We start from the raw sequence: 144,179 nt of genomic DNA on the forward strand, positions 1-144,179 counted from the left end.
AAATTCCAATTTTATTGTATAAGAATTTTTTTTATAGTTGCAGAAGTTCAAAAAACACAGTTCTTCTACACTTGCCTGGCGCTGGGAGGTACCTGCACTCCACAATATGTCTAAAAGTGTATCGGGGCAAATAATTTCTTAATTGCAATTATTTTTCCAAAGAAACATCTACAACACAGAAATGTTAGCAAGAATTCTCATGTAACCTAGTTGTTTTTACTCAGACAAAATCAATAGTTTTGCATTCCAAATATTCCCCGAGTGTGCGTGAGTGTGTGTGTGTAGATGTGACGTCGACCTATTAAGAATGTCACGTTAATAATACTACCTTGGATATGTCATGATCTTTTTTTTTTCTCTATAAAAGAGAGAGAGAGAGAGAGAGGGGTCATGTAACTGGTGAATTGCTTGGCTAAGGGAAACTTCCTGAGAATTTTTTCTATTCGAAATATTCTTGTATATGTGTGTGTGTGGTTGTGTAGAGATTGATGCGCTTATGTATGTGTGTAAATATTAAGTTTTTGATCTGTTAAGAATATTATATCAATAATATTGTCTCGGGAATGTTATGCTCTTCTTTTTTCTCTATAAATTTATTTTCGTGGCATTTATATTAATCTACTTTTTTATCCTGCATAGCTATACAACTTTTATACAGGAGGTACCAGAAGTGATAGCGCATAATGAAACTAAAAAGTTCACGATAGTAGAAGCAAAAATGTCTCAGTAAACATGGGGTCAGAAACGAATCGTTTACAAGATAATTGCGAACGTATTCTCACGATCGGCCACTGACTTAATTTAGACCTAATGCTTACAGGCTTACCTGGTCGCACACCATGACCCCATGTTGACTTAGCCGCTGATGTATCCTTGTGAATGTGCGACTTTCGGGATGCCGTCGATGTAAGGTTCTTGGTATGCGTTCAGCCTACCGTGCATTGCCGTTATCATATCACGAATGAAATGTATGTCCGCGTATCCTTAGTTGTTATAAGGTTGTTCCATTTTAACCATATAACCACCCTGCCTGAAGCTATCAAACACATTTCGGGTTATACAAATAAAAAAAATACAGTTTAAGTAAGATATATATAATAGCTCGCTTTCATACAGCATACACTTACATTTCTGCAAACGCACAAGCAACACCTCGAAGCAACCTTGCACGTAGCTGGCTTTGTACCGAACTATTTCCTTCACTTGACACTGGTACAAACGAAACAGGTAACCTCTCGCGCATGCGCGATACACAAAATCCTGTACGACAGGAAATGGTCATACATCCCTCTCCTTCAATGAAAAATTTCACGAAGGGAGTAAGTGAAATTTTACACTTTTGACATCTTCCATGAATAATTATTACATGTATAAGTTCTAAATGTTTCACACTTAGGTAATTCAAAAATAAAATAAAATTTCCTTGATACACAAAAAATAACTCAAAGTTTTGTTTCTTAATTTTTAAAGATGATTGATTAATTCATCAAAAGAATTCAAGTCTTGTATCAACCCAAAAATAAATCATGATTATCATTATAACAAATATCTGTGTTTACAAACAACATATCAAAATATGTAGAATACATATCTGCATACAACATATTTATATATGCTTTCATTTGAATAAATGCTTGTATAACTCTGCGTTTAACATTTCTAATTGTTTTAAATAATAATCTCTCTTCTCACTTGAACATTTCCATACTCTCAAGTTATCACTATGATGATTATCACTAATATTAGCAGTTTTTAAGTCTATTAACTTGAAGATATTAGTTGCTTTGTTTCAAACTACTAAATATGGACCTTCATAAATTTCACAATATTTTTTGATACGATTTTCTAGAAGATTACTAAGGTAGTGAGTTTTGATAAATACTAAATCTGAAACTTTAATCTCAGCTCTATTCTCTTACCTTACATTATATCTTTCATTCCTTTTCATTTTTATCTCTAAGTCCTTAACAGAAGTCATATATAATTTATTTTTCCATTGTGTAACTTCATTGAGGGGTACTTGAAAGTGATTCAGAGTACATGATTCCAGATTCCTATTACGTTGTAATTCAGATGGAGCATACCCTAAACAAGTATGTATGCTATCATTGAGTAAACTCACAATTATATCAATATACTTGGGCCAATCTTGATGTTTTTCTTTACAAAATACACGCATTAGTCTGTTTAGTTCACAATGACTGCGTTCAACCAAATTAGAATTTGGATGGTACATAGGAGTGTATGTTAACTTAATACCTAGGTTAGTCAAAGTATTTACATATTTCTTAGAATGGAACACTGCAGCATTATCGCTTATTAACTTATGTGGAATACCAAAGTGTCTTATATATCCTTCTAAGAGGACTTTCACAATGCTATCAGCTGTACTAGATCTCATTGGATAGGCAAGTAAATACCTTGTATTAGCATCCTGCAATGTTAACAAAAACCTTTCTCCTTTTGAGCTTCTAACCAAAGGACCTTGAATATCTAAAAATAAAACAGTTTCACCTCTGTTATAATGTAACTGAAAAGTTCCTTTAGGCGGATGCCTGTTTGGTTTTGTTTTCATACAAATTTCACAGTCTTTAACATAACTCAAAATATCTTTTCTCATACGAGGCCAGTAATAAATTTTCCTCATTCTTCTAAGAACTTTATCACCACCAAAGTGGCCCATGTTATCATGATAATTTCTTAATAATACAGAAATCAAAGATTGAGGTATACATATCTTCCATGAATTTTCAAAATGAAAATCTCTCATTAACAAAACTCCATTACATATTTTATAATATTTCTTCCAATTTCTACATTGTCTTGGCAAATTCATATTCAAACCTTCTTGCACCAGTATTTCTACTGGTATATCCAAAATCTCATTTCTCAAAACCATATTATTGTTAACATGAACCAAAACAGGTTCAGATCCTTCAAAATGTCTTGATAATAGATCTGCGAGATCATTATCAGAACCTCTACAATATTCCACTGTAAATTGGTATTTCTGAAGCTGGAGAGACCATCGCAACAAACGAGGGTTCCAATTCTTTGAGTGATTTAACCAAATAAGACATTTGTGGTCACATACTATTGTGAATTCTCTTCCTAGAAGATATTGGCTACATTTTTCTATACAGAATAATAGACTTAGACACTCTAGTTCTGTTATGGTGTAATGCTTCTCATGATTTCTTAATGTGCGACTCATGTAACTTATTACCCTCTTTTCACCATCAACAATTTGAAATAAATAACCTCCAACGCCAAGTAAGGAAGCGTCTCCTTGGACATAAAATCTTTGATGAATATCTGGATGGAAAAGTTTAACATCATTTGAAATTGCTTCTTTCAGTAAATCAAAACTTCTTTGTTCTTTCTCTGTCCACACCCACTTCTTGCCTTTTCTTAATAATTCATACAAGGGAGTACAGCAAAATTTGGAATAAATTTCCTCATCCATGAGAAACTACCAATGATTTTTTGGAGTGTTTTTATATTTTTTGGAGCTGGAAGATCAAGAATAGCTCTCACTCTTTCGGGGTTTACATGAATACCAGTTCTATCAATAATATGACCTAAGTACAGTAATCTTTCTTTACAAAAAAATGTCTTTTTCAAGCGTATAGTCATACCAGATTCTTGCAATTTGCAAAATACTTCTCTTAAATGCTTAAGATGAGCTTCAAATGTACTACTACGAACACATAAATCGTCAACATATATTATTACATTATCAGAGAGTGTATCTCAAAGCACTCTACTCATTGCCATGGTGAAAGCCTGCACACCATTGCAAGTACCAAACACAAGTCTTTTATATTGATATTGTCTCCCCTCAAAAGAGAATGCAGTATATTTTCTTGATTTTTCAGAGAATAATACCTGATGGAATCCAGCTGACATATCAATCAGAGTAACATAAGGTTTATCAATAAATCCTTGAACTGCATCTTCAATATTTATAGGTCTAATCTGGCTAATCTTCTGATGCTTATTAATATTACGAAAATCTGTACATATGCGTATACTTTTATCTGCCTTAAGTACTACTACAAGAGGATTAAGATATGGGGAATCACACTGTTCAATAATATTCCATTCCAATAACTTATTGATATAATCACGTACAGCTTGTCTGTAGTGATATGGTATAGGATAAGGTTTCGTAACAAGAGGTTCATCTGTATTAAGTTCTATGTCATGGATGTATTTATTACAATGACCTGGTTTATCATCAAATAAACTTTGAAATTCTACTAGTAAATCAAATAATTTCTCCTTTTCATTGTCAGTTAAAATCTCTGCTTGCAAAGTCTTATTCTTTAAATCACTAATACTAGCAACTGTTTCACTCATTTCAGATTTTGTCATTATTCTGAGGCAATCATTTTCTAAATTATTTTCAGATTCAACATAAGTGCATGAAATTGGAATTAACTTAACTAAATGTGGACTTTCTTCTGAATTAAACATCATAGCATTATCTCTGAAGTCAATCTGAGCTTCTATACTATATAAAAAGTCTAAACCTAACAACACATCAACTGATAAATCTCTTACAACAACAAACTGGATTAGAAAATCAATGTTATCCATTTCAAGATTTACACAGAATTTACCTAACACCTTTTGCTTTCTTTTACCAGTATAATCAAGTAAAATTATGTCTCCTACAAGATCAAGTTTAGGACTCTTTACTTCAGACGTTATTTCTCTCCATCTTTTCTCTGACATAAGCGAAATTTCACATCCAGTATCCAATAAACATGTATTCTTTACTCCATTAATGTTCGCAAAAAGAAATGTAGTACCTTTTATCTTATTTCTTAAATTCACAGGTAACACCATATTACTTGAGTTATACTGTGCTTCATTTTCCAACATATCCTCGTAAAAATCAATATGTATCGTACATACAGTTTTCAATTGAGATTCCCTCATCTTCGGTTTAGATATTACATTACAAACCTCCTTTACATGAGTTTCAATGTCAGAATTAATTCCAGACACAACACCATTGTCTTCATCTATGCTACTATCTGTCGTCGTAACAGTAGACTCGCATCTTAGTTTAAAGGTTGTGATTGCATGAACAAAGGTGCATTCGCTCTAGGCGAAGAATCTACATTTACTGTTTCTGTGTCTTCAGAACAAGATCTCAGTCCACTAATTTGAGAATTTCCTAATACAGGCTCTCTCATAAATCTACTATGACTATTATTACTAACTTGAATATTGTTATACGGTACTGTATTTGTACTACTATTTCGATAACTAGTTCCTCTAGCAATTCTCTCATTACTATCATGTCTAATAATGTCATCATTACTAACATCGTAACTATATCTACTTCTTCTACTTATATTTGAATCATTCCCACTTCTATTAGGTAGTCTATAACTTGATTGAGGACGGTTAGGTCTTTGAACCCATGACCTTTGTCTTACATTCCCATTTTGGTTAGACATATTTTGATCTCTATCAACATTGCCACTATTTTCATTCACATAATTTCTTTGAAAAGAGTTTGTTATAGGTAGTTTATTCCTAACTGTATCACCTTGTACAATTTTCACTTGTCTTACACCTACAAATCTACCATTTCTTTTTGTTTCTTGTTCATACCCTGTATATAATGCTTCATGTCTAGCTACAAGCTCAGCTGCTACATTCAAACTTATGTATGGCTGATTTATAATAGCTTCTTTTACTTTTACAGGTAACTGTTGAGCTACTAGAATTATCTTTTGTTGATCACTCATATCAGGCTGTATTGTGTTTAACAGATTAATCTGAGACCAAAAGTTACTCAAAAGAGACTGTTTTAACTCTTTAGAATACCTTTTACACAAAATATTAGCCAAAAGAGTCGATTTTTATGAAGAACTCTCGAATACATTTAAAAACATAAGCTTAAATTCATCATAACCACATATTTGTGCTTTCTCTTGTAAGTACCAGTTTTTAGCAACTCCTTCTAATAACAATGAAATGTATCTCATGTATTCATTTCTCGACACATTCAACATTTCAAACCTATCTTCCACTTCCTGTAGGAACTGGGAAGCTAAATAATCGGTTCTTGTTGCATTAAACTTAGGAAATCTATCTACATCAGAATATTTTAATATTCCTTGCTTTAATTTTTTTTCTGACCTTCTAAGCCTTTGTTCTGAATCACTATCAGAACTATTATACTCTGTTACATTTACTTTACTTAACCTACTATCACGTTTACTTTCAGTGTTTTTGCCATATGGAAATCCTACATTTATATCAGCCTTATCTTTATTTCCTTTCACTTTTGCTTGATATTCAGAACCTGAAGAAATACTTTCAGGATTATATTCCTTTTCAACATAATTTTGTTTTTTTCTGTACGTAATATGTTCAGATACTTTACTCGGAAAAGATACCTTATTTTCATTCTTAGATTTCGATAAAGAACTTACATCTATTCTGGATTCTCTATCTACGTATGTGTTACAAGGAACATTCATACTAGATGAAATGTTATTTAAACTAAGTTTCAACATGCCTATTTCATTGCTCAAATCTCTTAATTGATATTCCATGCCAACGCATTTCCCTTCTATTACGTCAATTTTATGTGTAATATCAGAAATTTGCTGAACACAGCCTTTTACAGTAGTATCACATTCTGTAATTTTACATTTGGTAGACTGAACACTTTGATTCAAATCTTGAAAAGTATGACCTACTTTTGTATTTAATTCGTTCAATTCTTTAGCAAGATCTTGTAAATGAACATCATAATTATCTGACCTTACTTTTAATTCTTTCGCACTATATTCATTACTCTTAACAAGATCGAACAAACTAGCAAATTTAGCCTGATCTTTATCCATTGCTTTCTTTATTTCAACAAACACAGTTTCGTTTTGCTTTACTTGATTGTCAAAAACTTCTCGTAATTTAATGTTTTGTGCATTGCAATTATCTGCAATCTCATTAATTTTACCTTCTAAATGATTACGTAATTCTAAAACTTGTTGTTTGAACACACCTGTACATTCTTTCATATTTGCTTTATCGTCGGCTATTATCTTTTCTATTCTATTTTCCAACGACACAAAATCTTCTTGAAGTAACTCAACTTTTGCATTCAGGTCACATTCAATTCTCACTATTTCACTTTTTACGACATCAATTTCTTGCTTCAACGAGGTTTCAACTTTGCACACACTTGAATTAATTCTTTCTTCAACGTGTTTAGTTTGCTGGATTAACTCCTTACCTTGTTCTCGTAATTGTCCCTGCATCTCGTTGCTCTGCTCTTGTAGTTTTTCGAACATACGAGTTTCCATTTGCTTTAAAAGCTGCTCCATTTCTTTCGCCTTCCCTGACATGATTACTGCACTGCAACGTCTTCGCACACAGCTGGCGAGGAAAAAACTGAATCGCAAAGGTCACGTGGTCGCTACACTGCCAGTCGCTCTCTATCTTAACAGTCCATACGCGCTGAGTAATGCTCGTTCGTTTCGAGTCCCTGTGACGGGTACGCCAAACTTTGTATAACCACCCTGCCTGAAGCTATCAAACACATTTCGGGTTATACAAATAAAAAAAATACAGTTGAAGTAAGATATATGTAATAGCTCGCTTTCATACAGCATACACTTACATTTCTGCAAACGCACAAGCAACACCTCGAAGCAACCTTGCACGTAGCTGGATTTGTACCGAACTATTTCCTTCACTTGACACTGGTACAAAGGAAACAGGTAACCTCTCGCGCATGCGCGATACACAAAATCCTGTACGACAGGAAATAGTCATAACCACATCAGCACAACTGACACACCTCAGACAAGTGACGTGCCTGTTTGCTTACAACGTCCCTTTCGGCACTGTTGAGTTTTAAACAAAGAAATTTCGGAGTGCGCAAAGAGACAAGCGTACGATGTGTACAAACAATCACGTCAGTGACGAATCGTAACAATACATTTGCATTATGTCACAAAAGACGTGTACAAACAATCAAATCAGTGGTGGATCGTAACAATACATTCGCATTATGTCATAAGAGACGGGTACAAACAATCAAGTCAGTGGCGGATAGTAACAATACATTCGAATTATGACTTAAAGGAAGTGTACAAACAACCAAGTCAGTAGCGGATCGTAACCATACATTCGCAATTATGCCACCAAAGACGTGTACAAACAATCAAGTCAGTGGCGGATCGTAACAATACATTTGCAATTATCTCACAAAAGTTTCTTTGCTTCATATAACTGTAAATCTCTCCGATTGCTCAGTGCTAACAGCATAGCCTTGTAATCGAGGGGTACCGGGTTCGATTCGTGATGGAGTCACATAGTGGTTCGGATTCCACTTTAAACTTAGTTCCAGTCCTAATTAGTCTGAGTAAGTATAAAGAGACTTAAAACATCAACTCAACAAAAACAAGTCTATTGTCTGAAAGTTAAAAAAATAATCTTGGCCTTTGGGATAGACACTAGATAGGTGTCGCTGGACAGACAAATAAAAATTTCCAGAAAATGGTTTTACCAGTCCATCAAAGCAGTGGTTATGTATATGCACGCAGACTACTGCTACACAAGACACGTTATCAGATGTAGGACTAAGACCTCTTAATGCTAAGCGTTGTCTACTAACAGAAAGTAAACCTTTCCTGAACACTCCCCCCCTCCCCTTTCGGTTTGACATTCAAATCGCCACCATTGGCCTCAAATATACACTTGTGAGGTTCTATCTATACCACTATAAAAATATTTTTAGCCTCCCCCCCCGAAAAAATATCTGGATGCCTACCTGCCTGAGGCATTGGCCAAACTGTAGTTGTGCTACTTTCCTTATTTCTATGTCTTAATAAATGTAATTAGTATTTCATTATTGGTATATTTGGGCATCTCACATATCAAGGTTGGAGAGAATGGCGTAACTAGTTATTCAGATATACTCATTTCTATAGGTATATATTTTTGTCATGTTGTGGATATATTAATAATAAAGAACCTATTTGTTTCAAAGTGAGTATATTATTTTATCCTAACAACACATTGTTATTACAAATAACAAAAAAACATATTTTAAGGTGGAATGAACACTGAATAGATTTTGTATTTTTCAACTTTTTCTGTACATGAAAAATAAAATGTAAAGCTAGGTCACAGGGAAGTAATTGCGTCTTAAGTATAACTTTTTTTTCAGTGTGCCGGTCACGGGTTCGTTTATTTATGTTGATGCGGTACATAGAATGCTAACAATGTCGATTGCAAATAGGGCTAACATGGATTAAAAATTTCACTTTGTCTTTGTAGTGCATAGTCGTCCAATTGAAATTATAGATGGTTTGAGAATCAGGAAATATATTAATTCTGCCACACTCATCAGACTAACTCCAAGAACAAAGCCAGCAACTTCTCCCAGCGCCACTGCAATTATAAATATGTCAGTTATTAGAAAATATAACAAAATGTTATTGAAAGTACATGTTCTTGGACCTTTTGATATTGATATGATCTTACGAGTACAGCTACAACGTTAATTCGCACTGTTGAAGATAACAGTATCTTATCCCTGAATGTATATTGCACACAGAATAAGTCGAATGGGCTAGGTGACTTCTAAATTAAAGACGTGGTATTCGAAAGTTTTGGATCAAACTACCAGTTCATTGTTAGAATTTCTTAATTGTTAAGTAAGTCTTGAGGTTTTCCTGGCGACGAATGATGTAAATAATCTCTCGGCCTAGAAGTTACTTCTACCTTGAAAATGATACTGATATTAGTTCTCGAAAGCTTGGAATCCTTTCTACGTATCACCTAGTCCATAGCCCGAGAGAATCCTATCAACCTTGTTAACTGTGTTTCCAATATCCATTATTTTTTTAGGAATGGCGTGCACAAACACACTCACCCCAGCCACACACACAGACAAATACCCACAGAAACACATATACACAATGTTCCAAAAGGTACTTTACGTCATACAGCACAACTTGTAATTGACATAGAGAAATATACTTTGTTGTAGGTGATTCACGAACGTTATTGCATAAGATTGTGCACCTCCAAACTGGGCTGAGAAGTGAGAAATGTCCTGAACAGGAGATTTTCGTCGCGTTGGATTATGAGGGATGGTCTAAATGGAGTGGCCTCCAAAATCCCCTGACGTTACACCCCAGACCATCATTTTGTGGGGCTATGTCAAAGACAGTGTACAGCAGTTCCGTCATTGATCTCGATGATTTGTAGGCCAGAATAAGACTGACATTGCCACAATTGACAGGGATATGCCACGGATAAAATGGACAAAGTTGGAATTTCCATTAGAGATTGTAGGTGCCATCAGAGGTTTTCATCTTGAAGTGGACTAATACACAATAAAACTTCATGCGTTGGTGAATCAAATAGGGCATAGTTTGTTTCTTTATGTCGATTGCAAGTTATGCTTTGTGACATCAAAGTTGTTACGTACCTTTAGGGAAACCCATATATGTATATTATATATATATATATATATATATATATATATATATATATATATATATATATATATATATATATATATATATATTCATTCATTCATTGTTTTCTGCCTAATTGGCAGGTTTTTCACTGCAATCTCCAGCTTTCCCTGTTCTCTGCCTTACGCTTCGTAATAGCATACGACCCAGTTAATTTAATATCATCCATAAGCTGATATCTCTTTCTTCCACGGACTTTTCTTCCTTCAACCATTCCCTCCAAGGCATCTCTTAGCAGGCAGTTTCTTCTTAGACAGTGTCCTAACCAGTTTCTTTTCCTCTTCTTGATGGTCTCCAGTATAGATCTTTTTTCACCAACTCTTTTCAGTACGGCTTCGTTTCTTACCTTGTCTGTCCATTTTACACGCTCCATTTTTCGCCATGTCCACATTTCAAAAGCTTCGAGTCGTTTCTCTTCATTTCTTCTCAACGTCCAGGTTTCTGCACCATATAGTGCTACACTCCACACAAAACATTTCACTAATCTCTTCCTTAGACCTATGTCCATGGGTCCACAAGAATTTTTTTTCTTCAAAAGAAAACTTCTTTTGCTATTGAGATTCTCATTTTCACTTCTTGTTTGCAGCTCATGTCAATGCTTATAGTGCATCCGAGGTACTTGAAGCTATCCACTTTCAGGGTTTCTTTAACTGTTTGCTCTTACATTAATATTCCTTGGTTTCCGTCCTATGACCATTGCCTTTGCCTTGTTTACATTAATCTTCATCCCATACTGCTCACAGCTGCTGTTTAACTCTTCTAACATACTATTTATGATTCTTTCATCCTCAGCGAATAATGCCATGTCATCAGCAAATCTTATGCAGTTTATTCTTCTTCCTCCCAATTTGACACCTCCTGTGCCCTGGAAACAAGTTTTCACTATATCTTCTAAATAGATATTAAACAAAGTAGGCGATAGGCAGCATCCTTGTCGTACTCCTCTTCCAATTTCACAGCCTTCTGTCATTTCATCTCCTGTTCTCACTTTAACTCGTTGATTCATGTATAAGTTGCTTAGAAGTCTTCTCTCTTTCCAATCTACACCAATTTTCTTCAGAATTTCTAAAAGTTTAACCCAATTCACTCTATCAAAGGCTTTCTCCAGGTCTACAAATACTACAAACACCTCCTTTCCTTTCTCTAAATATCTTTCCCCAATGGTCCTCAGTAAACCAATTGCATCCCTTGTACCTCTTCCTTTCCTGAAACCAAACTGTTCTTCCTCTAACTCGCCACTGACCTTCGAGTATAGGCGTCTGTTCAGAATTCTTAGAAGAATTTTTGCCGAGTGAGATATCAAGCTGATTGTCCTGTACTCAGAACATTTTCTGGCATTGCTTTTCTTCTGCAGAGGTACCAAAACAGTCTCCGTGAAATCTTGTGGCCAATCCCCTTTCTCATAGATTTCATTGCATAAGTGCAGTATTTCTCTTTTTCCATCTCCCAGGCATTTGATAAGTTCAACAGGAATTTCATCAGTGCCCGTTGCTTTCCCATTCCTTATTTCTTTGAGTGCTTGCTCAAATTCTTCATTCAGGATATAGTATCCTTTCTCATCATCAGGCACGTCGTCTTCATTTTCTACATTCAGACTGTCTGGGCGATTCTCTTTCTGGTAGAGCTCTTCAACGTACTTTCCCCACACATTCGATATTCCTTTTTTGTCTGTGATTTCACATCCTTCCTCGTCTTCTATCATCCACATTGTTTTCCATTTCTTCTTTTGGAAGCCCAAGCAGTTTACTTCACGATACATCAAGTCATACCTTCCTCTTTTTTCCAGTTCTTCAATTTCTTCACATTTTTGTTTCATCCATTGTTCTTTTGCCCTGTCAGTTTCTCTTCTTAACTGGTTATTCAGTATCTTGTAATTATGTCTTCCCTCTTCTGTATTTACATTCTTCCATTTTCTCCGTTCCTCCATTTTTTCCAGCATACTTTCAGTAATCCATGGTTTCTTTGCACTTTTCCTTTCCCTGTAGCCTATTGTTTCATCCACTGCCTTCTGTAAGCAGCTTTTTATTCCATCCCACATCTCATCCTTGTTGTTACAACTAGCTTTAAACTTATTATAGTTTCCTTGGAAATGTTCTGCAAATTTTTGTCTTTCGTCTTCTTCCCTTAGCTTCTCTAAGTGGGGTTTCTTGCTCACCTGGTTTTGGGTTATCTTCTTCAATGTAAGATTGATTTCTCCTATTAGCAAGATGTGGTCTGAATTAATGTCAGCTCCTGGCAATGTCTTCGCATTTTTCAAACAATTTCGAAATCTTTCTTGTACCAGTATGTAATCTATCTGGTATCTTTTACAATCTCTTGGACATATCCAGGTGTACCTCCTTCTCTTATGTTGCTGGAACAGTGTGTTTCCAACAATTAGGGAGTTTCTTTTACAGAAATTTACCAGGCTTTCCCCTCTCTCATTTCTCTCGCCTAATCCATATCTTCCTACTGTACTTCCATCCTGCCTTTCTCCTACTACAGCATTCCAATCACCCATTACGATAATGCACGATCCCCTTCTCTCTTTTTCCATCAATTCCTCTATCTTCTCATAGTTTTCCTCCACTTCTTCTTCTGACAACCCACTATATATATATATATATATATATATATATATATATATATATATATATATATATATATATATATATATATATATACGAATTGGGAGCATGAAAGTCGAAATATCCGTTTTATTAAACATCGCTCTGAAGCTCGTCGGATGAACGCTCATTCACCCCAACTTCTACCGGATGCAGAGCCGAGCAACAAGAATTATCCACTCTGCTCTGCACAGTCTGCAAGGCAACGACCTTCACCAGCAGTGATTGCACCTCCACTGTAACTTTCCACCAGCACCAAGTGATACCCCAGGTGAACAGTTGGAGATGAAAAGACCACCAGGTGACGACGAAATTCTGAAGTATAAATACCCTTGGAGATGATAAATCATCACCACACATCTACAACACGATCGACGCTGATTGACGAGACCACTCCGAGATATCGCGACATCACGAGGCGGCAACAAGCACGGGTACGGTTGCAGCGGTCCGGACTACAGAGAGCCAGAAGCCAAGATGGCAGCCAGAGTCCGGTGAACTAGCGCTCCAACGACAAAGCCGCCGAGTCTCCAGCCGCCTCTTTTGGCCAACAACACCTGGGCCAGCGGTCTCTCCAGCGTCTCCCGCCATCTCCAGGTCAACCGTCGCTGACGCCAGAAGCCGAGGGGCAGATCATCGAGCAAGGGGTGAGTAGCGTTCAATCGACAAGGCTCCCAACATCCCTCGTCCACACCATTCAGGGTAGAGGTGGTCCAGCGAGACTCAAACTGAACTTTTTACTTTATTTAACTGAGCTACGTCCCGGCGTGACGCGATCCCATACCTTACCCGATGTCTTGCTACAATATATATATATATATATTGCACTCTAGCCTCCTTAAACCGTAGGGTTTATTTCAGCGGAAACAGAAGCCTTCCATCTGTCCTTATCCTGGGCAAGATGAAGCCAATCTTTCCCATCACCTCCTTTAGGTCAATCTCAACGTTATCCTCCATGTACATTTTCATGTGTGTGTGTGTGTGTGTGTGTGTGTGTGTGTGTATGTTCACGTGAAGACAATTATTACAAGTTAACGTTTTAGTTCTAATACGAACCCTTATCACAATGTAAGGTGATCGCATCTTGTTTTCTGATGTTGTATCAATTCTACGTCATTTGCATTAACATATGTTATAGAAATGGATAAGCCTTAGAATTATTTCATTAGGTGAAACGGTCAATAACATTAGAAATATTAACCCAGAATACTCTCGCTTTGTGTCAATCAGATAACCAAAATGCTCCGTATTCGATTTCCTGCGTGTACTAAATCTAGTCACCATGGATATCGTATTTATGTTAAACTTTGTTTTATTCTCTTGCTATGGACATAAAGCAACAAATCAAACACACAAAGAATTATCTGTAAATGCTCTTGTAATAAGAATGGTAATCTCACCTATAAGATCTAGTTGGCTTCGTACTACCCTAAGTTTGGTCAGTTCGTTTGGCGTCTCAAAGATCATTTTGAACCTCTTGTATCCATCGTCCATATTCCTGTAATGTTAAGAATGGCAACATTCATCATCTGACTAATTGGATTGTTACAGTAGGCCTAACTACAGATACAACAGTGTAAAATAATCCACAAACAGCAATTTTTATATAATATTTATGTTCAAAATACTGAAATAACCTTGTATTTTATCAGAATCGATTTAAAAATTAATTATGTGGAGTCCATGAGATACGCTGCCTTTCGTGACTCGGCGATGCAGCCGATGCTTCTATCAAGTCTGCAGGTGAATGATCTTGTCCACCTTCTGAGACCTGCAGAATGTTTCCCGTTGCTCCCTTCTTGACACGTGGCAGGGAAAGTAGGATGAGGTAACCGGATACAATCTTCGCCTAATCAATTCCATCATTCGTGCATGCCGTTCCTTGTCCCGTCCGTCTAGACGAGAAGAAATTATGTTAACTCGACTTCGTATCGGACACAGCCGTCTGACCCATTGTCATTTGCTGCAAAGGCTAGACTATACCGTATCTCTAATGTCGTTTCAAATGCTCTGCATATCCTTGTCGAATGTGTCGCTTCTAATTTCCTCCGAAAAACCTTTAATTATCTTAGGAATGTTGGGGGGGGGGTCTTTCCATGTCAAATCAGGAAGGAGTTGACAATCATAGTCACTCATTTTGATGATATTTGGTACACAGCTTTGCTTTGCTTCAAAACCGATACCCGTGAAACAATTTTTCTGATATATGATTATTACGAATTATATGAGGGTTGTTCAAATGTCGGTTTTGAGCAACATGCTCTTTTCAATTAAGTAAACCTCTGGAACGAAAGCATTAAGATTTGCAGTAAATAAACACAAAAACACAGAACTTACGTATTAACATATGAATTCAGAATCTAATTATCTTGAATATGTAATTTAAAAAGAACCAAACTTGTACATCATAACGAAACTCACAAAAAAAATCACAGCATCAGCATATTCTTTCTCTCGTGCACTTCCATTAATCTCCTAACTTTCAGCTACAAGATTCATATATACCAGGCGGAATGGTGTACTTCAACAGTCTGTTCATACGTCCGGGAAAGACATGCCCATCGTCCCCTCCATTGAGAAACAAAATCGACGACGACTCGTGGAAACACTCACAGTCTAGGAGATTTTGGATTCAACATTCTGAAAGTATCTTCCTCAAGTCTGGAGAACAATTAAAAATCTTCAGATTGTCGAAATTCACCTTGCACACTACCTTGCGAGTTTTTGTGTCCATTAACACTGCCGTGATGAATTTCACTTGGGTAGTTATGAACGGTCGTGTCCACAAACAAAACATCACCAGGTCCTCCTCCTTCAACTGCAAAGCATGGAACTTCTTCTTCAGTTTCCGCCTCTGCATAGCATATCGTTCCCTTAACTGCACTTGAACAACCTTACTCTGTCAGTCTTTCTCACCGTCTTCTGACTCAGGCCATGGAAAATCTCTTAGCACTTGTGGTGGAACTGAATGGAGGAAAAACAATTCAATGAGTGAATATCCTGTAACTTCAGAAAGAGAATTGTTAATTAACCAGGGAACTTCATAAAGATGCTTAAACAAATCTGGCGATCGTGCTGGCAATAAACCCTAAGTAAACGCTAGGTTTCCTTGAGGGTGGTAGGGTGTCGTACACACATGTTTCATTCCCATGGATTTGATGAAACTCTGCCATGAGCGGGAAGTGAACTGGGATCCTCTATCCAACAAAATTAGTTTAACAACTGGATAATGGGTGAAATATCTCTCCTTCATTAAGCGAATTATCTCAGCGGTACTAGTCTTCCGCACAGGTTAAACTGTGACGAACCTGGAGAAAACATCTATAAGGCTGAGAATATAATAGTACCTTGAAGAAGGCGGTAACTTTGCAATAAGGTCAATGGAAACCATCTCATGAGGTTCCTTTCCACTGATGTGCAGCTTTTCCTTCATGATACCTAACTTGTCAGGCTTGACTTTTGCACAAATCAGGCAATCACAGATATAGTTAGAAATTTCAGGTTTCATTTTTTTACAATAATATCGGGATTGCAATTGCCTATAACACTTTCCCACACCAAAATGACCGCCGTCATCATGAATTTTAGTAATGTAATTGAGGGTACTACTGGGACGAGAAATATGAACCCCCCTCAGGCAGATTTGGCTACACTTAAAACTAGCTCAACATGCCCATATGAGCTTTTTGCTCAAGTGTGGTACTCCGTCTAATCCAAGATTTTTGTAAAAATGCACTCGGGAATTTCCCGGGAAAGTATGACCCCCTCAGATTGATTTTGCTACACTTACAAAAGCTGCATCTGTGAGATTGTTGTCCATAAGCTTGTTAAAAATAAGCCCCTCTTGATATTGTTTTTGGCTACACTTAAAACTAGAGCAAACGTATTAACACACCCACACCCACCCACCCACACACACACACACACACACACATACACACACACACACACACACACACACACACCCACACACCCACACACCCACACAAGTAGTATAAAAGTATATACAACCAGGACCACTTATAGGTGTAGAAAAGAAAAGGTCATTTGATTAAACAGCCCGATTTGCCCACACTTAAAATTATGCCAAGATCCTCTTATTCCCCATTTCTTCAAGTGTGATATGCTCTTAATCCCCAAGAATTTTGAATCCTAGTGTAGAAAAGAAGAATTCATATGCCCCGATTTGCCCACACTTAAAATTATGACAAGAGGGGGCATATAGCCCAATCGGGCATGTGTGTACATATTTAAATCCCAAGAATCCTGAATTCTAGTGTAGAAAAGAAGAAGCCTCAACAGACAGATTTGCCCATGTGTGTAAAAGCTACATCTCTCAGTTTGTTGTCTATAAACTTGTCAAAAATATACCCTCTTGATATTTTTTTGGCTACAATTAAAACTAAGCCAAGATACACACACACACACACACACCTACACACACACACACACACACACACACACACACAAAGCACATTGTTGAACCCAACTGATATTTTTTATTAAGTATAGAGTTTTGATTTGAACCCCAAGAAATTTTATATAAATACCAAAGCCAAAAATATTCACACACATACACACACACACACACACACACACACACACACACACACACACTAAATATATAAAACACACTGCTGAACCAAACTGATATATTTTATTAAACATAGAATTTTGAATTGAAGCCCAGGAAATTTTATATAATAAACAACAACAAAAAGTGTCAAATCAAAAACATTGTAATCAATTCAAAAAGAATATATCCAGCCCCAATTGGGCTAAGCATCAAAAGAATTGTAATCCAGATAAATATAGAACTCCCACAAAAATATGCCCTAAATGCCATAGAAAATATAGCATGGAATACTTCACATATAAACATAAAGGTACTTGTTCTGCACAGTCATCAACATTGCCCCCACAACCATCTACATCTGGTCTGAAAAGGAAGCATGAAACACCTCTTAATGCTGGACCGGCAAAGCAGCCACGCTATGAACCCATCCATAGCAGTTTTGCTGTCCAATTAAGGGATTACCGGTTTGTATCAGAGCCAAGATGTGGTATTAAGAATTTTTTGAACAGTTTAAATCCTGATGTGCAGGCAACTCTAAATGCACAAAATGGCTCTTATAAGCTGTCCCTCAAATTGTTTACACAATATAAGAAATCAAATGGCACAAAATTTACACAGCCCCACATAACAGAAACTGTACCTGTATATTCAAATACAAATTCAGACAAAATAATAAGCAGTTTGATAGATCAATTGATTATTAAACACTCTGAATTATCTGCAAAAGAGTCTGGATGGAGCCTATGCGGATCTCCACACAAGTTATATATTAATATTTCTGAATTCAGCCCATTACAAGGATCTACATATTTGCTATTACCTGCCAATATTGAAAACAAACAAGCCGTGGTTAATATATAAAATAATGATGAGAAATGCTTTTTGTGGTGTATTTTAGCTGCTTTGTATCCAGTTTCAAGGCATCCTGAGCGAATAAGTTATTATAAACAACATGAAAATGATTTTGATGAAGCAATGAAGGGCTTAGAATATCCAATGTCTGTTCAGAATATTGATAAATTTGAAAAAAAGGCCAGGAATATCAATGGTAAACAATTATCTATTAATGTATTTATTTGTTCTACTGGCCGTGGCAATTGCTTGATAGATCCTCTCAGAATCAGTACACTTGATGATGATTCTGCTGTTCCGATTGATCTGCTCTTAATTGAAGAGGATGGCACTTATCATTACACTTTGATACATAATCTTGAAGCTTTAGTCAGAACACAACTAGACAAATCTAAGACAATATTCAAGTTGTGCAGAAGTTGTTTGTTTGTATTTGATGGTCAAAAAATGGTGAATGGTGTTTGTGAAGAGAATGCAGAAATTGCTAAAAACAAGTTAATTGAGCATCTGAAATACTGTGGCAACCATAAACCTGTTCATATGGTGATGCCTAATCCAAGTGAAAATGCCAAATTCAAAAAATTTGAAGCCTCGTTGGAACACCCAGCATATATAGTCTGTGACTTTGAATCAAATCTCAAACCTCTTGCATTCTGTACCCCAGATCCTGATGAACCTTCAATTACATCATACCAGTTACATGAACCTTCTAGTTTTTATTATGTGGTTGTACAGGATGGGGTTGTTAGTAAAGAAGATTTATACATGGGAGCAGATGCCATGAAAGAATTTGCAGATAGAATAGAAAATGAGTGCCGTTGCATAGCATCTAATGTCTTATTAAAATCAAAACCAATGTTGCCTTTAACAGAGGATCAGATTGAAGATTTCAACAATGCAGAAAAATGCCCGGTATGTGATTCTGAATTTTCAGATATAAATATCAAGGTTCATCACCATTCTCATACAGATGGTAAATTCAAAATGGCCCTGTGTAATAGCTGTAATATTAAGATCCAGAGACCAAAATTTGTCCCTATATTTTGCCATGGAGCATCCAATTATGATTTTCATCATTTGATCAGGTACGAGGGGTTTGACAAGCAGAATTTAAATATTTTAGCTGAAAATAATGAAAAATATATTGCCATTAGCAAAATAATTAAAGTTAATGGTGTTCCTATTCACATAAGATTTCTTGATTCATACAGAATTTTATCGGCTAGCCTGGCTACACTGGCCACTCAATTATCTGATGATCAATTCAAAATCACATGTGCTTTGTTTCCAAATCAGGACCTGAAATTAATTAGGCGGAAGGGTGTATATCCATATGATTATGTTACAGATTTTTCTAAATTTGATGAGTGTTCTCTGCCACCACAACAAGAGTTTTACAGCAAAATCAGAGGATCTGGAATCACTGATGAAGATTATCACCATGCCCAGTTGATGTGGAACAATTGAAAATGCCAGACATTTGGTGATTATCACAAGGCTTATTTAAAACTTGATGTGACCCTCTAAGCTGATATACTGCAAGCATTCAGAAAATCTTCCATGCAAAATTATAAGCTGGATCCAATGTATTTTTACAGTGCTCCGGGCCTAGCATGGTCTGCAATGTTTTTAAACACTAAAATGCAGTGGGATCTCATTCAGGATCAGGACATGTATCTGTTTATGGAACAATGTATAAGAGGAGGCATGGTGCAATGTTCTCAGAGATATGCCAGAGCAAATAACAAATATATTGCTGATTGTGATCCAGCACTGCCATCAAATTATATCTGTATGTAGATGCCAACAGCCTCTATGGTTATGCCATGATGAAAAAACTGCCATATGCAGGGCTTGAGTGGGTCGAAGATTTCAATATTGAAGATCTTAAGGATTTTGATGACAGTAACTATGGCCTGTTCTTAGAGGTTGATCTGACAATTCCTGATGATTTACACAACATATTTTCTGATCTGCCCCCAATTCCCGAGGTTAAGTGTTCACCTGGCTCTAAACAGAAGAAATTGATGATGACTCTAGAGCCGAAACAGGATTATGTCATATATTACAAAACCTCCAGTTCCTGATGAATCATGGTGTTCAAGTGACCAAAGTTGGAAACGTTTTGAGGTTCAGGCACTCAAGATGGTTGAAACCATATATTGATACAAACACAGAGCTTCGAACATCTGCATTGAGCCAATTTGATAAAACTTTGTTTGAATTGATGGTCAATTCAGTGTATGGCAAAACAATTGAAAATGTCAGAAAACATATTGATGTTAAAATAATTACTGACCCCAACCGGAGCAAAAAATTGATTGGAAAGCCCAACTTCAATTACAGAAGAATTTATGATGAGAATATGTCACTTTTCAACATGAAAAAAACAAAGATTAAGTTTGATAAGCCTATTTATGTAGGGGCTGTGATATTGGAATTGGCCAAATTACACATGTTAAAATTGTTTTATAATGTGTTGAAGCCTTTTTATAAGGATCGTGTAAAACTGATGTACATGGACAAAGATAGTTTGGTTCTTGATATTCAAACAGAAGATGTTTATCAAGATAAAGCACAGCCTGAATTGTTTAAATATTTTGATACCACTGAACATTCAAAAATTAAACACCACAACAAAAAGGTGCCTGGCAAGTTAAAAGATGAGACACTTGGTGATGTTATTGTGGCATTTGCTGGGTTAAGAGCCAAGATGTACAGCTTTGAAACATGTAGTGGCGCTGTTGCCAAAAAGGCCAAGGGCATTGGCAGAGTGACTGTAGACAAAGAGCTTGAATTTGAAGATTACAAAAATTGCCTCAAATCATGTAGCACAATCAGAACATCAGAATCCAGAATTCAGAGTGTGGATCACTTGTTGACTACAAATATTGTAAGAAAAGTGGCTCTGGACCCACATGATGATAAGAGATGCATTTTATCATGTGGCATACATACTCTACCATGGGGTCATTGTGATTTGAAAAGTGGCAAACAATGCCCAATTTCAGAGCATGATTTGAAATAAATAAACATGCCTATGAACTTATTTGGGTTCAAAAAACAGGCTATTATGGACCTGCCAACAGCACAACCCTCTTCTGATATAATATCTAAACTAAGTGCTTTGTTAATTATTCATCTGAACAGCATACTTACAGATGTTGATGATGAAACAGGTAAAATATTGTACATATTTAACAATAATTTAAATCATTACCAATTACCTGTAGGTGGGCAATTGCAATTTATTACAACCCCTGAGGGTAATGTCAAGATTTCAGTAGGGAGAAATATTTATAGAATTAAGCACTCAAACATGATTTCTGGCACTGTATATACTGTTTCTGCTGGTGACTGCTTATATATTGAGGACCCGGGATCATATGACAAGCTTATACCTTTTTTTATAGAATTAAGAATCAGATATTCAATAATAAATAACCACTAAAACAAAATGCCTAATGATATATTTGGCCATACAAGGCATGAAGATCACAGTGATGAGATTCTGATGCTTGATGTCGGAGTCAAGAAATTAAGAAGTGATTTACAAGCTTTACAAACCACACTCAATGCCAGTCTTCAACTAGAAATTACAAATTTACAATCACAATGCATGGACCCTCTTCTTAAAATTGATTCTGAACTCAAAGTGCTGCTTCAGAAATATACTGATTTGGCCACATTAGATAATTTTCAAAGTTTGGAAGAAGCTGTAGCAGCTCTTCAAGCCAAATTTAAGACCCAGGCCACCAACTCTGAGCAATTGAAACAGCAATTGGAAGAGCAGATAAATAATGTCCAGACACAGCTCCAAACAATTGTCAAAAGCATAAAATCACAAGAAGATTTTGATCTAGTGATTTCCACTCTAAAAGAACAGATTCAATCACTCCAAATACCTAATCTAGACCCTCTGAACAATGCCATACCCGAGGTTAAAGAAAAAATTGAGACACTTGAAAATTTTATGAACAACTTGCCATCTTCTGATGCTTTGAGTGCAATAACTCGGAGTGTTGCCAACATTAAGCTGCAACTTGAAACATATGAAGATTTTGGAAAAATTCAAAGTACCATAACCCATCTTGAGGGTACAATAGCAGCAGTGCAAAGTGATTTGACAAATGTACAAGAATCTCTAGAATCCCGCCTGCCTGGTATTGTAGACACACTTGTAAGTGTCCAGCAACAGATCACAAAGCTTGAAAACCTCAACACTGAATCTGAACTATCTCATTTTCATCACTTGATCGATGATATCCAAACAAAACTTGAAATTTTACAACAATCAACACCCACTCAGGCAGATATAGCCCTGCTCCAAAATGCTATGCAAAATGTGGCTGATGCTTCTGAATTAAATAATGTGAAATTGGCACTTGAATCTTTGCAAAATACTGTATCAAATCTGCCTACATCACAGGAACTTAAAAATATAAAGAGAGCAGTGAATCGCATCTTGAAATCAGAAGATATCAAGAATATCCAGACAGAGATCAAACAACTCACTCAGACAGTGGCCACTCTACCAACCAATCAACATATTAATGAACTGCATGCCCTGTTTGAGGATATCAGAAGACAGGTCCATGATCTTACTGCTCAAAATTCAAAATTGGCAGTTATTGAAAATTTGCAACAAATTGTAGCTAATATCAAGCAACAGCTAGGGACCATGGAATCCAATCAAGCAAATGCTCTGTCTGTTTTTGCCACCCAGCTTCAAGAGATTGTGCAACAATACAAGAAACTTGTTGAGGACATAAAAATCAAGCCAGGCCATGATGATGTTGTTAGGACCATCAATGAGCACCTTGAATCTGTAACAAGCAGATTGCTTACAGCAGAAAAAGAAATAACTGGCATAATCGAGAATCCTAAACATACAGTAATTCTTGAATTGTACAGCATCCCAAACAAAGAATATGATTCACCATTTACACCAGGTGGCAAAATATATATGCTGTCCCCTGCTCAATTTTATTACCAGTTTTTTGTTGGGGGCACACTGAGACCAATCAAGATCAAATATTGGCTTCAACCACAGGCACACCACTACCCCACCTTATCAATAACAAATGCTGACAACAAACCAAAAATCACCAGTGTAGAGTTAGAGGATTTTACAGATCCCAATACATTAGAAACATCTTTTGCTGAAGATGATGGCTCTCTGGAATTTCATATACAAATAGGAGACAAATTATATTTAGAAAATCCTGTAGTATCAGCTGCTGAACACCCCATAATTGCAATATTCTTGTTTTCATATTATGTCTAGACAAATTATTGTTGATGAATTACACAGACAAGCCAGACATAATTATAAGAGACTGCCAGTAGTCACAAAAGGCATAGATGATTTATGGCAGAGCGACTTGATTGAGATGGCAAGTGGACAGCTGAAAAACTTAGACAAAATCAACAAGGGCTACAAGTATCTACTCACTGTAATAGACACATTTTCAAAATTTGCCTGGGCTGTGCCACTCAAATCCAAGACTGGAAAATGTGTTACAGAAGCCATCAGGACAATCATCAATCAGAGTGGAAGATAACCGCGCTATTTGCGAACAGATAATGGCAAAGAATTTTATAATTCTGTGTTCCAACAATTTATTAAAAGCCAGTCAATACAACATTATTCGAGTTACAGTGATCTCAAGGCCTCAAATGTAGAGAGATTCAACAAAACTCTAAAAAATCTTATGTATAAACAATTTACACTTCAAGGTAATTATAAATGGCTTGATATTCTTCCAGAACTTCTACATAAATATAACAACTCGGTCCATTCCACAATCAACATGAAACCCTCTGAAGTAACTTCATCTGATGAGCAAAAATTGATCAGGACTGTTTATTATCCTAGATACGAGCCAACAACAAGAAAGGCCAAATACAAGGTGAGTGATCAAGTAAGAATCAGCAAATATAAGCACTTATTCAAAAGAGGCTTTACAAGAAACTGGAGCACTGAATTATTTACATTGGTTCAAGTTAAACCTGGGACCCTTAACACATATATAATAAAAGATCACCGAGGATAAATTCTCAAAGCCAGATTCTATGAAGAAGAACTCAGCAAAACTAAACAGCCTGACACATATCTTATAGAAAAAATCTTCCGCAGAAAAGGCAACAAGTTCCTTGTCAAATGGCTAGGACTTCCAGAACACAGCTGGATCGATGCAGACAAAGTGATAATATGAGCACCTGGGATGTTATAAAAAGGCTGCCAGAACCTGAACAGCAGATTAAGAGAAATGGCAAGTTGCTGCCTGAAAATATTAGATGTCTTATTGTTGGGCCATCGGCTTGTGGTAAAACTACACTAATGATTGATAATTTTTTATTGGCACCCAACTGGTTAGACTGGAAAAACAGGCACTTGTATGTTTTCTCTAAGAGCTTGGAACAATTAAAATATCAGCAGCTGATGAAGCTATATGATGGATTGGATATTGCCACTTTGAATCAGATGTTAAGCCACTCCATGAATGTCTCGTTAATTCTGTTGTTGTGTTTGATGACATTATACTGGATAATCAAAACAAGTTTAGAAATTTTTTTACACAGGGGCGGCACAAAAACATTGATTGTTTCTACCTGGCACAGACTTTTTCTAAAATACCGAAGCAGCTGATCCGAGACAACAGCAATTTTATATGTGTGTTTCATCAAGATCATACCAACCTCAAACACATACATGATGAATATGTAGGTGGGGACTTGAGCTACAATGATTTTTCCAAGTTTTGCAGTAGGTGCTGGAATCAAGACAGTTATGGGTTTGTCACAATTGATATGACAAGAAAACCCAATAGTGGCAAATACAGAAATAAAATCAACAATTTTCTAGACATTGAAACATATATAAATAACCATGAAAAGGCCAATCATTGATGATCTTAAATTAAGAGATTATCTTGTAAAAAGGTTTAAGGGATGGAAATCACAGAACCGAGGAATTTATGAACAACACAAACAAACAGAACAGTCTATTATTGATGCTATTAGTGAATTAGGTAAAAATATCAAAACTGTTACAGAGCAAAATCAAAATTTGATCACAGAGCTTGTACCTGTAGCTGCAAGGAACATATTAGATTATCCAATCACCCCACTTTCCAGTATTCATACACCTAGTCCTGTTGCTCCTCGAAGAATTGAAGCTACTCAGGATCCTATTGAATTGGGTCTTCTTGCTCAAAAATATTTAAGCACACCTAAAGACAACAAAGATGAGGTGTTTGGCTTATATGCTGACACAGAGCGTGATGGTAGCATCATACATAGAATTGGCAATTTCAGAGTAACATTTATGGGAGATGATCTCATTGTATATTCAGAATCTCATCTTGGAGAAAAAGGTGGTTTTGTTAAATATCCCGGCACACCTGGATTGTGGGAACTGATGACTCGGAAAAGGCCTGGCAGCTATACAGATCAAGATTATGAGCACTACATAGAGAAATATAAAATCAGATGCTCTATACCAGAACAATGATCCCACACAAAAAAGAGTCAAGTCTAGCAGTGGAGCAAAATATAACAACTTAATCAAGCCCATATGGTCACAGATCAAGACTGGCAGTGGAATCAAACAATACAACACCCTGCCTAAAGAATTTGTGTGGGTTGATGATGTCAGGAAACTTGTAGATAGGTTATTGGTGATAGCTGGGGAGGAAAATGCTGGCAACCACAATTTTTACAATGAAAAGGTTGGAATTATGGACATGATAAGCACCAAATTGTCTAATTTTATAGTGAATGACACTAAGGGGATTGGATATCTTATAAAAATTATTAATACTCTACCACCTAAATTTTGGAATATTTCTGAGGGCCGGGGGTTGGTTAATGACATTATAAACAAGCTGCCATTTGAACTACATATTCCAGGCTATCAGTATTGTGGTCCCGGTACAAAATTGGACCATAGATTAAACAGAGGTGATCCTGGTGTTAATCCCCTAGATGCTGCTTGTAGAGACCATGACATAGCATACAACACACATTCTGATCTTGACAAGAGACATGTTGCAGACAAGAAATTAGAAGAGGCTGCATTTGGTAGATTTGTAAGCAAAGATGCTTCTTTGAGTGAGAGAATAGCAGCATTGGTAACCACCATAGCTATGAACACCAAACAAAAACTGGGGTGGGGGCTGTGAATATGTATATAATAAACCTACAATGAAGGCCAAGGGTGTTATGTATCAAATACCTTATGCAGGTCTTAAATCTCTTAATACTATTGATAGTCTTTTAACCAAAAAGCAGCGCAAGAAAAAAAGCTCTTGTATTGCCAAGGGCCATGGTATGAAATTGTTGCTTAGTACCCCCAATTAAAAAAATTACAACAATCCAGAAAAAAATCACATGTGGGGGGTTACTATCCCGGCCATCTTAGCAGCACTTGGGGCTGTTGGGAGCTTGGATGGGGGATCAGCTGCCATAGCAAAAACAGTAATAGATGCCAAGAAAAATAGGGCAGAATTAGATGAATTGAAGCGCCATAACCTGGCCATGAAGAAACAAGGCAAAGGTGTTAAGAGAGCCATGAATAAGTTTAAAAAAAACAATAGCCGCTTACAAACCAAGATATTGAAGCTTTAATCAAGCCACTGGGCATCAAAAATTTTAGAGGTGTGTACATGTCTGATTCTTTACCAGAACAACCACTCAACAAAGAGTGTGGCATTGTTAATTTGGATAAGTACAAAAATCAGGGCACTCACTGGATTTGTTATCTTAAATATTTAAAAGATGAGGCATTTGTGTTTGATTCATTTGGAGGTGTTCCACCTGAAAATGTAGTAAAATATTTCAAATCAGTTAATCTTTATTACAATAATGCCCGTGTTCAAAACTTCAAAGATGTTAATTGTGGACATTTGTGTTTATCTGTTCTCAGATATCTGTCTCAAATAAATAAACCATCAATTGAAAATTTTCAAAAAGCCCTGTGGTATCTGAAACATCATGGGGGTATTCCATCTCACCAGCCAAAATTCAATATTGAAACTCAAATTACATGATGATATAGTGTATCCCAAAACAATAGCTCTCAGAGCATTTTATGGCATGTACTTGATCCCTAATATTACACACCACAACAACAAAATTGCAGTAGGGGATCAAAAAATTGTCATCACTCCAGGGCAGTATAATCTGTCCACTCTAAATGCTCAATTACCCAGAGGTATAGTATTAACTCAAAATTCTGTCACTCACAGAGTAGAGATTGTATCTGCTACAGAAACAGTGGATCTGGGTACTATGGGAGAGCTGTTAGGCTTTGAGAACAACACAAAACTTGAACCAGCCATCAAACACACTGCTATTAATATACCTAAATTCTTAGCCATAGAGACTCTGAATATTCACTGTAATGTGGCCGAGGGTATGATCACCAAATCAAATGGCATAGGCACTCACAAACAAACTGGCATCATTGCAAAATTTAAACCTAATTCTGAATTTATGGAGCCAATCATCTACACTCCATCCCCAACATTATATTTTCCTGTGTGCCATAATAGAATAGATTATATTGAATTGATGGTCACTAATGAAAAAGAAGAATTAGTTGATTTTGCTGGAGCCACAACAACTGCAATCATAGAGGTTAATATATAAATAAAAATACATACAAAAAAATGGAAAATATTGAGAGTTATGAGCTACAATCATTCCCCCCAAACAGGAGGACATTTGCAAATTTAAATCAACCCAACACAGAAATTGAGGTTGATCTTGATGTAGGGGATGGCTTTATACACCCCCACAGAGCAGATCTATACATCAAATTTGATGTTGTAAAGCTCGATGGAACAGATTATCCGGCAAATTCAAATATAAGATTGGTAGATAATTTTGTGCCGCATCTGTTCTCTGAAATTGAGATCAGAAAGCATGGTGTTGTTATAAACAGAGTGGATTATCCCGGCATTACCTCCACAGCTTTGGCCACACTAAAATTATCCAAAACCGAGGCTTCTTACTACAAAATAGGTGGATTTGAGGCTGGTGATAAAATATTATACAAGAGCCACACAGTGCTGTTCCCTATGTGCCTGTTGCCAGGATTCTTCTCAGATTACAAAGATATTATGTGGAAGGGTGGTTTAAGAATCACATTTAGAAGAGCTGCCAATGATAATAATGCTTTGATGAGGTACAGCACATTAAACTCTACAGGGGAAGCTTTGCCCAATACCCTACCTGATGAAGGCAAATGCATTATTCAGACTATGGAGCTAAGAATCCCAGTTGTTGAATATGAGGCCAGTTATGCTCTTAAATACAAAGCTGATATAATAAAAAATCCACAAGTACCTTTACAATTTTATACATATCAATGTGTACAGAAGCCTGCCGCTGGTACTTATTATGAGTTTGATGCTACAAATTCATTCTCCAGTATACAATATGACATGCCGGATTTTGTGGTGGTACTGTTTCAGACTGGAAGACACAATAATCAGGAAAAAAATTCAAGTAGATTTGATAACTGCAACATCAAGAACATATATCTTAAAAATGGCAAAAATGAGGTATTTCCTAGAGAAAATTATAATTTAGACATGTCCAAGGATGTTTTCCTTAAATTATATGAAGCATTTACAGCATACAAAAGGGTCACTACTGGCAATACTGACATGTATTACACACCAGATGAATTCAAAGCACAGAGACACATGTTTGTCATCAACACTTCAAAAAGGAAACATGTTGTGTTTAATGACAGGACAAACATTAAAATTATCTGTGAATTCCACAATACACTCCCTGATGACACCATATGTAGTGTTATTCTCATAGGTGAAAAATCATATGTTTATGATGTAAGAAATGAGAGAGTCACAGAACAATTCTAGAAGAGCTCTGCTTATTACCGGACCGGAAGTAAATATAAATGGGTGTGGGTGGGTCAGAGTGACTTTTTGCCTTAGTTTTTAAGTGTAGCCAAAACAATATCAAGGGGGGGTCATATTTTTGACAAGTTTATGGACAACAAACTGAGAGATGTAGCTTTTACACACATGGGCAAATCTGTCTGAGGGGAGTTCTACACTAGAATTCAAAATTCTTTATATTTAAATATGTACACACATGGCCGATTGGGCTATATGCCCCCTCTTGTCATAATTTTAAGTGTGGGCAAATCGGGGCATATGGACTCTTCTTTTCTACACTAGGATTCAAAATTCTTGGGGATTAAGAGCATATCACACTTGAAGAAATGGGGAATAAGAGGATCTTGGCATAATTTTAAGTGTGGGCAAATCGGGCTGTTTAATCAAATGACCTCTTCTTTTGTACACCTATAAGTGGTCCTGGTTGTATATACTTTTATACTACTTGTGTGGGTGTGTGTGTGTGGGGGTGTGTGTATGTGTGTGTGTGTGTGTGTGTGTGGGTGGGTGTGGGTGTGTTAATACGTTTGCTCTATTTTTAAGTGTAGACAAAAACAATATCAAGAGGGGCTTATTTTTAACAAGCTTATGGACAACAATCTCACAGATGCAGCTTTTGTAAGTGTAGCCAAATTAATCTGAGGGGGTCATACTTTCCTGGGAAATTCCCGAGTGCATTTTTACAAAAATCTTGGATTAGACGGAGTACCACACTTGAGCAAAAAGCTCATATGGGCATGTTGAGCTAGTTTTAAGTGTAGCCAAATCTGCCTGAGGGGGGTTCATACCTTCTCGTCCCAGTAGTACCCTCAATTACACTACTAATTTTATTCAGCAGCTCGGAACGTCTCGAATTCGGAACACACAATTTGTACTGTGGAGTGGCACGTGCCAGTTTCGATGACACAATGAAGGTTGCAAGGAGGAATGGTTTGTCGGAAGCAACGATAGATGGCAGCCCGCCATATAAAGAAGAGCAGAACTCATTGTACAAACTAGGAGCGGAGAAGAGCGATTATATATGTTATAGTAAATAAAAATATATAAAGGAAGGGTATAAAAATTATAAAAGGAGTGAATAGAATGATGTATATAGTAAATTAAAAGAATTAAGGATATGGCCGCATATGAAACGTTTATGAAAGTTATTAAGTGAACAAATGAATTCAGAAATCTCATCTCAATTTCTTTTTGATTCTCTGACGAGGAGAACATCGTCAGTTTTTGTATTTGTCCGTTCCCCGGTGGCACTGTGGTCAACTAGACGCCCCGAAGCACTTTACGGTTGCGCTTCTTTTTTAGTCGCACTGGGCCATTGGCAGCGCTTGTTATTAGCGATCCTGGTTATTCCCCTTTGGTCGTTACATAGGAGGTGGCGCTAGTGTCAGTTTAGTCGACCCTACTCCTTTATATTAGTATAGCTTGTATCGTTTGCCAAAGAAACGGGGAAAGGGAAAGAAGACATATATAAGGCATAAAGAAAAGGAAGCGAGACGACGCAACTAGATTTCTTATATATAGAAGAAATAATAAAAGAAGTATTTTCCATAATCAAAGAAGAAGAAGCCTATTCTATAATCAAGAGAGAGAAGAAGAAGAAGCCTTTCCATAATTACGAAGAGAAAGAAGAAGAAGATTTCCTTTCAAGAAGAATGTAACCGACGTAAATTTTCGATATATTTCAATGTCGCTATATATATTTTTTCTCTGTATTTTGTATAGTTCTCAGAATATAGATCCGCATTTAACTATATCCTCTTGGCTATAAAACGCTTTCTTATTTGGAATTCTGAAACAAAGAACCTATCCCCTGAGATTAAGATATTTCTGTAGCCGAGGTAAATAACATTTAAGTACGTACATCCAAAGGGCGTAGCAGGAGCCTCCACACTGTAACTTGTAAACAGTAATCCATGATGAAGTTTAAATGACTTCCGTAACCTGGTTATGCCTGCATCTTCGTTTTCACTAGGCTGTTGAAGTTTAGCAATCATTTCACTGTAAAAAGAATATTTAGCCTGGGCTTCTTTCCAATCACTCTCTTCTTCATCTTCATCTTCTCCCCAGAGAAAATGTATGTGGTAATGCAGACAATCAGGCTCCAGCTTGCTCTCAGTATCTGCCTTCACAGGATATCTAGATAACGTATAAGGAATAATATTTTCCTTTCCACTAACATACACTATTTCGAACTGATATGATTGGATTTTCAAAGACCAACGGGTCAATTTTTACTATTTTGCAGCCACTGTAGTCCTTTATGATCAGTATAAATTTTAAATTTTGGCCCCTTAAGATAGACTGCAAAGCGTTCTATTCCAAATAAAATAGCAAGGCACTCAAGTTCATGAACAGAAAAATGAAGTTCATTGTTACGTAACTTTCGGCTAGCATATTGAATAAGGAAAATATGATGTCCGTCGGTCTGGAACAAAACGCAACCAAGCCCTTTTCCACAGGCATCTGGCTTCAGGCAAAATTCTTTAGTAAAATCTGGTTGCGACAGCGCAGGAGCACTAACCAATTCAAGTTTCATCAATTCGAAGGCTTCACTTTCTACTTCTGTCCATTGAAATTTCACATTTTTGGACAAGATATAAGTAAGTGGTTGCAATTTCACTGCAAAATTTTCAATGTACTTTCTCCTTCAACCGGCAAGTCCCAAAAATTTCTTAACGTCTTTTCTATTTCTATGTCTAGGAATATTTAAAATGTCGTAGTTTTTCTTAGGACCTGTTTGGATGGAATCCCTTGAAACAATATGGCCTAAATATAATATTTCCGACTTAACTCAGTCACATTACTTAAACTTCACCGTCATTCCAAATTCTTCTAGTCTCGTCAAAACATAATTAATGTGCCGGAAATGTTTCTGCAAGTCACTATCAAAGAGTAATAAATCGTCGATATACTGCGTCAGAAATGAAACAGTTTCGGGCCCAAATATATAATGCATAGCCGAAACAAATACTGATACTGCGTTAGCTATTCCGAAAGGCATTTTTGTAAACATCCACTGTCTTCGTGTATACGAAAATGCAGTGTATGACTGGCATTCTTGCTTTACAGGAATCTGCAGATACCCGAATACCAAATCAAAACTATTAAAGTACTATGCACCTTTAAATTTCTGAAGTGCTTCGTCTACTGGTTCAACAGAACGTCTAGGAACAATAACGAACTTGTTCATTAACCGAAAATCTAAACACGGACGTACAGACCCATCCGGTTTGCCCACAACAATTAGCGGGTTCAAGTACGGAGAGTTACAAGGCACAATTATTTCCCAATCTTTCCATTTTTGCAGCTTTTTGCCACTGGAATCGGGTACGGTTTTTGACTCACTGGAACGGTACTGGACAAATGAATATCACAAACTAAGTTCTTGGCAGTGTCAGGCCTCTCTGAAAACACCTTACTATGTGCAATAAATATCTCGAATAATTCGGCTCTTTGTTCCTTAGCCAATAATTCACTGCCAATCTTCTCCCTTATATCCTCAAGATAGAACTTTGAATTGAAATAAGACATATAAAAATTAAGTTTGAAGCCAATTGTGTTTTTATTTGAAAGATAACTTTCTGACATTTACTTTTTGAAAATAATTTCCGGCATATTTTCAACACGACTAGCAGTGATGAACCGGATTCGATCAGTCCAATTTTGAACAACTTTTTCAAGTAATTGTGGACGTGTGTCGTTAATAACACGAGTTATGTTGGCTTCCAAAGCGTCAATTGTTGCTGGTTTATCAGCATAAACCAGAGACTTTACATATCCCTAAAGAAAATAATACAGTGGCGTTAGGTCACATGATCATGGAGGTCAATTCACTGGACCATTAGTGGAAATAATTTTGTCGCCAAATTGTTCTTTCAATAAATCGATTGTTGCGGTAGCAGTATGAGGTGTGGCACCATCTTCTTGAAACAATAACTGTTGCAGGTCGATGTCATGCAAATTTGAAAACAAATAATCACTGATCATTGATCTGTAACGACAACCATTGACAGTAACACGCGCGGCGGCCTCATTTTTAAAGAAATAAGGACCGATGACGCCTGCAGCATGTAACTCACACCAGACAGTGCATTTTTCAGGATGCAATGGAGCCTCGTGTGGTTCCTGAGGATTGGTATTACTCCATATACGGCAATTGTGCTTGTTGACATCACCATTTAACGAGAAATGAGCTTCGTTACTAAACACAATTTGTCGATAAAAACTTGATCAGTTTCTAATTGATTTAGGCACCATTCACCAAACAAACGACGCTTCTTATGGTCTTGCGGCTTCAGTTCTTGCACCAATTGGATCTTGTTTGGTGTAGACCAAGATCTTTAAGTAAAAGTTTTCAAGTAGTGGATGGACACAGTCCAAGTTGTTGAGAACGGCGAAGAATAGACAAATTCGGATCTTCTTCAACACCATCACTGACAGCACCGATATTTTCTTCCGTACACTTCTTTGTCTTGTTGTTGGTGTTTCATCGAGTAGACTAAGTGTAGTTCGAAATTTATCAATAGTTCGACGAATAAGTTGCTCTGATGGACGATTATGTTCACCATACAAATTCTGAAGTGCTCTATACGTTTGGCGAACAGAACATTGATTTTGGAAATATATTTCCACAATTTGTAAACGTTGTTGCGGCGTCAGTCTTTCCATGATCATTTGCTAATGCTCACTGATATGAAATGACAAAACAACATGTCATCAAAACAAAACAAATGACAGCTATCCATATCGAAAGTTCTATCACACTAAAAAAAACACCATTTATGACCACAAGAAGTGATACTTCCTTAAAATTATTGTATATTCTCATCCACATGCGTATTATCATTGTGTTTCCGACAAAATACACTATTGTATCATCTTAATTATAACTATTACATTTGTTTACATATTGTTGTAACTTGAAATATAGGACCTACTTGATAGGTTCATAACGAAGGAAATGAACAGAAACCCTCGTGCAGCTTGATACGCAGTCGCAGTAAAGCACTGTTCCGTCATTATGGGTTGTGTCCACTGGGTGTAGGAACTCTGTGAAAATGGGAAATATAATACAAGACATGAATCACACACACACACACACACAGGCACATACACAAATGGTTTGTTGTTTATTGATTTTGTTTATTTTACTTCGATTTTCTGCCACTTTTGGCTAATCTCCAAGACGTGAATTGGTGATCATATGATACAATTGATGAAACGGCACTCACAAAGATCACCCATTGCCAGGGCGGGATTTGAACCCGTGAGCTCTGGCGTCATTGTCTCTATGCTAACTACTCTACCACGGAGGTCACCACACACCAACACACACACACACACACACACACACACATAGGAGTGACCCCTTCCAAGACACCCAAAAGTCAACTTCACTTTCTTGTACTACACCCTGGACTGCATTTTGCGGACTGACGAGGCTCTGGCGTCTGGTCACATGGCCCCTATGGGACTTGTGTTTACTGCTGTCCATATGTGTTTGTGATTGTCCCATTACCTATTTCATTTTATCACAATTCATCCTTATCTTCGAAATTGACCAAAAGTGACCGAATCTCAAGGTAAAAGAAATCAAATCATTCACACACACAGTGAGAAAGCCAATAATTTTATTTTATAGACTATTAAAACATACTTTGAGCTTGAATTTGAAAATAAAATGGGCATGATAACTGTAGTGCCTTTTAGTGATAATGCATTTGAGTAACGTCGCAAGTTGACGCAAAAAATCAACATTATTTACAATACAATATTTTTTTTCTGACTCTCAGTTCAAATGAATCTTGGTGGCAACCTTTTAAATGGAATATACATATATCTATGCAATTTAGGGAAAAAATAGAGAAATGTATTTCTCTGTTAAGCATTGCAAGCCACCACCATGGCCTCGTCAATAACCGAGCCAGACAAAATTCTGAAATTTTATCCTCCTGTTCCTCAGTAACTATGAGGTCTACAGTAGAAAAAAATGTATGTGTTCATACCTTGTTAGTATTAAGAAATACACAAAGTTTCATTAAAATCTGAATCGGTTGGTTGCATAGCCTGGGTGATTTAACGTGGGATCAGTCAGTAGTGTTAAGAAGTTTGCAAAAGAAATGAGTGTTAAGTTTAAAAATAGGCATGTTTTGCCGTGCAAACACAACAACTAAGAGTTCAATACAATACAATTTAAATCAGTGTCGATTACCAAAATTCAAACTTGTGCACAAAATCTACGTGTCGTATAACTCGGATTCACAACTTGTGTTTCAAGTTAGTTAAAAATGTGAATACTAACGCCATTATTCAAAGTACTGAGTTGATGAACATGAACTTACTATTAGATATTTTGCTTTCCACGAAAGTATTCTCGGAAATAACACTTCAGTCAGCAAAGGCGCCCGCAGAATTTTTCATGGGGGAGGCAGTCATAGATTTTTATTATTATTATCATTAATGGTATTACTTGTGTTATTAGTAGTACTATTATTACTACTACTACTACTAATGTTTTTTTTAATATATATATATACACATTTGAAAATTCCATATTCTGTATATCTGCATATAATTTGCATAACTGTACACTTAACGTTAATTCTTGCAGGACAAAAAGCTCCTTTTTTATAGTTAAATCAGTGTAAAATAAACTGTAAGCTTAAATGTAACCCTTCATCCCATAATAATAATAATAATAATAATAATGATAGTAAGTGCTGTAACTTGTGGCTTGTAAGCAGGGCCGGATTAACCTATGGGCAACTGGGGCAATTGCACCGGGGCCCCCACCAAAAGGAAGCTGTGAAAGGCCTCCACGAAAAAAATATTTTAACAAACTGGCTATGCTTGTGAAAAATTTCATAAGAAGTTGAATTTTAAGAATCAAAAAAACTTCAATATTGTCGTATGTCTACAATCTTCTGCATCCAATTGTAGCACAGCTCTCAGTTGATCCGTTTGTAGCAAAGAGCTTATATACGCTCTTGGTTTTTTAGATATCTGAAGCTCAGTATACTTTATACCATGGAATGATTTGGCTGTGGTGTGGAAATAAGGCACACTTATTCAAACAATCAATTCTCAGATACGATTAAGATTATAAATAATCCTACGAAGTACATAACGTTCTTTCGTTAATAACATCGTATTAGAACTGTTGAGTTTTTCAAGGAAAAAAAAATTGTGGAGATAAAATATACTAGCGCTTTCTCAGAAATGAAATTAGTGAAAGGCAGGCTTCTTGCTGCCATGGGACAGGATCGCTTATCCGATCTTTGTTTATTAAGCATTGAACATGCACTTGTTCGTGAATTGAACTCGATGATATAGTAGATGAATTTTATGCGAAAAAGGTAAGAAAAGTGTGTCTATTATAAGTGTTAAGCTTTTGGGAATTTTCTTGAAGAAAGTGTAGTTACTGCAATTTCCACAATGAACCTGTCGGTAATTGTCCAGTAGATGGACCGTGCATATCTAGTGACATATTTACTCTTAATTGTAAATAATATCATTTATAATAAATTATGTACATAAGTACAGTCTACTGCTCAGTTCTCTGTTCTTGTCTGAACCCCCTTAGTATTTACTATATATTGTAGTTACGGTGTTCACTCTTCATAATATACTCTAGACATTTAGACGCAGAATTTTCGTCCTGTAACTTTATTTTTCTGCTCTATTCTCCGTGCAAACCTATCTGCAATATGTTCGATTGCGAATGACTACTGATTCGAAAATCAGGTCTACCATTTCAACTGCTGAAAATTGGTGGTTAACATATTGAGCTAATAAAGCTCCTAGTAAGAAATAATAAAAAAAATGGGGGCCCCCACAAAACATTTTGTCCAGGGGCCTCCTCAAACCTTGATACGGCCCTGCTTGTAAGTCAACGAAAACAATTTATTTTGTTGTATGATATCTCTACAATTTCATCACTCGAATTTCAATAATTATTTCCAGAAATCTCAAATCCCCTATACCCCCTGCGGGCGACCTTGCTTCAGTGGCTTATATCTGTATGCTACCAAAGTGAAAAACTTATATCTGAATGGTGTATGTCCTGTTTCATTTTGCAGTTAAAAACGCTTCAAATTAAATATTATCATACCTTTATGCATTTTATAGCAGAATTCCTGGCAGAAATTCTTGAATACTGAAAATAAATGTTATTCAACGTCAAAAACTAATCATGCTAGTGGAAATTGTTTATGTTATGTCGTAATTTCTCATAATTTGTCACAAAGTATACATGGTAAATCTTTGAGAGCATAATGTATAAGTATCTTAGTTTTCATAGCTAAAAAGGTACTTAATGAGAACGAGTACGACTTTGTTAAAAGTGTCATTAATATCATCAGTGAAGCAATATTGTAATAAAAACAATATGTCGTCAACTGAGAATGTAAATGTTGTATGTCCAATTTTTCATTTTTTGACGAGAGCACTTTAAAGTTTGACATGATATATTTTTTGAACCCTCGTCACCATTAGGCTGGAAGTTTGTATCATTGCAAGAGCTGATATGTTGAATCATCTCTAAAGAGCAGTAGTTGTTTCGTTATTTACTTGTGCTGTAAATTATTATTGAAGTTTCAGATAGAACCCTCAAATGCACTCAACACTGCATTTTGGAAACGAGATGGAGATGAAACAATTTCATTACAAATTTGTCATTCGGTAGCAAAATAAAATAAATAATTCATATTATGGAAATCAATTAACTACTTTGATTCCACTATTATTCAAACTTTTTGTCTTTTAAGAACAAAAGTAAGAACAGAAGACCACTACCATTGTTATGCAACTCCCACAATTGACAGATTAAATTGCAAGTGGTTATTCTAATACTCGGATGGTGTTTGTGGTTGGTTTAGGAAATTGTCGCAAGGTTTCATTAGCTGTTGGAGTTTGCACTCTCGTGGCTGCTTCCAAATTCTGTACATGGACCAAAAATACTCTCAATATATCAATATTGGATATATGTAGGCATCACATAATAGCATAGCAGCGATGAATCAATTGCATTCTAAATAGACCACAGCCAAAATATCTCGATTTGTTTTCAATTTGGAAATAAAACATTTGCATTCTCAATGGACGATGTTTTATATCTTGATGTTAGTAAAGCATGCGATTCAGTCAGTACATTACAAAATATTAAAATTCAACCTTAACAGTATATATATATATATATATATATATATATATATATATATATATATATATATATATATATATATATATATCCAGAAAATGTGTGTAAATGGTTTGGCAGCTTATTGCAAGGAAGAATATGTACGGAAAATATAATGAATGTTTTTCAGAAATAGTACTCATGAAAAGTAGAACGAAACTATGGATTCGACACTAATATCTGTCGTTTAACATGTCACCCCCTTCCCACCCCCTACCCCTAGGAGTGCCAGGGGTGTCTTGGAGTTGAACGGCATTATGAGTGTCACTATTCATCTTAGCGACCCCGACAAGTACGGATTCCACACTAATATCGGTCGTTTTCGATTATTTTAAATGTGACCCCCTTCCCACCCAAACTCCTAGGGGTGCCAGGGGTGTCTTGGAGTTGAACGACATTGGGAGAAACACTATTCATCTTAGCGACCCCGAAAACTATGGATTCCACACCAGGCGCGGTTGGCCCTATAGCGCACAGGATCAGTGAACCCCCAGTAATATACGGCATTTACCTCGAGAATGGACAATAAACAATGTCTTTACCTTTGGCAATTTTTCGCTAAAATTTCTACACAATAAGTCCGTAACACGGCAAATTATTTTCCTGAGAAAGAGAAACCGCGAGTCGGCCGCCCTCGTGCAGACCCTCAGCTGAACCCCCTCAGGAGAGCTCCTGCCATTGTGAAGGTTCGGGCGGCAGGCAGAAGCTCGGGGTAAGCTATATGCGAGCTATATGGGCAAAATATATGGCAAAGGATACTGAGGAACCTCGATCTCCAACCAACGGTCATGCGCAGTTCGTGCTCTCTCAGAAGCCACAGCAGAAGCAAGAAGGCACCGTCCTCGCTGCGGGCTGCGAGTAAGGCCCAGCTGGTTCCTTACATCCAGTGTTGCCCTGTGAGGTTCAAGTTTGAAGCGCATTCGTTACATATTCAATCTTCTCTGTTGAACAATTTTTGTGCATAACTTCTTGGCATAAATGCAAAATTGGGCAGAGAAGGATGAGTAGAAATGAATGAAAGCTGGAAATAGACGCGATGAATTAAAATAAAAGAAATACATTACTAAAATAATTCGAGCATGAATTCAGACTTTTTCCTTAAAGATGGAAACACTTCGGATATGTGAAAGTAAAATAATAACGCGATATTAGACAAGAAAGGAAGACGTAACAAATCCTGTCGGTGTCAATGTTTCAAGGTTGTAAGTTTTCGAAGTGCTTGGATAGTTGTTGTGAAGTATTGATGCTCCAAAGGATGGACTATGTTACGTCATTTGATGCAGTGTAGGTGTTGCCGTCTGCGCAGGTAAGAAATGACCGCTAAAATGCATACAATTAACGGAAACAAATTTTTTCGTCTGTTGAAAGAAAATTAGAGATAAAGCGTGTGCTGGTCGACCAACTCCAAATTTGAAGATAGAAAAAAAAAAGCTGTAGCGTTTCAATGAAAGGGTCTCAGGTTTCTAGTACGCACATGCCATTGATTGCCATTTCCCTTTAATAATTGTAGGACCATTGTGTTTAGTCATTTTATAATTGCAGGCATGGACGTCCGAAGGGGAAGAGAGGCCACCCCCCCCGGAAAATTAATGTAAACCTTAAACTATTTATTACACACATATAATTTCATTTCAGTCACAGTAATTTATGATAAGTATTATAAAGGCGTTGCAGGGACTGAAGGAGTGTTTTTTGAGAGAACAACACTATTACAGGGAAAAATGTGCCTCGTTTGTTCCCCCTGGAAAAAAATAGATCTTGCTTCCCATTCCTGGAACAAATCCTGAGGACGTCCATGATTTTCTAATGAGACCCGAAATTTATTTCATTGAGGCACAATTTATTGCACTTAGTTTTAGTCCTAAATTTATTCGCACACCTCTACTATGAAACCTCATTCTATGAAAAAATTATGTGCCAATCTTTTTAACCCCCCCCCCCCCCCCCGATCCCTTTGTTTCGCGAAGAAAGTTTTTTGCAGAAACTGAATATGTGTCATATGACTTCGGTGAACCCCCAGGAAAGTAATGCACGAGCCGCGCCTGTTCCACACTAATATCAGTCGTTTTATTACATGTCACCCCTTTCCTCCCCTCCCCTAGGGGTGCCAGAAGTGTCTTGGAGTTGAACGGCATTGGGAATGTCACTATTCATTTTAGAGACACCGACAACTATGGATTCCACATTAATATCAGTCGTTTTCGATTATTTTTACATGTCACCCCTTCCCACCCACACTCCTAGGGGTGCCAGGGGTGTCTTAACCCCACAGTATTTCTTTCCATATTGGAAGAGATACGTGTACCTAGTTAAATCGCTCCAGGCGTTCGAGAGTTATAACGGAACAAACATACACACACATATATACACATACATCCATTTTTATATATATAGGTTATTAAAAATGATGTATTGGAAGTTACTTACAGTTACTTTTTAGGTTCAAGTAACTGTTACTTTTTAAAATCATTTCAAATATGGCTCGGAAATACATGACCTAAACAATTTCAAAACATGACTTGTAGAATGACCTAAAATTTTTAAAAAAATGAACTAGATCTTGTAAAAATGCCCTACAATATTTCTTGCTCTTAAAAGCAAAGCTTGATTTTTAATATATTAAAATAGTAATCAATAAAATCCATTGTTTGGTGGTTCCAACTCCTGAAACAAAGGAGAAAAGCAATTAAGTGCTAATGTATTTTCCAATTTTTGTTTGAAAGTTACAAAAATACACCATAATGATTTTGTGTATACCGTATCGTTCCCTTAGGAACCGGTAATCTTAACCTGGGACCTTCAGATGTCCCTTGCGTAGCGATAGAACTTTTCATCAATCATACTCGCTTGGTGATTATTAACCACTGATTAATCCTCATGCGAGAGGTTGTACCTACATAGCGTTGAATAGTAAATGAACACACAATACACACTAATTTGAACTTTAGGTCTCACTAAGAGTGTCTCGGCATGATGTTAGGAAAATACCTGTTTCAACTAGAAGGTGACGTTCTCGAAGTCTCGTGGGATGGAAGTAGAAAGTAGCCTTGTTCTTTTCGATATCGTAGTGTAGGTAGAGTGTAACTCGACCACTACCTTGGTGTCAGACCTGCATCAGGCCTTCAGACGCATGTGCGTAGCAAGACCACTCTCTCTCCAGTCGTGTCTATAATCCCCTGCTCTCTGTTCAGATCTCACTGATCCCTATCTATCAGAATACACACTATTTATCCTCCAAGGTTTTGCCGTTGTAAACACCAGGCCGATGCACATCTTTACATCCTCAAAATTGTTTGTTAGCCTGTTGCCCGACAAAGATTGATGTAATATCTTTACTCAGCGAAACTTGGAGTTTCTAGCGACTGCTTCCTGGCTGTGATTCTGATAGACAAGAATCGAGAGTAACTACCTTTATGGTCATAATAAAGTATGAAATTGTATAGAATTGATACGATACACCTTCTTTCAGAGGGGCCTTGCACGATACAGTAATAGGTCAGTATCTGAATATACAGTTGCATTTCGCGCACATCAGATTATATACATATATATTTTAAATATTGTGACTAATTTTACTTTAAAACCACAGATGAGAGCGATCATAGTGGCCAGCAAATTAGACGTCACACTAAGTATTTTGAATTTGGTGGAAGATAAATAAATTTACCAGAATTAATTATTTAGTCCATTGCTAGACATTTCAGTTAAAAATTATATTATTCTGCATTGACAATATCATTGATTGATGGCGAACTAGCTACAAAGACTATACCAGGAAATTTAAATATGTACGTTATGCCAGAAAATGAGTTTAAAAAGTGGCAGAGAAAAATAAACCTAAAAAATGAAGAACAATTCAACAAAAAATACTGAAAATTGACCTAAAAGCAAACATGGTCGAAAAACGCAAAATAAATAAATAAATAAATAAAACAATGTTTTCTGGTTCTAGCTGAAGGGAAACGGATTAATATCAGGTTTAGCATTGTTTTAAGGAAAAATGAGTCTTCATCAACATCCGAGCCCTAGTCATAACTAACTCGGAGTTGAATTTCGAAACGAATAACTGTAAGTGTAACTCAACTACTCCTAAAATAAAAATAAAACTTTTCGAACACTGAATAGAAGTAGTATGTTCCATTATAATAGTTTCTAGAATATTGATTCCACTTACCTCTGCTTCCCAAGTGCCAGTCGCTGCAGTTACAGAGCTTCAACATTTTCTCCAATCGACACTCAGAGACGCAGGCACTGAAGCTGTACACGGGGAAAGCCCTTATTCCCTCATTCTCCTCAGGGAATCGGCATTTCCTTGAGTCAAGTGGAACGTCTTTCACTGCATCTTCAGCTACCACCTCGGACAATCTGAACCAGTAGTAATAGGCTCTGTCAGAACGGAACCGTTCGGAGAAGCCGTGTTTATTGTAGTACGGAAGTTCTTCCACACCCACTACACTCACCTAAAATAGAGTTGAAACAAATATATTGTGACATCGAGATGTTAGCTTCTGTTTGAAGTTTTAGCATTCGATAGTTCAGTTCGAAAGTCCCTCTTTCATTTTATGGAACAAATTGATTAAGTTTTGGTCACAAGCAGTTTTAACAAGCAGGAAACTGAGATCACCATAAGTAGGTGTAAAAGACCGATTCTGCATTCATCATTTGAAGAGATTTCATCCTTTGAATAGGGGCGTGGCCTAATTGTAAGGAGCATTCTGATTGGCCGAAAATTCAGCCAGCGTGAATGTATTAATTTGGTGCAATGATATAGTTCCTGTATAACCAAATGGTTCGTCAAATAAAATCTCTGTAGTGAGTGAAGGAAGAAAATAAGTCTCATCACATCCCACCTACATTCGGCCGTGATCAAGAAAGTGTGGGGCTCTAACCCCATACCTCCTATAGGCCTTCATGGTGTGTGGCATAGCACAGGGGAGCACTTTATATTTCTCTTTTACCTTTTATTGGTAGGATATTTACAAGTTATACAAACAAACGTGAATGTATTTTTATCGGCTTGTAACAGGATTGTAATCCAGGAAAAGTCGAGCTGCTACTTATTAAAATTGAAAGATGTGGGTCCAGAGGAACCTTCACAAATATCTTGTGTTCAACTGATTACATCACCTAATGCATTCGATGCATTTGAAATCAAGGAAAAGACCACTTACCTAAAATTATATATTGGTCCATGTAGGTGTAGTACCATACAACACAAATGCATATCGCTGCCTCGTGGTAAAGGACATTTTGTGGTCGAAATGTCTCGATACAAGATTTTGTACGGGTCCTTGTGAAGGTCCCTTCGTCATTTCAGTCAGTAGTCACACTTGTTCATTTTTGGTAAACTAGTGAGGCAAATTAAAGACTAAAAATAACAATGTATTCTACTGTATCTTTATACGAAACTTGGTCGCTACATTGAAAGAGGGACATAAATTAGGAGTACTTGAAAACATAATCCTTAGAACAATATTTGTACCTAAAGGGGATGACGAGACAGGTGAGTGGAGAAGGTTACATAATTTAGAACTATATAATTTGTATTCATCTCCAGATAATATTAGATTGATTAAATCAAGAAGACTTAGGTGGGAAGGCCATGTGGCACGAATGGGAGAGGAAAGAAGAGTTTATAGGATTCGTGTTGGGAAAGCTGATGGTAAAATACAGTAGGAAGACCAAAACAAAGATGAAGAGATAACGTTGAAATGGACCTAAGCGAAATCGATAGGGATAGACAAGAGTGGATAGAACTTGCTCAGTATAGGGACATATGGAAGGCTTCTAGAGAATTAGTAAATTACTGTATCTTCATTTACCGAATAGAAAGGCAATAAATAGAAGTATGGGAAGAAGTTCAAGAACGTTGGAAAAACCTCTTAATGATGGTAATACAAACACAATAATTAAAATATAAGCATAAAACTATGAAAATGAACTAAGAGAAACATCCATATTATTTAAAGATTTTCAAGTTACTTATGGTACAGTCACGGACACTGCCGGCTTGTAATCAATGCATTGACTTTCAATGGAATCGTTACAAGCCGGCAGTGTCAGTTACTGTACAACCATGCCTTAGCTAACCAATTTACACACAAAAATGAGACCATATACCATGAATATCACTTCCTAGAAATCACAATTCTATCAATACAATCATTATATTATGTTATAACACCGGATATGCACTGCATTCTAACGGGACATTAGTATATTGGAAGTCAAGAATAGAGTAAAACTCACCCTGATAGTGCGTAAAGACGTATCAAAATCAAGAACACCACTATTTCCCGAAGCTATCTGAAGCAAGTCGTTACCATTTCTGAAATGATGAAAATTATTTATGTTTAAAAATATAAGGATCGTTCAAATGAAACATAGATAGAGCTGTCAGCACTGAAATTTTTTCACAGGGAAGCTAGATGGTGGCAGCAGTATAGGGCTTTATGGTTCGTAGTAACAGAACATAAGGTGCACAGTATGTTGCATGCGTCTGCTGAGTAAAGGAGGAAGCGGAAGCACAAAGGGTGTGTAATTAATTAATATATGAAACTAAGCATGAATAGTAGAAGCAAATTCTCACCTTGTGTGAAGAGAATTCAGTACCATACATGCACCCCATTCAGCCCATATTGGTCTGAATCGATCACAACAGTCAAATGGCTCTTCATTCCAGACACAGTTTCTCATAATTTCTTCGCATGAGAACATTCTGTAACTAAATACGTAAATACGTATATATCCCTTCCATGATTATTATGAAATACTTGTCTGAATGTTAATCAAAATATTGTTTTATAATTATACAGAGTGGACCACGAAAAAGTAGCCCCAGACTGAAACAACGAGCAAGTGTATAATGTATAACTACTACTTTATTATTAACATTATTACAGTTATTACAATAATCGTTTCTTTCTAAAGGTTTGGTAACATAGTCACTTGTCTTAAGAGATGCTGAAAATGGTTGACGGTTTAAACGAACATTACACACTGGTATGGGGTACTATGAAGCCACTTATCCGTGGCCCATACTGTACATTGTCTGCATTACATTTTACTTATTCTAATAATACGTTTCAAGAAATGTAATAATGGAACTGAATTTCTTGGCTATTGTGAGGTTAGATACAACAACTTACTTGTACATTAATAATGATCAAGCCACTGTTATTATCTTTTTTTCTCTTTTTTGGTGTGAGTTTTATGTGTTCACCCTTTCCCCTACAAAGGATTAGTGTTCATCTGTGTCATCTCTTCAATATTCAACAATATTACACATGTAATTTGTACGGGATTTTATGGATATTTCTGGTTTATTGTTTGATACAATATATCCATTCTTTGCGCTAAACTATTCTATTATTTCATTACATATATTTCATTTTATTTCACACTTCTGCCACTTTTGGATAATCGCGAAGATGATGAAAGGTGATACTATGGAATTGGTTAAAAAACAATCACTATCACATATAAACGGAACATTACATAAGCTCGAGAGAGGATTATGCTGACTGTGAGCAGACGCTGGAACCTCGTTTGTCCGCATGATTCAGTCCAGGTTGTAGGTGCGGAAGTTCACCCTGGTATTACATACAACATAGACTGCATTTTGAGGACTACCCTATCTTCTACGGTATGGTATCCATACTCTGAGTGTTTTGAAGCGTCTTGTGTGTTACGTTCACTGTGAATGGGTTACGTAGCTAAATTAGATTGTTTTAAAGCAAATAACTTTTTATTCTTTAGTGGAATGAGCGAGTCAGAGCTAAGAGAGTAATACTCACAGGCGTGTGTTGGAGCAAACGAAGACAGCAGGCAATGTGAAGTTCCAGTGTTCAATGTCCAATTCCACCGCATAGTCGACAGATTTGTGATAAAATATGTCCCACAAATACAATTCCACGGTGATGGTAAAGCCAATAAACGTGACTATTATCACTGTCCAGAACAACCTAAATACAAACATTTCATGAAGGCGCTTGTGAGCAATCATTCATGTGGTAACTCTTTTCTTGGAAAAAGGGACTACATCATTTTAAGGTGAGATTACAATATTTGTATTTCCTCAATTTAATAAAAACGTCTTAACAAAATAATATAGATTAGTTTATTTCATGATCCATTTATTCAAGACATTGTGATCAGGAAATGATTTTACTCTTTTAGAATTGATCATCAACGTTTATTTCTTTAGCAAGCAGGCACCAGAAGTATATAATAACAAAAAATAACTTTGTACTGACATAAAATTCAACTTGGTACTTGGACATACATTTTTCTAACAAATTAAACTCAGTGATTTTAAAATTCGGAATGTAGATGTAGACAATATTTTAATTACGTAGACAAAAAGAAACAACGCTGTCATAAATTTAAACACATCACAATTAATAAAAAGGTGACTAACACACGTGAGTAGCATTCTAATCATTGCAAATAACTTATCCTTAGTGCCAAGTTTCTTTATCTTTTCTACCACGTACACTTTACACGAATCATTTCATCACCATAACCCATATAGCAATTTTAAATTGTAAAAGGTTGTGTAATGGACTTTTTATATAACACTAATAATTACTTTATTTACCTTACAAATCGTGTAGATTGATTTTTGGAAACGTACTTCATTCCATGAAAAGATGTTCTTTGTGTGTAATTTGCAAAAATTTCTGAAATATGCTTTGATAATGTTCCACAGATGTTTTTCACCCTGAAAATAGCCAAGGTATGACATTTACGTTAGTAGATTTCTTCCTTTTGTGAAAGAGAAATTAAGATGGGGGGGTTATTTGTTTTTCAGTGTTGGTTCCTAACGTGCAGTAAGATAACTTCAGTGAAGTATTAATGACTTTCCAAGATGTAAAAACCTTAAAATATTACAGAGTAAAATATGACAATTAATAAATTAACATTTCGAAAATGAAATGTGTTCCATGGCTTGCCAGAGATAAAGAAGGTATGACAAAATTCTAAACTATTTATATTGATGGATATTATTTGTTTATAATACAGGACTTGATCCACTCTATGTTTGCCAAGACACTATTATTAGAAAGAGTTCCAATGTCCTCTACGTTGCTCAATAAAAGTAAGACTTAAAAGGAAAAGCGACTATAATGACTTTCATTACTCGCATGAGATATTGATTGATTTGTGCAATCTTGCTTCGCTTTTCTGCAACTTTCCACTAATCGCAAAGAAGAGGGTGAACGGTAATGAGACGACGTGAATGAAGAGACAGTTAGAACAAAGATGAACAGAACACTAAACAAACCTCACAGAGTATTATACTGGCTGTGAGTCCAGACGCCGAAACCTCGTTGGTCTGCAAAACAACGTCCATGTTACATTACGTGGAAAAGACTTGAGGTTTTGGTGTCCTCAAAGGTTTATCCCTTATACCTCTTACATTACACTACACACGAGATTATTGTCCACTGTTCTACGAGGGCAAATCGAGAAGTCTTTTCCCATATTTCTTTTCAGCCGAAATATTAGTGCGATTAAGAAACCAAGATATGCATTCAATGCAATAGGTATTTCTTGGAACGGCCTAACATTAACTCTCGGCTGCTCCGCAGAACGGCGCTGCTGTCAGTTTGCAAAGATGGCTCAACACGTCCATGTCGTATAAGCAGCGAAGTGTTCTTCGTTTTCTATGGAGCAAGGGACGAATGCCCATCGAGATCCATAGGGAAATGCAGCCGACGTATGGGACAAGTGTCTCGCTATGAGGAGTGTGCGGTGGTGGTGTATGAGTTCGAAAATGGCCGAGAAAACATTCATGATAATGAGCTCACAACGGAAATCATTGCTCTTGGTGCGACGACGAAGCGCAGAGCGCTGTCCGGCGGTGGATCCACGATCAACCGGCCGAATTCCGCAAGAGCGACATTTCCAAACTAGTTGTGCGATGCGACAAATGCCTGAACCGCTGTGGGGACTATGTGGAAAAATAGTGCAAGATATATAGAACAATTCCTATATTTTGATTTCCCTGCATGTTTACTACTTTGGCTGAAAAAAATTGAGGCAAACACTTTTTGATTTGTATGGGCATCTTAAAATAAATATTTGAAACAACTTAGGACTTCAAATGTTATGGAGATCGTCAAGAAGAAATATTTAAAGCAGGTCCTTTCTACCCGATTCAAGGAGACTGGTCTATGTACTTCTAACGTGGGTATAATATAACCAACCAAGAAGGCACTAGGTTTATTTTTGTTTTGATATTTAGCATTTAGTCTTAACTTCAACATCTCCTCTTTTTGTAAAGAAAATTAATAAAATGAGTATTAGTGAAGTTAGTTGAAAGTACACACTTTTACATCGCATAATTTTATCTTCTTTATTTAACTACTAATTTAAAAACTGGTGTTTTACCACAGATCACACATGATAAGCAATATTCATACCTGATCTTAAGTTTACTTTGATGATTTTGTGTAAAGTTACCATGCAATCGCTTTGGTATATGAGGAATATACTTCCAAGGGACGCTGGAAAACCTTTTATTTCGATTTCTAATAAGCAGGCCATTCAGACCAGACAAACGTTGCCTCTTCCTTAGTTTGGTTTTGAACACAGCACACAAAGGGTGCAAAGTGAAGAAGTATAGATGCTCCACCAAGGAAATAAGACTCCCTCCGACAAAAAAGCTGAATGTTCCACCTAAGGAAGCTGAAAGTAGAAATAGAATTGAATAGCATTATTACAATTTGATATTCAAGTAAGGAGTAACCATTCCCACACTCCTACACTCAGTCCGGACACTCCAATTTCTTGTGTATTAGATGGCTCAATTTATATTAATGGGTGCAGTGTAGTTAGTTGTCTTGGAAAACCTATTAAAAACGACAGTGATTTTGACTTTTGCAGTTCAAAACAGAATGGAAAGTCAAGGAGTAGAATCTTGAGAATTTTAATGTTCATTCATACTCTCCCCCCACTCCACCCTCTCTCTCTCTCTCTCTCTCTCTCTCTCACAAACACACACACACACTCTCTTTCACACGCACACATACACACACACATATGTATATGTGTTCTTCACGCTATTTGTGATCTCATTTATGCATATTTTAAATTGAAACATTCATTGGACATGAAAATGGCTTTAGCTCTTTTCAGTTCTTACGGCGGGCGCTCTAGAAGCTGACAGGGGAAATGGGGAGCGGGGAAGCGCCCAATCCAGCACGATAAGAAACCTAGCGGCCAGTAGCACGAGTTTCACGTAGTGCTTTTTCCGGCCGCGTCGTGTCTTTCGGCGCCACTGCTGTTGTCTGGTTGGTCTGTTGCGTAATCCCCGCTCCCCACTTCCCTTGGCAGAACTAGGACCGGCCGCCGTAAGAACTGAAAATAGCTATAGTGGCTGTAGAAGTTTGAATTTGATTTAAAATAAAAATATGAGTGTCAAGTCTAAAACGAACAAAAGACAATCCTAAAGTTTTGACTAAGTCATGACATCTAAATTTTACATTTAGCTCTAATTGCAATTCTTTTACTGGCTACTTTATATACTTTTTCATTTCACTTCAGTTACTCAGTTATTGAAACAACGAATTCATTAACACATTTTTCTTCTAAAAAAAAAAGTAAAGTGTGCATAGCACCACGCCATGAAGGCGTATAGGGGGTGTGGGGTAACGCCCCACTCTTTCTTGATCCGGTCGTGAGTGGGGCTGATGTGATCAGCATCACGCCCCTGACCGCCTTTACCCCCCAGGTTTCATTCGACGCTGGGTGGGCGCCGGAGCCGCATCCAACGTTAGAAAAGTTCCCGGATTTGAATCGGCCGGTGATCGAACCCGGGACCTTGAGCACGGTAGTCAAACACGTTAACGACTTCTTTTTTATTTTTTTATTGAAAGGAATACCCCTGTGCGGAAGTATTCCCCATCATTCACACGACTTTCACTCATATCAATTGGACTTTTTTTCTCGATTATTATCATGACAGACAAACACAGATACCCATGCCTTAACTGGGAATCGAACCCGGAACCCCTGGCGTTGTAGCGCACTGTGCTAAAAACTCCACCATGGAGGTCGACATGACTGAGCCACCGCGGCCACCTATATATACTCTTGGATAAAGCTTATTGCTTTCCAAGATGTTACACGAAGTTTGATTAAAATTACATCGGATTATCATATTTAATCTTTATTATGACTTAGAATGTGTTACATACTTACGCAGAAATTTGATTTCATTTGATTAATTTGCATTCGTTTCATCAAAACTTTTAAGCCACAAATGCTATGGAACATGCCATTTTGATTACAATAAAAAATAGTATAACCATTGATTCAGTAAAGTAATAAAAATATATTAAATAGACATACAGTGGATAAAAGTTCCAAGAAACGTATGTGAAAATTTTCAAAAAAATTACTCACCAAGAAGCTCCATAGATCCATACATGACGTCTCTTTTCCACCTGGTTTCAGCGTATGGAAAGTATTTTAGTTTCATTGTTATGCGATGTTCAGAATTGCTGAAAGATAATTTGACATAATTTATATTGTCACACTGAACGAAAACTTTGTGATTGATATTTTCCATTGAGTTTTTTATGGTGAACATAAACAGTTTTTTTTTTTCTAGAAATTGTTCATAATAATGTTTTGAACAGTCATATGTATTACTACTCTACGATATGGATATTTAGAAGTAAACGTTCATTTTATAGAAATTCTACAAAACAGAAAGAAATGGATTTATTATTCAAAGCTCTTGTAATGTTTAATAATAAAGTTTAAACTTTCCCTCAGTAAACATAGTCAACATCTCTTCATAAATACCTATTACACATTTTTAATGTAATTTTACGGAAATATACTGGGATAAGAAGATTCTTTTATATGTAAACATCAGAAAAAATGACAGCGGTGATCCGAAGCCATTACACCATATAATAATTACCGTGATCATCCAAAGATGATACATGTATTGTTTGTACGGTGATAGGAATCACCCCTTAGTTTTCTTTTAACACAAGAAAGTTAAATAGAATCGCCTATGACAGAGGTCGAAAATAACTTTTCCCCTAGATTCGTCGCCGACCTCCATCACGGAATGGTGAGAACAATGCGCTATGATGCCAGAGTTCTCGGATTCGAACCCCGACCTGTGCATTCTTGGTGAGTCTCCCTCTATCAATTTCTTCGCTCATCCTCGTCGTTGCGATTAACCAAAAGAGACAGAAATGTGACGCTAAATGACAAGAATCAAATCACATTTTCCCGCAGTTTCCTTCACTGTGAACTTATTAACTTCCTAAAATATTGAAAGAAGATATTTTGTTGTCTCCGTTAATGTTCTGGCTACAAGATTGCAATGTGACATACTACAATAAACTTTTCATCGAAATTGGTGATGAATGTGCACAGAGAAATCTGATCTATGTAACGAATGTATCAATTCAAGACGAATACTTCACTAGTCAGTAGATTAGACTGTATATATTTTTCTGGAGAATAGCGCTTCTACGTTTGTAGAATGACCAGTTCACTCTGACTTTAATATATGTTTCCACAAATAGAAGACAAAATACTTTTATTTTCTACTGAATGTTTCTCTTTCAGTACAAATAACGATTACAGATTCCTTATTTAACAGTTTCCCCACGAATAAATAACACCTCTCCAGAGCTCTGATTAGGAGTATTTTATGACAATAGATTAATCTTGAAGAAAACTTTTGTAACCCATATGGAAGAGCAATTAGAATCCAGATTGCAATTAAATACTGTATTCCAAACAGACGATACGAGCTATTGTAAACTTTTTTGTTAAAGGCCATTCTTGATATTACTTACTTGCTCCTATCCCATGGCTCCTCGTAAGTAAAGTACCGTTGTTCTTCACAAGTTTCGTAACATTTGCCGATATTTCGTGCTTCCTTATGTATTAAATCTGAAACAGAATTAATACATAATATAAGAACGATGTTACGTAATGTCAGCAGTAAATGCAAAAGTATCACCTCTTCTTGCATTTAAACAGGTATTTTATTTAATATCATCATTCATTCAACCCCATCATGTTTGATTTACACAAAATTCACTTTTGAAGTGGTTCAGATTTACGTTTCATCCTCCGAGCGCAAAGGAGTCAGGTTAGAGATATTTTCCAACCACTGGCGTTCGCAGAGGGGGTGCTGAAGGGACTATAGCCCTGCGAAATTAAATAAAAATGAAAGCAGTAATGAAATCGGAAAAAAAAATTATCACCGATTGCACCATCTAGTTTCACAAGTTCAGCCCCTACGAAAAAATCATGCGTACGATGGTGTTTCCAACACAGTCCTTTGTTCCAAACAAATTCGTTAGCACAGACTTCTACCCCCTTTTTGCGTAATTTATGAGGATAATAACGTCTTTGATACTACTACTACCACTACTGGTAGTATTAGTAGTAGTAATATTATTATTATTAATAATAATAATAAAGCCATTATTATTATTATTATTATTGGTATATCCTTGTACTTGCCCCTCCTAGACAAAAATTCTGATAATATATTTTTCCGCAAATTGTTTTCTGAAAAAAATAATTTTAGTAATTAATTAGGCATACACGGGGGGGGGGGTGGACTGTGTCATGGACCTTGGGGGATGGGCACCCCTGACCGTAAGCACTATCCATCCCATTGATTAGAAAATATGAAATCACATGAGCTACAAATTTTCTTCATTTTTCAAATATCGAAAATAATGGAAAAAGGATCAAGATGGGAAACAATTACCGCAATATGTTATTTTACGTAAAGTAATTTAGCAAATATGTAAAATATATAATATCCTCCTGGCAAATATACAAAAATATGTAACATAAAACTTATGCAAAATCATGTCAGTTATATAATTGGTTGACATTTTCGTGTTGAAGGTATGTATCTAGAAAGGAATAAACTATGTAATTACATAAACATCCAGGCACTAAATATCATGAACAACATTTAAAATTTGTACTTTCAAATTAAACATAATTAAAGTAAATGAAGGCAGAGAAAAATTAAGGGAATGTGGATTTCCTTCATTACCAATACTTTAAAATGTGATCATTTAAATTTCTTGTCGCCAGATTGCAATGACTGCTTTAGAAATAGAAACGCTTCAGTTCTGTTCCAAGCATTTTCTAAAAGTATGAGTTTAGTACTCACCTTGATTTTCTGCAGTACATAATAATCCATTGACATCACATTCCTTGACGTTCCCTAAAAATATTATGTTTGTGGATAAATGTAAAGAATCATAATATATTCTACACATTTGTCACTTACAATATGCATTAAAATGTGAATTAAAATATTTTTCCTCAATACAGGGTTCCTATTGGCAGCCAGCACTTGACATTTGGTGCTCCAAGAGTGTTAAGTCGTCAACCAAAGTCTCCACGTTCAATTCCCGGAATGGGTATGGATGTTCTTTGTTTGGATTGATTGATTGCATTTAAAATTTTGGTTGCGTCAGCACTTACGCTGTATTTACACCCGTTACATGATATGGAGTCAAGCCCCTTACCTTAAAATAAAACACAACTGACTTCAATTAAAAGCTGAGGCTGTAAAGGGTCACTCAGCACAAACATGGACAAAACACAGGATAACACACACAGTCCTAAATTCATCGTATCATCACTCTTCGTAATTAGTCAATAGTGACATGAAAGCAAATTAATGTAGACCAACTAAAAACCAACAAGTAAAACAATTAACGAATACCAATTATTTTGAAAGCATAAATAAATTTTAAAGAATGATGAGTCTACTCAAGCTGTTCATTGGGGGGTGGTATAATATTATACTTATTGATAGGCTTCATTGGTAGACAAATGAACAAGTGTAAAGTGTAACACAAGTTAATATCGTAACGAACCTTAAAGTTCGTGGGATCTTAAGAACACCTAGAATGTTAACCAGTTAATTGATGGGGTGATGTAAACTACTCATCATTCATCCTCTTGATGAGACCACTCGTCATTGACATGACGAGTTATTGCTTGTCATGCGAAAGGTACAAATTACACAAAGGAATTAAACTACTGAAAAGACAATGGACACTCGTTGTGTTTTGTGAACCGTTGAACCTGTATCATGGCTGGGTGTAGGATAATTACCTGTCTAACTGAAGTCTCTGAGCTGAATGAAAATAGCGAAGTCCTCTGCAAGCTTCTAACTTGTTGACCAAAGCGTGCTTCCACTATCGACCTCCTGCCTTCCTGACCTCCTCTCTCTACCAACTCAATTCCCAAAGTCCAGTCACTTCCCAGCTTGTCTCACCTCTATATTCCCTGGCCATCGAGCTCTTCCTCGATGCCGAATCGCCGAATCGTGTTTATTATAATTGCTACCATGCAAACCGCTGACACCAAACCCAGAAGTGTTACCTGTTTCCTGAATGCTCAGGAGGTTTGCATGGCACAACACAATGCATTGTAAACATGCCTAAGAGGCTTGAGACAGCTGAGAAAAACAAGTGAATGCCCTGGTCAACATGAAGCGTTCAGAGAGACTTAATAAAATAAACATACAATCTTAGGGATTGATACGTTCGCGCCTCCTAGGAAAAATTTTCTCCTTTGAAAATTTAAAAATCAAATCGTAAAGCTTGACATGACTCAGGTTCGCCAATTCCATATATTTTCATAAAAAACCAAATATACAAAAAAATCCACCAAAACATAACTTTCCCTTGTTTGCCGTAGCCTGAATGAAAAAAATATTTTATTCCCTAAACTCTAAAATGAATAATACCCTTAATACTAACAAATTCGTATGTTTATACGATGTAAAAAACAATAATATATACTATTATAGGACTAGAAATCACAAACGTTCGTGTCGTTAAGCGATAAAACTCTTAATGTATCACATGTGCGTGTACGTAATGTGTATTATGTATAATTGCTCATCAACCTGCTCCTAGTCAAGAGTCTGTGATGCCTCGCCACGCGGTAACGACTCTGTGTCTCCCGCAAGGCCAACGGTTGGAGCGTCTTGCAAAATGGAACGGAATTCACAATGTTTATTTATATTGCCACTTGATATAGACTCTTCAAATAAATAGAAAAACCTTAAAAAGGTGCACAAGTAAGTACACGTAAGTAAGCATGTAAAACATTGTCACATCTCACTGTTGTGTCCGTGTGAAAACCTGATCATATCAAAGTGCGTATGTTTTACGAACTACGTAGCCACTGCACTCCTAAAATCGTTGAATATATGAACTTGCACGGCTATGTTGCACATTCCAAGGTAGTATTATACAATATTCAATGCATATAGTGAGTTACACTGAAAACTGTCGCTGGTAAAAACTTAATTATAGCGTTCCATTTTCTCTTCTACATTAAACTGTACACTGTATACATATATATGGCTTGGTGAATACCTTTGTATGACTGCACACAAAATTAATAATCTTCCAAGTGACAAAACTATGTGCTTGAGTTTAAATATCAAATAAATGTTCTGCGAACAAATGTGTCGCTTTCAATATTCCATGTTGGTGAGAAGAAAAAAAAATATATCACACTAATATCTGCATGCAATAAACATATGCATAAAATATTGTCACTAAAACATGCTTTCTAAAATGTTCGAAAGTGCTGTAATTATGTTTTTATTGCTTGCATGTCCGTTTATTATTCAAAGTGCAAAATTTCATCGTAAAAAAAAAATTAGGCACTAATTGATGCACTGGTCAATTGACACCACTGATGCTTGTCGCTTCCTTGCAGTATAATGTAAACTTAAATGCATATAAAACTAGTTCTTATGCATGACACAAAACTGAAAATGTATATAAGGACTATGGAAAAGTACTGTTTCCCATAATGCATGTTAAATGACCAAATAGATACACATGATAGGAGCTCACATGTGTATGTGTAGAAACACTGTAGCACAATTCTGTAATTATTGTTTGTGAACAGAACTGCTGGTTGTAGAATGTATGTTTTCTCTGCTTCCTCTTCTTTCTGGATTGCTTGTCGTCTTGACTGCATGGGGCAATGTAAAAAATGTGGTAAATTACCCGTAGAACTTGGGAGATGGGGAAAAGTTGTTGTTTTAACTGCAAACAGTGTGGAGGGAAATTTTATCTAGCTCCATCACTAGGTATTGTTGATAATGTATAGTCCGCTATACTTGGGAAATGTATGGTTGACTACATCCTTCCAGTAAAAGGTAGTCTCCGTGTGGTAATAATTAGAAATGTCTGCATGTCTCCCTCAAATTGGTGGTGACGAGTCTCTTCTTGAAATAGTACTTAAAATGTCTGCATGTCTCCCTCGTAGAATGATACTCAGTCTTTCTGCCTGGTAATAGTAGACTGCCTGCGGATGTCCGTCATGAAAAATGCCCATGGATGGTGTAGGCATTGCTTGTCCATGGCGTTCCGTATAGACAGGTTAGGTTGAATAAAGGGAAAATTATGACAAAGAAAGGAAATTGCAATAGGATGGGTATATATAATTCAAGTATGCATGTACACAAAACCAACTAATTTCCACTGTCTTTTCTTTAAAATCAATTTAAATTGTCTCATCAAAATAAAATAAATTAAATAAATAAATAAAATAATTGCCATAACTCTTTGAAAATAAATAAGGAAAAATTTAAATAAAATATCCAACCGTAATTAAAATATTAATGTCCATGATTAATGTGTTGCCTTAACCTATTAATTATTACTGTGCTGCTCTAAATGAATCTGTTTAGAAAGCTGATAATGTTTATACAAATAATATCCTAGGGTTGCGGTTAATAAAACATTCCAAATAACAAAAACTAATATAGACATGGGCAACGGGTTTAGGACTAATTCCTGAAATGAAATGTTCTTACTAATTGATTGATTAAGTTGTTTTAAAGCAAGTTCAAGTGGAGTCCATTGGGGAATAGTGAAATCAGATAAATTCTTGGGAATATTAGGTAGTAACTCAATTTCCTTCATTTTGACTTGTTCGAAAGCTAACATTCTTGTGTGTAAAATTTGTTGATCCACAATAATTTGCGAAAAATCCTGATAATTAAAAAATAAAGATTGGCCTTCGGTGAGCTGAACTGATCTGTGCGTGTTCAAATTATTATTCAAATTCTGAATAACAATAAATTGACCTGAACCTGATATTAAAATACCATTGCGTGTTCTGATAAACTGGAATAATTTATTGTCAGTAATAGATTTCACTTCAAAATTACAAAATGTAGAATTAATAAACAAAGATAAGTGTTGCAAGCGTGTTCTAGATTCTGTTGAAATTCTAAAAAAAATTATTATGGTGTGAACCCTTAAAATAAATAAATAAAATTTGTGTTGCGCAAAGCAAGCTATTAGTGTCATTAAGAGGTTGCTTTGACAAGCCTCTAATGGCCTCCTAATAAACGTTAGGCCGGTGCAATTTGCCGTGGTTCATAAATATGCAATGTAAGACAAAATTTCAGTAAATGCTACTTCTGAGTTTCGTTGAAACTCCAGGTGGTAACAAAATATAGCATCAGGGAATTAAAAAAGTGAAATTCAAATTTGAAACACAATAAAAATAATAAAAAACTTTCTCAATTTCAAATTTCCTTTAAAGAAAAGAAATGTATCCACTCAAAACTTCTTGAGTCCGCCGTATACCTCAAATCACTTGGTCGTGTAAGCAGACCCGCCGCGGAAAGGTATACTTGACCCATATAAGAATGGTGTGTCAATCCCTTAGGTATGTTTAAACAAAATAGATAGAGAATAGTTATGCTATATATTAAAATATAAATACAAATTAATAGTTATTACCTACTGTACTAACATTAACACGAAATTAATCAGTAAGAAGTAATTAATTTATTGCTGCATTGTCGAATAAGGTGCAAATTGGGTAAGTAAGCTAAATTTCCTAATAATAAATATTAATAATAATAATAATAATTTCTCAAATTCAACATTTGTGGTAAACCACTCTGTTTAAATTTGGAAAGGCTAACGATGCCGTGGCGACTTTTGCTGCTCATGCCTGTGCCACTCACCGAGGCTTAGCCTGGCATGTTGCTAATAATCTTGATTACTCTATGTGCATAAAGTGCTAAAAATTGCCCTTTTGTAAAATTTCCCTGATTTATCGAAATTTCGTTTGACTTTATCCTGATTTAAACCAAATGTACGTCGATTTCCCAAAAAACTTACTTACTATAAATATCTCTATAAAAAACGGGAAAATTTTGCGAGAAAAACGCAAAAATTCGTCTTGTTGTTCCTTAAAAAAAAACTTATTGGTCGTGATTAGTCTGAAGTGCATAAATGCGACGTTTTATGGCAAAAGTTATCTATATAGAACAAAATACCCCTAACCTTGTTGACATGAACTTCTATCGTGAAAATCAAATTCTGATGGCTATATGCGGAACTAAACTGATCCCATAAAATTTTAATGGACGACCGCCACTGGTTGGAGAAAATATGCAAAGCCTATGGTAAGTGTTTTCTGAGCTTCCAGCGTGTTCAAAGTACTCGGGAGAGCGCTTGAGTGCAGAAAAGGAATTCGCTGATACCAGACATTCTAAATTGTGCAAGGTTGCATTTGTGGTCGCTGGACGTAACTGAAAATTTCTCTATGGCGACAACGAGAGCTCTGGCAAGTTCGCTGCCGTGATCGGCGACTTCGGGGAAGTTCGGGTTCCGTTCGGGAGGTGGAGGGGAAAAGGTCGCTGCTTCGAGCAGCGGGCAAAGGAACGGAGAGAGAAAATGCAAGGCGATGGTTCGCTGATACATTGAATGACGCGTAACTGTTTACAAAACTAACTTACTACGAACAAAGTCTAGTAAGCGCTGCGGGAGTTCGAAATAAAGTCAAGGACTTTGAAATGACGTAATAAATTGGATGAAAAGAAAAAAACTTCGTTGCGCTTGCGACAGCGTATTACTTGAACACTTCCGTGCTCGTACAATAACAAAACTTGGAAAGCTGCTAGCAAACTAAATGACTAATAAATCTTGCATAAGGTACAATTAAACGTAAAAAATGAATTATACTTAAAATTTAAATCGTAATTAATATAAAATTCTAGGCGAACGTGAAGTCGTAAAAAAATATGGTCTGTAAACGAAACAACAGGTTCGGGAACCTGAAAATTTGGCTTACTTTCTGCTTTTAAAGTAACACTTGAAACTTTCTCGACTTTTACTGGTGACTGATTCGCAAATGACTCTTTAATATTTACAACTGGCTGAACACAGGATGAAATAGGCAATTCACTTTCCAATTTACAACTGTTTTGAACAAAATTAGGACCCTTGCTTACGGCAAATTTCTGAACTCTATCTTTAACGGATAAAATATTCTTCGGCAAATCTATACTGTCGTCTTTAGTGACTAAACTATTTCTGGATGCATCCTGAACTTCTTCTTGTACCCTAGGTTGAATAATAATGGACTGAGGCAGTGGAGGGGGAATTGGCGGGTGACTCGTTTTTAATGGTACCACTTCAACAATCGGTGCAATATCGTCGTAAATCTGCTCAATGGGCGGTGAATCATTAAGTTTGCTTAACGGTAATTCGTTGGTACACTCATGGTCATAAGTAATAAATTTCTTGCGGTGACATTGAAAATAACAGATTATGAAAATTATAAAGATACTAATAATAAATGTTGTTAATAATAAAATTGTAATTATATTATAAGGATAGTCAAAGGACTTGTTCAACAGATAAATAAAATTAGAAGCTTTTACGTATGGAAGAAATCCGTTTAAAATAACTAAAATCGCAATGATTTTCATGTTGCTTAGGCAATCAAAACAAACAGTTCTTCAAAACTAATACGTACTTTAAGCCTGCCTAGTCTAATTACTAAATATTTTAACTCAACTTTTAATTATTTTCTGACTCTAGGCTCAATTTATCTGCGTACTTTATTTATTTAATATAATTTCTTTATTCTCTAAATTTATTAGCACTGTTTAACTTATGTTATTTTAAATTTTACTGCAAACTTATCTTATTTTAATTTCAGGTGTTAACGTTATGTTTAAATACTTAAAATTAATTGAACCGTACTAAGGTACAAGGTAAGGAAAAATTGAGTCTGATTTACTCCTGACTACCTGAAATAAAATAATAACTATCATTTATGCGATCTTTAAATGCATTAAAATACTAACATCACTAAAACTTGAAGAATCTTTAATTCTCTCTACTCATTCTAAAATATGCTTAGCATATTATTGTGGCAAAGTTAGAAACTAAAACCGTTGTGGTTTACTCATAATCATTCTGCGATGGCAGAATGGATTTCCAGGATTATCGGTAGCTATCCAATATCCGAAGGAAAATACTTGTTAGTGGAGCGCAATAAAATCTTGACGTCGACGTCTACATATTCATATAATATAAATATTCTCATAACTGGCGCTTAAAAATAAACTTTGCTAATATAATCATATACCTTCTTCTGAAGAGTAACTATAAAATTCCAGTGATGTATTCGCTGAGCTAGTATTGTTACATACTGCAAAACTTTTGTGCCTAAAGCACATTATTAAATAATAAGTCTGCTTTTAATTGTTAATATTATTAGTGCTATTTTATTATAAATTATTATTATGTTACGCGAGTGGATTTAAAATATTAGACCTGTTTCACTTTAATAAATGCCGTAACTTGGAGCAAACTTGCAATATTTATATTTAAAATTTTAAAACAATCTGCATTTTAAAGTTTTTAACATTCGAAGCTACAACGTGCTAAGGATAAATATTCAACTGTCAAACGAAACATTGTTTCGGACAGGAGAAAAAGAAATATATAAATATATACTAACAAAAAAAATATCTCGTTAATATGTGAGAAACGTCCACGCCGTGTGATGCTCTCCTAATTCTCTTCTAGTTATTCAAAATAAGTTGGCTGTGCCTAACTTTGCTTAAAGCATATAAGTATATGTATATCTGTGTACGGATTCATTCTCGTCACAACTGCTTACCTGTGCGGATATCTCTCGTCACTGCAGCCTATTTATACATCTATTACTTCTCAACTAGAACTTTTAATTAATCGGGCGGTTTATACCCTAAATCACGGTACGAACATTGTACAGCGTGTCGAGGAATATAATTAGCGTTTCGTTTCTTTACATATTAACATGAATTGAAAATTTTTAGGCAATGTATGCGTAAGTTAAGGTAACGTAAGGCAAGTGACTATCTCGTATAAACTTGACTATCTCCTTAATCTAAGCTCCCTTCATGAGGTGCTAGGAGACTTCAGTCATTAAGAATATAAATGAGTGGTCCTCGGGGCCTTATTCGTTCCCAAAACTATATATGTATAAAAATGTAATATCCTCGTTGCAAAAGTCTTAGCAGTCATAGTTCAAGCATTCTAAATCCTTTACAAGTTACGTTCAGTTTTAAACCAAATTTAAATTAAACTTTTAAGGAATTTCAATTAATAATAATAACAAAAACAAAATATTGACTCAAACAAGCATACTCTGTGCTATGACTCGTTAAAATGCACCATAGTGCTGATTGACTCTGACTCTGTGGCACTAATTTATTTTCCTCATTCATAAATAACTTTATAATCCACTTTTAATCCACGTTATTAATTAATTAAAATATTAAGGGTAAAATCGTTTACTGTTCACTGTAGCTTACTGCATCCTCATAACCAACGTTGTAATAATTTTCGTATTCAAGATTATGTAAAAAAAAAATTTAAAATCACTGTCAATGCAAGAAATCTTCAAATCTAAATGCCTTTCCCTTATTCCATATTTAAAATTCTGGATGGTAAAATTTTCCCAGGTGGGAATTTGTCGTAGCCATGGTACCGGGTTCGTGAGTGAACCACAGAGCTACCAGGAGCAGATTGATAGGGAATCGTCCACGGACGTCCCTGGGCCGGCCACATTTTTGATGAAATGGGCCTCCCTCAAATCCGACATCGAACCTTCCGCCATGCGGAATGCCGGACGCTCCTGATACCATAGCGCCAGCCCGACGGAGCTAGGGCGCAGGTTCCTCCGCATTTTACATTTCGCTGATTATCGACCCAAACTTGAAGTCGATAAATTTAATCAAATTCATCCTCATGTTAGACTAAACATCTATCATGGCATATATAAATTCTTCTCCCCCCATTAATGCAAAAGCTTTAAGCCCTATGTATTTTCAAAATTAATTTTGGCAAGGACATACCAAAACTACACAAATGAACAAAATTTTGGGGTGGGGTTGAATTTAAAACTGATTAACAAACTCTTTTCATTCCTGTAAGAAATGAAAAGGCCCACGTATCTTCATCACGTAACGAGCTTTGGGGTGGGGTTAATTTAAACTGGCTAACAATTTCTTTTCATTTCTGAAAAAATGAAAAGACCCGCTAATCTCCACCACGTAACGAGCTATCGTTAGGGTGGGTTTGAATAAAACTGGTTATAAACACTAATATTTCAATTTTCATTTAGTTCATGGTGAAATAAATGAAAATCCCAGCACCTCGACCACGTAACGAGCTTAAAGTTCGTGGGATCTTAAGAACACCTAGAATGTTAACCAGTTAATTGATGGGGTGATGTAAACTACTCATCATTCATCCTCTTGATGAGACCACTCGTCATTGACATGACGAGTTATTGCTTGTCATGCGAAAGGTACAAATTACACAAAGGAATTAAACTACTGAAAAGACAATGGACACTCGTTGTGTTTTGTGAACCGTTGAACCTGTATCATGGCTGGGTGTAGGATAATTACCTGTCTAACTGAAGTCTCTGAGCTGAATGAAAATAGCGAAGTCCTCTGTAAGCTTCTAACTTGTTGACCAAAGCGTGCTTCCACTATCGACCTCCTGCCTTGCTGACCTCCTCTCTCTACCAACTCAATTCCCAAAGTCCAGTCACTTCCCAGCTTGTCTCACCTCTATATTCCCTGGCCATCGAGCTCTTCCTCGATGCCGAATCGCCGAATCGTGTTTATTATAATTGCTACCATGCAAACCGCTGACACCAAACCCAGAAGTGTTACCTGTTTCCTGAATGCTCAGGAGGTTTGCATGGCACAACACAATGCATTGTAAACATGCCTAAGAGGCTTGAGACAGCTGAGAAAAACAAGTGAATGCCCTGGTCAACATGAAGCGTTCAGAGAGACTTAATAAAATAAACATACAATCTTAGGGATTGATACGATATGGATTTTGTATGTGAAATAATATGCAATATGTATATGAAATATGAACTTTAAGATTAACAAATGAAGCTATGTTAATGGTCTTTGAAAGCAAGAAAAATATACAAAACTAAGGAAGACAAATTGAAATGAGAACAGTCAGAACAAATAAGGAAGCGTGGGGGACTAATTATACAAATAAGCAATAACATACGTACATAGGTATAATATTATTATTACTCTATTCTGTTCATGTTACTTGTACTCTTTTAAATTGTTTAGTAGTTCAGTGCATAAATGTATCCGAATTTAACACATGGATGGATTTTGGTAAATTTTGACTTTTACAAAATTGATTATTACAGAATGCTATTAAAATTCTTAGAAATGTTAGAAAGAATAGCATTTTCCTCCGTCATTACTGTTATGTAAGGATAAATTATTTAATATGTGCAGCATCTATGTATTGATAACAACTGTGTGCTAAAAATTTAGAACATCACAAACTGTAAGATTTTTCCCGGATAAAATTCAGCATAAGAGTAAGCACGTAAGTAGGAAATAACTGCAATGGTTCTGAAATGCCGCAACTCCTTCCAAAAGCACATAGGAGAAAGACAGGAATGTGAAAAAGGTATTCTCTTTATATAACTCAAGACTACCTACAATATTTTTTTATTTATTTATTTATTTATTTTTTTGCAGGAGAGGTAACCAATAATTTATTTATAGAAAGTGACTATTCTTTAGGAACTGATTGAATATCAAATTTTGATGTTTCTGCTACGTACCAGTAAAAATAAGATGTCGTTTTAAGATGGCGACACAACAGTAGTTTGTTTTCTTCCTGCAGTCTTATCACTGATATATTTTCTAGGTTTGAACGAAAAGACTATATTTAACTAAGAATGTTGTGTGATTTGAATTTAGCCTGTGTTTTGCTGCAGTCAAATTACTGTATTCTTCTTCAATAAATCCGTTTACATCTACATGAAACACAATACCTTTAGTTGGTAAATTCACCATCCATAGCGGTGTTAATGTGCAAAATAAGTACTTACCTTCAAGTTTGTAAAAATGTGGTGCACAGCCACAGTATTTTAAGTTCAGATTTAACTTCTGGTCCATCTGGCAAGCTTTGTAAGAATAGTATTTACTGGCTAGGAGCTTTCTTTCATCTTTGAAGTAGCATTTCCTTTGTTTTGGACGAACATTTCTTACTGCTGGCGTGCTCACAATTGCATCCACTGTGTAGTACCAAGTTTTATGCATGTAACCTTGTATATGGTCCAGCAGGTCTGTCGTCTTTGGATAATCAAATGGTGTATGCAAAAAAATCTGGAAGATATTTAATGTACAATCGTGGCTTTATCGTGAAGGTATTTTTTCCATGACTAGTATAATGCACATAGCATAACAAGTTCAAAATGTATACTTGTATCAATCTACTATAGAGGCCTATGATAGGGACCTTAGGCACCCGCCCTTGGCTCCACGCTCTTGGGGGTACCGTGTCTTATAAGAATAATTGATTGTGTACAGTTTATTACGAGTTTATAGGACGCTTGTACTTCTAATTGAAAAACTAATCGTATTCTTCCTGACTTTTGGAATGTTTGTGGCATACTTAACAATATCCAAACTACTCAAATAATATTCTGAAAAGTATTACCTACATAAATTCGTGTTCAAACATTTCAGTCAAAAATACTTAATATGCACTGTTTGTTAAACTATAGAATGAAATTATGATGAGAAATGAAACTATGTAAATTTAGTACTGCTTCAAAATTCAATGAGATCTAAAGATTAAAAATTACCACTTTGGTAGATATAATAATAGTTTGTTATTGCACACACTTAGTAAGGGATGCAATTGGTTTACTGAGGACAATTGGGGAAAGATATTTAGAGAAAGGAAAATATTATTTGTAGTATTTGCAGACCTGGAGAAAGCCTTTGATAGATTGTATTGGGTTAAACTTTAAGAAATTTTGAAGAAAATTGGTGTAGATTGGAAAGAGAGAAGACTTCTAAGCAACTTACAATGAATCAACGAGTTAAAGTGAGAACAGGAGACGAAATGACAGAAGGATCTGAAATTGGAATAGGAGTACGACAAGGATGCTGCCTATCGCCTACTTTGTTTAATATCTATTTAGAAGATATAGTGAAAAATTGTTTTCGGGGCACATTAGGTGTCAAATTGGGAGGAAGAAGAATAAACTACATAAGATTTGCTGATGACATGGCATTATTCGCTGAGGATGAAAGAATCATAAATAGTATGTTAGAAGAGTTAAACAGCAGCTGTGAGCAGTATGGGATGAAGATTAATGTAAACAAGGCAAAGGCAATGGTCATAGGACGGAAACCAAGGAATATTAATGTAAGAGCAAACAGTTAAAGAAACCCTGAAAGTGGATAGCTTCAAGTACCTCGGATGCACTATAAGCATTGACATGAGCTGCAAACAAGAAGTGAAAATGAGAATCTCAATAGCAAAAGAAGTTTTCTTTTGAAGAAAAAAAATTCTTGTGGACCCATGGACATAGGTCTAAGGAAGAGATTAGTGAAATGTTTTGTGTGGAGTGTAGCACTATATGGTGCAGAAACCTGGACGTTGAGAAGAAATGAAGAGAAACGACTCGAAGCTTTTGAAATGTGGACATGGCGAAAAATGGAGCGTGTAAAATGGACGGACAAGGTATGATACGAAGCCGTAATGAAAAGAGTTGGTGAAAAAAGATCTATAGTGAAGACCATCAAGAAGAGGAAAAGAAACTGCTTATGACACTGTCTATGAAGAACTGCCTGCTAAGGGATGCATTGGAGGGAATGATTGAAGGAGGAAAAGTCCGTGGGAGAAAGATATATCAGCTTATGGATGATATTAAATTAACTGGGTCGTATTCTATTACGAAGCGTGACCACCACCAGTGTCCCATAGGAAATGAAAATAAACAATAATTTACAAAATTTTATTAGCCATCGATAATACTCAGTTTTAAGCTTCATGTTCTGCTTATTGCTCAATAATATATATATATATATATATATATTGTAGAGATGTAATCTCTTGACGATTTGTACATGTAATGTGTGCAAAGGATTAGGCGCCTTTGATTCGCTGCTAACCAAAAAAAATAATTGAAAAATAATAACTAATAGATTTATGAACACTTGATGGAAATATAGAGGGGAGGTATTTCATTTCATGGGATATGTGCCGTGATTAGTTGAACTATAAAATCAAAGGAGAGAGTGGGAACATTTGCCTATATTTATTTTATGTCTCTTAACATATTTACTGCATTGCAGCTTACAAAAGAAGCAGTTCGCGTTACACATGAGCGTAAGTAAAAAAAAAAATGCTATGGCCAAAAGCCAAGCAAGGTCTACGCAGTTCATTTGTTCTTTAAGTCGTTCATCTTGTTCTTTCTTCTTTCCGTTTTTTTTTTTCATTTGAGCGTATATGTACCAGCAAATGGAGAAAAAATGTTTTCTAGTCAGGAACATAAACGCACTAAGTACTTATGAGTCAAATCAGCTAAGTGATACGTTCAGACTATTACTATGCGTATAATCGCAAATTATATAAAAATAACATTAAAATACCAGGGGGAATTAATTATTAGGGAAGAGATTTACTATATTGGTCCGGTGATTAGGAGAGCGTTCTGTAATCCTGGGCTTTTTAAACTGAAATGTTTTCCATCTTATGCAGAAGTACATTGCGTTCACGGGAAGTGAAGAGTGGAGGGAGGTAGGCTCCGTTACTTTGTAACCCCATATTTTTGTACCATCAAAACCTCATTTGCCAAATTTTGTACTATTTTTGTACTACTCAAAAATGAAAAAAAAAAAAATTTTGTACCACTCAATTTACCGTCGAAAAAAATAATCAAATTTGGGGTTACAGAGTAACGTCTCAACCTCATCATCGGTTTCGGCAATGTTTTCCACATCAAAATTTTGTACTATTTATGTACCATTTTGTACCACTATTTAAAAATTTTGTACCCATCAGAAACAGCCAGAAAAAAGACGGGAAAACTTTTACATTGCAACCATATATTTTTGTATCGTCTCGAGTTGCTTCGAAGAATATTATGCTATTTTTGTACTAATTTCTTTTAAATTAAACTTTATTAACACTACTTTGCAATAAGTGGATATCCGATTTTTATACCGTTCTTAGAAAACCCTCAAAATTTTGAAATTTGTATTTATTTCTTAGAGGCAGCAATTCACGGAAAAATATTGGACAAAATTTTATCGAATACATGAGGTTTTTGTCTGCGTAATGTTTGAATAAAATGTCAAGAATGACTACTTTCCAATAAGCACCTCCATTATTTTTGTACCGTTACGGAAAACCCGAAAATAATTTTCAATTTTTGGATTTTTCATATCAATGTACTAATTCATATGAATAAATGGACAAAAATATTATTACAATGGTGAGTTTAGAGCTCCCCAATTCATCAATACAATTCTATAGACATGTACTTTATATCAAGTCCCTTTTCAAGTCTTCGCAAAGTCACGAAAAACCCGGGAAACATTTTATAAATTTCACAATCCTCTCAAAGACACGCACTTTACAACAAAATATGGACCAAATATTAACGAATATCAGATGTTTATATCTGTTTAACGTTTTAAAAAATGACCTAATTTCTATTAGGCACCTTTTTGATTTTTGTACCGTCACTGAAAATCCGGGAAATATTTTTGAATTCTTACTTCTACGCTGAGACACGAAGTTTACAAGAAACTCTAGACCAAGTAACATTAAGTGTGTGAGGTTTGTATATAAGTAATGTTTAAATTATATCTCCTATATTGTTACTTTCTATTAAGCCCGTTATCGATTTTTGTACCGTCACGGAAAACCCGGGAAATATTTTGGATTCTTATTCTTCGCTAAGACACGAAGTTTACATGAAACTATAGACCAAGTAATATCAAGTGTGTGAGGTTTGTATATAAGTAATGTTTAAATTATATCTCCTATATTGTTTCTTTATATTAAGCCCGTTATCGATTTTTGTACCGTCACGGAAAACCCGGGAAATATTTTTGAATTCTTACTTCTTCGCTGAGACAGGAAGTTTAAAAGAAACTATAGACCAAGTAATTTCAAGTGTGTGAGGTTTGTATATAAGTAATGTTTAAATTATATGTCCTATATTGTTACTTTCTATTAAGCCCGTTATCGATTTTTGTACCGTCACGGAAAACCCGGGAAATATTTTTGAATTCTTACTTCTTCGCTGAGACAGGAAGTTTAAAAGAAACTATAGACCAAGTAATTTCAAGTGTGTGAGGTTTGTATATAAGTAATGTTTAAAATATATCTCCTATATTGTTACTTTCTATTAAGCCCGTTATCGATTTTTGTACCGTCACGGAAAACCCGGGAAATATTTTTGAATTCTTACTTCTTCGCTGAGACAGGAAGTATAAAAGAAACTATAGACCTAGTAATTTCAAGTGTGTGAGGTTTGTATATAAGTAATGTTTAAATTATATCTCCTATATTGTTACTTTCTATTAAGCCCGTTATCGATTTTTGTACCGTCACGGAAAACCCGGGAAATATTTTTGAATTCTTACTTCTTCGCTGAGAGAGGAAGTATAAAAGAAACTATAGACTTAGTAATTTCAAGTGTGTGAGGTTTGTATATAAGTAATGTTTAAATTATATCTCCTATATTGTTACTTTCTATTAAGCCCGTTATCGATTTTTGTACAGTTACGGAAAACCCGGGAAATATTTTTGAATTCTTACTTCTTCGCTGAGACAGGAAGTTTAAAAGAAACTATAGACCAAGTAATTTGAAGTGTGTGAGGTTTGTATATAAGTAATGTTTAAATTATATCTCCTATATTGTTACTTTCTATTAAGCCCGTTATCGATTTTTGTACCGTCACGGAAAACCCGGGAAATATTTCTATATTCTTACTTCTTCGCTGAGACAGGAAGTATAAAAGAAACTATAGACCTAGTAATTTCAAGTGTGTGAGGTATGTATATAAGTAATGTTTAAATTATATCTCCTATATTGTTACTTTCTATTAAGCCCGTTATCGATTTTTGTACCGTCACGGAAAACCCGGGAAATATTTTTGAATTCTTACTTCTTCGCTGAGACACGAAGTTTACAAGAAACTATAGACCAAGAAATTTCAAGTGTGTGAGGTATGTATATAAGTAATGCTTAAATTATATCTCCCATATTGTTACTTTCTATTAAGCCCGTTATTGATTTTTGTACAGTCACGGAAAACCCGGGAAATATTTTTGGATTCTTATTCTTCGCTGAGACACGAAGTTTACATGAAACTATTAGCCAAGTAATATCAAGTGTGTGAGGTTTGTATATAAGTAATGTTTAAGTTATATCTCCTATATTGTTACTTTCTATTAAGCGCGTTATCGATTTTTGTACCGTCACGGAAAACCCGGGAAATATTTTTGAATTCTTACTTCTTCGCTGAGACAGGAAGTTTAAAAGAAACTATAGACCAAGTAATTTCAAGTGTGTGAGGTTTGTATATAAGTAATGTTTAAATTATATCTCCTATAATGTTACTTTCTATTAAGCCCGTTATCGGTTTTTGTACCGTCACGGAAAACCCGGGAAATATTTTTGAATTCTTACTTCTTCGCTGAGACACGAAGTTTACAAGATACTCTAGACCAAGTAACATTAAGTGTGTGAGGTTTGTATATAAGTAATGTTTAAATTATATCTCCTATATTGTTACTTTCTATTAAGCCCGTTATCGATTTTTGTACCGTCACGGAAAACCCGGGAAATATTTTGGATTCTTATTCTTCGCTAAGACACGAAGTTTACATGAAACTATAGACCAAGTAATATCAAGTGTGTGAGGTTTGTATATAAGTAATGTTTAAATTATATATCCTATATTGTTACTTTATATTAAGCCCGTTATCGATTTTTGTACCGTCACGGAAAACCCGGGAAATATTTTTGAATTCTTACTTCTTCGCTGAGAGAGGAAGTATAAAAGAAACTATAGACCTAGTAATTTCAAGTGTGTGAGGTTTGTTTATAAGTAATGTTTAAATTATATGTCCTATATTGTTACTTTCTATTAAGCCCGTTATCGATTTTTGTACCGTCACGGAAAACCCGGGAAATATTTTTGAATTCTTACTTCTTCGCTGAGACAGGAAGTTTAAAAGAAACTATAGACCAAGTAATTTCAAGTGTTTGAGGTTTGTATATAAGTAATGTTTAAAATATATCTCCTATATTGTTACTTTCTATTAAGCTCGTTATCGATTTTTGTACCGTCACGGAAAACCCGGGAAATATTTTTGAATTCTTACTTCTTCGCTGAGACAGGAAGTATAAAAGAAACTATAGACCTAGTAATTTCAAGTGTGTGAGGTTTGTATATAAGTAATGTTTAAATTATATCTCCTATATTGTTACTTTCTATTAAGCCCGTTATCGATTTTTGTACCGTCACGGAAAACCCGGGAAATATTTTTGAATTCCTACTTCTTCGTTGAGACACGAAGTTTACAAGAAACTATAGACCAAGAAATTTCAAGTGTGTGAGGTATGTATATAAGTAATGCTTAAATTATATCTCCCATATTGTTACTTTCTATTAAGCCCGTTATCGATTTTTGTACAGTCACGGAAAACCCGGGAAATATTTTTGGATTCTTATTCTTCGCTGAGACACGAAGTTTACATGAAACTATAGACCAAGTAATATCAAGTGTGTGAGGTTTGTATATAAGTAATGTTTAAGTTATATCTTCTATATTGTTACTTTCTATTAAGCCCGTTATCGATTTTTGTACCGTCACGGAAAACCCGGGAAATATTTTTGAATTCTTACTTCCTCGCTGAGACAGGAAGTTTAAAAGAAACTATAGACCAAGTAATTTCAAGTGTGTGAGGTTTGTATATAAGTAATGTTTAAATTATATCTCCTATATTGTTACTTTCTGTTAAGCCCCTTATCGATTTTTGTACCATCACGGAAAACCCGGGAAATATTTTTGAATTCTTACTTCTTCGCTGATACACGAAGTTTACCAGAAACTATAGACCAAGTAATTTCAAGTGTGTGAGGTATGTATATAAGTAATGCTTAAATTATATCTCCCATATTGTTACTTTCTATTAAGCCCGTTATCGATTTTTGTACCGTCACGGAAAACCCGGGAAATATTTTTGGATTCTTATTCTTCGCTGAGACACGAAGTTTACATGAAACTATAGACCAAGTAATATCAAGTGTGTGAGGTTTGTATATAAGTAATGTTTAAATTATATCTCCTATATTGTTACTTTCTATTAAGCGCATTATCGATTTTTGTACCGTCACGGAAAACCCGGGAAATATTTTTGAATTCTTATTCCTCGCTGAGACACGAAGTTTACAAGAAACTATAGACCAAGTAACATTAAGTGTGTGAGGTCTGTATATAAGTAATGTTTAAATTATATCTCCTATATTGTTACTTTCTATTAAGCCCGTTATCGATTTTTGTACCGTCACGGAAAACCCGGGAAATATTTTTGAATTCTTACTTCTTCGCTGAGAGAGGAAGTATAAACGAAACTATAGACCTAGTAATTTCAAGTGTGTGAGGTTTGTATATAAGTAATGTTTAAATTATATCTCCTATATTGTTACTTTCTATTAAGCGCGTTATCGATTTTTGTACCGTCACGGAAAACCCGGGAAATATTTTTGAATTCTTACTTCTTCGCTGAGACAGGAAGTTTTAAAAAAATATAGACCTAGTAATTTCAAGTGTGTGAGGTTTGTATATAAGTAATGTTTAAATTATATCTCCTATATTGTTTCTTTCTATTAAGCCCGATATCGATTTTTGTACCGTCACGGAAAACCCGGGAAATATTTTTGAATTCTTACTTCTTCGCTCAGACAGGAAGTTTAAAATAAACTATAGACCAAGTAATTTGAAGTGTGTGAGGTTTGTATATAAGTAATGTTTAAATTATATCTCCTATATTGTTACTTTCTGTTAAGCCCGTTATCGATTTTTGTACCGTCACGGAAAACCCGGGAAATATTTTTGAATTCTTACTTTTTCGCTGAGACACGAAGTTTACAAGAAACTATAGACCAAGTAATTTCAAGTGTGTGAGGTATGTATATTAGTAATGCTTAAAATATATCTCTCATATTGTTACTTTCTATTAAGCCCGTTATCGATTTTTGTACCGTCACGGAAAACCAGGGAAATATTTTTGGATTCTTATTCTTCGCTGAGACACGAAGTTTACATGAAACTATAGACCAAGTAATATCAAGTGTGTGAGTTTTGTATATAAGTAATGTTTAAATTTTATGTCCTATATTGTTACTTTCTATTAAGCCCGTTATCGATTTTTGTACCGTCACGGAAAACCCGGGAAATATTTTTGAATTCTTACTTCTTCGCTGATACACGAAGTTTACAAGAAACTATAGACTATAGACCAAGTAATTTCAAGTGTGTGAGGTATGTATATAAGTAATGCTTAAATTATATCTCCCATATTGTTACTTTCTATTAAGCCCGTTATCGATTTTTGTACCGTCACGGAAAACCCGGGAAATATTTTTGGATTCTTATTCTTCGCTGAGACACGAAGTTTACATGAAACTATAGACCAAGTAATATCAAGTGTGTGAGGTTTGTATATAAGTAATGTTTAAATTATATCTCCTATATTGTTACTTTCAATTAAGCCCGTTATCGATTTTTGTACCGTCACGGAAAACCCGGGAAATATTTTTGGATTCCTATTCTTCGCTGAGACACGAAGTTTACATGAAACTATAGACCAAGTAATATCAAGTGTGTGAGGTTTGTATATAAGTAATGTTTAAATTATATCTCCTATATTGTTACTATCTATTAAGCTCGTTATCGATTTTTGTACCGTCACGGAAAACCCGCGATATATTTCTGGATTCTTATTCTTTGCTGCGACACGAAGTTTACATGAAACTATAGACCAAGAAATATCAAGTGTGTGAGGTTTGTATATAAGTAATGTTTAAATTATATCTCCTATATTGTTACTTTCTATTAAGCCCGTTATCGATTTTTGTACCGTCACGGAAAACCCGGGAAATATTTTTGAATTCTTACTTCTTCGCTGAGACTCGAAGTTTATTAGAAACTATAGACCAAGTAATATCAAGTGTGTGAGGTTTGTATATAAGTAATGTTTAAATTATATCTCCTATATTGTTACTTTCTATTAAGCCCGTTATCGATTTTTGTACCGTCACGGAAAACCCGGGAAATATTTTTGAATTCTTACTTCTTCGCTGAGACTGGAAGTATAAAAGAAACTATAGACCTAGTAATTTCAAGTGTGTGAAGTTTGTATATAAGTAATGTTTAAATTATATCTCCTATATTGTTACTTTCTATTAAGCCCGTTATCGATTTTTGTACCGTCACGGAAAACCCGGGAAATATTTTTGAATTCTTACTTCTTCGCTGAGACAGGAAGTTTAAAGGAAACTATAGACCAAGTAATTTCAAGTGTGTGAGGTTTGTATATAAGTAATGTTTAAATTATATCTCCGATATTGTTACTTTCTGTTAAGCCCTTTATCGATTTTTGTACCGTCACGGAAAACCCGGGAAATATTTTTGAATTCTTACTTCTTCGCTGAGACACGAAGTTTACAAGAAACTATAGACCAAGAAATTTCAAGTGTGTGAGGTATGTATATAAGTAATGCTTAAATTATATCTCCCATATTGTTACTTTCTATTAAGCCCGTTATCGATTTTTGTACAGTCACGGAAAACCCGGGAAATATTTTTGGATTCTTATTCTTCGCTGAGACACGAAGTTTACATGAAACTATAGACCAAGTAATATCAAGTGTGTGAGGTTTGTATATAAGTAATGTTTAAGTTATATCTCCTATATTGTTACTTTCTATTAAGCCCGTTATCGATTTTTGTACCGTCACGGAAAACCCGGGAAATATTTTTGAATTCTTACTTCCTCGCTGAGACAGGAAGTTTAAAAGAAACTATAGACCAAGTAATAGTAGACACAATAAGAGAGTTCTAAGCCCTCATTTGGGGCTCGAATCATCATGTGGGGCTCGTCGTAGCCTTTTATGATGTATATTTTGAGGGCAGAGTTGGCAACACTGTGGGCCCACTGTAGCTTTTTATGAGGGGGTCTATTGCCCTCTGTTTACATCTGGCAACACTGCCGTAGATTTTTTGACAGTGTTGTTAACCTACTGGGTTTTTCACTGTAAATTTTTATTAAAGAACCTGAGAGGTTCATGTATTTTTTATGTTTGGCAATACTGTTGGGGGCACAGAGTTGGCAACACTGTGGGTTTTTACTGTAGCTTTTTATGAGGGGGGTCTATTGCCCTCTGTTTACATCTGGCAACACTGCCGTAGATTTTTTGACAGTGTTGTTAACCTACTGGGTTTTTCACTGTAAACTTTCATGAAAGGGCCTGAGGGGCCCATGTACTTTTTATGTTTGGCAACACTGTTGGGGGGCTAGTGTTGGCAACACTGTGGGTTTTTACTGTAGCTTTTTATGAGGGGACCTATTGTCTTCTTTTTATATTTGGCAACTCTATTGGATGTTTTTTGTTTGAGGCTTGGGTTTTGACAACCCATCCGAAGAAAATTCCACTATATGATTTTTCACTGGCTAAGCTAACCTACAAATAAGAATTGGCAACACTGACGAGGCAATTATTATTATTTGAGGCTCGAATCATCATTTGAGGCTCGTCGGTGTTGCCAACACACTCTACAAAAATTCCACTATATGATATTTTGAAACCTTTCACGGTGTATGTTAATTTTACTAGCAGTGTTTCCTACTAGCAGTGTTTCCAACTCGTTGTAGCCTTTCACGGTGTATAATTTTTTTAGCTTTTTGTGTGTGTGTGAGTGTAAGCGCGCGTGTATTGTGACGAATGCACTCTCTCATTCTTGAAGGATGAATGCATCTTATCGTAATTTTCCAACTGTGGGACCAAATGTTTATATATCGTGACCTTTGTAAACCTCTTTCGGGAACGATGTGTCGCACACACACACGCGCGCGCGCGCGCCTGTATTGTGACGCAAGCAAACAAAAAAAAAACTTTGCCTGTTATTACAAAAAAAAGAAATTTGACCGTATTCTTAAATAACTAACAAGGACAATGAATCTTTTTGGCTTCCGCAAACAGATCAACATGGAGACTGCACCGCCAAATTTCAATAACCTCTTACCTTCCGTGTTATCTAAACTCAATGGTTTACTGATTGTTCATCTCAACAGCATTTGGACGAAACTGAATGACGATGTGGGCAAGATGTTTTATGTTTTTAATAACAATTTACATTTCTACGAAATTCCGATCGACGGGAAACTTCAAATCACCGTGAATCCGGAAAACGCAGGCGAAATCAAAATTTCTACCGGCAAGAATATTTTTCGAATCAAGGACGACAAGATGCTTTCTAACATTACGTACGATGTTTCTGCAGGAGATTATCTTTACATGGAACTTCTCGGAGATTACGACAAACTCATTCCTCTCTTTGTAGAATTACGAATCGTTTATCCTATTATAAATAACCGTTAACCAAAAATGCCTAACGACATTTTCGGCAACACCAAGCGTGTAGACCACGCAGAAGAGATTCTCATGTTGGACATTCGAGTTAAGAAGTTGAGGACCGATTTGATTGCTTTGCAGGAGACCTTAAACAAAAGTTTAGAGTCGGAAATCGCTACGCTCCAAACGCAATGTCTCGACCCCATTCTGAAAATCGATTCCGAACTGAAGACGCTGATAAAAAATTATGTCGAGGTACCTTCTTACGACAACGTTCAAAATATACAGTTGAGCGTGGATTCGCTTCAAAATGATTTGGCCAAATTACAGCAATTTCAATCGAAAAATGAAGATTTGGAAAAATTGAAACTCGAAATCGAAGAACGAACTTCCGCAATAGAAAAGAATTTCTCTGAACTTCAAACCGACGTGAACGATATAGATGCAGAACGCTTACATGTCGTTGTTTCCAAATTAAAAGAAGAATTCACCAGCACGTTGGAAGAAATTAAATCCAAGTTGCAGACTTTGGAAGATACAAACCTCACACACTTGAAATTACTTGGTCTATAGTTCGTTGTAAACTTCGTGTCTCAGCGAAGAAGTAAGAATTCAAAATATTTCCCGGGTTTTCCGTGACGGAACAAAAATCGATAACGCGCTTAATATAAAGTAACAATATGGGAGATATAATTTAAGCATTACTTATATACAAACTTCACACACTTGAAATTACTTGGTCTATAGTTTCTTGTAAACTTCGTGTATCAGCGAAGAAGTAAGAATTCAAAAATATTTCCCGGGTTTTCCGTGACGGTACAAAATTCGATAAGGGGCTTAACAGAAAGTAACAATATAGGAGCTATAATTTAAGCATTACTTATATACAAACCTCACACACTTGAAATTACTTTGTCTATAGTCTCCTGTAAACTTCGTGCCTCAGCGAAGAATAAGATTTCAAAAATATTTCCCGGGTTTTCCGTGACGGTACAAAAATCGATAACGGGCTTAATAGAAAGTAACAATATAGGAGATATAATTTAAACATTACTTATATACAAACCTCACAAACTTGAAATTACTTGGTTTATAGTTTCTTTTAAACTTCCTGTCTCAGCGAAGAAGTAAGAATTCAAAAATATTTCCCGTGTTTTCCGTGACGGAACAAGAATTGATAACGGGCTTAATAGAATGTAACAATGTAGGAGATATAATTTAAAGAGTACTATATACAACCCTCACACACTTGATATTACTTTGTGTATAGTTTCTTGTAAACTTCGTGTCTCAGCGAAGAATAAGATTTCAAAAATATTTCCCGGGTTTTCCGTGACGGTACAAAAATCGATAACAGGCTTAATAGAAAGTAACAATATGGGAGATATAATTTAAGCATTACTTATATACAAACCTCACACACTTGAAATTACTTGGTCTATAGTTTCTTGTAAACTTCGTGTATCAGCGAAGAAGTAAGAATTCAAAAATATTTCCCGGGTTTTCCGTGACGGTACAAAAATCGAAAAGGGGCTTAACAGATAGTAACAATATAGGAGATATAATTTAAACATTACTTATATACAAACCTCACACACTTGAAATTACTTTGTCTATAGTTTTTTGTAAACTTCGTGGCTCAGCGAAGAGTAAGAATTCAAAAATATTTCCCGCGTTTTCCGTGACGGTACAAAAATCGAAAAGGGGCTTAACAGAAAGTAACTATATAGGAGATATAATTTAAACATTACTTATATACAAACATCACACACTTGAAATTACTTGGTTTATAGTTTCTTTTAAACTTCGTGTATCAGCGAAGAAGTAAGAATTCAAAAATATTTCCCGGGTTTTCCGTGACGGTACAAAAATCGATAACGGGCTTAATAGAAAGTAACAATATAGGAGATATAATTTAAACATTACTTATATACAAACCTCACACACGTGATATTACTTGGTCTACAGTTTCTTGTAAACTTCGTGTCTCAGCGAAGAAGTAAGAATTCAAAAATATTTCCCGGGTTTTCCGTGACGGTACAAAAATCGATAACGGGCTTAATAGAAAGTAACAATATAGGAGATATAATTTAAACATTACTTATATACAAACCTCCCACACTTGACATTACTTGGTCTATAGTTTCATGTAAACTTCGTTTCTGAGCGAAGAAGTAAGAATTCAAAAATATTTCCCGGGTTTTCCGTGAGGGAACAAAAATCGATAACGGGCTTAATAGAATGTAACAATATAGGAGATATAATTTAAACAGTACTATATACAAACCTCACACACTTGATATTACTTTCTCTATAGTTTCTGTAAACTTCGTGTCTCAGCGAAGAATAAGACTTCAAAAATATTTCCCGGGTTTTCCGTGACGGTACAAAAATCGATAACGGGCTTAATAGAAAGTAACAATATGGGAGATATAATTTAAACATTACTTATATACAAACCTCACACACTTGAAATTACTTGGTCTATAGTTTCCTGTAAACTTCGTGTCTCAGCGAAGAATAAGATTTCAAAAATATTTCCCGGGTTTTTCGTGACGGTACAAAAATCGATAACGGGCTTAATAGAAAGTAACAATATGGGAGATATAATTTAAGCGTTACTTATAAACAAACCTCACACACTTGAAATTACTTGGTCTATAGTTTCTTGTAAACTTCGTGTATCTGCGAAGACGTAAGAATTCAAAAATATTTCCCCGGTTTTCCGTGACGGTACAAAAATCGATAAGGGGCTTAACAGAAAGTAACAATATAGGAGATATAATTTAAACATTACTTGTATACAAACCTCACACACTTGAAATTACATTGTCTATAGTTTCTTGTAAACTTCGTGTCTCAGCGAAGAAGTAAGACTTCAAAAATATTTCCCTGGTTTTCCGTGACGGTACAAAAATCGATAACGGGCTTAATAGAAAGTAACAATATAGGAGATATAATTTAAACATTACTTATATACAAACCTCACACACTTGAAATTACTTGGTCTATAGTTTCTTGTAAACTTCGTGTATCAGAGAAGAAGTAAGAATTCAAAAATATTTCCCGGGTTTTCCGTGACGGTACAAAAATCGATAACGGGCTTAATAGAAAGTAACAATATAGGAGATATAATTTAAACATTACTTATATACAAACCTCACAAACTTGAAATTACTTGGTTTATAGTTTCTTTTAAACTTCGTGTCTCAGCGAAGAAGTAAGAATTCAAAAATATTTCCCGTGTTTTCCGTGACGGAACAAGAATTGATAACGGGCTTAATAGAATGTAACAATGTAGGAGATATAATTTAAACAGTACTATATACAACCCTCACACACTTGATATTACTTTGTGTATAGTTTCTTGTAAACTTCGTGTCTCAGCGAAGAATAAGATTTCAAAAATATTTCCCGGGTTTTCCGTGACGGTACAAAAATCGATAACAGGCTTAATAGAAAGTAACAATATGGGAGATATAATTTAAGCATTACTTATATACAAACCTCACACACTTGAAATTACTTGGTCTATAGTTTCTTGTAAACTTCGTGTATCAGCGAAGAAGTAAGAATTCAAAAATATTTCCCGGGTTTTCCGTGACGGTACAAAAATCGAAAAGGGGCTTAACAGATAGTAACAATATAGGAGATATAATTTAAACATTACTTATATACAAACCTCACACACTTGAAATTACTTTGTCTATAGTTTTTTGTAAACTTCGTGGCTCAGCGAAGAGTAAGAATTCAAAAATATTTCCCGCGTTTTCCGTGACGGTACAAAAATCGAAAAGGGGCTTAACAGAAAGTAACTATATAGGAGATATAATTTAAACATTACTTATATACAAACATCACACACTTGAAATTACTTGGTTTATAGTTTCTTTTAAACTTCGTGTATCAGCGAAGAAGTAAGAATTCAAAAATATTTCCCGGGTTTTCCGTGACGGTACAAAAATCGATAACGGGCTTAATAGAAAGTAACAATATAGGAGATATAATTTAAACATTACTTATATACAAACCTCACACACGTGATATTACTTGGTCTACAGTTTCTTGTAAACTTCGTGTCTCAGCGAAGAAGTAAGAATTCAAAAATATTTCCCGGGTTTTCCGTGACGGTACAAAAATCGATAACGGGCTTAATAGAAAGTAACAATATAGGAGATATAATTTAAACATTACTTATATACAAACCTCCCACACTTGACATTACTTGGTCTATAGTTTCATGTAAACTTCGTTTCTGAGCGAAGAAGTAAGAATTCAAAAATATTTCCCGGGTTTTCCGTGAGGGAACAAAAATCGATAACGGGCTTAATAGAATGTAACAATATAGGAGATATAATTTAAACAGTACTATATACAAACCTCACACACTTGATATTACTTTCTCTATAGTTTCTGTAAACTTCGTGTCTCAGCGAAGAATAAGACTTCAAAAATATTTCCCGGGTTTTCCGTGACGGTACAAAAATCGATAACGGGCTTAATAGAAAGTAACAATATGGGAGATATAATTTAAACATTACTTATATACAAACCTCACACACTTGAAATTACTTGGTCTATAGTTTCCTGTAAACTTCGTGTCTCAGCGAAGAATAAGATTTCAAAAATATTTCCCGGGTTTTTCGTGACGGTACAAAAATCGATAACGGGCTTAATAGAAAGTAACAATATGGGAGATATAATTTAAGCGTTACTTATAAACAAACCTCACACACTTGAAATTACTTGGTCTATAGTTTCTTGTAAACTTCGTGTATCTGCGAAGACGTAAGAATTCAAAAATATTTCCCCGGTTTTCCGTGACGGTACAAAAATCGATAAGGGGCTTAACAGAAAGTAACAATATAGGAGATATAATTTAAACATTACTTGTATACAAACCTCACACACTTGAAATTACATTGTCTATAGTTTCTTGTAAACTTCGTGTCTCAGCGAAGAAGTAAGACTTCAAAAATATTTCCCTGGTTTTCCGTGACGGTACAAAAATCGATAACGGGCTTAATAGAAAGTAACAATATAGGAGATATAATTTAAACATTACTTATATACAAACCTCACACACTTGAAATTACTTGGTCTATAGTTTCTTGTAAACTTCGTGTATCAGAGAAGAAGTAAGAATTCAAAAATATTTCCCGGGTTTTCCGTGACGGTACAAAAATCGATAACGGGCTTAATAGAAAGTAACAATATAGGAGATGTAATTTAATCATTAGTTATATACAAACCTCACACACTTGATAATACTTGGTCTATAGTTTCTTGTGAACTTCGTGTCTCAGCGAATAACTAAGAATTAAAGTTTATTTCCCGGGTCTTCCGTGACGGACAAAAATCCAAAATGGGCTTAACACAAAGTAATCACATAGAAAATTCTATTTAAAGATTACCAAGATACAAACCTCACACACTCAGTAATATCTGGTCGATAGTTTGTTGTTGAATTACGTGTCTCAGCGAAGAAGTAATAATTCTGAAATATTTACCGGGTTTTCCGTGGCGATACAAAAAATACGGGCTTAAAAGATAGAAATCAGATAGAGTATTTTATTTAAAGATTACTTAGATAGAAACCTCACACATTCGATGGTATTTGGTCCATAGTTTGTTCCGAATTTCGTATATCAGCGAGGAAGTAAAAATTCAAAATTATTTTCAGGGTTTTTCATGACGATGCAAAAATCAAAAATAAGCTTGATAGAAAGTAATCATATAGAAGATATTATGTAAAGATTACTTAGATACAAGCATAACGCACTCGATATATTTGTTCAATAGTTTCTTGTGAAATTCTTGTCTCAACGAAGAAGTAAGAATTCAAAAATATTTGCCGGGTTTTCTTAGCGGTACAAAATTAAAAAACGGTCTTAATGGAAGTAATCACATAGAATATTTTATTTAAAGATTACTTATTATCAAACCTCACAAACTCGATAATATTTGGTCGATGGTTTCTTGTGAATTTCGTGTCGGAACGAAGAAGTAAAAATTCAAAAATTTTCCCTTGTTTTGCGTAACGGTGCAGAAATTAAAAAAACCGGCTTAATTTAAAGTAATCAATAAGAAAATTTTATTGAAAGATTACTTAGATACAAAGCTCACATACTCCATAATATTTGGTTGATGGTATCCTGTGAATTTCGTGTCTCAGCAAAAACGTAAGAATTCAAAAATATTTCCCGGGTTTTCCATGACGGTACAGAAATAAAAAACGGGCTTAATAGAAAGTAACAATATAGGAGATATAATTTAAACATTACTTATATACAAACCTCACACACGTGATATTACTTGGTCTACAGTTTCTTGTAAACTTCGTGTCTCAGCGAAGAAGTAAGAATTCAAAAATATTTCCCGGGTTTTCCGTGACGGTACAAAAATCGATAACGGGCTTAATAGAAAGTAACAATATAGGAGATATAATTTAAACATTACTTATATACAAACCTCACACACTTGACATTACTTGGTCTATAGTTTCATGAAAACTTCGTTTCTGAGCGAAGAAGTAAGAATTCAAAAATATTTCCCGTGTTTTCCGTGACGGAACAAAAATCGATAACGGGCTTAATAGAATGTAACAGTATAGGAGATATAATTTAAACAGTACTATATACAATCCTCACACACTTGATATTACTTTCTCTATAGTTTCTGTAAACTTCGTGCCTCAGCGAAGAATAAGATTTGAAAAATATTTCCCGGGTTTTCCGTGACGGTACAAAAATCGATAACGTGCTTCATAGAAAGTAACAATATAGGAGATATAATTTAAACATTACTATATACAAACCTCACACACTTGATATTACTTGGTCTATAGTTTCTTGTAAACTTCGTGTCTCAGGGAAGAAGTAAGAATTCAAAAATGTTTCCCGGGTTTTCCGTGACGGTACAAAAATAGATAACGGGCTTAATAGAAAGTAACAATATAGGAGATATAATTTAAACATTACTTATATACAAACCTCACACACTTGAAATTACTTGGTCTATAGTTTGTTGTAAACTTCGAGTCTCAGCGAAGAAGTAAGAATTCAAAAATATTTCCCGGGTTTTCCGTGACGGTACAAAAATCGATAACGGGCTTAATAGAAAGTAACAATATAGGAGATATAATTTAAACATTACTTATATACAAACCTCACACACTTGAAATTACTTGGTCTATAGTTTCATGTAAACTTTGTGTCTCAGCGAAGAAGTAAGAATTCAAAAATATTTCCCGGGTTTTCCGTGACGGAACAAAAATCGATAACGGGCTTAATAGAATGTAAGAATATAGGAGATATAATCTAAACAGTACTATATACAAACCTCACACACTTGATATTACTTTGTCTATAGTTTCTTGTAAACTTCGTTTCTCTGCGAAGAATGAGACTTCAAAAATATTTCCCGGGTTTTCCGTGACGGTACAAAAATCGATAACGGGCTTAATAGAAAGTAACAATATAGGAGATATAATTTAAACATTACTTATATACAAACCTCACAAACTTGAAACTACTTGGCTAATAGTTTCTTTTAAACTTCGAGTCTCAGCGAAGAAGTAAGAATTCAAAAATATTTCCCGGGTTTTCCGTGACAGTACAAAAATCGATAATGGGCTTAATAGAAAGTAACAATATATGAGATATAATTTATACATTACTTATATACAAACCTCACACACTTGATATTACTTGGTCTACAGTTTCTTGTAAACTTCGTGTCTCAGGGAAGAAGTAAGAATTCAAAAATATTTCCCGGGTTTTCCGTGACGGTACAAAAATCGATAACGGGCTTAATAGAAATTAACAATATAGGAGATATAATTTAAACGTTACTTATATACAAACCTCACACACTTGAAATTACTTGGTCTATAGTTTGTTGTAAACATCGTGTCTCAGCGAAGAAGTATGAAATCAAAAATATTTCCCGGTTTTTCCGTGACGGTACAAAAATCGATAACGGGCTTAATGGAAAGTAACAATATAAGAGATATAATTTAAACATTACTTATATACAAACCTCACACACTTGACATTACTTGGTCTATAGTTTCATGTAAACTTCGTTTCTGAGCGAAGAAGTAAGAATACAAAAATATTTCCCGGGTTTTCCGTGACGGAACAAAAATCGATAACGGGCTTAATAGAATGTAACAATATAGGAGATATAATTTAAACAGTACTATACACAAACCTCACACACTTGATATTACTTTTCTATAGTTTCTGTAACTTCGTGTCTCAGCGAAGAATAAGACTTCAAAAATATTTCCCGGGTTTTCCGTGACGGTACAAAATTCCATAACGGGCTTAATAGAAAGCAACAATATGGGAGATATAATTTAAGCATTACTTATATACAAACCTCACACACTTGAAATTACTTGGTCTATAGTTCGTTGTAAACTTCGTGTCTCAGCGAAGAAGTAAGAAATCAAAAATATTTCCCGGGTTTTCCGTGACGGTACAAAAATCGATAACGGGCTTAATAGAAAGTAACAATATAGGAGATATAATTTAAACATTACATATATACAAAACCTCACACACTTGACATTACTTGGTCTATAGTTTCATGTAAACTTCGTGTCTCAGCGAAGAAGTAAGAATTCAAAATATTTCCCGGGTTTTCCGTGACGGAACAAAAATCGATAACGGGCTTAATAGAAAGTAACAATATGGGAGATATAATTTAAGCATTACTTATATACAAACCTCACACACTTGAAATTACTTGGTCTATAGTTTCTTGTAAATTTCGTGTATCAGCGAAGAAGTAAGAATTCAAAAATATTTCCCGGGTTTTCCGTGACGGTACAAAAATCGATAAAGGGGCTTAACATAAAGTAACAATATAGGAGATATAATTTAAACATTAGTTATATACAAACCTCACACACTTGAAATTACTTTGTCTATAGTTTCCTGTAAACTTCGTGTCTCAGCGAAGAATAAGATTTCAAAAATATTTCCCGGGTTTTCCGTGACGGTACAAAAATCGATAACGGGCTTAATAGAAAGTAAAAATATAGGAGATATAATTTAAACATTACTTATATACAAACCTCCCACACTTGACATTACTTGGTCTATAGTTTCATGTAAACTTCGTTTCTGAGCAAAGAAGAAAGAAGTCAAAAATATTTCCCGTGTTTTCCGTGACGGAACAAAAATCGATAACGGGCTTAATAGAATGTACCAATATAGGAGATATAATTTAAACAGTACTATATACAACCCTCACACACTTGATATTACTTTGTCTATAGTTTCTTGTAAACTTCGTGTCTCAGCGAAGAATAAGACTTCAAAAATAATTCCCGGGTTTTCCGTGACGGTACAAAAATCGATAACGGGCTTAATAGAAAGTAACAATATGGGAGATATAATTTAAGCATTACTTATATACAAACCTCACACACTTGAAATTACTTGGTCTATAGTTTCTTGTAAACTTCGTGTATCAGCGAAGAAGTAAGAATTCAAAAATATTTCCCGGGTTTTCCGTGACGGTACAAAAATCGATAACGTGCTTCATAGAAAGTAACAATATAGGAGATATAATTTAAACATTACTATATACAAACCTCACACACTTCATATTACTTGGTCTATAGTTTCTTGTAAACTTCGTGTCTCAGGGAAGAAGTAAGAATTCAAAAATATTTCCCGGGTTTTCCGTGACGGTACAAAAATCGAAAAGGGGCTTAACAGAAAGTAACTATATAGGAGATATAATTTAAACATTACTTATATACAAACCTCACACACTTGAAATTACTTGGTTTATAGTTTCTTTTAAACTTCGTGTATCAGCGAAGAAGTAAGAATTCAAAAATATTTCCCGGGTTTTCCGTGACAGTACAAAAATCGATAACGGGCTTAATAGAAAGTAACAATATAGGAGATATAATTTAAACATTACTTATATACAAACCTCACACACGTGATATTACTTGGTCTACAGTTTCTTGTAAACTTCGTGTCTCAGCGAAGAAGTAAGAATTCAAAAATATTTCCCGGGTTTTCCGTGACGGTACGAAAATCGATAACGGGCTTAATAGAAAGTAACAATATAGGAGATATAATTTAAACATTACTTATATACAAACCTCACACACTTGACATTACTTGGTCTATAGTTTCATGTAAACTTCGTTTCTGAGCGAAGAAGTAAGAATTCAAAAATATTTCCCGGGTTTTCCGTGACGGAACAAAAATCGATAACGGGCTTAATAGAATGTAACAGTATAGGAGATATAATTTAAACAGTACTATATACAATCCTCACACACTTGATATTACTTTCTCTATAGTTTCTGTAAACTTCGTGTCTCAGCGAAGAAGTAAGAATTCAAAAATATTTCCCGGGTTTTTCGTGACGGTACAAAAATCGATAACGGGCTTAATAGAAAGTAACAATATTGGAGATATAATTTAAACTTTACATATATACAAACCTCACACACTTGACATTACTTGGTCTATAGTTTCAAGTAAACTTCGTGTCTCAGCGAAGAAGTAAGAATTCAAAAATATTTCCCGGGTTTTCCGTGACGGAACAAAAATCGATAACGGGCTTAATAGAAAGTAACAATATGGGAGATATAATTTAAGCGTTACTTATATACAAACCTCACACACTTGAAATTACTTGGTCTATAGTTTCTTGTAAACTTCGTGTATCAGCGAAGAAGTAAGAATTCAAAAATATTTCCCGGGTTTTCCGTGACGGTACAAAAATCGATAAGGGACTTAACAGAAAGTAACAATATAGGAGATATAATTTAAACATTACTTATATACAAACCTCACACACTTGATATTACTTGGTCTATAGTTTCTTGTAAACTTCGTGTCTCAGCGAAGAAGTAAGACTTCAAAAATATTTCCCTGGTTTTCCGTGACGGTACAAAAATCGATAACGGGCTTAATAGAAAGTAACAATATAGGAGATATAATTTAAACATTACTTATATACAAACCTCACACACTTGACATTACTTGGTCTATAGTTTATTGTAAACTTCGTATCTCAGCGAAGAAGTAAGAATTCAAATATATTTCCCGGGTTTTCCGTGACGGTACAAAAATCGATAACGGGCTTAATAGAAAGTAACAATATAGGAGATATAATTTAAACATTACTTACATACAAACCTCACACACTTGACATTACTTGGTCTATAGTTTCATGTAAACTTCGTTTCTGAGCGAAGAAGTAAGAATTCAAAAATATTTCCCGGGTTTTCCGTGACGGAACAAAAATCGATAACGGGCTTAATAGAATGTAACAATATAGGAGATATAATTTAAACAGTACTATATACAAACCTCACACACTTGATATTACTTTGTATATAGTTTCTTGTAAACTTCGTGTCTCAGCGAAGAATAAGATTTCAAAAATATTTCCCGGGTTTTCCGTGGCGGTACAAAAATCGATAACGGGCTTAATAGAAAGTAACAATATGGGAGATATAATTTAAACATTACTTATATACAAACCTCACACACTTGAAATTACTTGGTCTATAGTTTCTTGTAAACTTCGTGTATCAGCGAAGAAGTAAGAATTCAAAAATATTTCCCGGGTTTTCCGTGACGGTACAGAAATCGATAAGGGGCTTAACAGAAAGTAACAATATAGGAGATATAATTTAAACATTACTTATATACAAACCTCACACACTTGATATTACTTGGTCTATAGTTTCTTGTAAACTTCGTGTCTCAGCGAAGAAGTAAGAATTCAAAAATATTTCCCTGGTTTTCCGTGACGGTACAAAAATCGATAACGGGCTTAATAGAAAGTAACAATATAGGAGATATAATTTAAACATTACTTATATACAAACCTCACACACTTGAAATTACTTGGTCTATAGTTTCTTGTAAACTTCGTGTATCAGAGAAGAAGTAAGAATTCAAAAATATTTCCCGGGTTTTCCGTGACGGTACAAAAATCGATAACGGGCTTAATAGAAAGTAACAATATAGGAGATGTAATTTAATCATTAGTTATATACAAACCTCACACACTTGATAATACTTGGTCTATAGTTTCTTGTGAACTTCGTGTCTCAGCGAATAACTAAGAATTAAAGTTTATTTCCCGGGTCTTCCGTGACGGACAAAAATCCAAAATGGGCTTAACACAAAGTAATCACATAGAAAATTCTATTTAAAGATTACCAAGATACAAACCTCACACACTCAGTAATATCTGGTCGATAGTTTGTTGTTGAATTACGTGTCTCAGCGAAGAAGTAATAATTCTGAAATATTTACCGGGTTTTCCGTGGCGATACAAAAAATACGGGCTTAAAAGATAGAAATCAGATAGAGTATTTTATTTAAAGATTACTTAGATAGAAACCTCACACATTCGATGGTATTTGGTCCATAGTTTGTTCCGAATTTCGTATATCAGCGAGGAAGTAAAAATTCAAAATTATTTTCAGGGTTTTTCATGACGATGCAAAAATCAAAAATAAGCTTGATAGAAAGTAATCATATAGAAGATATTATGTAAAGATTACTTAGATACAAGCATAACGCACTCGATATATTTGTTCAATAGTTTCTTGTGAAATTCTTGTCTCAACGAAGAAGTAAGAATTCAAAAATATTTGCCGGGTTTTCTTAGCGGTACAAAATTAAAAAACGGTCTTAATGGAAGTAATCACATAGAATATTTTATTTAAAGATTACTTATTATCAAACCTCACAAACTCGATAATATTTGGTCGATGGTTTCTTGTGAATTTCGTGTCGGAACGAAGAAGTAAAAATTCAAAAATTTTCCCTTGTTTTGCGTAACGGTGCAGAAATTAAAAAAACCGGCTTAATTTAAAGTAATCAATAAGAAAATTTTATTGAAAGATTACTTAGATACAAAGCTCACATACTCCATAATATTTGGTTGATGGTATCCTGTGAATTTCGTGTCTCAGCAAAAACGTAAGAATTCAAAAATATTTCCCGGGTTTTCCATGACGGTACAGAAATAAAAAACGGGCTTAATAGAAAGTAACAATATAGGAGATATAATTTAAACATTACTTATATACAAACCTCACACACGTGATATTACTTGGTCTACAGTTTCTTGTAAACTTCGTGTCTCAGCGAAGAAGTAAGAATTCAAAAATATTTCCCGGGTTTTCCGTGACGGTACAAAAATCGATAACGGGCTTAATAGAAAGTAACAATATAGGAGATATAATTTAAACATTACTTATATACAAACCTCACACACTTGACATTACTTTCTCTATAGTTTCTGTAAACTTCGTGCCTCAGCGAAGAATAAGATTTGAAAAATATTTCCCGGGTTTTCCGTGACGGTACAAAAATCGATAACGTGCTTCATAGAAAGTAACAATATAGGAGATATAATTTAAACATTACTATATACAAACCTCACACACTTGATATTACTTGGTCTATAGTTTCTTGTAAACTTCGTGTCTCAGGGAAGAAGTAAGAATTCAAAAATGTTTCCCGGGTTTTCCGTGACGGTACAAAAATAGATAACGGGCTTAATAGAAAGTAACAATATAGGAGATATAATTTAAACATTACTTATATACAAACCTCACACACTTGAAATTACTTGGTCTATAGTTTGTTGTAAACTTCGAGTCTCAGCGAAGAAGTAAGAATTCAAAAATATTTCCCGGGTTTTCCGTGACGGTACAAAAATCGATAACGGGCTTAATAGAAAGTAACAATATAGGAGATATAATTTAAACATTACTTATATACAAACCTCACACACTTGAAATTACTTGGTCTATAGTTTCATGTAAACTTTGTGTCTCAGCGAAGAAGTAAGAATTCAAAAATATTTCCCGGGTTTTCCATGACGGAACAAAAATCGATAACGGGCTTAATAGAATGTAAGAATATAGGAGATATAATCTAAACAGTACTATATACAAACCTCACACACTTGATATTACTTTGTCTATAGTTTCTTGTAAACTTCGTTTCTCTGCGAAGAATGAGACTTCAAAAATATTTCCCGGGTTTTCCGTGACGGTACAAAAATCGATAACGGGCTTAATAGAAAGTAACAATATAGGAGATATAATTTAAACATTACTTATATACAAACCTCACAAACTTGAAACTACTTGGCTAATAGTTTCTTTTAAACTTCGAGTCTCAGCGAAGAAGTAAGAATTCAAAAATATTTCCCGGGTTTTCCGTGAAAGTACAAAAATCGATAATGGGCTTAATAGAAAGTAACAATATATGAGATATAATTTATACATTACTTATATACAAACCTCACACACTTGATATTACTTGGTCTACAGTTTCTTGTAAACTTCGTGTCTCAGGGAAGAAGTAAGAATTCAAAAATATTTCCCGGGTTTTCCGTGACGGTACAAAAATCGATAACGGGCTTAATAGAAATTAACAATATAGGAGATATAATTTAAACGTTACTTATATACAAACCTCACACACTTGAAATTACTTGGTCTATAGTTTGTTGTAAACATCGTGTCTCAGCGAAGAAGTATGAAATCAAAAATATTTCCCGGTTTTTCCGTGACGGTACAAAAATCGATAACGGGCTTAATGGAAAGTAACTATATAAGAGATATAATTTAAACATTACTTATATACAAACCTCACACACTTGACATTACTTGGTCTATAGTTTCATGTAAACTTCGTTTCTGAGCGAAGAAGTAAGAATACAAAAATATTTCCCGGGTTTTCCGTGACGGAACAAAAATCGATAACGGGCTTAATAGAATGTAACAATATAGGAGATATAATTTAAACAGTACTATACACAAACCTCACACACTTGATATTACGTTTCTATAGTTTCTGTAACTTCGTGTCTCAGCGAAGAATAAGACTTCAAAAATATTTCCCGGGTTTTCCGTGACGGTACAAAATTCCATAACGGGCTTAATAGAAAGTAACAATATGGGAGATATAATTTAAGCATTACTTATATACAAACCTCACACACTTGAAATTACTTGGTCTATAGTTCGTTGTAAACTTCGTGTCTCAGCGAAGAAGTAAGAAATCAAAAATATTTCCCGGGTTTTCCGTGACGGTACAAAAATCGATAACGGGCTTAATAGAAAGTAACAATATAGGAGATATAATTTAAACATTACATATATACAAACCTCACACACTTGACATTACTTGGTCTATAGTTTCATGTAAACTTCGTGTCTCAGCGAAGAAGTAAGAATTCAAAATATTTCCCGGGTTTTCCGTGACGGAACAAAAATCGATAACGGGCTTAATAGAAAGTAACAATATGGGAGATATAATTTAAGCATTACTTATATACAAACCTCACACACTTGAAATTACTTGGTCTATAGTTTCTTGTAAATTTCGTGTATCAGCGAAGAAGTAAGAATTCAAAAATATTTCCCGGGTTTTCCGTGACGGTACAAAAATCGATAAAGGGGCTTAACATAAAGTAACAATATAGGAGATATAATTTAAACATTAGTTATATACAAACCTCACACACTTGAAATTACTTTGTCTATAGCTTCCTGTAAACTTCGTGTCTCAGCGAAGAATAAGATTTCAAAAATATTTCCCGGGTTTTCCGTGACGGTACAAAAATCGATAACGGGCTTAATAGAAAGTAACAATATAGGAGATATAATTTAAACATTACTTATATACAAACCTCCCACACTTGACATTACTTGGTCTATAGTTTCATGTAAACTTCGTTTCTGAGCAAAGAAGAAAGAAGTCAAAAATATTTCCCGTGTTTTCCGTGACGGAACAAAAATCGATAACGGGCTTAATAGAATGTACCAATATAGGAGATATAATTTAAACAGTACTATATACAACCCTCACACACTTGATATTACTTTGTCTATAGTTTCTTGTAAACTTCGTGTCTCAGCGAAGAATAAGACTTCAAAAATAATTCCCGGGTTTTCCGTGACGGTACAAAAATCGATAACGGGCTTAATAGAAAGTAACAATATGGGAGATATAATTTAAGCATTACTTATATACAAACCTCACACACTTGAAATTACTTGGTCTATAGTTTCTTGTAAACTTCGTGTATCAGCGAAGAAGTAAGAATTCAAAAATATTTCCCGGGTTTTCCGTGACGGTACAAAAATCGATAACGTGCTTCATAGAAAGTAACAATATAGGAGATATAATTTAAGCATTACTATATACAAACCTCACACACTTCATATTACTTGGTCTATAGTTTCTTGTAAACTTCGTGTCTCAGGGAAGAAGTAAGAATTCAAAAATATTTCCCGGGTTTTCCGTGACGGTACAAAAATCGAAAAGGGGCTTAACAGAAAGTAACTATATAGGAGATATAATTTAAACATTACTTATATACAAACCTCACACACTTGAAATTACTTGGTTTATAGTTTCTTTTAAACTTCGTGTATCAGCGAAGAAGTAAGAATTCAAAAATATTTCCCGGGTTTTCCGTGACAGTACAAAAATCGATAACGGGCTTAATAGAAAGTAACAATATAGGAGATATAATTTAAACATTACTTATATACAAACCTCACACACGTGATATTACTTGGTCTACAGTTTCTTGTAAACTTCGTGTCTCAGCGAAGAAGTAAGAATTCAAAAATATTCCCCGGGTTTTCCGTGACGGTACGAAAATCGATAACGGGCTTAATAGAAAGTAACAATATAGGAGATATAATTTAAACATTACTTATATACAAACCTCACACACTTGACATTACTTGGTCTATAGTTTCATGTAAACTTCGTTTCTGAGCGAAGAAGTAAGAATTCAAAAATATTTCCCGGGTTTTCCGTGACGGAACAAAAATCGATAACGGGCTTAATAGAATGTAACAGTATAGGAGATATAATTTAAACAGTACTATATACAATCCTCACACACTTGATATTACTTTCTCTATAGTTTCTGTAAACTTCGTGTCTCAGCGAAGAAGTAAGAATTCAAAAATATTTCCCGGGTTTTTCGTGACGGTACAAAAATCGATAACGGGCTTAATAGAAAGTAACAATATTGGAGATATAATTTAAACTTTACATATATACAAACCTCACACACTTGACATTACTTGGTCTATAGTTTCAAGTAAACTTCGTGTCTCAGCGAAGAAGTAAGAATTCAAAAATATTTCCCGGGTTTTCCGTGACGGAACAAAAATCGATAACGGGCTTAATAGAAAGTAACAATATGGGAGATATAATTTAAGCGTTACTTATATACAAACCTCACACACTTGAAATTACTTGGTCTATAGTTTCTTGTAAACTTCGTGTATCAGCGAAGAAGTAAGAATTCAAAAATATTTCCCGGGTTTTCCGTGACGGTACAAAAATCGATAAGGGACTTAACAGAAAGTAACAATATAGGAGATATAATTTAAACATTACTTATATACAAACCTCACACACTTGATATTACTTGGTCTATAGTTTCTTGTAAACTTCGTGTCTCAGCGAAGAAGTAAGACTTCAAAAATATTTCCCTGGTTTTCCGTGACGGTACAAAAATCGATAACGGGCTTAATAGAAAGTAACAATATTGGAGATATAATTTAAACATTACTTATATACAAACCTCACACACTTGACATTACTTGGTCTATAGTTTATTGTAAACTTCGTATCTCAGCGAAGAAGTAAGAATTCAAATATATTTCCCGGGTTTTCCGTGACGGTACAAAAATCGATAACGGGCTTAATAGAAAGTAACAATATAGGAGATATAATTTAAACATTACTTACATACAAACCTCACACACTTGACATTACTTGGTCTATAGTTTCATGTAAACTTCGTTTCTGAGCGAAGAAGTAAGAATTCAAAAATATTTCCCGGGTTTTCCGTGACGGAACAAAAATCGATAACGGGCTTAATAGAATGTAACAATATAGGAGATATAATTTAAACAGTACTATATACAAACCTCACACACTTGATATTACTTTGTATATAGTTTCTTGTAAACTTCGTGTCTCAGCGAAGAATAAGATTTCAAAAATATTTCCCGGGTTTTCCGTGACGGTACAAAAATCGATAACGGGCTTAATAGAAAGTAACAATATGGGAGATATAATTTAAACATTACTTATATACAAACCTCACACACTTGAAATTACTTGGTCTATAGTTTCTTGTAAACTTCGTGTATCAGCGAAGAAGTAAGAATTCAAAAATATTTCCCGGGTTTTCCGTGACGGTACAGAAATCGATAAGGGGCTTAACAGAAAGTAACAATATAGGAGATATAATTTAAACATTACTTATATACAAACCTCACACACTTGATATTACTTGGTCTATAGTTTCTTGTAAACTTCGTGTCTCAGCGAAGAAGTAAGAATTCAAAAATATTTCCCGGGTTTTCAGTGACGGTACAAAAATCAGAAAGGTGCCTAATAGAAATTAGGGCAATTTTTAAAACGTTAAACAGATATAAACCTCAGATATTCGTTAATATTTGGTCCATATTTTGTTGTAAAGTGCGTGTCTTTCAGAGGAATGTGAAATTTATAAAATGTTTCCCGGGTTTTTCGTGACTTTGCGAACACTTGAAAAGGGACTTGATATAAAGTACATGTCTATAAAATTGTATTGATGAATTGGGGAGCTCTAAACTCACCATTGTAATAATATTTTGTCCATTTATTCATATGAATTAGTACATTGATATGAAATATCCAAAAATTGAAAATTATTTTCGGGTTTTCCGTAACGGTACAAAAATAATGGAGGTGCTTATTGGAAAGTAGTCATTCTAGACATTTTATTCAAACATTACGCAGACAAAAACCTCACGTATTCAATAAATTTTGTCCAATATTTTTCCGGGAATTGCTGCCTCTAAGAAATAAATACAAATTTCAAAATTTTGAGGGTTTTCTAAGAACGGTATAAAAATTGGATATCCACTTATTGCAAACTAGTGTTAATAAAGTTTAATTTAAAATAAATTAGTACAAAAATAGCATAATATTCTTCGAAGCAACTCGAGACGGTACAAAAATATATGGTTGCAATGTAAAAGTTTTCCCGCCTTTTTTCTGGCTGTTTCTGATGGGTACAAAATTTTTAAATAGTGGTACAAAATGGTACATAAATAGTACAATATTTTGATGTGGAAAACATTGCCGAAACCGATGATGAGGTTGAGACGTTACTCTGTAACCCCAAATTTGATTATTTTTTTTCGACGGTAAATTGAGTGGTACAAAAATTATTTTTAGCATTTTTGAGTAGTACAAAAATAGTACAAAATTTGGCAAATGAGGTTTTGATGGTACAAAAATATGGGGTTACAAAGTAACGCAGCCAGGGAGGAAAATGCTGGAGCGTGGGATGTTAGCATGTACAATGTACGTACGTAGCGAGGAGGCTAGAGAGAGAACGGGAGTGGAATGTATTAATAGATGTTAGTGTATATGTGAGCCGGGTTTCATGGCACTAGTCGTGGCGGGCTTTCAACCTGGAAATTTTGATCGTATTAGTTTTATCTTTGCTTCTACCATCAATGAAAGTAACTTCATGGGAATTCTCGTTGACTTTTCGAAGAATAGTTGCTTTGTACTTATAGGAGGACGCAAAGGCTTTTGAAACTCCTGGAGTCGGGCTGGAATCTAGAATCCACACATGTTTTCCTGGTGAGTACTTAATTTGTCTACATGTGCGATCTGTGTACTGTTCCTGTTGTTCGAAAAAGGTTGTATAAATTGTCATGAGCGGCCTGACGTATGGATGTCAGGAGTTCAAGTCTTTGTGCGTTTGTCTGGGAGATGTTGTCAGGGGTTGTAGGGAGGACTGCGACTGCTAGGATCCTTGGATTATAACCAAACAAAGTAAAATATGGGCTTTGACGTAATCCAGAACGAGTTGGTGTTTTAAGTCCACTTTATGCACAGTAAGGCTAATGGGGACAGGACGTACAGTTTAAAGTGGGATCCGAACCACTGTTCGGAATAGTGTTCGGGAGACAATGGACTAGAAAAAATTCCTCAACAAGGGCTGTTGCTATGGTTTGTGAATCATGATTAGCCAAAAGAGCTGTGATGACGTATCTAGTACAACTATCGACTATTGATAGAAAATATTTGTATTTGTGTGTCTTAGAAGAAAGTAAGGGTCCACAGACGTAAAGATGAATTTGTTGGAAAGGAAGGGATGCAGGGGGGAATATCTGGAGGGTTTGGGGGGTAGAACCTTGTGGTTTCTTTGAAATCTGGCAAGAGATGCAATATCGAACCTTATCATAGACATATTTCTTCATGTTAAGGAAAAAGTAGCGCATGAACATTAAGTTATATGATTTTTGTGCGCCTTTGGTGACTTCCATTTATTTTATGTGTATGAATAAGGTGGAACACGTGATTTCTTAATGCGTGGGGAACGCAAAGCCTATCTCGACATCCTGTTTTGATTCTTGTTGTTCTGTACAAAATGTTATGTTTGAGTACATAAGAATAGGAGAGTTTTTCTAGCCTAGGATTGCTAGCTTGATCTTTGTTTTCTAAAATATCAATGATGTCTCACAAATAAGGGTCTTCACGCTGTTCTGTGCTAATATCAAAATCTTCTGATTGTGTATGAAATACTTGATGAGAGAACAGATCATCATCGTCATCCTTTTTGTCATGATTAGTCTTTTCAAGCGGTAAACTTTCACGGGAAAGTGCATCCGCAAGTTCACTTTTATTGGCGCTGATATTCCTGACTTCGAAGTCAAAATTTTGAAGAAAAAAGAAAGTGCTCTTCTTCCCAAAATGGAACTAGGATGTTTGGTTGAACGAAGATAGGATAATCCCTTGTTGTCTGTAAGAACCACAAATCGTTGATTCATAACAAGTAATTTTACGCCTGCGTAAAGTATTGTACAACATTCGGCGAATTCAAAATTCAACTAGACTTTCACAAATTCAGATATTTACATGAGAGCATTTGAAGACTAAAATTGGTAAACGCTGTAAGTGCTACAAGAATTCAAACACCGTTTTCCACGTTAAACTGTGAAAGTGAAAAGTGGCTGGTAGCTCTCTAAGTAATTCAAAGGGCATGTAAAAAGGAACTAGTGTGAACGTTCGTACGGGCTGATGTGCTGAACGATGCGATTTCCCAACATTTTCGTTTTTGACACTTACAACGTTTACCACTTTTAGTCCTCATTTATGCTTGTTTCATAACACAACTCAATGCGTGAACCAACATTTATATACAGTTATACTAAATGCATGGCTTGAGAATGTACCTTATTACGCTTTTGATTATAAACTAGGATCTCAAATTAATGCTACTAGGAATAGAAATAATCATCGAAAGGTTAAGGGACTTGGTGTTTGTTTCTTAAGTGGTTGACTGGCGTGATTTGCTTTCTTAAGCGATTATGCGAACTTACGTTTCAATTTAATTGTCGACGAAAACTTTGATGCAACTTTTATGTCTGTTTTGCGTGAATCACATGCGCGTTCTTATAATTTCAATGCAATCGTAGTAAAAGATTGAATTGACTCGGCACACAATTAACTTGGAAGTTCATGGGAACAATAAATATTTTATAGCATGTTTAATCGGTGAAAAATTATAGTTCTTTTCTTCGCAAAGCTTTGAACAACGAGAGAGATTGAAAGGTTCATACCTGACACGATTTGCAATTAGTTCACAGTTCATTTATCACAAGTTTAATGTACAACTAAGTCACGTACGTGTAATTTGCACTATAAAACACTTAAAAGAACTTCGTACAGTTGTGCTAATAATCCAATCCAAGATTAAATACTTTTGAAATACATGTGCATTCTCGAAAAATGCAAATGGCGTCCTTCGCATCAAAGAATTATACTAGTTGTATTGCCACGTAGGCCTAACCGGCCACATCGATCGAAGATGCGATGTTTCCCTGTTGCCGTTTATGTGCCAAGTAAGAGTGAAATTATCGTTGCTGTAAGCTTGCAAAGTTAGTACAGAGTTTTGCCACAAGGGGCAGCAAGTAACAATTATTGTTTGATATACCTGCCATCTGGCAGCGAAACCAACTACCACGTCAGTTGTACGGGAGATGCTTCACGTAGAAAATGTAAGAAAAGTGTATTTAGAAGAAATATCACGTTTCATTACACACTTTACCTTTTTTATCTATCTTCCATCCTTGAAGTTCGATATTGTGTACTGTCTGGTTATTTTACTTACATTAATTCTATATTTATTTTCACTTTACTTTAAATTGAAAGGGATGTGGTCGGCTCAGAAAAAAGTGTTACTCGTGCAATTATTGCAGAGAAATAACACCACAAGATTAAAATAAAGGTGGTATGGGAATAAACACTTATGATATGGAAAAAGATGGAAAGGAAAGAAACCAAGTAATTTCCTGTGGATTGATTCTGAAAATCATTTACGAACAAAATCACTGTAAGTCTTGCTAGCTCAGTCTGAATATTTTCAAAGGATTAAACATGGCCACATATATCAACGCACTCCAAAATTTTAACTCTTTCATTCAATATCGAAAAGAACAAGAGTTACGTTTCAAATACATGTCTCATCTGAGAGCTACCACTTACTTGTCTATATTTTCTAATTCTCAAATAAGAATAGTTTTTATCCGCTGCATTTTCTGACACATATAACTATTTGAATATGACTTCCCAATCAGGATTTCAGCAGATTATTATTTCTTCGTATTATTTCATTTGAAATTCACCATAACGCGCAAATATCTTATAAAACCAATTTCCACAAAGTACACATCAATTCTGGAGATTACTTTGGTGTTAATTATTATATATCGCTTATTTCCATACCTTATAAATTGTGTTGAAGTATTTTGACACACATATACGATGGGTGAATGAAAGATTTCGAACCTCACAGGGAAGGAGAGTTTGAGCTACAGTTTCTCATTATGATTTCTCTATATAATCACATAATCTCTATAATCACCCCCAGATCAATGCACTTATACATTCTGTGCTGCAATTTGTTGTTTACAGTCATCTGGCAGAACGATTTGTCCTGAGTCTCACACCACTCAATATCCGCCTTCCTCCGTGTGGAAGTGACGTTCTCGAAGTGAATTCTTCATAGCAAGGAAGAGATTAAAATCTGACGGGGGCAGGTCGGGGGAATAAGGTGGATGTGGTGAAGCCTCACTCAGCCAAAGCAGCCTGTGCAATGAGCCCTTTCCGACAGAGGTACCGAATCACGGCCCTGTCGGTAACTCTCTTCTCTCACACTTCATTCATTCTCAACCTGACAAAAAACATAGAAGAAAACATGTGAATTTCATAAAAGTTCGTATAGAGTGTCCTAAAATTCAAATTTTAAATCCTCCCAAATTCTAACTACCTGTCATCATTTCTTCCATGTGAGGTCAAATTTTTCACTCTCCCCTCGTACATAAATGCTTAGGTTCAACGAGAAACTTAGTTAAGAATCGAATTTGGAAGATCCTCTTAGAATATGTGTCGAAGTTTCTATTCTGGCAAAATATTCAGAAACAGAAAACATTTATGAAAAGATATCTAAGTAGATATTTATTACCTTCAGTGCCCGTTGTGGATCTGAAATGTTGGCTGAAGCATCGTCATTGTATCCCGTTTTAAATTGTATAACATTACTTGTTCTGGTTATGTTGCTCGTGTAGGCTCTTAAAAGTAGAAGAAAATAGTAAGAATAATTCCACAAATATACAATTTAGTAGAGAATGTTTGAAAGAGAGTTGCAACTAAAATAAGATACAAAAAAATTGTAGAATCAGAATGAATTTTCCACATTATTCTGTACATATACATACTAACCACATCAAATACATTTGCAACGTGCCACCACTCGTAACTCCAGTACGAGTGCACACAAAAATGATAAAATAAAGATTTAGTTTATAACGAAGACAAATTACTTCAATCTTGTACATTGTTGAACAAAAGTCGATATTAAGAAGAAATGTATTTAACTCGTGCTTAAACAACAAAATTTGCATGAAAGATAGTAATAATCCTAGCCATTTTGGATTTGAAAAACAATGAAAACATTGCATATATTATTTGGGACAATTATTAGCCTATAAATTCTGAATAAATATTGCAAAAATACGTGAATAATATTATAACATAAGATAAAACGTAAATATATACATGAGTTATGAAAACAATTAAGTATAAATAATTTAATCCAAGTTCTTAACTTGAAAGTATACGAATATGGTAAATGCCAATATACGACTGAAACCTGCCTAACATGGCGGTCGTTACACATTAAGTCAGTGGTTCTCAAGGTGTGGTACGCGTATTCCAAGGGGTACAAAAACTACTTGAAGGGAGTGGAAATCATCTCGGAGAGTTGTTTTTCATCCATGGTGTACCTAAAAAAAGTGCCGAAATAGACTAAATGTGAAGCTGGATCTCCGCTTGAAAGTTTCAAGTGCACAACCAGACATCAAGAAACTGTGTCAGGATATGCAGGCACATCCTTCTCACGAGGAACTCTGAGGATTTACAATAAAACTAAAATCGTGCTTGACTGTTTACAAACTTATTTTTGTGCTTTACCTTTTTTAATAACTCTGGAAAGAAATAAATGAAAATTAAAGTGTTTCACATTTTAATTTTTGTAACTAATCATAAAAGCTTGTAAACGTAGGAACACCCAATAACATAACAAACGAAGGATTCTAATGTTTATTTGTTTAACATCTTTCCTCATACAGACCGAATGCCATTTTCCTCTTTTGCAAATACACGACCCTATCATATCACAAACTCCCTACCAGTCAGGTAGTCAAAGCAATTCCCCAAAACCCACTATTCCGAGAAAACATATGGGGGGGATACAATAGACGTTTATTTACGACTAAAGGGTACAATGAGAAAATAGTTTCAGTACCCCTGCATTAAGTGATATAGAAACATCTTTGTGAAGCCAATCTATTGTGTTCTATTGTGTTCTATTTTTCATTGCCTCTATTGTCATTCTAGTGTTTCGGAACAATACGATACTAACAATAAATCCTCTTTAACAATGACGAATTAAAGAATAATATGAACAATTCCTGGTTATACAGATTATCAAAAAGAGACACAACCTTATGAGGAAATTCAGATGATTAATATTGTTAACTTTTTGCTTGTTAGGTGGTGAATAAAAGTGAAAACTTTATTAAAATGAGGCTATAGACTGCATATATAACTGATTAGGTAAACTTGTTGCTGTAGACATGTGATTAGGTGTGTTTCTTATTGTCTTGTATTTTCCTCTCCACTCACAGAAACCCCGGTTTCAGGTATTTAATGTATCACAGTCGCATCTTCATAACACTTTCTTATGGCACAGTGACCTGTGACCGATACATAATGATGGTGTGAAAGTTTCTCTTGACACTATACAGGCGACATACATGGTTTTAACCGGATAGTGATACAGCCCATATCGCTTTGAGTTTGAGTTGGTGTGCTAAGTCCACTCTATGCACGGTAAGGCTAATCGGGACTGGACCTAGAGTTTAAAGTGGGATCCAAACCACTTGTACCTCCACCGGGTATCGAACCCGGAACCCCTTGATTACAAGGCACAGCCCATATCGCCAAGAATGTAATGGTGTATTTGGAACACAGTTTTCATGGACAAGTAACCTCTCAGGGTTCGAGACCAGCTCGGTCTCCAGATGTATCATCACAAGACATTTCCTTGTGGGGTTACCTCAAGGATGCACCTCACTATTCCAGAATTGCAAGAAATTATTCAAGACTGTGTTTCACAGCAAATGTTAAAAATAGTATTCAAAACATGATTCGCCATATTCAACTGTGTGAGTATTTCCAGCACTTATTGTATATATTGTACAATAAATGGATCCCACATAACGTTGTGTTTCTTTTTGGTCGCCCTGGAGCATGGTGTGCTAGATCCAATTCATACTCCGGTATTTACATATTTAATTTCAAATTTATCGCAGCAACCAATATACCTGTTTTGATAATTTTCACAAAGTGATAACAAAATTGCAATCTACTCCAATTTTGTTTAAATGTATAGGTTCATTTAATCATTCGGCAGAAGCAAATCTTCAAGACTTACCCCATAAGACTTCAGGAGTACTCTTGCACGCTGACTTGTGGTGCTTGTTCCAGTTCTCCTGGTATGTAAAAAAATGAAGTTATTAAGATAACGAATAATGAAAAATTAAATAAGTACACTATCTGCACTTACTGCTCGTCTCCTAGTTCAATGTTGAACCCATAACATAGCCCATTGTCTGTCCATATAACTCTGGGCATGTAACAACATTTTGGGATTGTTATATTACTTTGAAGATATCTGTCCTCGCCAGTTAACATAACCTACAAATGGGTAATTGCAAAGCATAGTTAATAAATAAACTAGAAATTAATACCTCCTCCTTCAAAATATTTTTATTTGTAGTATGAAAAATGTGAAACTTGGAGTCAAAATACATACAAGTGTTTTGAATAATCTAAGCCAAATGAAATAATTGCCCATCATTTGGTATACATTTCTGAATTCATTTGGGAAAAGTTCCTGTGACAGTCATTTCACCCACTATATCAGAGCCAGTTAAGCATTTGCTCTCCAAGATATCAGAAAAGTTTATCTTAATTTGAATGGTGAAAAGGTAGAGATATTTTATTACAAATAATGTTGTTTTCTGCGATTTACAGGCTGTCAGTTACAACAACTAACTTCCATATCCAACAAATAATTAAATAACTCTTTCACAAGAGACATCAGAATCATGCTGACTGCCGTGACTAGGGATGTGCGGGCTGAAAAAAGTTTGGACATGACGGGATTGAAAAGGAAATATTACTAATCCTGACATTCGGGATTGAAGAGATTCGCCATTTCCTGACAATTTTGGAAAATCTTCTAGACGGGAAAGTTTCAAATACTATTTCCCCTTGTTGTTGTTTCTCACTTCTAGAATAATCACTGTTAACTTCAAAAAAGTTCAAGCAGACTGCAGAAAATATCAAGAATTATCCTCTCTTAAATAAGATCTTTGGAATTTCTCGGCTGTTCTGGATTACGAAAAGTTAGGGGAGAAAAATTCCAGAAATCTGGATCTGATCTTGATAATTCGCAACCCATCATTTTGAATTATTTTATTTCTTACAGTACCCTTCGTCACGTAAAAATATTGATCAAAGGTACCTTAAAGGATAGTAAATAAAATGGCCTTTGTTTGATATCTGTGCTTTGTGAAACAGTACAAAAGGACAAGAAACTCTTCATCAACAAAGTGATAAATGCTCACGGAAAGGATGCAACGTGAAGCCAGTTTCTATCTAGACAGCAGACATACCACCAAGCCATCATCAATTTATTTTCATTTTTATGATTTGTAAAGTATAATAATACTAGCAATAATAAAAGTAATAAATATTTCTATGACTGAAGGGCAAGATATAAAATCTTACTCTGAGAAAAAATACTGCGGGTGCCCTTGTAACTGATATTGTTTGCTTCATCTCCACACACTCCTAGAAGTATTTTGTGGTTCTATGGACCCATACATTCCTCTCCTTCCAGGAATTCAGTCATTGCTCTCAGCTATGTTCTGTCATCCATGTTGATTTTTTATCAAATTTCGAAAAGGAATATATCCACACAGTGATACCACACTACATGTCAGCGCAGTTCTATCAAAAGCAGTAAGAAATTTGAAAATATATCGAGGAGAAGAAACTACTTTCAATATGCTCTGCCTAAAATTAAATGCTTTCTGGCCAAGGAAAGTAGGTATTATCAGTATTATATAATTTCAAAAACAGGGAAATCGCAGAAAAATTGAACCTAACAATGAAATAATAATATTAATAATAAAATATGAATTCATTCGTTTGTTACACACAATATAAAAGTAGTATTCATATATAGAAAATTGAAGTAAGAGTCTATCCAACAAACTGAAATAGCCACATTCTATGCTATCTGCAGAATATCTTTATCTTTGTCAACACTACATGAATACATGGGTATTACCAATTGCAGAGATGAAACAATTCCATCCTAAATAGACTACAGCCAAAATATCTCCATTTGTTTACAATTTGGAGCAAGAACATTTGCATTGTCAATGGACGATATGTTATGTTTTGTGATATCTTGTTTTATGAGGTAGCTAAGAATAAGATAAGAATGCATTACATGATCAACTGAGATTTATACTTATGTAGTATTTACTATTAGTTAGAATGGTTCCTAAAACGATGTCTACAATTGACATTACATTAGCTGTAAATGAATAGAATTGAAAACGAAATTTTTAGTGCAAATAGTATTACACTAATACACAAACCCAGTAGTAATGGACTAACTAAAACCTTCTATTAAAATATAATAATAATTATTATTATTATTTGAATATTGTGCATGGTTTTGGGGTTTATATACTATTTAAGGTATCAACGAATCAAATAATTTTGTAATGGCAAGATTTCTAAATTTAAAATATTATACTGTACAGAATTACATGATTTTGTTTACCTGTTTAACCAAATCACCCAGTTGAATTGAAGGTAGTGTCAATTTGCTGGAAAATTCTTGAATAGTCTTTAAACTTTGTGCATCTACTTTAGAAAGAGCAATAGCAAATCTTCTGTACAAATTTTCATCAGTTTTATTGTTTTTGTCTTCAACTAATACACTGTAATTTAAAATAAAAATTAATCATTTTTACATATACAAGATATGTGCATGCAAGATCTTTCATACAAGATGTGTGGTAGTATTTCAAACATACCGATTTGGTGAAAGCCAGCATGAGAACATTCAGAAGTACAATAAGCTTACAGTCTATGGAGTATACTATATACAGTTTCAGTTTAGTAAACTAGATATTTGATAAACGTAGCAAAGAAGATATACATCAGTCATTCCTTTCCCACTCACCTCTCTACAAATGCATTAATTTTATTAGTATCGGTAACATTGTCAGGACAGACGGTCAATGCAGGAAATGTTGTGGACCATTCATTGTAATTCATCTCAATTACAACAATTGTTGGCTTCTCTTCGAATTTTGTCCATGATTTGAATGTAAGTAAAGCAGCAAACACTAAACTTGTGATGAATGTAGCCAACCATAAAATCCTGTTAAAGGTAGACGAAATTAATTTACGTCAAAAGCATGCAGATATACAAGGTGAATCAAATGTCCCTTAAAACTCAACGTAGAATTATATCACTAAAAGAAATAATTTATAGAATAATGTACAAAAGGATTTCTTAGGTATCAGAATCAGTTTTGGTTAAAGTACATTAATCTTGTAATCATTTTATGGTGTTTATTAGGCTCTAAAAAGGAAAATAAAGGAATCAAAATATATATGTACTGATGGTGTGAAGCTCACATGAAAGGAAATGTAATATGTAAACTGTAAACACACTTAATGTTTTCTTGATTTAAAATTCAATAATTTTTATGGGCAACAAGAGCAAACATTTTGTTTTGAAAAATATACAAAATACTAATCATGTTAAATCGTAAATAGTGATATTATCATGAATCTGTAAACATTATAGTTTCATTAACACATTCAACAAACATTTCCATACTAGGTTCATATATACGACATCAGAAACAGAATAAAGTATATTTACATATAATCTATTATTCGCTTTAATCAAACTGTTCAAATATTTTACAGGGCCGTTTACTAGAAAAAGCCTTTCTCTAAAATATGGTGCCAAAAACCATACAAGCAATATTAATGAGTGATTTTTTTTTAAAACAAACTCTTCGTAGCTTCTCACGCTGTATATTTTGAGGGGCTTACAGCCTGTCACGCTGTATGTTAACCTCACCGGCAGTGTGGTCAACTTGGCGTAGCCTTTCACACTGCATATTTTGAGGGGCTCACAGCTTTTTACGCTGTATGTTAACCTCACTGGGCCCCTTGGCATAAGGTGTTGTCAACTTATGTGTTCGGGTCATATTATTCTTTCACACTCTAATCTAAACTAACATCGTACTCTATTACGACCCTATCTAACCTAAGTAGATGGCATCTTACGACCAGTGTTGCCACAATCTGAGAGCACAATTTCCCTTTCCAAGGGGCAAAATTTCCCTCTTTGGACCAATTTTTCCCTTCACCTAAACAAATAATAATAATAATTATTATTATTATTATTAGCAGTGGTATTATTTGTAGTAACAGAAGCAGCAGTAGTAGTAGTAATATTTCCGTTGGTCCATGCTCGTATGAATAAAAAATGAAACAAAATTTTCACATCCATGTCAGCTTCATCGCTTTCTGGTCAGATGCCCCAGGTTTGAATCCCGGTCAAGAATCCACTAAATCGTTAATTCTCATCGTTACAATTATCCGAAGGTATACAGAAAAGCGACGTGCAATAAACAAAAAAGAAATATAAGTAAATACTGGCTTGTATTCAAAGGAGCAGAAATAAGAAGGTACAGATAAAAATAAAAATGTGGATATGAAACTGAAACTTAACATATAATGTAGAGTCAGATATCTTAAAATTTCCCTGAAATTGTGGTATTTTTAATTGAAATTCCCTTTCCTCTTTTAGATAAAATTTCGGTCCAAATTTCCCTGCAAAAGAGAAATTTCCCTTCATGTGGCAACACTGCTTACGACCTGAACTACGTTACCCTGGCAACTCATGTTACCCTAGAAATCGGTGTGTTGCCAACTCAACCTAACGTAAATGGATAGCATGTAATACTAATATACCAATTTTGCGCCTGGAAATGTAGCTCCTGGGGCTTGCCTTACGGTGCTCAGTGATGACGTAGTGTTCCAAATCGCGCGCATAAAAATAACCATGCCTATGAGCTTGTTCTGGTTCAAAAAGCAGACTGTCATGGAAGCGCCGAGTCAGGCTGCAAATATTCTATGCTGCGTATTCTAGCTTCTTGCAGTCTCATACGCTGTGTGTGTTCTATCTTTCTTGTAATCCTCTACGCTGTAGTTTGGCGAGGGGAATCCTGGTGGTGTCGACCAGATGACACGTAACGAGCGTACTCCCTCCCCAAGGTTCTGGGTGTCTATTTTTGATAAAGGCGAAAGTGGACAACACGCACACCTATACTTGGCACCCCTGCTCGAGCTCCTTTCTCTGTTATCAATTTACTTGTATTATGTGAGTGGCTGTTGCTTCTACAAGTTTCTAGGACCTTCTAGAACTCTTTAATTCTAGGTGACTTGATAGGTATCCTCACAACACTGAGGTTAGGCGCTGAAAATTTTCATTTTCTTTTTTTCCTGTTTCCAGTATTTCCATGTCATAGACCATCACTAAATTTTCATTTTCTTTTTTTCCTGTTTCCAGTATTTCCATGTCATAGACCATCACTAAACACATCTTTTGTTGCCTTCAAACATCAACAGTGTTGCCACTGTACCTCATAATTTTTTTAAAACACCTATTTGGACCGGTACGCCTTTACGAGACATTTCAGGATTGGCTATACGCGAAAACGACCGGTTTTCTTCTCTGAACTATAGATGGCGAAATAGTCCACCTACCCAAGGTGGAAATTGACGTCCAAATTTCCGTACCAATGTTTGACATGCAATTTTCCATGCTTTGTGGAAAAATAAATTTACACTTTCACTTATATTTGGCAACACTGCATGAACAACACTGCACCCCGTTTGTTATTTCTATGTTTAGAAATATCTACTTGGACAGGGCTAACATCTGGTGTATGACTCATGTATGTACAGGTTTCGGTTACAAAGTAACGCCACTCTTAATTCCCAGTTGCGCCGTTCGTGGGACACCCTGTAGATCGAATTGATACGGGGTTATTCTGCATTTCTTTCATAATAACAAATTAATTTTAGGTTTTAAAAAATACTGTACACACACAAACAGCTTTCCAGATGCGAAAATTTATATATATATATATATATATATATATATAATCCAAGTTTACGCGTATTAGAAATTCTTGCACAAAAAAAATCATTAGCTGCTGACCCGGCTAGCTGTATTATATACCGAAGTGCAAGTGGACTGCTTAGCGCCTAGCTATTTATGACACACCCAGAACATACTTAAATAAATAACAAGGGCTTTAGCATATTAGCTATTTGTTTCATGAGGTTTTACCGACCTGCCAGCTGTAGTATATACCGGTGTGCAAGCAACCTGCTTGGCGCCTGGCGACTTCTGACGCTTTGTGAACATTCATATGTCATATGGACTGACGATTAAGGGTTGAGACATGGTGAATGAGTACATCTATATCAGAGCTCTTTATCCAGTAAAGCACAAATTCCTGACCATTTCCCTTCTTGCAAATATTATCTGCTAAAATCAGGACTTTTAGCGTCAATGATCTACTTTTTCAAACGTAAATTTCACCCTTTCATAATTCATATATAACAATGGCTAATACACAGTCTTGTAGCTTACAGTTTGCTGATCATGTTGGTTTATGTTCCACATCGATAGGATAATTAGGGACTGAGATATTTCAGATTCGGTAACCCCTTACGACACCACCAAATGGTGGATCTTTATAACAAATATGGCTGCCACTCAAAACCTACAGCCACTAAAATTAAAATAATGACTGTTTTCAACTAACAACATGGTACAGTAACTGCACGGAAAAAAAATATATTTTTAAAAAAATTGTCGAGTGACATGGGTTGGACCACTTGACATGGATTGTCCCGCATAACATCTTAATGTCCTGCTAGGTGTGTAGTGTATAGGGAGAGCATGAGGACTGCTTGGCACCTGGTGATTTCTGACGCCTTGTGAACATACATATGTCATAAGGACTGACGATAATTTTTTTTAACAGACCTAGTAATGAGTTATAACTTGAGCTGTCTTGCAAGTCTCTCGAGTTTGATATCTGGTGAAGGAATATGATGCCACTATAAACTGTAAACAAAATATGCAGTCCCTGGTTTCAGATGGACGAGGCTTATGAACCTCGACCTGTACAGTTGTACAATCTGGCAATGATTTGTTTTGTTCTTGTTGTTTTTTAAAGCATAGCTGTGTGTTTCCGCTTATTTCAATATCAGCGAGCGTAATATGCAAAAACACAGCTGTAATCGCACAACTCATCGACTACAAGGCAACAATGTTAGGAAGTATGTGCCCCAAGAATACAAAATTTAAAATCACTAATGTGACATGAACTCCCTTCACTTGTGTGTGTTTGAATATGTGAAAATGAGGCACTTTGAATAATCGAGGAGAACAATCACAAAAACAGCTTGCAACGGTATGGAGAGGGATCACGAGTTCAAACTTCATAAGATTTTTGTTAACCTGCAAAAGCCCAGGGCGTACGAAGGTCACTACGAAAATTGTAAAAAGAAAGAAGAAGCGATGCTATTTTGGCTAATGGCAAAGATGAGGATGAATAATGGTTATTTTGATGAAATTGACGAAGTGGGGCACTTAGATAACACACGTCTGCTTCGAAGTGCATTACGCCAACAACTACAATTGTCCCCCCCCTCCCCACACGAGGCGATTAACAGAGGTATACTTTTGTCGGTCTACGACTCTGAGGGCTTAAGTTACTATGTTTGCCTTTAGCTGTACATATTAAAAAAATTACCTGAGCAATAAAATGTAAAAATACCCATCCTGACCTTCGTCGGATGACGTAGTGGTAACGTTGTTGCAATCCCACCCCAGATAGGATGTCAACGATGCGATCACAACTAACATGTGATTATTCAAAATTCAAATAGTGCAGTGGGAAACAACCAAGTAACTAACTCTCTAAGTCTCTTAAACACGAAGAGAGCAAATACAAGACCATCCTGATCTCAGAAAGATCTACCTATTCACTCTTTTTCCATCCTAACCGATTTTGCTTTTAGGTCCATTCAACCCGTCATGGCATACTGACTTTTTTGCGAGCTACCACTGCCCATCCCCTTCATGGTGGTGGAAGCGAATCTATTTATCCTTGCCAAGTTGGACATAAAAGAGCATGGTGTGTGGGAGATTAATTTATACACGTGGTTGCTTGGCTCACTTTCTTGATGCTTACAGAGGATGACAAGATACCCAAGGATGCTATAGCTTATGCGCCATGGAATTGAGATTGAGACATTTTCTTAAGCACAAGGAAGCACATATTTTGGTGAGTGTAAAGAATTAAAAAAGTCACAAGGGATTGAGGTATGGTTCGAATCTCTCTGTCTAGGTATGGATGCAGACAGATACGAAGTTTTGTGTGTGGACACAATTGATAATGGAAAAATGCCTTATCACCCCGATAGCATAGTGGTAATGTTCTTCTTGCCTTGTTCCCATCGATAACATAGTGGTTACACCAAAAAAAAAAACTGTCCCCTATTAAGAAGTTTTTCTCCAAATTATTCAACCATTCTCTCTCTTCTACTCAAATCTTCGTAACCAAAAAAGGTTTTGTCGAACGTTTAGACGACTACGAAAACGTTGAAACGTATGACGTAATGATAAAACATTGTTGCATTGTAATCAAATGTATTCTTTGAATATGCGGAACAGTTCTCTCTAACCTAACTGAACATTGAAAAATAAAATTCAACAAATTAATGTTATTAATAGAGTTAAACATTTGCCACTCTGAAATGGCGACGGAGAACACCTAGGCTATCATAACATCATTTTCAGGAGGATAATAATAGCAATATCCTTATGAACGTGCATATTAAGGATTGGGCCCAAGGGATTTTATTTCACTATTTTATTTACTACACTCGTTTCTAACCTGTCCACATTGGAGACCGAAAACACAAGTACGAGACACTAACTTAAGAGCGGACATACAAAACTCTGCAGGAATATGACAGAGCGCATCTTAAAACTTCAGTAGCTATTTGACATGGTATTCTCTCTCTCTCTCTCTACCCCTCCTTAAATTCGATTAAAATAAGAAAAGGAAAGGCACAAATATTCCGGTTCTTGAATAAGAAGCGCGTATGCCTTCAGAAAGAGAGAAGAAGAAATAAATAAATCAACGTATGCATATTCTTCATGTACTACGTGTGTTTAAAGCTTGGTAGCAATGTGACAAGAAACAGTATGTTTTTTTTAGTCTTCAAGGAATTTTGTTTTTCAACTTTTTGCTGGGTGGCTCAACAGGAGTGGACGAAATAGCTTATTCATACAAACTGGAAGCTTGCTTTCTCCCCAACAATTGAAAACACATTATTTTCCGTGTAATATCGACTCAACTACCTTTCTAAGATGCTAGAATGCCTACTACAAGCTTGGTGACTGAACACTAAAAAACCACCAAGCGACTTACTTCACAGCACTGTCACTTAGTTTCAACAAAAACAGTTCAAAGCTTCTCGGGTGTCCTGCAAGGTTCGGCATTTCTTTTATAGCAAGCAGAAGAACTCGCTTTGCAATATGCTCACTGTGTCGGTTTTCGCATACATCATAACTGTGTTTGTGTCTGTACTGTGAGTTAAAAAAAACATGGAATATTTCAGGCAATGCGACCTCTTCTTACGTGATCCGAACTTCGAACAGAAACTTGCAAGTATGCTTGCCGAGATTTCAAGTGACGTATCAGATATAGAATTTTTGCTTGGTGCTAATATAACTGTGATGTCAGAAGACATTACATTTACAATACTTATCTCTATTGCGATATAGGAACAGATGGACTAGAGATATGTGAAGACGAGAAAAAGCTTTCTATACATAGGCAGGCCGTAGTACGACTGTGTAAACCTAATTTTGATACCAGCAGAAATGTAACTAATGATAACTGGTACACTTCCATGGAACTTGTAAATGTACTCTTAAAAACTGGGCTAACTCTTGTAGGAACAATGAAAAAGAACAGAAAAGAGATTTCACCACAATTTCAGGCTCAAAAAGAAAGAAAAGTTGGAAATAGTATATACAGCTTTACGAAGAGTGTTACAATAGTTTCTCAAGAACCTAAAAAAGAGGAAAGCCGTAATTCTCATTTCAAAATTTTGTGTTTTGTCTAATAATTGATTAAATTAAGTACCGAACATTATCGAAAAGCAATTCTCGAAACATTATACTGAAATGTTTACTTTATAATAAGTGTCCTTGCATAGCCATTCCAGTCTTCGAACTGCTTCCAACACGGCTTCTGCTTGCTTTTCAATAAAATCTAAATTATGTGCAGTTCACGGTGCTATCGTGTCTCACTGCTACAAGGAAAATCCTACAGGAGTTTATTTTTCCTGGAGCTCTGAGACTCACCAAACCCTATATGGTACTGACTATCCTCATCGTTGCGATGTAAAAAGGAACATGGGTGTCCGTGTTCTGAATAGAAGGGCCAGAAAATCGCATGTCACGGCTTTTGATGTTATCTATAAAAAGCATAACGAGAATGAGGATCGTGTCGGAAATAAACTTGTAGAGGGCGAGGCTTGCAGCATGAAGTTTCGAGAATGCCGGTTCCTAATAGCTTGGTATTAACTAACTAACTCTTGCCTTCCATCTCTCACCCTATCCATGAGCAAGATCAATCCAATTTTGTATCTAATTCTGTGCAAATCACACGGCTGGAAGCTTGCGTGTATTACCCTCACTGTTTATTCTATTCGCTAGCTTTTGACCTTGACCATTGATCATGCATTCTTATTGCATGTTTCCCATGTGAGCACAAAATATATATTTTTCTCTTGGATCAATCATGACTATGAGAATAAGAGGATCAGAAATACAATGTTATTTAACAAGTAGTATATATGTTAAAAGTTCCTAGATGTACTTGACACAAGGATATAATTACCAGAGAATGATTGATTGAATTGTAGTTATAAGTTCACTTTATTCACGGAAAGGCTAATCGGGATTGGACCTGTAGATTAAAATGGGGTTCGAACCTTCATGTGCCTCCAACAGGTATCAAACCTGGCACCTTTTGATTACAAGGCGAAAACGCTACCACTCCGCCATAGGCAAGGCATAATTACCAGACAATAAATGCAACCGACACGGAGAGAGGGGCTTCATATTGCAAAGCGAGTTCTTCTGCTTGCTATAAAAAAAGCCGAACCTTGCAGGACACCCGGGAAGCCTTGGACTGTTCTTGTTGAAACTAAGTGACAGTGCTGTGAATTATATCGCTTGGTGGTTTTTTAGTGTTCAGTCACCAAGCCCGTCGTAGGCATTCTAACATCTTAGAAAGGTAGTCGAGTCGATATTTCACTGGAAATAATGTGTTTTCCATTGTTGGGGAGAAAGCAAGCTTCCAGTTTGTATGAATAAGCTATTTCGTCCATTCCTGTTGAGCCACCCAGCAAAAAGTTGAAAAACAAACAAAAAAAAATATGCATATTCAAATACACACAAGTGAAGGGAGTACATGTGACATTAGTGATTTTAAATTGTGTATTCTTGGGGCACACACTTCCTAACATTGTTGCCTTGTAGTCGATGAGTTGTGCGATTACAGCTGTGTTGTTGCATATTAGGCTTATGAACCTCGTCCATCTCATGCCAGGGACTGCATATTTTGTTTACCGTTTATAGTGGCATCATGTTTCTTCACCAGATATCAAACTCGAGAGACTTACAAGACTGCACAAGTTATAACTCATTACTAGGTCTGTTAAAAAATAATAATCGTCAGTCCATATGACATATGAATGTTCACAAAGCGTCAGAAGTCGACAGGCGCCAAGCAGGTTGCTTGCACACCGGTATATACTACAGCTGGCAGGTTGGTAAAACCTCATGCGACAAATAGCTAATACGCTAAAGCCTTTGTAATTTATTTAAGTATGTTCTCGGTGTGTCAGAAATGGCCAGGCGCCAAACAGGCCACTTGCACTTCGGTATACACGTATACTACAGCTAGCAGGGCCAGTACCACTTTTTTTTTTTTTTTTTTTTTTTTTTTTTTGTGCATGAATTTCTAATACGCGTAATCTTGATTTATATATATGTAAATTTTCGCATCTGGAAAGTTATGAGTGTACAGCATTTTTTTAAAAAACCTAAAATTAATTTGTTATCACGAAAAAATGCAAAATATTCCCGTATCAATTCGATCCAGCTACGTATCTGAATCGAAGATACTATTTCCATATTTTCATATCATCATATGCACCAATTATACCTGCCGCAAAATTAGTTTGGTATTGACGCTTGAGATGCACGTGGGAAAATCGGATCTACGTAAGTGCGGGAGGGTAGGTTGCTGACATGCCAGCCAATCAAAATCTTCCAAGTGCTTCACCCAATCCCTGGTTACCTAGCAACAGTAAAGTTTATCTCGGTGTTGCTGCTTATCGGCGATTCTTCCTGCGATCAGTTTTCATGTTGTTGGCAGAGGACGTGTTGTTTGTTTGTTGCTTTGCGTTGCTGTGATATTTTAACCGGTCCGTTTGTTTAATGTTCATTGAATTTAGAGTATTCTTTGTTGTATGTAGCGTGTTGTGTTAGTGTGTTATTTTTTGTACATAATTTTCTGTGATCTGCTTGAGAGTCGTGTGCTTATGGGAATAATGCCAAGCACAGGAGGCAATACTCGGGATGACAATGTACCAAAGAGGCCATGCACTAAAAGAAAAAGGAATTCCTCTCAAAGGCCAAACGCGGTAGATGGTTTGTTCTGATCGCAAATAAGTTGAGCAAGAGAGAAACAATGGGGGTCCTATCATTTCTGTAAATAAAGTTCTGGACAGGACTGCTGCTGCTGTCGGCGTGTCTAAGAACAATCATAGAGAAATAAAAATATAATGTGGTAGAGATAAATATATAAATAAATCAATGCGAGGCTTCAAAACTGCAAACCCCAGGAAAGAAGAGGAATATCAGTAAACGCGTGACAAATTTAGATACCTTTCAGCCGATTGCTAGAATAACCTGAGTTGCCAGGGTAACTTAGTTCAGGTCGTAAGGTGCTATCTACTTAGGTTAGATAGGGTCGTAATAGAGTACGATGTTAGTTTAGATTAGAGTGTAAAAAAGTAACATGACTCGACAACATAAGTTAACAATACCGTATGCCAAGGGGCCCAGTGAGGTTAACATACAGCGTAAAAAGCTGTGAGCCCCTCAAAATATACAGTATGAAAGGCTACGCCAAGTTCACAACACTGCCGGTGAAGTTAACATACAACATGAAAGGCTGTAAGTTCCTGAAAATATACAGCGTGAGAAGCTACGAAGAGTTGCCAACACTGCCGGTGAGGTTAACATACAGCGTGAAAGGCTGTGAGCACCTCAAAATATACAGCATGAAAAGCTAAGACAGGGTTGCAAACCCCTTGATTTAGGTTAGGTTAGGACAAGAAAGTCGATGAGAAAATTCTGGTAATTTTTTAGGGGGTTGGCAACACTGCGTGCTCCATTTTCTGCCTTACATGGTTGTCTTCGTAAGGGGGAGCTCCATTTTCTGATGCTCAACGCGAGCACTACCTCTACCATGCTGCGTCAAAACTTTGCTCGTGTGCACCGAAGATTGGTGTCAGCGAGAAAATAATAAAATAAAAAAATGAAAATAAAAATGCACTCACCTGTATTGGAGTCTCCGTGGTCTAGTCAGATGGGTGATGATGTAAGGTAGGAATTTTTCCTGCCTTGTCCTTGCAGAAAGCGGCTCTGGGGCTCATCTTGTGGGTAATGCTTGGCGGGAATGACTGTCAAAGCGTCTAGCTGATCAGATCATCTCCAAAATTGCCGAGATCGAGAATGTGTGGAGCCCTATCCTCACACCCCCCCCAAATATGCTTTCATTGCACCGTTCCATGCTTGGCAAACTTTACCTTTTACCCTAACCTTACCTTACTTACCTGTTACTCGCATGGTAACTCGATCCATTTAAAACGGGGCGTTTTTACTTTGTTTTAATGTTTTTATACTAAAATAACATTTTCCACCTCAACGAAATGGTGCTTATGTTCTCAACTGCAAATGAACATTTCTTTATAGTGCATTCAAGTCGAACAGAATTGCGAAACTTGCATTAAATTAATAAAATAATATTTTCTTATTCTTTGCAAAAATATTAAAATAGCTGCTCCGAGAAGTCACGTGTCTTTGTTTTAAATTTCTGTGTTGGTTACGTAACTGGCCTTACTCATTTGTAGGATTTATGAAGATAGAGAGACAGAGAATTAACTAATATATTTTTACCTCAAGAGGAATACATATGATTACAATTTTGTAAGTTTCATGAAAATTATTTCAAATTGGCAAAATACATAATTTACATTTAATACAAAGAGTAATTGAATATAAACCTTACCTCTCTGAAAGAAATATACTTTTTTCTCCTGTGTATGATAATCCATGGAAAGACGTTTCTTTCAAATAATCTCTGACAATTTTCATGATGGCCAACTCCAGTCGTAACAACTCTCGACTCAGCTATGTGAAGGGATAAGGGCTCTTCGTTAGTATTTCTCACATAATAATGTGTTATTCACATACTTAATTGACAAGCATTTAATTAAGTGATGCATTAGGATTTTTATTAACGAATACATTTCTTAACACTTTGTTCTCTTAATTCTTAAAAAAGTATAAATATTCGTGTGGGGTACATGAGCAATCAGCTCAAAGGAATGGTTTTTCATCCATGGTGTACCTAAAATACAAGTACAGAAATAGTCTAAATTTGGAGCTGAATCTCCTCTTGAAAGTTTCAAGTGCACAACCAGACAACAAGAAACTCTGTGAGGCTATGCAGGCACACATTTCTCACTAGACATTCTGAGGATTTACAATAGAAACTCCACAACTGCGGTGGACAGTTTGTTGATTTTATGTTATTTGTTTTTTTTACTTCGCTTTTCTGCCACTTTTGGCTAATTGCGAAGATCGGGATGAGTGATGATGTGATGAAATTGATGAATGGACACTCACAAACACTCATGCCCAGGCCAGGATTCGAACCCGGGACTGACAGCTTGTTTACAAACTTATTTTTATTATTTACTTTCTTTCAATAAACCTGGGAAAAAGTATATGAAAATCAAATCTTTTTATGTAATTCTTAGTATACACGTGTTTCACATGTATTTGTAACTAATCGTAAAGATTGTAAACGTAGGAACACCCAATTTATAATAAACGTAGGATTCTAATCTTTCTTTATTTACTATCTTTCCAAATACAGCTCGAATGCCATTTTTCTCTATTGCAGATATATACCTCCCTCGGTACGCGGCAACATTCCCAGGAGCAGAGCTCTATGCTGCCGAGCGCATCCCCAGGTTGCGGATAGGGGAACGGCCTACAGATATGTAGGCTAGTTGCGACAAATAAGCAGTTGCGGACAAGGAGCGTCAGTGTCAACAGGATGTGGAGAGAGTTATTTCTGGCAGGATAACTCTCATTAAAAACCACAAAAATCCAGCGACGACACTGAGACATGGCGAGTAAGTGCCGCCATTAAATAAGCACTGCCCCTGCTGCCTTGCAGGTAAGAGAGGGATCTCTAAAGGCTAAGGGAAGGAAAACCGTGACAGAAAACCAAGGGGTAGGAAGAGGCCTTAGGCGTGGTGAAGCCAGTCTTCCTAGGGGTAGGAACCTCGAATACAAATCCCTGGTCCTCCAGGTTGGGGGTTGGGCGTAAGGCCAGCACCCTTACCCCGTAAAACAACCTCCCGCTACGAACTCTCAGACAAGCAAAGCCGGGCGGATCTATAAGAGACGACCCACGCAATGTAAAAGGCTAAGGAATGTGGATATTAATGTGGCAACCTGGAATGTCTGTACCATGCTCCAACCAGGCAAAATGAATGAAATTGCAGATGAATTAATAAAATATAACATGCAAATAACAGCATTACAAGAGATATGATGGAATGGAGATGGATGGATTAAAAAGAAAAAAAATCTCTCTTATGTATAGTGGGCATCCAACAATTAAAGGAAGAAATGGCACAGGTTTTTTAGTTACTGGAAATGTGAGGAAATGTATACTCGGATTTGAACCAATAAATGACCGAATATGTAAATTAAGAATAAAAGGAAAATTCAACAATATGACCTTTATATGTATATATGCACCAACTGAAGACACAAACAAAGAAGATATTGAACATTTTTATAGTGAACTGTGAGATGTATGTGATAGAGTACCAAAACATGATACACTAATTCTACTGGGGGATCTTAATGCGAGAATAGGCAATGAATCCAGCAGCAGTGGAGTATCAGGCAGATTTTCCCTACACAAAGAAACAAGTGACAATGGAGAAAGACTGATACAACTAGCACAATTACAAAACCTTGATATCAGTAGCACTAGATTTAAGCATAAAAAAATCCACAAAGGGACTTGGAAAATACCAGGTGAACAACGATGTAATCAAATTGATCATGTATTGATCAATAAGAGGAGAGCTACATTAATAATTGATGTCAAAACATATAGAGGACCTAGTTGTGATACGGATCATTATCTTGTCAGAACTAAAATAAGACAAAGAATTAGCATGGTTAATGAAGGAATACAAGAAAACTTAGAAATGGAATATAGAAAAATTGAAGAAATCTTTTAGACAAAACACATACAGACAAGAAATACAAACGAAACGTGAGGAAACAGGAGAAGAAGATGATGTAGAAGTGGAGTGGGATAATTTAAGAAACATCATAGATAGTACTGCTAATCAGGTTTTAGGAACCAAAGCATATGAAAAAAATGAAGATTGGTATGATGAAGAATGTAAAAAGGTGGTTAAAGCAAAAAATGAAGCTAGAAATAGATGTATTAATAGAACTACAAGATCAAATAGAGAAAAATATGAAAATCTGAAAAAGCATGCTAAGAAAATGTGTAGGGAAAAGAAACGCCAAGCAGTAAAAACACAAATAGAAATGTTACAAGAACTAAACATCAAAAAAGAATATAGAAAATTCTATCGAACCCAGAAAGTTATAACACAACAGTATAAACCAAGAACTAGAAATTTAAAATTCAAAAACGGTCAAATCCTAACTGAACAAGCAGAAATAATGAATAGATTGAAAGAACATTTCCAGGGAGTTCAACACAACCAGGATTTAGAAGTGCCCTGCTGGAACACGATGAATCAGCAGGAAAATGAAAACATATTAGTTGATGCACCAACATTCGAAGAAGTGGAGACAGTAATTAAAAACTTTAAAAAGATGAAAGCACCAGGAATTGACAATATGAACAGTGAACTTATACAAGCAGCTGGAAAAGAAATGTATCGTAGAATACATAAACTTATAATTAATATATGGAATCGAGACCAAATGCCAAATGATTGGAACATAGCACTATTGTGCCCTATACTTTAAAAAAGAGATAAAACAGTCTGTGAAAATTATAGAGGCATATCACTATTAAACAACCTATATAAAATACTTGCAGCAATAATTAACATCAGACTAACTGATTATGCTGAAGACATTATAGGAGAGTATCAAAGTGGATTTAGGAACAACAGAAGTACTACAGATAACATCCTGATGATGCGTTTGATTTTTGAGAAATGCTATGAATATGATATAGATTTGCATGTTTCGTTTATTGATTTCAAACAAGCCTTCGATTCAATATATAGACCAACAACATTACAAAGGTTACAAGAAATTGGAATACCATATAAATTAGTAAGATTAATCAGAATGACAATTCAAAACACTAGAGCCTCAGTTAAAATTGGAAATGCAAGATCGGACTTTTTCGATGTCATGACAGGAGTCCTCCAAGGAGATCCTCTTTCAGCAACATTATTTAATTTAGTTTTGGACTCGGTGATTAAAAAATTAGATTTGAGAGGAGACATCAGTACTAGACTAAAACAAGTCACAGCATATGCTGATGTTGTAGCTATTGTAGCAAGAACTAAGAAAGCTCTTTCAGAAACGTTTATAAGTCTAGTAGAGGAAGCTGCAATAGTAGGACTACAAATTAATGAAAAGAAAACTAAATACATGAATATTAATAGAACAAACATGAATAATAATAGATCAATATTAATAAATAATTACTCCTTTGAATGTGTTAGTAATTTTACATACCTTGGATCTACACTTAATGAAAACAATAAAATTGAATCTGAAATAGATGAAAGAATAAAGAAATGTAATAAGGCCTATTATGCAAATGTATCCCTGTTAAAATCGAAACTTCTGAAACGAAATACAAAAATGAAAATATATCTTACCATGATAAGATCAGTGGTTACATATGTTGCTGAAACCTGGACCCTAACACAGAAAGATAGAAACAAACTAAGTATATTTGAGAGACAAATTTTAAGGAAGATCTTTGGCCCGGTACAGATAGAACATGATATATGGAGAATAAGAAATAATGTGGAACTAGAAAAATTAATCAATGGTGCAGACTTTATACGATATATTAAAAGTCAAAGAATTAAATGGTTAGGCCACATACAAAGAATGGATAACATGAGAACTATAAAACGTATACTAGAATGGAAACCTATGGGAAGGCGACCAATTGGAAGACCTAGGATGAGATGGATTGAAGATGTATGCGAAGTTTTAAAGATTCTCAAAGTTAGAAATTGGAAAGAAATGGCAAAGAAGAGGAAAGATTGGAACGATTTGTCTGAGAAAGCTAAAATCCACAAAGTGTTGTGATGCTAATGGAAGAAGATATACACCTCCAAAAATTTTAAGAACGCCCCACCAATCAGACAGCCGAAAAATTCCCCAAAATCCACTATTCGTGGAAAACCTGTGGAGGGGGTACATTATACGTTAGACCGAGAATCCAGAGATGTTGTATAGGTGTTTTTGTTGATTTGCTATTCGAATGAACATGACTTAAGTACTACAAGATTTAATTCTACCACGCCTCTTGATTTTATCAAAAAGCCAATGATTCCGGACTTAACCGCCGGACTGTGATAACGACACACTTTTTTGGTACTGTCCACCATTTGAAGACATATTTTAGTGTATCTTTCATTAAAATGCATTAACGCTTATATCGTTTTAAAGCTTATAAATTAGGCTAGAACGTTTATTCGAAACAATTTGTTGTCATTGAATCTGCTCAAAAGTTACAAGGCAATAACGTTAGATAGTGATAGAGAAAAAATCGCTTTTTGAAAACTAATTTGCAAAACTACCGACATGATGGAAAAATGAAACAGAATTTTTTTTGTAGTAAGACAAAAAAGATTGCCTGTCTACGACCATTGGTTACGGAGATATAGGTCAGTAACGGAAAGTCAGAGAAATGGATGTTCCTGGGGGGGGGGGGCGCTGGGGGGGAACTACCTCTTAGAGGGGCGGGGACTTTAGAGTTTTGCACTACTAATAGTGTTCTAACAACTGACCAAAATTCAGCTTTTACGGAATTGTTTCCAACATAAAAACTTTATTGACTGGGCTAGTGGTAAATGGTGTGCTCGTAGTGTACATGTACAGCACTTAATGAGAGAACTGCGTAGGGACTCTTGCGTGATAAACTGCGAGAGCGGGTTAGCGCTATGTTAAACAGTGCGCTCGTAGAGCGAAGTCCGGTAAAATGCATTCCTCTGTAATGGGGCAAAAGGCAACCTTGAACAGTTTTTACTGGATCTGTAATGGAACGATGTTCGAGAATGGGAGGTGTGTAATTAAAGTGTAGGAAATGTACTTCAATGAAGCGTTTCTCATTGGAAACAAAATCTATATCGTTTTACGAGTTACGAGTCCAATTAATGGTTTGATGGATAATTTTTTATACGGTTAACGTCTACTTACTACAACACATTGAAACGTTCTTCATTTCCAAAATAAAAGCATCGAATCAGTATGAAAGTTGATCTGCAAGTTCTTGCAACAATATTATGTTGCAATACAAGAGTTCTGCGTAAGAGACGGGTTCATTTACTTGTTGTGTGTGTGGGGGGAGGGGATATTACGTAGTTGTCGCGTGTAAAAATACACGTTGTCGCAATCATCTGATATTGTGTTTTTCTTTCCCTCCTCCTGTCTCTCGTATGCCACATGACATGATTCGTTCATTCCTCGCGTGTAACTGGGGTATGCAACCGTGCTCAACTTTTTGGATTTTGTGTTCGGTGGTCATGTTTTGATGTTTGAGGTCGGGATGTGTTGTCTTGAACGCATTTCTCATTGTCACGGTCCTGCTTGCTGCGTTACATACCCTTTCCATGCATTGTTCTTGCTGGAAATCCCCAATTCCTTTGAGGACTCCATTGCGTATGCGTGCAGTGAACTTTTCATAGTGACTTCCGGACTGAGCACATACGATTCCTTTATGATTCCCTTGGAACCGCCTCTCTATCCGTGATAGTATTCGTCCCAGTTAGGTGTGACGTTCACTTTGTCACATTTTGCGAGGCTCCTATATCGGAAACGAAGCCTCAGTCGTAAAAATGGAACTCACACTTTGGCTTGTTTTCGTGAGAGGAATCACCTCCCAAGCGTTGTAAACGACCTCTAGAAACACCCTGTATATTTCAAGGCCAGTCTTGAAATTTAATATCAAGTGAAATGAAGTAGAACACAATAAAAAGAGCCATTGCATACACTGCAGAAATATTTCCTATCGATTGGATGACTGTCGACTAATTTAAGGAACCACACTGACTTTTGTAAACAAATAATGTACACGTAAATATACAACGAAAGGCTCTATCCCTCAAGTTATTGAATGCTATATATGTTCCTGTAATTAATTTTCAGTATTTTTTATAAACATAATGATAGTGCTATACAAATGGTTTACAAATATGCAGTGCGGTATTTGAAAGTTAGGATACTAATATCAATTATACAGTGTATCCAAAAAGTCGCGCAACCGAGATTTTGAAGTTATGTAAATTTTGTATAAAAATCGATAGAGCCATTAAACTTATATTGGTTCGTTGGTGTTTCAAGTTCACAGCAAGGCTAATCGGGACTGGACTTACAGGTTAAAGTGGGATCCGAACCAGTATCCACCGGGTATCGAACCCGGTACCGTTTGATTACAAGACGGGAGCGTTACCAACGGAATGACTCTAAACCCATATTGGATATTAACTTTGTTCATATGGATATTTTTGATCAAGAAAGAAAATCATTCCCTGCATGAGCTACTGTACTTTCTTACAATTTAGTAATGTTTCTCCACACTGAACGTTAATATAGAGCATGGTTTTCTTGTTTATTGCTTCAAAAATATCCACGTAAATAAAGTTAATACCCAGTGTAAGATTCATGTATCTATCGCTCTTTGTTCAAAAGTTATATACGTTCAGAGTCTCGGTTTTTTGATACCCTATATTAACTACGTAAATACATGTAACTACTTACCTAAATATGGAGCCAAATATTTGTATTTATTTCAAGTCAGATGATATTTGAAACATCCTGCATACTACACATAAATTAAATCTCCAGACATTTCCTACGATGCCATAAGACTGTGATATCATACGAACAATGTCTACTTCCCACACGACATATGACAAATCCCATTACTTGAATGTTTAATAAGATCAATAAGAAGATTTATCTTATAGTTCTAATAACCTTGGGTTTATCGTCATGTAGCAAAGTAACAGCATTTCGTGCTTGTTAATGACTATACACACACCACTATTGATGTATCTACGGTGTGTGTGTGTCTTTCTTCCGCCATAACTCTCGAACGCCTGCATCGATTTCAACCAAAATTGGTACACCTATCACTTGCTATCTGGAAAGAAATACTGTGGGAATAAGACACCCCTGGCACCCCTAGAGAAGAGGGTGGGAAGGGTTGGCTTGTAAAAATAATCGAAAACGACCGATATTAGTGTGGAACCCATAGTTTTTGAGGTCGCTAAGATGAATAGTGACACTTCCAATGCCGTTCAACTCCAAGACATCCCTGGCACCCCTAGGGGTGGTGGTTGGAACGGGGTGCCATGTAAAACAACCGATATTAATGTTGAATCCATTCTACCGAATGTGTAAGGCTCTCAACTATATTATTTAAAATCATGGTGTACAAAAATTGAAAAATAGCTCATTATATGTTCACTACAACAAAATTATTGAAAACTATCACGAGTGACGATTATTTGGCTCTTGCAGAAATGAAAATTGGTGTAATTAGGATCGCATTAAACTAGTATATACATGTAGAATTACGTGACCAGATTAAAAAAAGTAATATTTTTTTATACTTGCAGACAAGACAAAGTTAATATACTTGCACTAAATATTAATGGCGCGGTAGGTGTAGAGCAAAAACTGTGGGTGAAGGAATAAAACGGAAGTCATTCTCGTGTTCAGCACCATGGATATACTAAAAAAATAAAAAGAACATTACTTCTCAAACTCTGAAACATGCAGGCCTGTATAATAAATCCTTTCATGTCATCCATAACAGCAGGATACTTATGTTTCTTTGTGCTGTTAAATTTTGTCATTGCCTCATTGTTCACCGGAGGGCATTACTCTGTTATAGATAATAACTATTAAATATTAAAGAAAAAATACCAATTGGTTCTGAAACATAACTAATCTACAAACAATCAAACGTCTACTTGACGATATGCCGTTTATATATTTAACCAATTTCATTCTTGATATTTTTTCTTACAAACCACAAATTTTAAGCTCAGTAAAGGTGCTCTATTGCTAGATCTGTTTGTGGAGGTAAGTAGATAGGTTAGGCTAGTTATTTTTTTGTGTGATAATGTTCAAATCTTTTCTTTCAACTTAGCATTAATTAAATAACTTAGCCAGATGTCTGGCACACCGCATACTGCCCTCTTTCACAATCAATGTTGCCAGTGCACCTCGTAATTTCGAAAACAACATACCATTCTTAAGGAAGATGCCACATGTAAAAAAATATAGAGCTCTTATCAATTCCATAAATACTCACAGAGACCATCTTTACACATAGAAAACCTTTGCAAGTAACTCCACAGCTGTATTTTATCCATGTTTGCTTTTACTTTGTACAAATTATTTAGTGTTTAAGAAATATCCACATAGACAAAGTTTATACCCATTGCAAGGCTCATATCTCTGTCGGTTTTTGTACAAAGATTTCGAACGTTCAAACTCTCGGTTCCGTGACTTCTCAGACACCCTGTATCTATCTGTTTGTTCATTAGATGATAGAAAACGTCTATATCAATAATCCAAAACCAAATCGTCAAATTACATTCAGGTTGCCAACAAAAGCAACACATAATAATGAAGTGTTAGTTTTGCAGAATATAAGCATATATATTATATATATATAAACTAGCATTCATAATAATAACAGGTGTGTTCATTAATTTGTTCATATATATCTCAGTTGGAGGTACAAAGCGGTTGAAATCCCTCTCTAAACTGTAGGTTCGCTCCCGACTATACATATAGATATTAACAAACATGAGCAGGTGCATAATACCGTAAACCCTAAACTTTCATGTTTCTAGAGTTCGAGCTGTACATTGTTCAGTTCATGAATGAGGACAAACTCTTTTGTGTATTCTGATATGTTTAGAAATAATGATACTTGAGGTATAATGAGAAGACGTGAAGGAAGGGTCTGAGCGTTGAGAGCATTTCGTATTCAGAGAGTTCCCCAATACGACAATAGAGGGACACTGTATTTCACTCCCATCTAGTGGCGGATGAATGAACTCAATGCACATGTGAGATTCAGCGTGCCAATTTCAAAGTCCAGATTATCATTCCTTGCTACTTTGATTCTCTCTTGCAGTGCAATAACAGGCGTGCGCAAGGGGTGCGCCCGGGGAACCTGAACGTCCCTTAATATATCCTCATTTTTTAAAAGAATGTACAACTATCATTAAAATATGGAAATATATCCGTGTTATTCATTTTTGACCAATGTTCTGTTGAATAACTGTATTTTGTGAGTGCGTAAACGGTATTTTAATATTCTGATTAAATTCTTCAATTGTTATAATTTTGAAACATCGGAATCGGTCTGAATATTACTTCGGACTGAGATCTGCTCAGCCATAATTTATACATAAGATTACAGTAGCAATTGAACCTAATAGTTAATATATATATATATATATATATATATATATATATATATATATATATATATATATATATATATATATAATAACCCGTGGGTCTACATCCCGTTAGGGCCTTGGCCTTTCTCTCGACTTCCGGTCTCCCTCCCACAATCCTACTGAGAGGTGTGAAGATCTTCAACCAGAATCGAGTATCAGGGGAACTTTCACACGGAATGCCTGTATATAATACAGGGCAAGTCAGAAGTCTCTTAACACATTTTATAAAATGTAAAGGAGTTATGCTGGGTACAAATGGTCATGATAGAATCATGGTGGGTCTACGGGGAACTACTGTATATTGATGTGTTCCAAGTGCACTTCCGCTATATTGGTGGCCGCCATATTGAATTAAATTCAAAAATATTAAATAGGAAGGGGTTAAGTGATGTATCAAATCAGGCTAGAATTTTACGAGAAGTGCAATGCGGAAGGATTTTTCAATCTATCTCTAATTGGGAGATTGTTATGACTTCATGATTGTGACAAATGCCTCATTTTCCAGGTGTAAGAAAACAAAACAGTGCCAGAATGCTCCTAACACATGAGGAACGCAAAGGGCCAGATCTGGCTAAAAAAGATGGCAACAGTGATGATCAGCTTAATCAACTGTAAGTTTGAGGTTTTCCCTCACTAGACGATGAAACCTGCATTAACAAAACGAGGTCGATTTCGGTCTTTTCGGCTCTCTGCCGCTATTTGTATACTCTCTGGCGTGTTACGAGGTATTGCCACTTGTTTGGTTTTATCTTTAGTAACAATGGAAACGCTGGCTAATAATAGATTATATAAAGCCACAGGACAGTTGTGATTTCAGTGATAAGTTCTACCGGAATATGTAGTGCGTGTCTAATAAGTCCACAAATTATAATTCTTCAGTGTAACCAAATTCCCGCACACTGGCCACCAATTTCTTGCAACGATACTTCACACCGAATATATATTGTACGCGATGGATGAGCAGACTTTAACACAATTTTAAAATTAAATTGCAAGTCCTCAGCGCTCAACTTGTTTTCATAATGTTATTATACTTACATTGCAAGAATTAAACAACACAACTTCTAAAATGTTATTTCACTTTATAACATTTGATATAAACTCATTTTCGATTTCTGACACAAGACATTTTAAGTCAATCTTCTTACATATAACAAGAACGAATCGAAATCAATAACTTAAAACAAATATCGACATTGATACAGTGTTCTTAATCTCAATAATTCCCTGTTAATTTTATAATCTTGTACGCAATAGAAATAAAGTAAATATTAGTTATTTGTGAATGAGGAAGACAGTCACAAACAAAGCATTGCAGGATAATGGAGAAATAAGTGTTGAGGTAAACTTCGGCAGCATGTACAGATCAGATCCATGGGATATCCAGTCCTGGATATCTAGAGAATCTACCGTTCTGGAAACTTATAGAACATGCGGTCCTCGTGTTATTAAACAAATTGGCGTAAACATTTTGATATTAGTAGAAAGATTCATTGATAGTGTTTAGTCTCAAGTTAATTATGTTATGACTCAATCTCCGTGATCCAGTATCAATTCAAAACTCGCAAAATACGGCACGAAGGAATTGGGTTGGACGTAGGCCCATTGTTTGACCAACCGAGTCACGCATGCGCACAAGGCTAGGTGAAAATTCCTGGAGTAACAAGTCTTTCTTTTAATAACAACGCGAGACTGTATTGAGCAGAGCGTTTCAGTATTCTTGCAGCGGAGAATAAGCTTAAATTCTTGACAAAATCTGTTTATCATGGATACGAGTGTAGATACAATGCATTTTTCGGATGTATAAAATACATTCTTCCTGGACATCCTATGGATGTCCCTTGGACGGAATGCGGATATCCTTCGGATATGCAATGGTTGGCTACAGGACATTCCTGTATATCCAGAATTTCTGCACGAATATCCAGAAGATATTTATTAGATATCTTCTGGATATTTGTATGCTATACCTATTAGTATGTGCATATAGTTATGCATTAATCGAATTATACAGGCCGGATTTTCGTTTCATGCATTTTGTTATTTTGTTGACATTTATATTAATGTACTTTTTATATCCTGCATATGTAACGTTTGTTTATTATCTATGTAGCTACATGTATTTTTTTTTGGCCGTTATGGTTCGGCTGGACAGCCGAGTAGCGGATATATCCAGTAATGGCTTTCACCAGTCTATTCAAGCTTTGGCCTAAGATATGAAAATTTGGTTGAGTTCATGCTCGCAGACTAAACATGTTACCACATACGCATAAGAGGAGAAGTCTCGATAAGTGTATGTGATCGGTGCATAAACAAGAAGATATACTTCCAATTACTATTTCAGATCAGGATTTTGATTTAATCACTACATCTTCATGTCTTCCTTATTTTGAGCGGGCACTGTCTCAGCGCTATTTACGAAGCCACCCGACTTAATTAGTCAATTACAATATTTTATTTCATTCTAATTCATTAATTATAATGAATCATGGCATAATTATGGAAAGAATGCATAGTATAGCTCAGATTTTCTCATTGAGATTAAAAGTGTGATAGGCAAGGGCACCCGCAGGATTTATTCTTAGTGGGGGGGGGGGGCAAAGTCATATAAACTTTTAATATTATTATTATTATTATTTACTACTACTACTACTTTGCAAATCACATAATTCAAATTGATTTTATAATACTTTGCCGTTGTATATAAGTTCAGACTCGAGACTACTATTTACATACAAATTGGATTCGCCTTGCTTCCTTTCAATAAACATTATCGCTTTGTTAATGAACAGTACTTTGTCTTTTTGTACTTTTCTTTCACAATGCACAGATATATCAGTCAGAGTCCACTTAATCTACTGTCCTTCATCGTACCTCTGATCCATGGTATACGTGCCGAAGGGTACTGCAAAATAATAGTAATAATAATAATTGCTGCAACTTACGGTCTGTAAGTCACAGAAAACAATATTTGTGTTGTAAAATATCTCTAAAATTTCACCTTCGAATCGCATTAACTCTTCCCGGAAATCTCAGAGGGCAAGTGCCCCCTGGCCCCTCCCTGCGGCCGCCCTTGGTGATACGCATAACATTTCATGTATTTTTATGTTACCTATTTGAGCAAAGACAATATAAAAGAACAAAAAATGCATTTTTTTCCTAATAGTGGGAACCGATTTCGCCACTGTTATTAGTAACAACGATATTATAACAGTCAGCTCAAGATAAAAGTTGAAAATGTTTAACGTAAATTTTCCTGCTTTTTGTCCTGAAGAACGAAAGAAGCAAATCTTGGCTCAAACACCCAAATTTTAGATACATATCTTCATATTTCTGCTAAGAAATATCAATAAGGGGGAACCCCCCTGATGAAGCCCGCCTCCAGACGCATACATTCAGGGGGTATGTGATGTCCTGGTGCCTTTAAACAATAAACCAGGACGTCATTTCCTTAGAATTTCAGTTCCCCTGTTTATTGTGTGCTAATTTATTTAATATTTTTCTTCTACAATTTACATTTTTCATGTTGCTTACATTGGTATTGAAGATTATACTAATTTGATTTTAGCTATACGTATTCTTGCTGTTCTGGATTTCAAAACAATTAAGGTTTACAATTGCATAGATATAAAACGAGAGTAATGTTAGTAAGATTAGTACCACGGTTCAAACCTCTAAGAAACAGTCAGATATTAACTTTTGTTGCGTGGAGTATTTATAGCAGTGCAACCCCATTTCGCTTGCCGTTCTGTCGGTCCTATTAATTTCAACCATCCTCGCAGATAGTTCCCCAGCACGCTCACAGAGGGACCATCTCTGTATTTCACTCCCATCTAGTGGCGCAATGTTGAAGTAAGTGCTGGTGCGACTCACGTTTAGTGTTTTTAGGTTTCGTTTCATATATCCTCTTATGCTAATTGTACGCTAATAAATTTCAATATGGACGACGAGTGTTGTTCGTCAATTTTGAAAATTTTTAAGCCCAATCGACATTAAAATATTTACTCTAATAATTCAAAATAACAGTGACAAGTATTATTGTAGAAATAAAATGTAGAAATAAAATTAAGGTACGTCTTTCCCATTTATGTTACACTATCTGATTGCCCGGCGTTGCCCGAGAATTCATTCATCCCAATATTCTATTAGACAGGAAAATAATGAATACTAACTATAGTGTAAAATGAACTTGGAGTTGAACGGCATTGGGAGTTTCACTATACATCTTAGCGACCCCGAAAACTATAAATTCCACACTAATATCAGTCCTTTCACATGTCATCCCCTTCCCACCCCGACCCCTAGGGGTGCCAAATATGTCTTGGAGTTCAACGGCATTGGGAGTGTCACTATTCATCTTAGCGACCTCGAAAACTAAGGATTCCTCACTAATATCGGTCGTTTTCGATTATTTTTACATGCCACCCCCTTCCCACCCTATCCCTAGTGATATGTATTCCAAGTTTCGTTGAAATCGCTCCAGGCGTTCTAGAGTTATGGCGGAACAAACAGACGCATATACACACACATACATCCATTTTTAGATATTAGGAGATTGTGTTGATTTTCTACCGTCGTGTTAAAACCGATTTAGTCGAATGCATTTCCCTTAACATTTCCACTACGATCGAATTCGAAAGTGAATATACTTTATAGCATTTTGATGCAATAGCATATTTCATAGATAATCAGTGTTAATTTGAAAACTTGCCTTTTCATTGTACAAAATCGTAACATAAAATGTAATTTATTCTGTGTTCAATTTGTTACGATATAATCAATTGCATAATGTTAGTTTTATATGTATACAAGTGGCGTAGGGAGAATACGAAGTAAACAAAAATCAACTTGTTATATCACGCATGCGTATTTAGAAACCTTCTTGATAAATGTGTAGTAACACAACACTTTACTCTAACAAATTTGTTATGTTTTGAACTAATTGAAGTTATTTCCTAAAGTAGATATGACGGATAAGACAAATATGTATTCCTGCAGCAATACATATTTGAATTTATCGTATTCAGAGATCTAATTAGTTTGGCACATGTTGCCATAATCACTATGTCCATTGTTGTTTTAACTACATGGCCTGAAGCTTATTACCATATGCACCGTAGTAATCAATATGATTAGTCTAGTTTCAGGTCAACACGAGCTATAGAAATTGTGAATAGACTGGCTTTTTGAACGAATGCTATTAGATAGACATCTGGGCAAACATTATCGGCGTGTTGTTTTGAGCATAATAGTAACACAGTAATTCCTGATTTTTTCATATTATACGCTAGAATTTTAAACATCTACTTGTTTCATAAAGTTTGACCACAAATATTTATATTTTTGCAGCAAAACATATTGATAATTACAAAATAATAGCCAATATATCATGTATTGATTATTACGTGGTGGTGTCTTCAGAAAATCTTGGTCATTTTTTAGAACAATAACTCAACATAAAATGTTATATTTAAATGTTTAAAGATTAATCGCTAATAATCGTTAATTTCAAATCTCGTAGATTCAGACAGGTTCCAAACGTAACGATATTGAAATATTTAACAAATGCAACATATCTTTAAATATATCTTTCGAGCTACTTTGTTACGTTCTCTTTCTAAACAAAGCTTGAATTTCGAGCAATAATTTCAAAATATTAATGCCGAATTCTCTGAAACCTTTGCCTGTGAAACGTTGGAGATAGTACAGTAGGGTGGATCTGAAGTGAGTATTTTTGTTTTGAAAAGTTCAAAACCATTTTTGTTACTTACCGTCGCTTTTTTGCCATTTTTAGTTAATCGACTTGGTAAGGATGAGTGATGACACGAGGTTTGGTTTTGTAATTAGGGGTCGTCTTGCGCTCACGTTGTCAACACTGCGTGCTTGGCGTTTTGCGCGTCTGTTAGTTACCGACATGTCTTGCACGTAAACAGACGCCATTTGCACGTTGTGAAACGCTTGGTGTGGTTGCGGTGGACAATAGAAGTGGTGCAGGTGATTGAAAATCCCGCCGAGTGTGAAATACGATCAGTAATCTGGTTTTTGAGCGCGAAAAATGTGAAAGCGGCAGACATTTATCGCCAGTTACGTGAGGTGTATGGTGAGAATGTCATTGTTGTGCATGATGTTGAGAGCGCGATACGAGCCAATCGCCGTTTGACAGTGTTTTTGCCGAATGGACAAACAGTTAATGCGGCCGTGTATTGCAACGCTCTCAAGAAACTTCGCCGAGCAATACAGAATAAACGACGAGGAATGCTGTCTTCCGGTATCATGTTGCTGCACGACAACGCACGGGTCACACACTGCAGCTGCCACACAGTCGCTCATTGTGAGTTTCACTCATTTGGCTGGGAGCGGATGGACCACCCTCTGTACAGTCCGGAACAGGCCCCTAGCGATTATCACCTATTCCTCCACTTGAAGATTTTCCTCGCTGGGAAGCGATTCAACAGCGCCGATGAACCAAACAGACCTTGACGGATTGGCTGTCTGACCTGGCGGCAGATTTCTTTGATAAGGGTCTACAAAAGCTAATTTACCACTACGACAAGTGGCTCAACAACTATGGGAACTACGTTGAGAAGTAGCTGAATGTACATATGAACAGCCACAATTTCTTCCTTTGCATGTTTTCGTTTTATTTCAAAACGGCCGCTAATTAAAATAATAAACCTCGTATATCGAAATTGATGAAGGGACACTCACAAAGAACACTCGTGCCTAGACCGGGATTCAAACCAGGAACACCTGGCTTCGTAATGCGCCAATTGGTGGCTATTTTTAATGTAAGCATAATATATTACACACCCTTTATAACATCGAAACTTTCGAAAATCTATTAACATAATTGACAGCATTATTACATTGACAGAAAAGTACTGTTTCATATTTAGTATAACTGTTACCTATTTATTGACATTTTAATTTGATTTTAACCTTGTCCGGATTTAATACTCATGGAGGCACATATTAGTTCGGATCTCATTTCAAACTGTAGGCCCAGTCCCGATTAACTTTCCTGAGCACAAGTTACAAATAAACTCAAACATTAATTTTAAGAGATACAAGTATACTATGATCTTATAATGAAGATTTAAGCAAAACAGTTTTAGAGTAAACGGACTACATGATTTAATAATATGTGTTAGAGAATTATCGTTAAATCTTCCTTGGTTTCAAGATGATGTTGTTATAATGGTCTGATCTAGTATACCCGCACTGCAAAGTTTGTCTTGATTTGTATCTTTCTCCTTTAACCACAGCCCAGAACATTGTTCTCTGAATATTTTCGTAAAGTCCAGGAAGTATCGCTGCAAAATTTCGATGCGGTGCAGATAACTTCACCAATAACTAAGTTTCAGAGTCAGCTTCTGAAATTTCAGTTTCATCTCTGCATCTGAAGCACTGAAGCATGAAGCTTTAGTTCCTTAGCACAATTTCTTACTTCCTATCATAGAATAATGTGCTTACGTGAAACTGCATTCGAGTACTGCTTACTGATTCATAATGTCATAATATGAGGGAAAGTTTATGAGTTTTTAAAAAGAGAATATGAGTCAGTGTAATTCACTGCATACGAATTATACAGGGTGATTCAAAAGTCCATAGATCAATTTGTTATTAGTGCTGACAGCGACGAATGAAAATAGGTAACATTTGTTGGTACTATATAACATTACGTATATAATGTACTACAATTTTCAACGTAAAATGCACCTTTGAGACTTTACATTATTACCAACCTCACTGAGAATTGAAAATACCTCGTTGCCACATTCTTCGTCGCAAAATCGTACTGTACTGGGTACATTAAGAATTGATGGTGTTAATTAGATGTGAAGTAAAAAGCGAAACTGCTCTCTACAAGGGCGAAGCATGGCAATAAGACATTTTTAATTCTAATTGAAGCTCCTATCAGTGTACTTACATCATCAATTGAACATTCCTGTTGGTAATTCTAGTATATTAGATTTAATAGCACGTATTTACAACAATTCTTCTCTCATTCCATTTTTCCTTATCTGCACAAAAACGATGTTGCCCTGTGGTACCAAACTTTTGAATCACCCTGTATGTGATACAAACATTCTATTTAATTTCAAAAGAATGTCTGTTATAATGTATGGTTTCTTAAGCTTTAGTTCCTCGATAAAACAGTTTAATGAAAGTGCCTTCAACATTCAGATGAATATGAAACTAAAGTTCAAATCACAAACCCTGAGACCTTCTGTAAACAAAACCACCTGTATGCAGAAAGCATTGCAAACTCGTAGAAGTAAAATAATCCACATGAAAATCCAGCGTTGTTACAGGATTCATTACGTAAGGTAAAACAATGGCCAATTTGTAGTATGGGATACGCTGCCGCAAATGATGTCTCACTTTAAACCAAATGCTCTTTAGTTTTTTACTTATTGCTTTACCTTTATGGTTAACTCTTTGCACCAGTCATCATTTCCCATAAATTTGGCTTCTTTCTTGCATGTGAATTGAATATATTTCACTTGCATTTTTTTAGGCAAAATGATATGACATGGTAATGTATATTTCTAAGGATGATATAGATAGGAGTGTATTTGAAATTTGTTTGTAGATTTTATGTATATTGTATCTTATGTAAATAAAATATATAATGGGCATAAACAGCCATATGCATTGCTGTAAGTCCACTAAATATATTGATGATGATGATCAAAACAAGACAAAATGTTCGTAAATTTATTGCGGTTGGAAACTTTGACAAGCATCCTTATAACGATTTTTGTTCCGCCAAATATAGTGCACTTCGTAAAATAAGTTGGTGACATGACAAGGCAAGATAAGTGTGAACATTTTGTAGTAATATGCATTGTAACTTTCAAGGAGCTTAGAGATTTGTGTACATAATGATATTTTATAACATTGGTTATTTTCTAAAAATAACAGGTGAACAGCAAGGAAGTAGTGCAACTTAGTAAAATTGCCCGACATATCCTTAGAAAAATAACATGCCGAGTTCTATGCGTGCGGGAAGGTCTCCTTGTTCTCCGAGCTTGTTTTCAAAACACCAGCAAGGACAGCCTTTGAAAAGGGGTGAGAAACAGATTCTACTCAATATTTATGTAACGTTCTGTCAGTGGTATCCTGAGAAACCAGTAACTGAAGTGGTTAAGTTCGTATCCCAGTGCAGTGGTGTGTCAGTGTCTGCAGTTTTAAGGGTTATGAAAGAGAGAATGACCGGGAGAGTGACAATGTATGCGGCTGCATATTCGTCTGATGTTTTGAGAGCGGGTTCTCACATTCAGAGGCTCTTATATAAAATGAATAGGTGCGACGCACTATGAGTGTAACAGCAGATGATTGGGGTCATGAATCAGCTGACGCGGAGAGTAGAATTGGCCCGAGATAGTACCAAACAATAGACCTTTTAATTGACATTAATGGGTTTTTTATTCATTTTCGAGGGGTGACGCTATTGTTAATTAATCTAGCGCCACGTGTCGGGGGTGGAGGAGGAGATGAGTCATCGATGACTCATGCACACGTGTGAGTTTGAAATTAATGGTTTTCCATTAGTGCACAAAAGATACTATTATGTATTCCGTTTTCGGCCTAAGCTAACCTTTTGTTGTATATTATATAGGCGTTTCTGCCGGATATGAGTCACAGATGATTTATACAGACGTGGGAACTTGGAATTAATGGTTTTTCCATTAATGTACAAAAGACATTTTCGCCCTATTCTAAGGCGTCACGTCCGGCCATTTTGGCGTCGGTGGTGAGTCATATTTGGTATAATTGAGGAGCTCGAACGGTCCTGGGTAGAGGCTAGAAAATATTAACCAATGAGAGAAGGTTTTTAATAAATGATTCAACCAATCAGAGAAGAGTAATGAAAATAATATTTATATTGACTGGCCTTTTGTCTAAGAATCTATAAATATCGAGCGGAAGACGAAGCGGTCCAAGAGAGTTCTCAAGTGTTTGGCTTGAAAGTTGTACTGATTTTTTAGCGTGACTGAGTTGTTGCAGTGCAACTAAAGGCTTTTTAACTTGGTAAGTATCTTTTTTTGTGTACTATTCTTTATTTCAAGTTGTTTTTTAACTGCCATGCAAACAAAGTTTAAGCGTTTTGCATTATTTTTGAAAAGATTATACAAAGAATACTCGAAAATAACACTAACAATATGTATTGTTATTGTTCCAGGTTCTGTCACTTTCTCTCTTTCTGAATTCCACCCATTCTTTTGTCACTGCGATGTTTTTTAAAAAATATTATACAAAAATATTAGAAAATATCACTAACAATGTGTATTGTTATTGTTGCAGGTTCTTTCTGAGAAGCAGATGTGAAGTACTCTGCAAAGAACTGAAAGCCCGATTGGAAGAAACGAATAGTGAAAACGGACGTTGCTGAGCAGGACCCCAGGGAGATGAGTGATTTGGTGCTTATATGTCCATGTTTCTTCGATTATATCGATATGGATTGTGTGCTGGAGGCTTTGAAAAAGTATACTCCTTACAAGTACATTACATGCTGGGGCTGTTATTCAAATGAAGGCAACCAACTAGCCCACGATTGCGTTATTAAACATTTTTACGAGTGCGAGGATGTGCGCGGTAAAGACGAAGTTCAACTCTCCGATTGTTTTATCATTTGCCAAGAGGAATGCGGAGAGAATGAATGCCAGAATTGTGTAGAGTGGATGTGCGAGAGAATCCAGCGTTATCTGCAGGATCCGGACAATACAAGTCATATTTTCGATTTTTATCTTGCTAATCATGAAGATGTAGGTGATGGTTTGAAGGTACAAGAGGAATCGACAGGATACAGAGATTTTTACAGTGTGTTGTGTGAAATTTCAAATGATTTCGAACTAGTAAAAACTCTTATAGCGCCTATACGAGAAGCGGAGCTTGCTCGTGGTTAAGAAACAATATTTGTTAATATCTAAAGTGAAAATGGCGCAATATATTATTGATGCGCAAGGTTTTATGTACAATAATAAATTTATATTGCGTGAGATGTGTGTTAGTTCTACAAATTTGGATACTGTGTATTATGCTCTTGTAAAAGTGCCAGAATATTTCAAAGACAATAATGAATCCCAATGGGTGAAAGAAAATATTCATGCTTTATCGTACGATACTCCTCTGGGATGTGAAGTGTACTATGTTCGTAGTGTAATTAGAAATTTGAACTGTCAAGGTTCAACTTTCTATTGCAAGGGAGAAGAAAAATCCAAACTTCTCAAAGATTTGTTCAATATTTATAATATTGTAGATTTGCAAAGTGCAAACTGTCCTTCGCTTAGAAATTTGTACATGTTTCAGGGAGGATTGTGCAAGTATCATTCTGATACTTCGCCTCCATCAGAACAAGGTTGTGCATTCAGAAATGTACAAAGACTTGTATCTTGGTACAATACTAAAATTACCAATATGTAATGTATTTTAGAGCAAATAATAAAAGATTTGTGAAAAAATAATTGTTTTCTATGTTGTTATTTAGCCTTATAGGCCTTTTTTCAAGAACTATTGACTTTTTGAGTGTTTAGTAATACCAGGGATTATTTGTATCTGTTATGCTGTATTATTTGAGGCTTCTTTTTTTATTCTACAATCACTATATGTCCATGAGAACTAAATTCCGCTGACTGAAGCTTAAAGCTTAGGCTCTATAGCATGTTGATTGGTTAATCACAAGGCAATATGAACTTTACAGAGGGTTGTAACAGAGGCATAGGAACGCATGGCAGAGCATTATTAGTGTGCACATCGAGAAATAATGCTGCCTTGTATCTGTTTTTTTAGTTTACATATTCATTTAGGATTCAAATGAAACAATTGCAGTATTTTTTAAAAGTTTATTTTTATTCAAGAATATATCAGATTTATATACACGAAAAGTAGACTACCAATAAGCGAAAATCACATAGTCATTACAATTTAGCCGCCGCTGGAATTCCTCCATGAGGGTGTTATAGTAAGAGAGAAATTTTCGCCATTGTTCAAAATTTAGTGTGACTTCTCCGGTGGCGTTGCTGATTTCCACTTTTATGTTTTCTACACTGCCCTCGAAGGTGAAGTAAAGTTCTCCTATAATGTTTATAGATCTGAATCTCTCTTCTCGTGTGGGGAATCTGTTCTTGTAAGTGTCGAAGATCGCATCTGATTTGTACACGCATGCTGGGTACTCATCGCTATTTAGGACAATGTAATTTTTTTCATGTTTCAAACTCAATTCAGTGTCGGTGAATGTACCTTGAATAACGACATCCATGTTGTTATCAATGTTGTAGCGGCTTTCTGGTTCCATTTTGTATTTTTTATGTGTATCTCTAGTAGAGTGCAATGCTTAGTGATTTTGTTGGATATATATATATATATTTCAAAATAGCCGCAAAGTACTACAAAAAGCAAGCTTTACCAGTTGCACAGCCAATATTTCCTAATTCAAGTAACTACATGTACCAGAAGCACTTGCACCCCAACACTAACTAGACAGAATTACAAAAGCAGATTCTGCTATGTAAATAGCCTTTTGCAAAAGTCCGATGACAAAAGTTTAAAAATTGTAACAGCCCAGACAGGGACTCGAACCCTGGACCAATAGGTTAAAAGCCTAATGCTATACCAACTAAGCTATCCGGGCACGCGCTCTACACGTGAAAAGTTGGTTATGTTAAGAAATATCCAAGGGATCAATAGTTATGTGTATGAAAGGAAAATATAAGGTTGACATTACTATTCATTAGAAGACACGGTTCACAAAATCCCCTGAACAAGTGTGGAACAAACGTTTTGCGGGGAGCAAAGAAAGACTGCCAGACCCTAACCCAGGGGGAAAATTTTCCCACCAGTCGCTCACACGGGGGTGAGCCTCCATTGTTAGTTCTCGAGGTCTTTGCTAAAAGGTTTTTTTCCTCTCATCTATAGGGCATTACGCCCTGCCTCTATTGTGATTTTTGAATGGTGCTTAAATTTGTAGTGGTTAGCACGTGTGGCCAATATTTTATTTTGGAAAGTTGCACGCGCCCCGGGATAGTCGAGACTTCAGTGAAAAAACATCTATAATTGTTTACCGAATATAGATAGTTTTACTGGAAAGAGACACGCCACATATCTCACATTCTATAAATAGGAAGAAATAAGTTATGTATCCGGGAGGGCTACGAAGCGACTGCAAGACTGAATAGCAAAGTTAGCGGGTAAAATGAAAGCTGGATTTTTTATAAGGTACTTTATGATGCTTGGGGGTATATAGACGCTCCCTCTTGTAATCTGATACCAAATTGTTACTTTGGAGTGTAGTGCTAAGAACGTTGTATCCAAAGATGGCATCTTTGCCTATCAGTATTGTAAGTATTGTAAGCATATTTTCAAGTACCTTTTTTAGTAACGCAATTCCACTTTTTATAAATGAAACAAATGGTTTCTACACACGAAATTTTTATTTTCACAAACTAGTCTACTACAAAGTATGTAATACATCAAGCTTTTTCAATTGTTACATATCATTCTACTACAAAGTAGCGTTATACTAACGCTTTTTTTTATCTCTAATATAATTTCTTCACAAGTGCGATATTCAGGCTGATTGTTTTTTACTGTTCACTCAAAATTCTGCTATCCATGTTCACATTTTACCCAAGTACTCTGAGGCTAATGAACCTCCATCTACTACAAAGATCTGTGCCCTGATTAGGCTCTCACAGCATCCACACTGTTGATAAAGTCAAGAAAATGCATTTGTAAATTTTTTTCTCACTATGCGGTCATTCTTTTTCAAATCTTTCCCAAAGAAAGATAGAAAGTATTCCATAGTTAGATTTCTGCTGGCATAATAGAGGAACATAATACAGTACAATCCGCACACACTGGACAACGGATTCTGAATAACTGTTCTGTTTATACAGTTCAGTTTAAAAAAACGCTGTCACAGAAGCACTGGGGTTTTCACCAAAACTGTCAAAATATGTTCCGTGGCAATTCGAATCAATGTACAGGGCAGTCCAATGTATTCCAGGCCCCGAATCTCTGTCTTTATTGAAACTTGGTATTTTTCGGTAACGTTTTGCCTGTACCAGACCAACAAAAATTTTCACATAGAACACTGACATGACTATGCTTATGGTTACCATTTTGCAGCCGAATTCAATGAATATAAGTTCTCGTCTGACGACGAGATGCTGCCTTCTTTGTAGTCTGATGACGAGTTGTTCTCGTCTTGGGTTGAGGCACATGCAGGTACAACGTGCTGAATGAAACTGTAGTGGTGTAGAAACTGACCGTACAGGTGCGCGTTTCTCAGAGCACAAGCTATTTTTCTCAGGCGGTGGTTCTTCTCAGAGCAGGTATAGGTAGGGAAACTTAGTAGAGCTGATTTAGGGCATCCAAGCTGCTCCAAGTTAATCACAGTGCGTTGAAGTAAGGTAGAAAGGAAATTGCACTTTTCTGCGCCAAAGGAATAAATGCCTGCGGCATTTTCGGTACAGCAGGATAAAATAGTGGACATATTGGTAAAATTCACTTCTCCAGCTTGCCAAGAGAGGCCGTGCACATTTTGAGTTTCCCATAAATTTTCCTTTTGTATTCTGATATCGAGATCATCCCATGCGCACGGAGGTTTAAATACCCATGATTGCAAACAATTAGAATCTGGATCCACAACAGCTATTTCTTTCGGAATATATTTTCCATGATTATTCCGAAATCCTATAAAATCAATAACGGCTCTCATATTGTGATCCAACTTTGTGGCTGACACTCACTCAACTGAAGGCTTATTTGCTATAATCAAAATATCCGTCACAATAAGACCCCCGTGAAATCAGTTTCAATAGTAGGAGAAAGAATAAAGATATACAGAACAGATTATTTTAGAGTTTCTTTGTTATTTAGAAGCAGGTAAAGTTTTACCATTTTATTGAGGGTTGGTGGGTCCTAGAGCCACTTTATGCATGAGCTGAAAATTTCGAAGTCAGATAACCCCCAACCTTCTGTCAGAGTATAATATTTGTTACATGGTACATTTTTTGTTTTCAGGAAGACATAAAGCAGGAGTGCCCCTGGTGTGATATTCAGGGGTTTAGGGGGAAGAAGGACTTAATAGTCCATTTATATTTACACCACCCCCCCTATATTGGAAGAAGAAGAGAGTTAACTTCGCGGAAGCCGTGCTCGGGCCTAACATTTATCACTATATATAAAAGACAATATAATAGTCAGTAAAGAAAAGAACAATATCAAAGTGCGCGCGTGTATGTGTGTGTGTGTGTAAAAAAAAGAATATATGTAAGTATTTTTTACAATATATTTTCTTGAAAAATGATATTTATATTTTGTTTACATCCCGTACGGTAAAGAGACATAGTACTCCAATTTTCGGCGTTTCGTGTGAACTGCCTGGTGAGTTTTTTGTTCCTTTTCCGAGACTATCTCGAAATTAGCTTTACGTTTAATTTTTCGAGGGTTTTCAACCACTCTCTTTTCAATTTCTCCTTTAACAAGTTGCTTGAAATAGTCAAAATTAATTTGCAATTGCGTCCTGTAGTTCATGGTAATTCCGCGCACTTTAATGACATGTTTCTCATCGGTTGCATCATATTTGTTTTCCATTTTATATGCATAATTCTTGGGGCCACCACCAAGAAAACATGAGATTTCATACGGCTCTTTAATCTCATCAGTCAGTTCACCGAGAAAGGAACCTGTAGGTAACAGCGTTTCACCCTGCTTTTCAACATAGAATACAGAGTCAGTGTCCACATAATGAATAGATTCTTTTACTTGATCCATAAATGAATATAAATGCATTCTTCCATAAGCAGTGATAAATGCTGAGACAAGAACATTGGAAAGCACTAGCGGCGAATTGGCCGTTTCCAGGTCGACAAAGTTTACTAGCAAGCATTTTTCAGAAATAGGGACTACATTTTTAATCTCAAATTGCGGATTGAATACAATATCATGGAATTTCTTCTCTGTATTGACAAAAACTGACTTAGTTTTTAATACAGATTCTCCAAATTTACCATAGAGGCTATTAAGGAGTATTTTGGATATGTAACGCAGCCCAGCATTGTATCCAATTTCTTCCTTGACAAGCTGAATACCGTCATGTTCGAAATAATCTCGAATATACTTGTCTTTGTCATGTTCTGTACTGCAAGTGGAAGGATATCCTGAGGACTGTTGTTTCAGTCTAAGAAAAGTATCTACGTATTCTCTGAACACATTATCTGATTCTTGTGCTGAAGGAAAATCCCATACTTCATAAATTTTTAGTATTTTGTATCCTTTCTCTACAGCCAACTTGAGTTCTTCTGATACCCAGGTGCCATGTAAGTATCTTTGTTTTTCGGTGTGTGGGCACTCTTCCTGATTCTCACTTTGTGCACATGCACGGCAGAGAGCAAATATTAACTTGCTATTGCATGCCATGCCAAGCACCGGTAAGTATAAATTTTTAGGTGGGAGAACATCGCACTTTACTACGCCGAATATGTTCTCCAGTGGGGGAAACTCGGAAGTGTAAATCACAGGTTTGCCCGTAGGCATCTTTCGCTGTTTCATCATGGCCGGGTACAGGGAAACAACATCTAAAAGTTTCATGCATGAATTCTCGCCATTTTGGCGATCGTATAGAGCCCTGAAAAGTTCAGTACGGCCGCCATTGAAGGCTTGTTTGGGGATAAGCGGGGAGTCAAGCGAGTAGCAGTTCTCACCAATAAATTTGCGTAGTTCCGGATTGGTTTTGATTTCGTTATGGAACTCACATTCCCATTTTTCAATTACCGTGTACCCCATTTGCTCCAGCAACGCTTTTCTTGCTACTGTGCGTTCGTACCTCTGGTTTAATGTTTCTCCTGTTTCATTAAGGGGTTGATTCCTATTTTCAGGGGAACATAACGGGCATGAATGAAAGTAACATCCCAGAAAACTGTACACAGTTTTAGACTCTTCATGGAGCCCGTCCAGCTTATAACGCCCTACTTTCGCTTCCCCGAGATTGCCAGCATGCCTCAATGTAATATTATTGGAATATTCTATCCATTTCATCCATTTCAACGAAATTAGAGAATAAGTATCCTGCTCCCGGAATCCCATCGGTGGTATCTTGATAAGTGTGTTTTCTTTTAGAAATTTAGTCCTGAATATCAATGAGGCTAAAGATGCAAGTGTGGCACATCTCAGAAAGCATTGAATTCCCGATAATTGTTCAATTAAATTTGAAAATTTAATACACGCAGCTGCAAGGATTTCAACATCACTAATACAATACTGACGCAACTCTTGTTGGAAATCAAATATTTTCCCAGCCTGAACAGTTTCCTCATGCCACTTGCGAATTTCCTCCCGTTCTTTAGTGGACTTGGCGTCCACGTCATAAAAAGAAATATCAGGGTAGGGCCCCACATAATGTTGGTTCTCAGGCGTAGAGAAAAGATAGGGAAAGTCGCCTTTACGCAGTTCATCTCCGAGACCCAGACTTGTAGGCAAGTCTTTTAATTTCATTAACATGAAATTTAATGAATCACGGAAAATGATTTTCTTGCCCACGCTCATTTCAATAATATTACGCCCTCTCATAATTACTGAAGGCATAATATTTTCTTTAGTGATCAAATAGTTCAGTACAAAATGAGAATCGTAACGTCCCGCATTATGTGCAATGCACACAATTTTCTCAAATCCTTCCCT

The 144,179-nt window shown here is 35.6% G+C and overlaps 2 protein-coding genes across 2 annotated transcripts; both read right to left on the reverse strand.

The window, feature by feature from the left end:
* Positions 1-9,289: 9,289 nt before the first annotated feature.
* Positions 9,290-45,353, reverse strand: LOC146004976 (uncharacterized). Its single transcript, XM_083144059.1, has 7 exons — positions 45,277-45,353; positions 44,937-45,015; positions 42,862-43,147; positions 37,602-37,646; positions 34,429-34,540; positions 14,530-14,627; positions 9,290-9,429 (listed from the first exon to the last, which is right to left on the reverse strand). The coding sequence occupies exons 1-7, from the start codon at positions 45,300-45,302 to the stop codon at positions 9,299-9,301; spliced, it is 777 nt and encodes a 258-aa protein (XP_083000185.1). The 5' UTR covers positions 45,303-45,353; the 3' UTR covers positions 9,290-9,298.
* A 1,126-nt stretch (positions 45,354-46,479) lies between these two features.
* LOC146004615 (sodium channel protein Nach-like) lies at positions 46,480-116,810 on the reverse strand. Its single transcript, XM_083143488.1, has 12 exons — positions 116,744-116,810; positions 105,439-105,639; positions 105,034-105,193; positions 102,736-102,866; positions 100,072-100,177; positions 64,926-65,202; positions 53,866-53,919; positions 52,520-52,616; positions 51,099-51,196; positions 49,115-49,379; positions 47,287-47,409; positions 46,480-46,651 (listed from the first exon to the last, which is right to left on the reverse strand). The coding sequence occupies exons 2-12, from the start codon at positions 105,531-105,533 to the stop codon at positions 46,480-46,482; spliced, it is 1,578 nt and encodes a 525-aa protein (XP_082999614.1). The 5' UTR covers positions 105,534-105,639; positions 116,744-116,810.
* Positions 116,811-144,179: the final 27,369 nt, after the last annotated feature.

This window comes from Lepisma saccharinum, chromosome 22 (genome assembly GCF_977018435.1).
Source record: "Lepisma saccharinum chromosome 22, izLepSacc3.1, whole genome shotgun sequence".
Taxonomy (NCBI): domain Eukaryota; kingdom Metazoa; phylum Arthropoda; class Insecta; order Zygentoma; family Lepismatidae; genus Lepisma; species Lepisma saccharinum.

Excerpts from the sequence above, each read along its gene's own strand:
- LOC146004976 (XM_083144059.1), bottom strand. The coding sequence starts at position 45,302 with ATGGTACTGAATTCTCTTCACACAAG. Across the intron at positions 45,016-45,276 it reads CTGAATTCTCTTCACACAAG|AAATGGTAACGACTTGCTTC; the intron begins GTGAGAATTTGC and ends TCATCATTTCAG. Across the intron at positions 14,628-34,428 it reads CTTCGTTATGAACCTATCAA|GAATATGGACGATGGATACA; the intron begins GTAGGTCCTATA and ends TTAACATTACAG.
- LOC146004615 (XM_083143488.1), bottom strand. The coding sequence starts at position 105,533 with ATGAATTACAATGAATGGTCCACAACATTTCCTGCATTGACCGTCTGT. Across the intron at positions 100,178-102,735 it reads ATTGAACTAGGAGACGAGCA|AGCCTACACGAGCAACATAA; the intron begins GTAAGTGCAGAT and ends TCTACTTTTAAG. Across the intron at positions 53,920-64,925 it reads ACATTTTTACAAACTTGAAG|GGAACGTCAAGGAATGTGAT; the intron begins GTAAGTACTTAT and ends TAATATTTTTAG.